General features: G+C 37.5%; 2 protein-coding genes across 3 annotated transcripts; one reads left to right on the plus strand and one right to left on the minus strand.

The window, feature by feature from the left end:
* Positions 1 to 16420: 16420 nt before the first annotated feature.
* PKIA (cAMP-dependent protein kinase inhibitor alpha) lies at positions 16421 to 61235 on the minus strand. Of its 2 annotated transcripts, none has more exons than XM_039702824.1 (3): positions 61128 to 61235; positions 23736 to 23913; positions 16421 to 18964 (listed from the first exon to the last, which is right to left on the minus strand). In XM_039702824.1, exons 2-3 carry the CDS (start codon positions 23884 to 23886, stop codon positions 18885 to 18887), a joined length of 231 nt encoding a protein of 76 aa, XP_039558758.1. In that variant the 5' UTR covers positions 23887 to 23913; positions 61128 to 61235; the 3' UTR covers positions 16421 to 18884. The 2 variants fall into 2 exon arrangements, with proteins under 2 accessions (XP_039558758.1, XP_039558757.1); XM_039702823.1 differs by lacking the exon at positions 61128 to 61235 and adding an exon at positions 60411 to 60545.
* On the plus strand, positions 60179 to 61098 carry LOC120499210 (serine/arginine repetitive matrix protein 3-like; the record flags this gene model as incomplete). Its single annotated transcript, XM_039702767.1, has 1 exon — positions 60179 to 61098. A coding segment is annotated over one exon (792 nt), but the record flags the coding sequence as incomplete, so codon positions are not given.
* Positions 61236 to 144179: the final 82944 nt, after the last annotated feature.

Here is a 144179-nt window from a genome sequence, read left to right on the forward strand (position 1 = left end):
AGTGATGGACCCAGGGGCAGTGGGCACACATCAGCATACAGGAGGTTCCTTCTGAACATCAGGAAAGAGCTTTTTACTGTGAGGGTGACTGAGCACTGACACAGGTTACCCAGGGAGGTTGTGGAGTTTCTATTCTTGTAGATATTCAAAATTCACCTGAACATGGGCATGGGCAACCTGCCAATATGTGGCCCTGCTTGAGCAAGGGGGTTGGAGCAAATGACATCCAGAGGTCCCTTCCCTCCTCAACCATCCCGTGATTCTATAATTAATTTTAAGCACAAAAGTCCAGAACAGTTCTTGGCAGAACCTGAAGATCCCCTTGTACTATTATTTCTCTGTCAGAACTATAGTGTTATATGAATGACTAGATATCTCTTAGGTCATTCAGTTTCCTTACGTTCATACCTCAAACTTTTTGGGTGTTGGACCTTGTATCTGAATTGTCATTTTAGCTCTTTCCAGTTCTGTACTTCCCTCAAAGTCCTCCACAGAAATCTCAAATGTAATTTCCATCAGCTGATGTGTTTAATCATCCATTATCTTAATCAGTCATCTTTTGTGTGTGTTATCCTATAGTTGTGCATGCCAGTTCAGTTAATATGCTTGATGCATAAACATCTGCTTTGCTAACATGATGATTATTATTTTTGCCATAAACAGAGACAAGAATTAGAAGCAAATGCTGCCACTGACATTCTTTGAGGTAATTGGGTTTTTCTTCGCCAGTGGCTTACAATTACTGTATAGCTATTTTTGTATATAACAGATTTCATGGTTCTAGTAGAAGGGATGAGGTCACTGTTTCATATCTATGGAGATATGGATCAGCATGCAGTATTCTACTTGATACAGTAATTTGATACAGGAGCTCTACATTGTTTCTGTTGGCACTGTGAATTCAGAAATCTGTACTTGCTATCAAAATAGCATATGCACACCCTTTAAGGCAAATTCTCCCTTTTTTTGTTTGCTGAGAAATTTTTCTTTGCAGAGGAATTCTTTCTTTCCTGGTTTTCAAGGATTTTGTTTGCACCCTTAAAACTCCTGCCATTCCTAGTCTGGGAAAATACCATTTTAACAAAAAGCATTACTTATTTATGAAATATTCCCATTATTGCTGTGCATCATTAAACCACCATGAAAACATCAGAGAAGCTGAATTTGGATACTGCTGTGGCACAGATGATTTATGTCCTTATGCTTTTTTTAGTAATGCTTTGTGAAGTGATATTGACAGACACAAGGTTTTCTATGTGCAATATGATTGTAGGTCTTGGCAAGGAAACTATTTTAGCTTCATTTTCAGATAGACAAGATTTTTTTTAGAAACAAAAATTCTTTCTTTGCCAGTAATCACTTTTAGCTACAGTTCTTTTACATGACCAGTAGAAAGCCTTTGTGTGAGTGGAAGGACATCCCTTAAAGTATGAAAAAATTTCTTGGTCCAGTTAGCGGCATGCTAAATAATCACGACTGAAAAGTACTATCCAACCAAAACTAGGTGAAAACCAGGTGACTTGGTAGAGGTATGCATTGTTGTTTAATATCAAAATAACAAAACAGGCTTATTGTGCCTTTTTCTCACAGCAGCTCCCTAATTCCAGAAATATTAATAACAAAAAAATTTAAATTCTTCTCTGTGCTTGAGAATAGATGTGAAAATCATTTTTATATGTTTTGATCATGCTATCTATGACTATTAATCTATCTGCTGTGGGGTAGAAAAACAGACTGCAAAATATTTTTTTTCAGGTTCTGTCTTTCATTTTGCAAGATGTGAACTTTTTTTCCCTTAATAATAAGTAGAAAAGTTGTTCTTAAAAGCCTTGACCTGGGTGCTTGACTTTTTGTCTAAAGAAGAATACACCCACATAATTGGTGTAGAAAAAATGTGACCCCTTGTTATCAGCAGATACTAAAGCTCTGTTTTATCTTTTGATGGGTTCAGTATGTGCTTCCAAAGCCATCAGCCTGAGGTCTGACCTCACATTCATACAGTTTCTTACATTCTTCTGAGATTCTTATAGTTACTATGCAAACCTGTCCTTCATTTTAAAGAGGATTTTCCTTGAAGGAGTTGTGCAGAAATGCTCCTGTTCTTTATTCAAGGTGAATTCCTAAAGTTGTAAAGGTTCAGTGCAGTTAGGAAACTTGTAAGTAAGAGTAGAGAGTGAAACAATGTCATTACAAAAATTATGTTGGTATTTGCCTAGCAACCCTCTTGAAATCCAGGCAGGCCCTTAAAAAGTACTCCTTTTCCTTCTTACAGCAAAGGCATTCAATCCCAGAGCTTTTTAGTAAGTCATGATGGGACTGTTCCACAGTCTCCTCTTCTATATTACTTAATTAACTAGTCAGACTTAGTTCATTAGTAAGGGTTATCATTCTTTATCCAAATCTTACTAACAGGTTACAAAAAGCAAATGTCACCAATTGCAACTATCATAACTGTAATAATCTATTGTAGCTTTTTCATTAGGGAGTCCTTTCATGTTTGTTAACTTGGTCAAGAACTGTGAGGGGAACAGAGGTCTCTCTGCAGTAGCCTCTTCCATGAAAAGTGTTAACAGTAAAGCTTGTGCTGCCAAAGTGACTGTGTAGCCCTTTGGTATCTGAGCCTCTGCTCAGAGAGGATGTTCTGCCTAACTGGCTGTGCTACCTTTGTACTCAGGTCCCCAGAAGCATAAGCTGTCTTTGTTTTGGTACAGAGCACTGGCTTACAGGGCAAGCTTTGTAAGTGTTCTTTCCTTAGTGCAATACAGCCAAGAAAAATGCTTGAGAGACTTGACAAGAAATGGTTTTTTTTGTAAAAAAGATGAAGAAGAGACTGACATGACCTTAATAGGCATCCATCTGCTATGTGACTTCATAGCTTGCGAATGCTGTGCTGCACCCATCTGCTACAACTGGCTTCCTGAAACTTAAAGAAAAGGATCTCACTCCATAACTCAGGCTTAGAAGATTTAAAAGAAGAAAGGAGCCAAGTGAAGTGCCGAAAACGGAAGGTTCACCTGCATTATTCAGGAAAATAAAATTCTGAATTGTCTGTGTAATTCTTGGAAGATGCTCCAGTCTTGGATATTTGACTTGCTGTTGGAAGGTCCAGTCCCAGCTGGAAGAGGAAGGTAGCATTTTCTGTGGTCAGCAGGACTGAAGACAAAGCCCAAGACTTCTAGAACCAGAGCTACTAATGACACACTTCAAAAACAGGAATGAGGCTGGGAAAGTCAGAGGAAGGGTCCTCACAGAAGCAGCCAATAAGACCTGTCATTGCAAAGAAATCTAACTCTCCTACCCTTTTCTTAAAAATGGTGCTGTAAACCAGAAACTTGAACAAGAAGCGTGATGTTTACCAGGTTTCCAGAATCTTTGTGCACAGTCTGTCTATCTGCTGTGTTCTCTGCTTGATCAATATTTTAATTTCCAAATGTCATCTGTCATCTCTTCTAAAGCACTTAAATAATGAAGTATTACTCCCATAGATCTCACATGTATTTACTGTAATGAAGTGTAACTTGGAAGTATATGATGGTGATGAGGTTACCTTCCTCTTTGCATATTTTAAATGAACAAAAATGTATAATAGTTACCAGACATAGAAAAGATCTGGTCTGTAGGGTCTAGCAAGCATGGGATCCTAGAATACAGTGCTGAACAGCTAAACTGTGGGAGTCAGGCTTGTGCCCTTGGTCCTACAGGGAAGTAAAATTTCTTTGTGTACCAGCTCACTGTTCACACTCAATCTAATGGTTTCCATTAGAAGGCAGTCACATCTGCTGTCCTATAAAGCCCCTGTTTTGGACAATGAGAAAGTCAAGTGTACTGATGATATCATGTGACCTCAGAAAATATCATTAATAAGTTCCAAAAAAGCACCATGTTCCTGGTAAAAAGGATTTAGCCTATGAGACCTTCCTCTTTACCTTTCCCAGTGAAAAAAAAGGTGACAATGATGTAGAATGGGGTCATTACTCAGATTCATGGGTATGTCAGTCATGGTGGGGCTGTCATAAGGATAAAACTTGAAGGCATGTAGAAGATATCTGTTGCTAATGTATACCATTATATTAATTTAGTGAGTTCCATGTATTAAATAAATGCATTAAGTGATCTTATTTTTTACTCTTATATGGATTTCACCACAGTTCCAATTAGGTGACTATTTTGTGAGAAAGTTTTGCATAATCAATCTATGATAAAAGAAAAATTAACTCAGTATTATATAATAAAACAATAGTGACAATAACAATAATAATAATGGTAATCTCCTCTCATGACTCCTTAAAGCCTCAAAGCTGAATGTCAAAAAAATATGAGGGGAATGAAAATAATCAAGATTTTGTTTGAAGAATGGGGATTTTGTTTGTGTTTCAAATGTATTGTTCGCTCTTCTGAACTTTCAGAACAATATGCTATTCTCAGATACTGCCATAGAGCTCTAAACAGTAACAGTATTTGTAGTCATGTGTTCAAAGAAAGAAGTGAGCTCTGAAGTATCTTCACTGGATTCTGTTAAGGATAATTTTCTAAGATACAGACATTTTGCATTAAAGGGAACCCCAGTACACTGCTGGACACCTCCCTCTCCCCTCCACTGATGGACCTGTAGTAGCAATTTTCAGCAAATGCCCTAAGAATAAATGCATCTATGCACAGATTTAGATCCTGATAAAATATGAATCTGTTTTACAGCATGGGTTTGATGCAGAAATTGCAGGGTACAGTTGATTCCTGCCCTAAAAGCCAATAAATAAATGTAATATTCACTTCAACACCATTACCCTAAATTTACATCACAGGAGCTGAATTTGCCTCAGCAGTCTCACATCTACTCAGGAACAATGGATTTTAGAGAGATGGAGTCAAGTGAAATTGCCCACTTGTAAATGTCTTTTTTCAGCTGACCACTTAATTTCAATATCTCACTTCACCAATTTCTCCAGTCATACTTATAGATTAATGATCTATTTTTCTGTCACATATATACCTATTTATATGCACATCAGATAAATCTTTCTGTTAAACACAGCTGTATAAGTTATATTTTTCTTATTAGTCTTAAATGTATTTTCTTAGTGAAGAATAGGTCTTTATTTTTAAAAGTGTTGTCAAAATATTTGTTTGGAATACTATAAAAGCAACTGCCAGGTCAGAAAAAGACTAACTCCAAGGATTTTGTAGATTTTTTCTTCTGTTCTCAGATTTCATTCTTCCAGTTGCATGTTTCTCTGGATACAGGATGTTTTGGGATAATTTATGAACTATCAACATCATTCATGAAAAAGGCAGGTTGTGTTATTAAGTTAAAAACTCTAGGATGGAGAAGGAGTGAGTAACTGACAGCTTCAAAAACAGCTGTTTGTCACTAATCTTGCCCAAAATTAGCCTGGAATATTAATGCCAGAAGGAAATCTGATCTTGAATGCCAATGCTTAGTTGACTGGTTATAGTTTAAGGATGTTTTATTATTCTTGCTGTTGGGCAGAAAATGTTGGTTATATCTACATTTCAGATCAGTTCTGGCTTGTGATCTCTCCCATAAGAAGAGTCAATAAATCTTGGACTGTGCTCATGAGGAGGATGTAATGCTTGCAATTCCTTGTCCTTTGAGGATGCCTAGACTGACCCTGGGTTATGGGCATAGAAATGGTCTCTGCAGAAGTGTGTGCCTGTACATAAACTGTAAAGAATAGCACAAGGTGATGTCTAAAACCTGCTTGTCAAGGATGTAAATGTGTCCTTTTGAGCTTGGGATGCCTTTATCTTCTTTGGCTTGGCTGCTTTTATTAAGTATGCAAATTCCTTTGAGTAGCTCCCTTTGAAGATGAGATTATCAGTCCTAGTCTTTTTCCTTAAAGAAAATAATCAGTATAGTTTTGGACCCATTGTAAGGTAATCTAGTGGTTATGGCATTCACCTGGGAGAAGGTAAGTAAGGACTTAAATTTCTTTTTACACAGTGTGGAAATGCTTTTAAAGAAAGTCTTTCTTGTAAAGAATATCTTCTTGTCTAGAAGGTAGATGGTGGAGATTCAAAGCCTCAGACAAAGCACGGGAATTATGCTAAAGCTTTGATGCCATGGATGTTTTTCAAACTGTCATGGAAACAGACACTATTGCTACATCCTTTAATAAAGGTGTGCTAGGAAGAATGACTGTTAGATTGAGACACAGTATACTGTCATGATCATCTAGCCTTTGGTTTTTTTCATGTATGCTTGAGGTACTTTCTTTAAAGAGCAAAATGCCCCAAAGTTCCTGTGACTTTCAGTAGGAAAGAGGAAGAGGTCTCACCTTTAGCCACAAAGGGACACAGCATCTGGGCCTTGAGCTATGTTTAGGACTCTTAAGGTTTTGAGTTTTGATTTTAAAAGATCACTGGTAAAAGTGATGAATAGCTGTCCAAAAGAGTAGGAATTTGACTTTCTGGAAGAATAAAGGGTTAAGGGAGCAGTTCTGAGTCTTGTACTCAGTGGCTGCCATATTCAGAGCCACTAAATGAGCTTAGTCAAAAATGATCCTTTTGCAGAACACTTCCCTCAAACATTTATTTCAGCTCTCTGGCAGGGCAAGTGAGCATATTGGCTTATGGCTACAAGATGGTAATTGAAGGAGAGAGCTAACCTTTCCTGTGTGTGAAGCTTCAAGGTTATATGCAGCACCTTCACTTCTTGTACAGCACATTTGTACTTCCTTGTGATGCAGCCTGGCAGACTAGTTCATAGAAATCACAAATTTTAAAGCCCAAGCTGTCAAACTGCACCCTCAAAGCTTTTAAGAGAAAATTGCTTCCTTGTCCAGTAATGTGTCTTCAAAAAGCTTAGTGTATTATCTTTACTGAAATATTACAAATAACAAAGACATTTGAACAAAGAAAAAAATAATCTCATCCTACCTGTACTTGTTAGATATTATAATGCTCAAGAAAAAAAAAAGTTCTGCTTTTCCTGTTCATGAAACTGAAAAAAATAATAACTAAATTGCCATGTGATTATGGTTGATGAGTTCAGCAATTTCTCTGCTTGGGAAATTGTACTCAGATTATAGATTATGGAGATATGTAATATATACCTATAATATGCCTATATATCTATATGCTTATATCTGTATACATGTGGCTAGCATATCTCTATATGGCTATATCTAATCCATAGGATTAGATAGAGATATAGATATAAATAAAGACATATATGTCTAAAGATAAATACAGATATTTTATTAATGCACAGCATGGTTCAATAAACAAGTATTAAGATGGGGCACCCTTCACTGCTCTGAACTCATTCACATGTTAAGTGGGCAAAAAAAAAACTATTACTCCTGGCTGAGTAGTGGAACAGATTGATTTTCTTAGTCAGTATGCCCCCACATTATAAAAAAAGCCTCATCATTGTTCTGATGACCTTCTGAAATAGAAGGGTTTCATCCTTCTGAAACCCTTCCTAAGTGTTCCCTGTGCTGCAGGCAAAAGAGCAGAATCACCTCAAAGTTGTTACCTACAGAGTGCACACGCTTCTCTGAAACTGCATATTTCCTATGTAAAAATGTTTTTATATTTTATATTTGACTTTAATATTTGACTTAAACAAGATAAATGAGCTAATTTTTAAAGCATTAAAAGTATTCTCAGGCTTAAACAAGCAATGTCTTCAGAAAGCGGAGAGAGAAATGTCAGTATATGGTACAGAAATAGTAAAAAAGGAAATAAATTTATTAATATTGATGAAAAATATAGGTAAAATTATTAGATTATATTTAATTGTATTGAATTATATTAAATATATTCAGTTTTTGATATTACCACTGGTTTAATTTGTTATGCTAGTTCTGCTATATTCACTTTGCAGCACTAAAATATTCAATTAGAAAAGAACACAGTATAGATGGAAATACCTTCCAAGTTAATGTATGTCTTCTACCTTCTTCCACAGGTGAGTGCAAAGAAATAAGACAATATGAAATACAGTATCATCCTGTCCCTATAAACTAAAATAACTGGTACAACTCAATCCACAGCTTTTTCATAAAGGAAGATGTGTTCAAGATTTCACATCAAATAGCACTGAAGGTGTTCTAGAATGACCCTGCTTGAGCAGGGAAGCTGGACCAGATGATCCACTGTGCTCCCTCCCAACCTGACCCATTCTGAGACTGTGAAAAGCACAGAATTGTAGCTGATACCACTGGAGACACTGAAGTGTCAGCTCAGTCATGTATTTTATGTGCAATGCAGTTGCTGAAGTGAACAAACTCCAGATGCCTGTTTCTGAAGTTATTGATGTCCTTTAGAACCTTGCACAGCTGGTCTAATTAGTGTCTTTTGAAGTACTGCTTTGATTACCAGGTCAAGTTGGGTTTTTTCAGGTTGGTAGATTGTCATCTGTTGAGCAGTTGATCATTGTGTTTATGAACTGCAACCTTGCTGTGAATCACCTGGTGTCTAAATGTGCAAAACCCCATTCACCCAGTTAATGTGGTTCATAAAATATAATGACTATAGTGAAACTGCTTCATATGTTTGAAATATCTGTTCCACTTGTGATATGAGCCTTTGCTATCTCATTTTATGAGAAAGGGAAAAATTTACAGAAAGTCAGGGTGAAAAGACAAGTCTGTGACTCCTGATTCTTCATTGCATAGGTATAAATAAATATTTGTGCTGAAATATTTTCCTGCTGAAAGGAATTGTCCATGAACTAAACAGGAAGTCCCAGCAAACAATTTATATAGGGTGCAATTCAAAGAACCCAAACTAGAATGTGCTCCTTAATCATCCCCTAGAGACGCTTCTCTCTCTCTTGACTCTCTCTTAACCCAAACCAGTACAATTGGTTAGATGAGGGATAGCAATTTCTGGGTTCAAACTGGTGCAATTTATTTGGTGAAATTCAGGGCAACAAATACCCCATTAATTCTCCTTGTGATTAAAACTTGAACACCAAAAATTTATCAGCTGAATCTGCTTCTGGTAATCAGAGTGTATCTCCATATGAGTTTTATACTTCTCCAAATCTGTTATCTTTAGTGAAGATAGTTTTTATGAGATTTCTCTATAACCTGTATAAATCAGATCCACATTTTTTTAAAGTGTTATTTTTGCAGAAAGTGCTGAGCACTGTCTAGGAATTACTGTGTATGTACTGTGCCATAAAACTCAAAGCAGTTACTTGGTTTTTTTCCAACTTGAAAGAAACTGCTCAGTTCTTTACATTCACTATTACTGTGAAAATATTCAGGAAGCTGGAATATTTACTGAATAGTTTTATATGTCCTAAACAAATAAAAACAGCAGAGAAAAAAACATCAGTTTTCAGACAGCAGATGAAAGCAGTAATCTCTAAATATTTTCTGACCTCACAACACATGAACAGCAGTCACTGATGTATTTTAGAGAAACAGAATAATGCTTCAGAGAGCACCCCCTAAGTATCTAATGGAAGACAGTAAGGAGGGACCATAAAGAGGCTGTGAGATCTTGGGAAGATGTTGACTGGCCTTTCATGTTGCTGACTTGAAAGCAGGTCTCCTGCAGGCCAAACAGCAATAAAAATATTATGTTAATAGATCTGCATGCAAGTTTTGCAGAACTACTGTAATTAGGGCTAGGGTTAGCTAAAATATCATGCTAGAATAAATAAGGCAATTTGTCTTTTGAAAACAGTGTCTTCAGGACAGCACAGTACAAGGTGCTGACATTTACATTAATGCCAGATATTTTATGGCCAAAATTTGGTAGAAGAATGCTATTTAGGAAAGGATGTGGATTTTTCCATAGTATTTCATATGTGAAGTTGTTTTTCTTTGACAAAGTGTCACAGAGTCCCTGAAAAAGCTGAGTTGGAAGGCACCCTAAAGGATCATAAAATCCAGCTCCTGATCCTACATAGCACCATCCCCAACACACACTATGTGCCTGAGGGTATGGAATGTCTGTCTAATTCTCCAGTCCTTGAATACCTACACAAACACACATATACATATATGGAAAGTAAATAGCTTTCATCAGATAGATCTATCATTTTCAGCTCTGAAAAAACAGGAAGTTTTAGGGAAGAATGTGTTCACAAACAAAACCAACAGAATTCACAATTTATATGATTCACAGGTAAGTGGCTATGTACATTCAGGTTGCCTTCACTTACTTGGGAGAAAGCTGTGCATGTAGTAGAACCGTGTTTCCAACACTGAAAGAGCAATTTCAGTTTTAGAAAAGCACAAGACTTTTGCTACATATTGAAGAAATTCATTACTATGAGGGCGGCAAGGTGCTGGAACTGGTTGCCCAAAGTAGTTGTGGATGCTTCCTCCTTGGGAGTATTGGGGATGGGGCTCTGAGAAACCTGGTCTAGTGGATGGTGTCCATGACCATGGCAGGGGGGTTGGATGATTTTTAAGGTTCCTTCTAGCTCAAACCATTCTGGTTCTGTTTGGAAGTACCATTGCAAAACAACTTACCATCCCTGTCATAACTGGTATTACAATATTTGGTATTACAATATTCTGTGGACTCATAGATAGGCTACTTTAAAGGGAATGACATTTTTCTGTGGCTTTCTTATGCTGAACTGTTTCATAGTCCTAAATGACTGGTAACAAGACTTGGTGGAGAAGGAACATATTCCAGATAGTGAAAAGAGAAAAAAAAAAGTTGACATAAAATTGGACCCGCTGCAGCACTAAGTCACCTTTCAGACATGAGGAAAGAAGGTAGAAAACAGGTTTACTCACCAGGGGTCTCTTCTGTTTTCCCCTTCTCTCTGAAACATCTTGGGTTATTTATGGTAATAGCCACCAAATTCCCTCATTATTTGTCTTTTTAAAACCTAGTTGTTTGGCCTGGATCATGGGAATAGCACAAGGAAAGAGAGGTCTATCATAAACATTCTTTGAAATGTCCCTTCTTCTGAATTTACCTTGATGACATTTCTGAGGGGTTTTTGTTTCCTTTTTTTGGGTCTTCTTTTAGTGTTTTGTTCTGAGTTTTTGGGGTTTTTTGGGGGGGGAGGGGGATTCCAGTAAGCACCAGCTTTCCATATATTTCAGATGACTATTCTTTGGTTTTGCTACGATGACTATTTAAGTTCATAGCCTATTTGATATACTCAGATTTTTAATTTCCTGATAGTAAATGTCACCAGGAATGTACAGTATTTTGCCTGTGCTGCCTCACTGGTGAACACAGGCTGGAATTCTTTTGGTTGTCCTCAGAGCTATGAATTTGCATGAAGACCAGCCAATTCTGATTTCAGTTTATCTCCTGAAACCAGTTGCAAGGCCCACTGTAAAACTCCTGGTTTATTTACAGTAGTTATGGAAATCTTATTTATGGGGTATGTGTGCAGTGCCCAGTGAAGTTTTGAAAAATAATGTGTTTTAAGAGGTTAAGTACAAAAGGCAAGGCCATAATTAAATCATGTAAAAGATATATTTACAATACTCTGCTCTCATGATTTTAAATTTTTCTCAACCCCTTAATCACCCTAGATCCACCGTGGTTGTTTGGATCTTTGTTTCTATGGGTTGGTTTAATTTTGAATCCTTCTATTTAAAAATACACCCAGTGCCACCAGGAGGTGTCCGTGTGCCATTTTTTGGTTACTTTCCGGGGTGCTTGCCTCTTTTATTTTTGTGGGGAGAGCTCCATAATAATGCTATAATAGTAGCAGTTTCTACAGAATCATTATTATTAACATTATTACACACTGCTGTTGTTTGCACTTCCAAACAAATGAGGATGTTGTGTTTGTGTCCAGATAGTTCTTCATTCTTTCCACAGATGAGAGAATTATAGATGAAAAAGACCTGTTGAGTCATCCATCTTCTTCCCTTCTGGCATGCCCTGTTCTCTGAAATATACTGTATAATGTATTGAGTGAGGATATCAGTCTGTTGCTAGGGAAATGATGACTATAATCAGATGTTACACAGTCTACATTTTGACTGCATTGCAGGATCAAAAATGAGGCTGTGAAAACAAAGATTTTTACTGAAACACTTAAATTGTGCCCTATTTGTGCTTGTGTATAATTTACAGGAAGACTGGAGTGTATACTTCAAAAAGCTAAATATCTCACATTATTTTTATATTGCATATTCCCATTTGGTCTGTGATGTTTAATTGGAAAGTATCTAGTGTAGTTTCAGTGCAAATACAGGCATAAAATATATACAGATCCATAGGAAATTACAAATAACTACAAGAAATTCTATTACACTTCAGCCTAAAGTAGAGCCATTTTTACTACCACATGGATATTCAGAACTATACATCAGAGTGAATAGTAAATCTATTTTCATCTGAACATCAGAGTGGGAGAAAAAATTAATTGATCAAATATGCCTGGTGATAGAAGGTATGGTTCAGTTGTACTCCACAAGGTGTCTTGAAAATCCTGGTCCAACCAAGCTAAAATACAGTGTGTTGCAGCAGTCACAAGCATTAGCTGTAGATGCTGTGTCTGAGGGAGGGCCATGTGCAGGAATGACACTTTTTTCATGGCTGTACAGTCAGATTGAGTTCTTCTACTTTTTATTGCATCTTCTAACCAATTTATTTTGACACAGTGCACACAAGCCTTGTTGAGAAGAAATAGCATGAAAACAATTTCCAAATACAATGCATGTTGTATGGGTTATGGCAAAACTTCTTAAAATGTTAAAAGCTTTTAGTTTGCCAGATCTAATTTAGTAGCCACATTTCTGTGAGAATATGGTTCTCATGCTACCTGCGTAACACCCAGTTTCAAGCCCCCCTCCCTCCCCAAATTTATGCATAATTTGGTGTTTTACATTCATCTGTAACTATAATATTCCACCAAAAACCTAGCATAGCCTCTTTCAGGACCAATTATTAGATTCCCACAAGTGATGGTAGTCCCAAGACATTTTAAAGTAGATCCTGACCCCAAGAACTCATCTACGTTCTGTTCCATTGATAGAGAGAACTATTAAGGCAGCAGATACATATCATTACAGTACCTGTGTTCGTGCATCAACAGCCAGCTGCTCTCTGAACTGGAAAGAACCTGGGTAACAGAGGACATTTTACAGGCAAGTGAGTTGGCTGAACTAGTGGGAAACACAGTGAAATTTCACTGAGACTTAATGATAAGCTTCCCACATCAAAGACATGGCTAATACACATTGGCTAGACACTTGCCATTTGAGGACCCTAATAATAAGTGAATTCTACTAAGAGAAATACATGGTTTTGCTGGTGTGCACATTCTGTACTGGATTTCTTTTCACAATCCTGTGTTGTTCTTTTTTTATTGAAAAGAAGAATCTGCAAATAACAATATATGAGTAATGAAATTCACCTGTTAGCATCCTGTGTGGTTAAAAATATGTTTTCCTTGCTGCCTTGGATGCCTGTTTCTGGTTTCATACTTAAAAACTGTTTTGTGTATCTGTTTGCAATTCCCATGTTTGATGAACACAATGAGACATAATTGACATACTAATGCAACAAACCAGATGTAGAATAGAACAACTTACATGCAGAGCTGCTCAAGATTTAATCTCTCCACAAGGATCTCTCATACCTCTTGTAGGTGATATGTCACTATTTCCTATAAATTGCTGCCAAGTTACATTTTTAAAAATTTCATCTCTTATCATTTTGTATGCAAAAACCTGATTAATTTTTCAGGTTCAAGAGTTTTGGGGTGTTGTGTTTTTTTTTTTGGGTTTTTTTTTTTGGTTTTTTTTTGGTTTTTTTTTGGGGGGGGGTTTCACAAGACTAGATCTAAGCATTAACTGATTAACCCCTGACAAACTAGGTTTATTATTTAGCAAATACAAAACACTTATCTGTCTTTGCTGTTGAAAGAAGGTGGTGTGGATTTGTTATGAATATTTTTGTGTCAGAAATTTTGGGAGCACTCAAGATCATCTGCCTCAGTCAAACTTTTTGCTATCACACTACACTCATGGATCAGCACCAGAGAATTTCCTAACAGCAAATAGGATTGAAAGTGTATACTGATGGCTAATTTGCTAAAAACTTACCTTAAGAACTCAAGCAAGTCATTATTAGCACTGGTCTGTTTAGAAACATTTTGTTTCAGGGTACTGAAGCATGTGTTGCCTGAAAATACCAAGAGATCATTTATACACACACATCATGTGTGTATATGACAAGCCTGTCCTGTCCTCCATTCTAAAACATCGGCAGCTCCTAAGCCATAATGTAAAAATCAATGCAAAAGGACAGAACATGAAGTCCTGCTGCTTTCAGAAGATGAGGATGCTATTTGTAAGCATGAGTGCACTATAGTTTTGTTTAGCTTTACTCTCTGCTTTAAAACCTGTTCATATTTTGTTAACATGCTGTTAGATAGTGAGCTAACACTCATCCACATTGATAATTACTCTACTCCCTTGGAGGAAAAAAGTTCAGCCTGAAGAGGTAGAGAACAGTGAGAATGTTCCTGCCACTACCCTTATTTCTACAATTTTCTTATTGGTTAAGTGTTTCTGCTTTTTAAGAGCATTCTGTATTTTATGTTGGAGAACAAATCTTTGATTTCATTAAAACTTGGTGATACTAGGATTGGTCTCAAGGGTATGTGGCACAGATTTATGGATGTTTCTGTTCTAGAGTACTGTTGAGAACTTGAAGTTGGTTTGGAAATCAAAATATCACCTGAAGTTGAACAATTTGTCTTTTTCCCTAGTATCAACACATCCTAACTGTTCATGATATGATGGAGGAAGCTATTTTATGCACTGGGTCCACCTGCCTTATTATTAAGAAGAGATAGCCTCCTTATATTGCTGGCCTATCTTCTTGGATTCACACTTTCCTGGCTCTATTGCTTCTCTTGTGGAAAGAACTTTGAAACAAATCCCACTCTGTGCATTGACCAAAAAGATTAAGTGAAACAATCTTTCCACTACAAGACTTTAGTCAGCAATATACAGTAATACAGCACTCCATCTATTTCTAAAGTATTATTTTACATCAGGGAACCACAGGAAAATAAACCAACCAGAAAGAGATGCAGAGCAAAACATAGTAACAAGTCAGCAAAAATACAGCATTCAGCATAGGAACACTGCTGAGGTAAGGCAAAGTCTGTCAAAGCTGAGGTTACTACACTCAGTCTCAGTCTCAACAGCAGCTCTCAGTCTTTCCTCTAAACAAAATTCATGGATGCTTCTGAAACATAAAATTAAAACATTAAGAACACCTGAAATTCTCCAATTTAGCTGAGAAAGGCATTCATACTGTAGAAATTCCATCTTAACCCCTTTGTTAGTTGCTCCTCCTAGGCACCAGATAATTAATTATCCGTTTGCACTCCTATGAGGATAAACCTTTTCCCATTTCAAAATTTTGGAAAAAAATGCAAGAGAAATTACACAGATGCAGACCAACTGTACTGACATTTTTTTCACATTCAGTAATTGTGTTATCAAAGGTCGTGGTGAACTTTTGGCTCTAAAATGATGGCTTGATGAAGTAACAAATGTGTGTGCTTGCTGCTGCCTTACAACACATGCTTTGTGAAGCACATGGCCAACATTAATGGAAATAAGCTGAAGAAAGAAATGCCAGTATCTCTGTCCAATTATAGTGCTAAAGTTCTGTTTGTTTCAAGTGGACAGGGAACCTGAACCCTGCAAGTGCAATGAATATAGTCATAGACTTCATTATGGAAACAAGAATGTGAATATAGAGACTTTTTAAGAGATGTTACTTCAGACTGACCAAAGCACTGAAAACTAGAGACTGTAAAAAAAACCCCAAAAATGAAACAACAAACCACCACCATCCCACCAAAGCCAAACCTTTCAAAGAAAAGAAGTATTCTATGATGCTGATATTCCAGACCTAACTTTGTTGTGTCTATATAGCTTTTTGGGAAGATCTTCCTAAGATAAGCACGGATTAAACAGACATTTAACTATCATGAACACAATAAAATAGAAAGAATATACTGGAAGAGAAGCCAGAGTGTCAGGTGAACTGAAAAAGATAACTAACAAAAGCAAAAATAACCCAGTCAAAGTCTGGTTCTGCCATCAGTGTCCCTGTTATATGATGCAATTACACAGAAGTGAAGGTGTGAATATATTTAAAGTACCTCTTCTGTAATTGCTTTGGTAACAATAATACTCAAGATACAGTGCTGTAACTTGGCACAGATTAACCACATGTTTACATTAAGCGAGGCCTGCTTGTAGATGCTACAGAAATATCCAAAATTAAGACAGCAAGCACAGTTCAAGTGATAAATCAAGCACTCATACACTTTTGGGGGAAGAGGAACATAAATAGCCTTTTACTCCACTAAAATTAACAACGCTATTTTCCATCACAAAAAGATGGGTTTCAAAAACCAGCAAAAGACACCATAATTTGTTTAAAAACAAGAAAAAAAAGAGGAGAAACAGAAGAAACAGATACAAAATAGAGAGGAAAGGCTGAAATTAATTTTATTTAACAACACAAAAGAATTAAGAAGGAAAGTATACTGAAATAAAGAAGAGCAGTGAAGGAAAATAAGGAAAACCATCACCTTAATATATTGTAAATACTTATTTCACTACTGCCTTTTTCTGCAACATTTTACTGATGATGTTTCATGCATCATCAATAAAGTAACACTATAAAAAATCCTCTAGAATCCTATTTCCTTCTGGCATTTGTGCTAGATTGACAGTAACTAGTCCATGACAAAGGGCAACCAGTTCAGCTTGAAGACTTGATGCAAGCACAAAAGGGGGAGAAAAAATTTAAAAAAAGGTTAATAATAATGTGTTAAGTTTGAAAGGAACACCAAGTGAAACAAATGAATTAGAATTGTTTAAGGATAACAGTATTTCCAAAGCAAATGGACTACTTCTCTTACCAAGAAGACAGGGCATTTGACAGCTAATAAGACAGCAAGGCATTCAGCTTCCAAACACTAGAGGTGAGAGTTAATATTACACACATGAGCCACAAGCATACGGCTGGCTTGTTTTTATTAACACTAATAAATGATCTCATAATACTGATCAGAGTGGGTTTTTTCCTCCACATATCTCACAAAAAATTTTCAGGTGACAAGTACTATGATACATGGTAGAAACAAACAGCTGTGGCCACAAAGATGTTTTGTTAACTGATGATTAATATATTCAGGAAGCAATCACACTATTCATTAGTAAAAGTTTACAAACATTAAAAAGTGCATAACATTTGAAACCAACAACACAAAAATATATATAATATATATATATACTATATATAAAGTGACATCACCTCCTATTAATAAAAGAAAACAAATCTTCTGACCTTGTGATTGGTGCTTGTGTGATTGCCATGGTTTACTATCAGTCACTCTCTTCACTCACCTTAGTCACACAGAGGTGTGGCTGCCCCATTTTGCAGCATTCAGCCTCATGAATGGCCTTGTCTATTGGGGCAGGACGAGGGGGGAAAACAAATCAATCAGCAATAGCTACTGCAGAACAGGTTATTAATTTGTAGGTATTTTAAGTGATGTCCTGGATGGACAAGCTATCCTGGTATTTTGATGAAGGCCCAGTTTGGACTGTCATTTTGGAATAGATGAAATGGGAAAAAATCTAGTCTTTGGGTGCTAGATGCCAAGTCTCCCACCTCCCTTTCCAACTCCAAGCCACCAGGCTACTGTAGCAGATTCTAGCACTTGGCTGTTTGGGTGCATCAGTAGCAGGCTACTGGCTGTGCAAACTCAACAGCCTGATCAACTGAGGCAAAGGCAAGGAATAGTAAAAATCCAACCCTTTGCTGGATCCAGCCCAGAAGCCACTCATTGGACTATACTGCATTCTAAAACTCATTTCAGAATGCATAATTGGCAATAACCTATGCCAGTTATTTTCCCATGTGTAAACAAGGCCTATCTTTTACATTGTGAATCAGGAAAACCTCTAGCACCATGGAATTAGTTTGAATTTTAACCTATATAAGGTTATAAATGTATTCTTAAAACTACCATAACAATAAAATACTTGGAATAACATTTTAAAAAAATATCTCAGAGAAAGATTAAGAAACTGGGACCAAAATTAGAAAAATGGGGAAGAATAACATAAAAGATTCAATTTGAGTCTCTGATATGCAACTAACTACAGGCAAGTGGCAAAACTGTACCAAGGACACAACACACGCTCAAGTATTCACATTAACAAATCGTTTTGAAGGCTCATCTAGTAACAAATTAGAGTGTTGCTGAGTCATTTAGGTTTAGGCATATTCAATTGAGCGGTTGACGTTTTAGATCTATCATGTGCACATCACCACCTTATGCACAAAACCAGCCCTTTCAAAACGTGTGGTAGAAAAATTCACAGTAACAGAAATATTCTTCATAAGCAGTTGAGAAGGGGCAGTGTGGAGCATCTAAGTTGTACAATACAAAAACCATTGTAAATAACAGAGCTGTAAAACAGATGCAAAGTTCTAAAAACAGTGCTTTCTTTACAGTTCTTATAATGGGCAAACACTTTGGCCAGAGAATTTTAAACTCTGAGGATCACACAAGCCTTCGCTTAAGATACACAATTAGATCCTCTGATGCTTCAAAGGCCATTTGCTACAAGATTTACCTGTTCTACTTTCTAAAAGTGTTCCCATCGAGTAGTCATTATGAAGGGATCCATCTGATGACACTATCCCAAAAAAATCAATACATGTTCAACCATTGCTAATGACAGAGGTAGAGAAAATTCTGTCTTCTGTCACAGCTTGTACCCAGATTTTTAGCATTGTGTTGAGTGGGTTCCAGCAGTGAAGACACATGCACTTTCTTTTCTACCAGCTTGCTCATGGAAACAAATTTGTTCCAGCACACTCTTGTAGCCTGAAAACATCCAGCAGCTGCTGCACTCGGTCAAAGTCGGATGTCAGCTTTCTTGCTTTGCTGCCTCCCCTTGGGCCTCCCCGGTTTGCTCACTTGGATTTCGTTGTGCATCTCCTTCTCCTTCTATAAGACAGGAAAAAAAAAGGATGAGTAATCCACCCTAAAAGAAAGAGAACCCCGATTATTCATCCATCAGTTTCAAAAACAAAGTAAAAAGAAATTGAAACTGAAATATGAAACTCTTTACTGCTAAGATAGCTATACTTTATTTTAGAAAGTGTCTCTTGAGATCCAAATTCCTAGCTGCAATCACAAGTATCACTTTAAATAAATACCAAAGGTAGCTAAAAATTAATGAATTTAACAAAAACAGTAGAGTATTTTTGAAAATTTCTTCACTGTGATGCTATAACAGTATAAGAGAAAAAAACCCAACTCATTGCACCAATCTGAATAGAGTTTGCTACAAAGAGATGCAACTTCAATAAAAACAATAGTTTGCTAAAGCTGCTTTAGTTCTGCGCATCTGTTTTGAGCATCATGTCCACAGTGTTCAGTCCAGCTGTCCCACTGCAAACCACAGAAGGATCTGAGGAACGGATCACATCCTACAGAGACACAGTGAGCAGGCAACTCACAGTCTGTCTAAAGAAGGCCAAGAAAAGCATTGTAAAAAGCTTTTTACTATCTATATGCAAAGTATTGCATTTTACAGAACAATTAAAGACCTCACACGTTCAGGCAACAGGAAGGTGACTGCAAGTGAGACACAAGTCCCTGAACACTGGACTGATCAGCTATAGATACACAACAACAAATAATGTTAAGAGTAATGGCTTGATTCTGAAATGGCTTGATAAGGGAAGAAAATTCCATGGCTAGACTATAAGAAGGTTTAGATAGATGTAGCAGTGCCTTTTAATCTATAGATCTTTAGAATGAAGGCAGGGTTCTCAATGCAGATATTTATTGTTTCCACATTTCAGATCACATGGTGCATCTGCAGATTTATTTCTGTTTATAGAAATAAGCATCACAAACGCCTTCTCTTTTCTGTGTAGAAGAAAGGGCAGGGGAAAAAAGTTCTTTGCCTTGCAAAGAACATTGCAAACAGCTTAGACATGACAGCTGTGTTTTGTGCATGCACTGAGTAGGCAGGAAAATGCCTCACAGGATACTGTGAATTATCACATTCAACCTGATGAAAAGTTGCATGGAAAGTCAGTTACCTATTAAACAGTGAGATTTGTTCTGTTCTTTATGGGTTGAGTAGTAAATACACAACTTTTTTGCAAGGCACTTTCCCAGAAAACTCTTCTTTACTTTCACCTCTCAAATTAGAAAGGATTCCATCAGGATGGATCTACATGTGATTATTTGCTATTGGACAGAAATCCCTTTTGCCCCAGTTGTCTAAACGCTTTCTAAAAACCTCCTACATTTGTTCTGATACTGCAGAAGATGTGATGAGTGTAATTTCAGGGGGTCATTTCTTTTTTGCCTGCTTTGCCCTCCATTTATTCTGACTACTACTGTGTGGGCAAGCCAAACTTTCCTGGTGAAAATCTTATTAACAAAAAGAATAGGGAAAAAAGTCCCAAAACTGAAGAGCAAAATACACTCTTGCAAGCTATTTGTGTTTAAAAAAAAAAATCACTCTTGGACAGAAAGCCTAAACATTTCACTATCTTAGTGTTAAACACAGAGCACCCAGGGAAAGTGCACTAAGCTTCTAATATATCTCTTCTTGAAAGATTCTTCTCAATTTGCTGAAGAAACTCGTTAATCTAAACCCATTTAATCTATAATAGACTATCTTGGTACTAGCTTTTTCTTTCTACTGGCAGAGCTCTCTTACCAAAGGCTTTAAAACATATTTACAGACATAATTTTACTTTTAAGTTCCGAGAATCCCAAAGCTACTAAGCACATGGCTGTTCTTTCTTTAAAACCTGATGGCTAGAAGCTCTTGAGAGCAAGACTGTAATTTTTACACAGCATTTTGAAACCATCAGGCAGTATTAAAAAAAGAAACAAAACTAAATAATACAGTACTCTAAGGCACAATACAGTTGTGTGAGTAGGTCAGCTGGCTAGAGTTACCAGTCCTGCTAATGTACAGCTTTTAATCACTATTCCCCCTGCTTACACCCAAAACACTTCTACATAGCCTAAAAGCAATTACTTTCACTCACTAATTTCTACAGTCAGTTCTTCATTCCGGTTATGTTGGTCTTTAACAACCTATTACCCACATTATTTGTAGATGCTTGGACCTCTACAACTTTTACAAGGAAATGTCCTTTTCTGTGTTCTATAGCACCCAGAAAAGCAGCAGTTTGTTTTAGAGATCAGATCTGCAGAGACTTGTCCTCATTCTTCATTGTACTTTTACCTCACTACTTAATTTAGCTACAAACTGCAAGATCAAATTTTTTGGATTGCATTGGTTACCTTGAGAGTGTTGAGAAGAGAGCTACCTACTGATTTCCCTGCTAAAAATCTTTCTTTTGCTTCTATCCTATGATTGCTCTTCCAGTTTATCTATCAGACGTACAAAGTGTTGTTTTTACTTAATTTAGATAAAACGTGTTGACACAGTCCTTGGAACCTGTATTTTGGTATTTGGTAAATATATCCATTCCATAGATAATAACAGGTTGTTAGCTTGCTATGGACAAAGAAAACTGGGACAGTTGTTTTGAAGAGAGAGTATCACACAGTAATTATACTTATTATACATAATTATGCAGCAAACTCTTGATTATCTGTCGTTGGCTCATTGATGAGGGGATTAACCAACACTCACTCCAGGTATCAGCTACTGAGTAACAGAAGAATACATTGTCTTTGAACAAGTCTAGTGCTGTTAAAAGCTGTTCTGTTTTTTTACAGGAAACGTATCTGCAGGCTTTTCAAAGTGAATGTACTAAATATGCTTGGGTAGTTTAATTTACATATGTTTTATAACCACCTTGTTTTTCCTTTAACATCTGCATTATCCTACTCTGCCATTACTCCATGCAGTTGAAAGCAAACACGTTTGCAGTTTTGCAAGAAAATGCATGCAGCTCTAATAGGAATAAAAAGAAAGAATCAAAACTTGATGTCTATATTTATATAATTAAGTTGTACTTAGCATAAATTGTTTGACATGCACCTTAAAAGAAATAAGATATAGCCTCCAAATGTGTTTTCTTCTTAATCTTGTCAGATGTGATGCATATATGCATCCTACAAGCATTAATATATTCTGAACTGGAATTTTATATAATTTTGCAAAGTATTTTTTAGCCTCTCTTGATTTGGAATGACATCACGTGATAATACACTAATACTCACATGAATGCTAGGTAAGACAATGCCTTTTCTAATAACTTTTGTTTAGAGGCTTTTACTTGGCCCCTAGTTGTACTAATAATACAGAATTTAAATGTATTTTCATTTTATCTAATGGAAACTGAATAACCTTCTGAAGTATGCAGATACTTCTGTGTTTCTACTATCTAAGATAATTTTATGAACAGCTCTGCATGTTTTTCTGCATTGATTAAGTTACCTGGGCTTCAAAAGAGATCATCAAGAAGAACTAAAGAGACTCCTGGAAACACATTTCTGGCTTATAAGAACTCCAGTGTTCAACTTAAAAATAGGGATTGTTTTTATCTTCTAAATGGACAGGATCAAAAATTATTTTCATAAGTGTAAATCTGAGACTGAAGAAATTAAAGCACAAAGGCATTATGCCTTTCAAATGGCACCTACTTTTTGTTTTTCCAACATTTTACACCTGTCCCCACTAAAATAAAATCACACACCTACACACATACTTATAAAGCATTTTTTAAACAGAAATAAACTAAAGGCCCTGCCCAGCTAGAATTACATGCATATAGAATCTCTAGGTCCCAAACTGGCAAAAGGAGTGACTTAGGATGTACATTAGTCCAGAAGCCAAGAAAAGAAGCCCTCCTTCAAAACAGCACTGCAACCACCTCAACATCAAGCTGCCCACATGTGACTGTCCTGTGAAGAGACTGCCTCAGAACTCTTGTCCTTATCTCTGAGAAAAGTATGTGCACAAACAGGGCAGCTGCTTATCAACAGTTTCTTTGCTGCATTTATTTTCTTCTGGTATTATTAAAATAAGCAAACCATGCCTTCCCTAACATCTGGAAAGGTCTTTCTAATATCTGTAAGATCTATTCATTAGCCGCTACTCACCTAACATAAAAATAAATACCTGAACATATTACTATTTTTATTTCATGTAAGGTCCACTCCCCTCCCTTCTCTCAACTGAATATAAAGAAGCATATAAAAATGTTGGCAATATTAAAGATTTAGGATTGAATTACTGTTCATCATCTTAAAAGAAGGACAAGTATCAGCAGAAAAGAGAAAGAGACAATTTACTCAGAAACAAAGATCCAGGTAAAACAAACATTAATGCATTCCTATTGCCCTGTCCTTTGGCAGCTGAAAAAAGTTAATTTCACAACAACCCTTCAGCAAACACATGGCTTCTCCTACAGGCTTCAAATCAGAGAGATCCGCTAAAGGATATTATGCAGACATAGGTTTTAATAATGACTTCCTTATTTTCTTCCTTATACTCTAATTTTCATAAAATTTATCCTGTTTTAGACCCTTCCACTAGGCACTCACTGCAGAACAACTTTTCTTTATTCAGGGATGTGTTGTACTTGCAAATAACTACCCTTTCCATTTATGAAATCCGTGATTCTTATTGCAAGCAACTCATGTTGATTAGAGAAAAAAATATTTCTTGTGCTGAGGAACAAGGGAATAATGTGGGCACATAACCATGTTTTGTGTACTAGTTTTCATTTTAGTTTTAAATAAATATAATAAAATCCCAAAACATACTCACCTGTTTTGTTTATATCAAGCTCTGATAACTTTAAGGCTAGTTCACTGGAGTTCCCTCCCGGAGAGGACACAAGGATGTCATGTAATGCATTTCTTCTACCTGTTCTTCCTGAAGCAATAAAGTCTGCATATGTAGATTCCACATCAGTCATTGCTAACAAATATCCACATAGCAGTACCTGGATGGGAGGAGAAAAACAAAAACCACCACTTAGACCACCAGAAAACCAGATGACTTCATGGATTAGGAAGAGAACTAGAAGTTCCCATTCCAGGGTAGATCGACACATCTTCTTGTACTGGTTAGCCAGTTTCAAAATTTGGAGAAAATAGAGAAGAAACAGAGTAGAAAGCAAAAACACCATGTGTGTTTTATGCCATCTGTATTCAACAGTATTTTAACCAACTTAATTTTCCATGCTTCATAAAGTGATAGTGAGTACTTTATAAAAGCAATGACCTCAGCAACATAATTTCTTTACAGAGTTGTCTCTGCTTTTAATATTAGCTGAGATGTAGGAGGTAGGCAGGGGGTGGAACAAAGTTCTTTTCTACAAAAAGCAGAGTGTAACGAGTAAGAAAGTACAAATCGATAATGCTTTTGTGTGCAGAACCCTGTGCTCATACACAAGACACAGTTATGTTGTATATTTTCTTTCCTGTTAATATTAGTTTTGGCATTGTATACAGACCTCTTCAGGCTCAACTAATTTATTTTGGTGTGGTAGTTTCCCTAATTTAAATGCATTGCTATAATGCTCCTGAAATGAGTGGAGACATGCTACCAGAGCAAGCAGAATAGCTAAACGAGAATGCAGAGGTTTGAAAGCAGTGCTCTGTAAGCTAGATATAAACTCAGAACTTCTTTTCATTAGAAAACATTTCTTGTGTCATTATGGAATAATGTGATGATGTGCATTAATGCAAGATCTGACAAAGACAACAGGAAATACAATATGCTATTTCAATCTCAGTAACAGAAAGAACTGCCTCTCTGCTGCAATATATGCTACAGACCTACGCTAGTAGAATTTTATTTTCTTAATTTATAAAATGTTAAAGAGTATGGGGAGGAGCACTTTCTCTCACTGATCACATTGCTTTTACTGTAGTTTCATGGGTACATGTCTAAGGTTTCCTGAAAAATGCTAGGCAACCGCACTTTCCTCATGTTTTATGTTTCCATGTCATATGGGAATCAGGGAAGCTTTCTGCTAGAGGAGTACTTTAAAGAAAAGAAACTACAGAACTACCAACCCAAAGCAGCTCCCCCACACTTGTATGCCCCCTTAATTTTAAGTAGAATTTCTCTGCTTTTGCACACTGAAGACAGAGGACATGGCCATGCAGGCAGCAACTCACAGCTTCCTACAGTAAGTGGCTTTAGCTGCTATTACTAAAGTAGCCAAAACTTCACATTTGCATAGAATAGATGAATATTTTTAATCAGCTCCTACTGCAGGTGCTGGACACTGAAGCAGCTCTTGAAGTCATCACAAACATTAACAGCAGCAAAAGTTCAGCTTTCTCTCTTCAAATAAACAAAAAACCCCTCATTTTTTATATACACTTTTTATTTTAAAAATAGATACAAAAAAAAGGCAACAGTCAATCCTTCTCCACCCTCACCTCTGAATAACTTTACAAACGCTGTTCACTCCTCATCTTCATTCCATTCCTCACCTCCCCAAATTCAGTCAGCTGTATGAGGGTGTATATATGATGTGTGTGAGAAGCCAAGGAAAGGGTTCTACACCATATTTTCTTTAGTCTAAATATATCTGCATCAAGTATCATTGCAAGACTGACTGACTTTAAAAGAAGTTCACTGCTAGCAAGCTTTGGTGTCCCATGCCAAACACTGAATGGCTGACAGGCTAATTTTACTCTTAAGATCAACCACTATGATACAGGAAACTGCTTTAAAAAAACCAAACCAACAAAGAAACAAAAACTCCAACAAACCAACAACCAAAAAACATATCAACCCACAAAACCTAACAACACTACCTAGGGAGGGAATAAAGGTCAGCATTGACTGAAAGACTGTCTGACACACATAAAATAGCGCAGTGCCTCTGTTAATAACAAAAGCTCTCATCAGAATGAGACCACATGCATTTCTTCCTCTGAAGTGCCCTCCTTTTGAAACACTGCAAGAATATTGAAGCAAATGAGGAGTCTACCATTTGTTCTTTGCCTAAGGTGCAGACACTGGCCAAGTATATCAACCATGTAGTAATGCAGCATGTAACTTGCAAAGGTGAAGGGAAACAATGAGGGCATTTTTTATAAGAAAACAGCACAAGTTTTCAGACTTATCTGACCCATTCACTGAATAGCATTCACCAAAATCAGAGACTAAAAGATTTTAAGCCAAAATCCCTTATATTTGTGCACGCTTTTTATTGCAACTGACTTGTAGAAAAGGAAGTGCAAACCATGAAAGCAATCAATAGTATTACAGGCTTGGATTTCATATTAGTGTAGGACCAGTCCAAACTCTCTGTAGCTATTACCCCTGTGAAGACATTAATTTATTTTTAGCATAGAAAAAACGACAACAGAGTTGTTTACTTTTCTTCTTTGAAAGGTGCATATGAGTGCAGCAGGCCCAGAATAACTAGAGAAGAATATGACTGAGGTGGAAGGAGCTGCAGGGCTGTAAGAGTTGCAAAATAATCCAGGTTGTATTCCATGATAAATTCCCTGGATGTACAAACTACACTCCACAGAATATGCTTCTGTAGGATTATACTGCTCTTGAAACATTCCATTAAAATGGAGAATACCAGAGGAAATGTCAAGTTTATTTAGTTTCAGCTACAAAACAAGCTATAAAGGCAGGGAAAAATGTGCTTCTAGAGAACTTTTTAAATGCTCGTTTTCTGTATGCTCAATATGGGATTACTAACAACATTCTGATCAAAAAATAACGTTATCAAACATATATTTATGACACTTCCAAATTTTCCTGTCTGTGTCTCCTACTAAATAACAAATACCATTCTGTTTTGTATTGGCATTGTCTTGAGACATTACTGCATAAATAAGGAACTCCACTGACGTCACCAAAGAGCTCCCCTTCCAACGAATGGCTCAGTGCCCAGCAGTTTGTACTAATTCACTGAACCAGTCATTAAGGAATTAACATTCACTTCAAAAAAAATCTTTTTTTCCCCCTTCAGTCTCTGTGGAAGGAGTGGAATTTGCTAATAACTCTGTGAAATACAAGTTGAATTTCCCAAATAATTGCATTAACAGGTACTCCTGCATGAAAGATTGTGGTCACAGTCCCGCTAATTCTACTAATTTAAATTTTTCAAAAAGTTGCAAAACCAGTACTCTGCTATGTGAAATTACACTGAATCAAGAGGACTGCAAACCTCACTGTTTCCACCAACTGAACCAGCAAACTGAAGAAAGAAGCTCTGAGAAAATAAGGATTAATGAAACCTGCTGTTGCAAGATTGGATTCCTTGGTAACTGATAAGATACCATCCCATCAGAAATACCCCCCAGCTGTGCTTTACCTTTCCTCCCACGTAGAGTCACTGTGCCTGGTAATGGGTCAGACTTTGCATCACAGCCCAGGGGATTTTCATACAGCATTTTTTATTTCCTCAGATTCTTAATTTCATAAACATCTAGAAATGTTAGATTTTTTTTCTCCTTCTCTTTGCAATTCCTTCCTCACAAAAAGTTGTGCTGAAAATTATTTACTTAAGAAATTACAGAGGATGAGAATGGTAGAGTTGTTACCCTGGATTTTAGCCAGTCTATCAAGACATGCCTGCATTGTTAATGAATATTCAGTATTGAACATAAGGGGTAGAATAAGTATCCAAGGAATGCAGAAGGAGAAAAGGATGCCAAGGATAGGTTCAACAAGGCCAAGTGCTGGGTCCTTAATTTGCATCAGAACAACTTCATGCAATGCTACAGGCTGGAGGAAAAGCGGCTGGACAGCTGCTCAGCGGAAAAGGACCAGGAGATGCTGGTCAATATCTGTTGAACATGGTCCAGAGAGTGCACAGGTGGCCAAGAAGGCCAATGGCATCCTGGCCTGTATCAGAAACATCATGGCCAGCAGGACCAGGGCAGTGATTGTCACTCTGTACTCAGCCCTGGTGAGGCTGCACCCAAACCTGGTGCTCAATTCTGGTTCCCCCATGGCAAGAACACTGAGCTGCTGGAGTGTCCAGAGAAGGGCAACGGAGCTGGGGCTGAGTCTGGAGCACAGGTCCTGTGAGGAGTGGCTGAGGGAGCTGGGGATGCTTAGCCTGGAGAAAAGGAGGCTCAGTTGGGATTTTATCACTCTAAACTGCCTGAAAGGAGGATGTAGCCAGGCAGGGGTCAGCCTCTTCTCCCAAGTAGTAAGTGACAGGATGAGAGGAAATGGTCTCAACTTGCACCAGGGGAAGTTTAGATTGGATATTAGGAATACTTCTTTCACTGAAAGGGTGGTCAGGCATTGGAACAGGCTGTCCAGGGAAGTGGTCAATCACCATCTCTGGAAAAGTTCAAAAGATGTGTAGACCTGTCACTTAGGGCCATGTTTTAGTGGTGAACACAGTGATGTTTGGTTAATGGTTGGATTCGATGATCTTAGAGGTCTTTTCCAACCTTAATGATTCTATGATGAGAACATTGTAATTTAACAAGTACAGAAAGAATCAGTATTTGTGTTTTCAGAAATTTACCAGAATACTCCTTTAACTCCTCAATCCAATTTATGTTATATTTTCCATTTCCATGCTATATATAGCAAATGTTATCCCACAATTCTCTGAAAATAATTGTCAAATCTCTGTAACTGAAAAAAAAATCCTAAAAAGTTACTGATGAGTTCACAAATGTAATCCAAATTTGACTGTGTTCTGTAATCATTCAGTGAAACCCAGTAATACACAGTACCACTGCTCTCAAGGGTTTGGGAGGAAAAGAACAGAAATTATGTGGTATATCATCATGAACTAAAAAGCAGTGTTTCTACTACTTATGGGCCAGAGGTACCCAGGGTTGTTGAACTTAAGTCTGTTTAAGGGACTAGGTACCTAAAAGAAGCCCGAGTGAATCTGAAGTACTGTGCTAATTGGTATTCATAATTATTTCAAAAGGAAAACAAAACAAGAGTGGGCACTTGCCATATGTACAGCTTATCTATGAATTTGGCACATGCTGCTGGCAAACACCAGAGAGCTGCCATTTTCTTGGCAAACCTGCAGTGTAAGGCTAAGAGGTAAAATCCTTCAATGTATGCTCCCTCTCTTTCTCTATCTATGCTTAATGGCAGCATCAAATAAAAGATTTTCAAATAAAACTCTCCCAGGCTTTGGCTGCTAAATGTTGTATCACGATCAGCACATTATTTAAATGTAATTATCTATATTCAGCTCTTTATCTATGCTTAATGGCAGCATCAAATAAAGGATTTTCAAATAAAACTCTCCCAGGCTTTGGCTGCTAAATGTTGTATCACGATCAGCACATTATTTAAATGTAATTATCTATATTCAGCTTTCACAAGGGAACAAAAAAAAAAAAAAGAATTTAAGAGAATTTGTCATTTAATAGCATGTCTGATTTAGAGAAGGTGTATAATTATGCTTTTAAAATAAATTTTGGTTCCAAATCTAGCCTAAGAGACAGGGCTACAGGGCTCTTTCAGGGACAATACAGATCTATTCCACAGCAATCTGTACCTAGATTTCTACCTTATGTATAGTCTTCTAAGCTGAAAGCAAAACCAGAGGAACAATTTAACAAAAGCATTTTTCTTCCACAGAGATTGTAGCTGTGTTATACAACAATGTGTTTTTGCATAGACACAGATGAACAGGAAAATAGCATTAACTCTTGAAAGCCAATTAAAGAAAATATTAATAACAACGCAAGATACCAAGCTGGGTAGTTATTTTAATCTGCACTTTGAAAATATCTCATGCAGTTTTTTCTGTCTGATGTTTCTGAAATGACCAGCTCCTTGAAACAACAATACAGGACAGGCCACTTACATTTCATAATTAGCATACTTTTAGGGTGCATATTCTATACATAGCCATCCTAGTACTACTATGATCTTAAATATAAATTAACAGGCCATTCAAGTGGTTAAACAATAAAACAGAACAAAGAAAATCACCAAGATTTTTTCAGAAAAAAATAAGCTTGTTTAAACTTGCATAAAAAAAAGCACTATGAAGTCAGATAACCTTCAGCTCACAACCTCTACAGGGAGATCATTCACAAAGACAGTTAATAGGTTTTCCTTCTATGTTATCTAAGTTGCAGTTTCCTAAGGAGATGTACAAAACTAAAAGCCAAATAGTTAAGTTCTTACCATGTCCTTAGCCAGGCAAATTTGGTCTTCCATCCACCACTTAATCTAAGTTCACAAATTTAGTTTTAGCTTCCAGTGTTCCATGAAACTGGGCAGTGAAATAGCGGCAGCAAATGAAATAAAAAAAAGCAAACCTAACCAATGAAGCAATACTACAGAGACCTTAGTTGTCTGGAAAGATACAGTGCAGATATCATTGATGGTTTGGGGACTAACTAAAAAATAGCAATAAATATTTTGGTATTTTAAAATTAACACTCTATGGAAGAAAAGAATCACAACATTTAAATACCTACATAGGGACATGATGTTAGGGAGCAGAAGAGGGTGACCTAGAATCTACCATCACCATTCACCTAATCTAAAGAAGACTAATGGCAGGTAACATGTGTTTGTGAGAAAAGGCATCCACTGCTGTGTGACTTTTTACCTGCAGTTTCTGAATGAACCTCTTGGCTTGTGAAGGGATGGAGTAAGTTAAAACACTACTTTTCTGGACACTCTGATACACTCTATGAACAACTAAATCCATTGCAAGCACCTTATAATCACAGAGATAGATAAAGGGCTCAAGCCAGGTGAGAGCATTTCAGCTCCTCACATGACACACACCTGGCAGCCCTGCTGAGCATTCACACATCTATCTGAGCTGAAAGGAGGTCGATGTTTTAAGGTTCTGGGAGAATGAGGCCAGGTACGCAGCACCTTAGAATGCTGTGGTGCTCTGAACCAAGGAACACAGGCAGAACGCTGTACTGAACAAATACAGTATTTGTTCCAAAGGACTGATTTCAGCTTTGGAGAAAGCCTGTCTGTTGGGGTCTTTATATGGCAATTGAGAAGCACTTCTTAATGAACAGTGAGATGAAATAAGCCCATGAAGACTATGACACAAAAATCTCTCCTCAACAACAAAAACAGGCTCTTCTTCAACTGCTGGGTTACTGGGAAAGACAAGTCTATTGAGAATTCATAACTGACTGGCATCTTGGAAACACTCCGTGCAGAAAAGACAAGAATTGCTGTAGAAATATGAAGTTGATGTCTGCTTAGGATCAGGATGTTAGAGGGGATGGGGATTAGGGGAGAGGAAAATTTATGTGGGCTTTGCTCATGAAGCTCCTAACCTTGCCTTTAATTCAGGATTCGTGCTGTAATCAAGTTTATTCTCTCAGACACTTCTTTCAGTAGTGCCAGCATTCACAGCCAGTGATTTAAAGGTATTGATCACCAGAGGTCTCATTAGGTGAGACTCTGTTCCTTAGAGGACTTTATATAAGCACCGTAGTGACTATTTTTGTCTCCTTTAGTCACTGCTACATACAACAGGCTGCATATGTCTTCATAGGGGGGAAAAAACCCCAAAACACTGAACAGTCATGATCAGTAACCTGCAAATATATTGGGCCAAACTGCTGTGAGCCACTGTCTTCCTTACAGACAACTATCCACAGAAAAAAAACCCCCAAAAATACAGGTTTAGCAATCTTTTAACTGAAGCTCAAGCAGCAAGGTAGTTCTGTGAATTACCCACAGACAGGTATGAGCCTTCCAGTCAATGGTATATAGGCAGTGATGTGAAAGCCACCCAGATAAAGGGTTTTCTATGGAACAGATTTCCAATTTTTGGCAGTTTAATGCTGTGGAAGGAGGTAAGAATGAGATCTTTAGACCATAAGAACTGCATTTGTTCAGCCTTAAGCAAAGAAGGTTTTAGGGAACACCTTATCAGCATCTTTCAGTACCTAAGGGGTGGCTAGAAACAAAATGGAGATCCCTTTTTACAAGTCACATGGAAAGATGAGGGGTGATGAGTACAAGTTACTATTGGAGCGATTCCAGTTGGACACAAGAGGACATTATTCACAATCAGAACACTCACCCACTGGAATAATCTCTCCAGGGCAGTGGTGGATTCCCTAGTATTCCACACCTATAAAATTCAGCTCAACAGGGTGCTGGGCCATCTTGTCCAGAGATGCTTTTGCCAAGAGAAGTTGGACTAGAAGAACCTTGAAGTCCCCTTCTAACCTGGTGTCATATGATTCTATGAATCCTAACTCTAGATGCCCTAAAAGGATTCTGGTCCATTGAATTTTCTAATTCAGCATCCATAAAATGCTTATCCATGTAAGATCTATTTCCTTCACTATCTCTTTTTTTTTTTTACTTTGTAGTTATACATTTTGTTAGATATTATTTTACTAGTACTATGGCTTTTGAGGTCAAAACAATAACACCAGCATGCCCCCAGCCCCCCCAAAATAACCCAAAAAAACCAAAACCACAACAAAACCCAAACAAACAAAAGAAAAAGCCTTCATTCTCATTAAAAACACCAAAAACCCCACAAACCACCCCAACAAAACAAAAAATAACCAAAAAGATCCAACAAACAAAAAAGAAGTGGCATAAAGACTGTATGCAGTACATTGTGGTGCACTTTTCCATTTAAATGGGAACCAGCTGTGTTTCCCAAAAAATAGCTCCATAGCACAAGGCAGCCTCCATTCCTTTATAAGGGCTCAAATACTCACCTGAACTATAGATTGAAATGGCTAAACATTCTTAAGTAATTCATTACAGTTGTTGCAATTCCTAACAGCAAACCATGAACTAACATGAAGATTCACGCTCTTTTGTTACAAGCCAAGAAATGTAGCCCATCTCTTCTATATTAACTTATGCCCAATCTGGTAAAATACTTTGTTATGCAAAACACAACTTTTTAATGCAAAGGGTAAGAACTTGCTCTTCATTGTTTTAAAATATCAGTAAAGGTAATGGCAAGCAAGAAGATATTAACTAGCACTGCTAGGACTTATCCATGCATGTGCTGGGCTAGGGTAATATGATGGCATTATAAGAACATAATATGGATGTGAAGAATCAGATTTCAGGTAGGGAGGTAGCATCCAGAAAGAGTAGTCTGTCTGCAAAACAAGACCAGAAATGAAGAAAAAAGCATATGGAGATGGGGAGGAAGCAGCAATTGCCTTAGATAATTCAAGAGTTCAGTCACAGAAGTCAGTTTACGACCAAAAAGGAAGACTGTGGTGGACTCTTCCAGCTACTCTACCAAAAAGCTCACAGTGGGATAACTTCACTCAAGGACTTGACACAGGGCCACTGATTTGAATGCAGGGCTTGGCTCCCCCACTGCCACGGGTCGCTCCTATCCCCAAGTTAGCTGAAGTTTGCATTTTGTGATGTTCAGCACTCTGTCACTTTGACTGATATGTTTACAGCATCTACAACAGCCGTCTGCAGGTAACAAAGCCTTTGAAAGGGAAAGCAAGCAGTTGGAACAGCAAGAAGAAAATGTCTACATAACAGTACCATGACAGCATTTATAACTTAGCATTTATAACAGGAGGATGCTCCAGCATTTTCATAAGGTTTCTTCCACACCTATTTGCTAGGATTCTTCAATGTATCAGGACAATGTATAGTCTGGCTATCAACTATTCAAGCTATCTAAATGCTCTACAGTTAAGTTGTCCTTAAACTCTTCCTTATTATTAAAACAAACAGCTGTCCTCCCTCCAAGGTACTTTTCCCCAAATTTTTAGGGTAATGTAAGTTACTAACAGAAGCAGCATTTGTTGTATTACATATCTTTTCAGCAATTTCTGGTGAAATAGCTCAACTGTTTGCATGTGATTCCTTTTAAAATCATGCAGTCATGACTCATCAAGAAAGTATGTGTTGCAGCATCCAGAACAGAAAAGCTTGAGCTTATTAGTGTTTCTTTTTGAGCAGTGGCAAACACTGTACTGAAAGGAAAGGTTTTGCCTTTTTGATAGCAAGATCAACCACAACCATGTATTTCTAAATATTAAATATTGGCTCCTATTTGCTTTTAATAAAATCAGTTACCTCTCAAAAAAAAAAAAATAGAAGTGCTATAGGATAATTTGCTTCTGTGAAGATCTCACATTTCACGTGCAAGTTGGAGTTTCCAAAAATACACCCAATGACATCACATTTTTCAGTATTTGCAGATAAATACCACTGGGCTAGCCTGAAGACCTGTGAACATGACACATCTAAAGTATATTTTCAATGCCTGGCACAGAAAAAAAAGATGGAAAAGGCAATTTATAAAATACTGATTAATGTATTGTGGCACAAAGACATTCACAATACTGGTTTATCTGGTCAGCTTTTTGATTTGTTGATAACCAATTGTCTTTCCCATCCTTTTTTTTTTTTTGTCCTGTGGCAGGCATTTAAAACCTACTTTACATTTGAATTAGTTTTCTCAGCCATCAGACATTCTGCCTTTTAATTACTATCTAGAAGCTGAAAAAAAAAAAAAGAAGAACAATTTGGCTAACAGCATTTCAGGTTTTTTTTTACTTAAAAGCAGTTCAATTTATTATACCTCATAAAACAGATTCACATTTTATATTGTATATCATTTCACATTGGTTTCTCCTATTATCAGCCTTAAATTTTTCAAGGTTTCCATCATTTTTGCATTCTGTTCCCATGTGTACACTGACTACTTTAGAGACTAAGGACTGCCTGGCTCTGTTGCTATGCAACAGCATAGCCTACTTAGGGCTTCCTGAAATAATTGTCTCAAATGTGCTTTTTTTAGACTTGTTTCCAGCAGGAATACTTTACAGATTCTTTATAATGGACCACTGATATTACCACAATGCTAGATAGTGGTCAACTGGGAAGTATTGGTAGATACTTAACATTAAAAAAAAGAATATTACTGCTTGCAAAATTCTGGACATACCTGCTGCATTTTCACAGGGAGGTAAATATCACAAATAACTTTATATTTTTGCCAGATGTTATTCTTATGTCTGAGAGCCACATATTTATCAGAGGGGAAAAAAATTCTTAATTTTGTTCTTTGTTTTACTCTATTTCATTAAAGGGAAAAGAAAAATTCTCTATTTAGAGTATGTCACCCACCACTCAGGAAAAATGAACCCTCTTTATACTCTATTATACAGTTAATAATCTCAACAGAATGAACACATATGCAAATCTTCTTTATTGCAATTTATTATCAAATAAGTTGATGTCAGAATTCTCTAGGGTAAGGTTCCAAATTTTTAAAATCACACTATGGATACCAAAAATTGGATCTGCATTTGCTTTTTGAGGTATCTTCAAGCAGCCCCTGAGAAACTGTCCCATGAAACCTTCAATCTTTCCAGCCTTCAAAAGCATTTTTCTTGTTACAACCTTCTAGTGCTCCTGCTTCAAGAGTGGAAAAATATGTTCTGTTTTCTTATAGCTGGCATAATTGGGAATCTAAGGTTAATTAATCTCTGTAAAAAAACAGAGCAATATAAATACAAGTCTCTTAAAAACAGCATTGATTAATTCCAGAGGACCAAACATCTTACAATACACCAGGCTGAGGGATCAAAGCAAGGAGGTCTAACAGTACAGAATATTTTAATGAAAGGAAATATTTTACCTCTTTTTCTTTTTTTCTCTCTTGTTCACCTTAGCATGTTCAGCAGCAGTTGCATCTACAGAGAACAGCGTGTCAGTCCAGAATTGTGATAAAGATATTTGTCAGAGCCAGCAAAAATAAGAGCAAGGTTTGAATTAAGGTCCCTGCAGAGGCAAGTCCACCTGCAGCCTTTTAAAGGAAGAGGGGGAAGAGAGCAGCAATTTCATACTGTTTGCAAGATCCTGAGTCTTAAAGATGACTTTTTCTTAAACGGAGTGGACGGTGTGAGGCTTCTCAAAACCAAATGCAGGAGGTGGTGTAAAGGGGTAATTTTCCATATTCATATGCATAACCACATACATGCATAATAGCCAAGCTATCCAAGAATATGAGTCAGCAAGGTTCAGTGAGTGGGACTCTCCCAGACTTCAAGTCTCTGTTCTTTAAAACCACATAAGTAGTACAGCTCAGACTCAAATCTGTAACGATACTGTTTTAAAAGCTAAGATACCAAGACCTGAAAAGCAGCAACACTTGGAAGGATCTGCTTTGTGGCAAATAACCAAACTGAAACCTCAAAAATGACCCAGAATCGGGAGCAGGAGAAGAAAGCATTAATAAAGAACTCTGTAATGGTGAAATCTGTTGTTATTATGTGCAGTTTGTATTTCATACTTTGCAGTATTTATGGACATTTCAAAAACAGGCCAAATAATTTCTAACCTAGCCAAAAGAAATCCCTTATATTTGTCACAATATGCTTGAAGATAGGTACCTTAGCAACCTCTTTTGCACGCCTGAATTTAAAAAAGAATTTAATCAAACAAAGAGCAAAAAAGTGAAACTAAGTCCCCTGCTAAATAATCCTTTGTCACCTAGGATCATTTTGGTACACTTTGTATTGAAAACTATGCACGATAGAGTACTTTTCTGACAAATTTCCATGTTCTGGAACTAGATGGAAACAAAAAAAAAAATTGGCTTGCATAGACTAATATTTAATTAGCAATTGTGCTGCGTTACACAATCTGTCCATGAGACTCAGATTTAAGATGCATTTCTAGATGCAAACCCAGGTACCCTGACAAACCCAATACCCAGCCACAGTCGAGGAATATACAAGTTCTGCAAACCACAGCTACTTAAAATCACTGTTACAGCTTTGAACGTGATGGTCAAATATTTCTCTTTGCCCCAGTTTCAAGTGAAATTAAAGCTCAAGTATTTAACTCATATTCATCTAATGTCCCAGTTCTTCATCTAGAAAAAGAAAATGCCAATTTGGGCAATTTACAAGCCAGTGATGGAAGCTTATAAACAAAGTAGAATTTTCTGGACTCTCACACAGCTCATTGATTTCAGACAACCCTAACAAATTGCTCAATAACTTTAAAAGATGGCCTATTAGAAACCACATACAGTAGACATTTTATATTCATGCCAAGAAAAGTTATTCAACCAAACACATATTTCCTGCAGCTCAACTTCTTAATTCTGCCTTGCAACTCTCCCTTTCACAGAAGTTTCTGGCCACTAAGTAATGTCAGAAAAGCCTAAGAAGAATTTGAACATACAGTTCCTGCCATATGCATAAACTCAATAAAATATAATAAAGTGTAAGCCATGTTTTCTGATTATGAGCATAGACACACAGGTATAGCAGAAACAGGAGAACTTACAGAAACCCTTACAAAATTCCTGAGAGGAATTCATGTTGTCAGACTGCATAATCCATCTGTATTTGAATAGCTTACTTGAGCTTCAGGGCCATGCAAATTGCAGATTTCCTCCTTTTTACTACCTGCTGGTGGATAATGAAAGGAAGTACCAGCTGTCTGCTTACAGTAAGAATGCGTATGTGGGCAGAATACTGCTTAAGACTTCCAATTCTTAAATCCTGGCACAGGGAAACACCCTTCAAGAGCAAGAAGCACCCACAGATGTGAATTCCTGGATACCATATTCCCCATAAAAGGTAAGCTACAGGTATAAATTCAGAGGAAAAAGGTAAAAATACAAAAAATGTTGCTCAAAATCTAAGGCAACAAAACCCACATCTCATAGTAACTAAGGGAGTGTCTTGTTTGAGTAAAAGCTAAACTTTAGCAATAAAGAGAATAAAATAATTAAGTAATTGGGAGACAATTAAAAGAAATATGGGCAGAACACAGTAAAAAAGTGCATGAAAACAAACCAAATGGACTCTCAGACTGAGCAGGAAGAAAATCAACTTGAAGTGTCTCCTGATAGCGATGAGACTTATTTGATTTTTATTTCTTTTATAGCTGTCATTCCTCCTGGCAAAAATCTTGGGATGCTGACAGCTATCTGTAAGCCTCTATCCCATCCCAAGTACAACTATCCACCTTTATACCTAGAAAAACATGAAGGACCATAACACCAGAGAAAACTGGTAGAGACCAGTTATGTTCCTATGCAACAGTTTGAGTGTCCAGGGTTAGAGAGCTTTGAATGTGACTTTATCTACCCATGTAAATATATGTATGTGTACCTGCTGAGATGGGTATCATTAAATATTCACTCCATCTGTTTAACTACTTTCAACTAGACATATATACTAGTGAATCTGTAAGCTTAGTAGATTTCCCATAAGCTGTAAGAGAACTGCCTTACATCCCACACCTTTGTCTATTTATTTGTGAAATAATTAGCTTTAAAGAACCACTTGTTCTTGGCTGATGTTCACCCTGCTCTCTCATTCCATCCCAACAGGAGGACAAGGGAGATGATGGCAAGATGAAAGAGTAAAGAACCAGGGGGTTGAGATAGAAACAGGGAGATATTGTGGTAATTATGAGCGCTAGCAAAACAGACTGGACTTGGGGAAAACTAACATACTGCCAATTAAAACAGTTTAGACAGTGAGAAACAAAGACAAGTTAAACCAACACCTTCCCTCCACATCAGTCCCCCACCTGCCCTCACCCACCCCGTGCCAAAGCTCAGCTTTACTTCTGTAGTTTCTGACTGCTCTAGCCTTCCCCAGCACCCAGCAGCAGCCCAAGGGGAGGGGAATGGAATGTGCAGTCAATCACTCCCCAACAGCTGATGGTCCTGCTGCATCTTCCTCCTCATGCTTTTCCCCTGCTCCAGCATGGTCCTTCCCATGGGCTGTTCCCACAGGCTCCAGTGTGGGCTGGAGCTCTTTCAGGAAATAGCAGGGAGCTCTGGTGTGGCACACACTGGCAGGGAAATACCTGCTTCTGTATCTACCCTGCTGTGGTCTCCTCCAGGGGCCTGGAGCAACACATCCACTTCTTCCTTTTCCAGCAACCTTTGTGTTCCCTCTGCTGTGTCTCACTATCTTTACTTCTCCTCTACCTTGGTGTTTAGTTTTTTTTATTCCCTTGCTTAAATATGTTTTCCCAGACACACCACTGGCCTGGCTGAGGGGCTCGGCTGCATCCTGCAGTAAATCCACGGAGCAGAGTTGATCTGTGTCCAGCATGGGGCAGCCCTGGCCTTTCCCCACAGAGGCTGCCTCTAGGGCACCTCACCGCCAACACTCACCCAGCAACCAAATTCCTATCTGTCAGAAGATACTCAGTGGCTATAAACGACCATAAATACTTACTGTGCTTTCCAGTCTTCCTTAAACTCCACTAACTGCTGAGACTGCCCTTCTGTCACTTTCCCTCACTTAAGACTTAGAAATCACAGCCCCGTCAGGATCTCACCCCTGCTATCTCCCAGCTGAGAGGAGGCAGGCCCTTTCCAAGCAAAGGCTGTGTGGATAAGCACATTAACACCATGAGAGATAGAGAGGAAGGCACTATTCTCTACTCACCAGCTTCTACCATCACACACCAAGAAAAACTCACTGCTCATGATCACTGTAGCTGTGACTTTTACAGCACCAGAATCAATGTGTTTTTCCCCAAGACTGTAGTCCTGTTTTGCATGAGAGAGGACAATGAATCTTTTCTGTTATTTTAAATAATATTAGCACAAGATTAACTTTGACATTTTAAGGTTTCTGTTCCAAGAAAGGTAAGAGAGGAGTATATACTTGAAGCTTTTCAAACTTAACAGAAGTTACTTAACTTACTTCCAAGAAAGCATTCACTATTGAAACTAAATTACAAGGTTTTTTTCAAGATTACACCATGTTATTCAATTGAACTAATGCCTCTCAGAAGAGCCAGAAGTCCCAAGAATGCAAACACACTGCAAGAGGCAACGTGTTTGTTTTTGGGTCTAGTCTAAGCATTGATTAGCTTGTTCATAAAGTAAACATTCCAAAAGAACAATAGGTAAAAAGACAACATTTGCCCATAAGCCAAGTTTGCATGAATAATTAGAGTATATAGAGACTTATCTTCTAAGTTTCAGATGACCAACATGGGATACTACTAAGAACCTTATGCTTCAGAAATTAGTATGAACTAACCTTTGTAAAAGTATTTAGGGTTAAGTAGTGAAATAAATTACCAAATGCAAGCCCTTTTATCACTTCTGAAAATTTGACTTAATGTAACATTGAAATGTAGGACCCTACCCATGAAATTTGAAGATAAAATGCAAATTTCAAGACCAAATGTTGATGAAGAAAAACCCCACTTAGATTTCATCTTCATCAGAAGTTCATGCAGACTGTAAAAAACATTAGGGGAAGAAATATCAGGGGGCAGGAGAGAGAAGGCAAAGACCTTTTTTTTCTCCTCCTAACCAATTAATGCCCACATTTTCTAACCTGCCTATTTACACCTGGATTAAAAGCTTCACTGAACATGTACTCCACAGGTATCCTTTAGGTAAGCAAATTTTAACTTTTAGTGCAATGAATTTGAAATTTGCTATCTCAACCACCAAGAATCATCTTTTCTACCCTCCCCTTTAACAAAATTTTCCATTGCTACTACATACCTTATACCTACAGCCTCCTCATGATCCAGTAGAAACACTGCCAGTATTTTCAAACAAATAGCACTGATATTTGCACAGCAGATAACATTCCATATTTGTTTTCATCAGACTCCAATGAATTCAGAGCCAAGATAAAAATGGAAAGGCGATGTATCTTCAGTTCAGAAAAGCTTTTCAGCAGTCTGAATGAAATAACATTCTGATAAGACACATCTTAACTATAGCATGCTCAGCCTCAAAGTCTTTTAAATCTTTCTTCACAAAATGCTTCTACCCCCGGTAAGTAACTTGCTTATTAACCCCTTGTGGGGAATATCTTTAAATATGACTTTCAGAACCAAGCAATATTTTCTCCCTTTTCTACGTTGCTGCTTTTCTTGCTCAACTCCCTGTAAGGATTATTCAAACGTTAGCACTCAAATACTAAAATCAATTAATCTAAAAAAAATTTGTTGTGAATTATGAAATATAAAAATTTAAACATACAAAACACTGAAAGGAAAAAAAAAATATATCAAGAATCTGGAAGGCTAACTGCAATAGAAAATTTTTTCCCCAGAGACAACTTTTGGATGAAGACTCTCAAACTTTGGGTGCTACATCCCTGTGTGAAGCACTGCTGAATCCACATGTCTTGACATGTGTCCCCTCCTTTCCACAGAGCTATTTTTCATGATGTCATTACAGGATTTACATATTTGTAACCAGACAGAAATTATTTACATGTGACATGATTTTTGGGAATCACTACAAGTCTTTTAGCCATTTGACTTGTATGCCAAAGGAAGCAAACTTATCTGTGAAGTCAAATTTGGTTATTGCCTGAATCTATCACACTACATAACATGATGATTCTTAGGTTCATTGAAGTTATTTTTCATAAGTTCTCCTCTTGCTTGGCCTACTTCAGGATGCCATTTAAGGGACTTCAAAAGTTAATGGGTTCAATAGAAAGTAATGTCAAACTTAATTAAAACTTTCCCACAAAAAGAAATACTTAAAAAAGATACAACTGGAGTGCTGAGAAAATGTAAACATGCACAAATTCTCTGAGTCTTACAATCAAAAGAGGATATTATATGAAGACAAGAATAAATTAAGTGCTATGCCATCCTCAATAAAAACAGCAGAAGAAGAAAAGGCATTCACCAAATTCATGCTAGGAATATAAGCAGAAAGAAGGGAGGGGTGTTTATCATTAAAAATCAAAACAACTCTCTATAATTCCATGAAACACAAGCCACCTCTTCCACTCATCACACACAAGACCAAACAAATGCTTCTTACCCAATGAAGTTTAGCTGGAACAATTTTAACCAGTTAACTTTCTGGTTAAATGACAAGTTGAAGAAAAAATAACCCAGAGAAGCTAAACAAAACAAACAACCACCTGTAATTTGATTAAATAGAGATTATGATTACACTGCCAACAAAGGCAACTGGTTTAGTCTGATTATTAAGCAGGTAATCAAAGATTCTACTGAGCTCTAATGTTACTGCATGAAGTTTTAATGAAGCAGCACAGCATCATGTCTTTTAGATGTTACAAGAGTATCAAGCAGGTCTTCTAAAGCAAAACCATAGGAGACTCAGGTAATTTTTGCTCTGTTCAGTTTCATATTATGTTCTTTTTTCCTGCATTCTTCCTACTAATCTTGGGAACTCTAAAACAACAGTAATAGAGCAGAGGAAGTCCAGAGACACCATGGTAAGGTGTCTTACCTTCATACTAGGTAAGAAGGTTCTTAGAAACAAATTGTGATGAGGTACATCTAGAAGAATAAGTACTTCAAGTCAGCTCACATGCTTCATTAAGAAAATTATTCTCATTATGCCATTATAAGGCTGAATATATTTTTTCTTAAAACACAGATCCAGAAACATGCTATGTCACAAGGGTATTTCTATTTCCTTTGAAGAAGACTGGAAAACATTGTGCTAATCATGGTTAACACCAAATAGATAAGGACAGAATTTGGAAGATAAAATCCAATGATAGTTTTGTTATAAAAAAGCAAGAATTACAAATAGGAAAAAAAAAAGTATAAACTATAATAGTGCAGCATGCATAAATAAAAAAGCCCCTGTGCTCTATACAAAGTGCTTTGCTTCATATTATGCCACTAGCAACGTTACTACCAAATATACTTTTTTTTCCTGAGAATTGGGAAAAAAAGTGTTTTCTCTATCCAGAATAAATATTTCTTACTAGCTTTCCTTAACAGAACTGTACAGAAAAAGTTTGGCAGTTGTTCAAAGTGAATGCACTTCAGGAGAAGAAGCTACAGGGTCTCCTAGAATAATGTTGACATTATTCACAATTAAAAATTAAAAAAAAAACCAAACCAAAAACCAAAACACAAGAAAAACCCCAAACAGTCTTGAAATTCCATGCTCTTTAATGGATTTATGTGGTTTCTTGTGTCATTCCCTCCCAGTACAACATGAACAATATACTGTTATTAATTTAAATTAATTTACTTCCCAGGGTTCTTTTATGTTTCACAGATTTCAGCATGTGATGGAGCTTTTCTTGAATATCTTCCACGTGGGTGGATTTTATAGAAGGATAAATTTAGTTTGCAAGGCCTGTTGTCACATATCTGTGTTTTTCTGCACCAGAGTAAGGTACATTAAACAATGACAAAGTCATTAATACCTAAATATGGAATTGCTTATTATATTCATATCTCATTGTCTCACTAAGAACTTCATATGGAAAACAGAAGTCATCTCTTCACAAAAAAGGCCGTGGTCATGTCTTGCAGGTTGAGGAGAAAAGCAGCTTGCCACCACTCTCTTCTACACGTAGGAGTTTGAGACCCATTTCATCTTGGCACTTGAGCATTACTCTGCTGCATTTGGACACTCTTAGATGTCATGATCCTTGATCAGCTTATTCCTGAGAAATAAGCACTGTGTGATGGAAAAGCTCATCTTAAGCATAACAACAGAAGCTAAGAGGACTTCCAGAACTGCTCATGTATTTTACTTCAGCGATCATTAAAATCAATGCACTTAATCTAAGGAGCATGATCCAGAAGTGGAGGTTTCCCGGTCTTCAGCACACAAATCATAAGACTACAGAGTTAGGCATCCTCATCTGCAAAAAGGCACCGGATCAGAAGGAAAACAATTGTGCTGAAAAACTAGTTTCAACATACCTTTTATACTGATGGTTCTGTTCATGGGTTCCTTGAGACTGAGGACAGTCTGGGTTCCAAGTCTTGTCCTTCCATAGAATGAAGCTATTATGTGGAAGATGAACAGTGACATCCACTTCTTCCCTACCTCCACACAGATTTTTGAGTTAACCCGAACTCTGAGTCAGGACTGATAGGTCTGTATAGGCACACTGAGTGAGCCACCACTCTTTGAATCACAGAAAAACTTTGGAAGGGATATCTGGAGGCCATCAAGTCCAACAACCACTTGAGGTTAGGCAGGCTAACAGTCTGGCTGCTCAAGGACTCAGAAGAATTTTGAGTATCTCCAAGGCTGGAGGTTGCCCAGGCATTATGCCAAGCTGTACCAGTGCTGTGCCATATTCCAAGTGAAAGACTTTCCTTCCACGTAGCCGGAATTTCTTATTGCAATTGTGGCCATTGCCACTTATCCTTTTGTTGCAGAACTCCAAGAAATGTCTATAACATCTCCACAATGCCTCCTTGGGTAGTGCTGTTACACCTTGTACTGTCCTTTTCATGCTGGACAAGCCCAGTTCCTGCAGTCCCTGCTTGCTCATGATGTGCTCCAGTCTCATGTTTTCTGTAGTGTTCTCTACTAAACTTGAGTAGGCATGTCAATATATCCCTGTTGTAGCAGCTGTCCAAATGACTGTGATGGCACACTGGTGCCTCTTAGCAAGTTCAAGATCAGAAAGTCCTCGTTACCAGATCTTAGGTGACACAAATACAAAGAGTCTGGCCAGCAGTTCTAGATACTTACTGTTTTTAAGTAAAATAGGAAAATTAGAGTCTTGAATTCTGTTTCCTAAAGGCTGTATGCAGTTCTCAGATATTTTCTTGGCTCAGGAATCCAGCATAAAAAGCACTGGAGAAGTGAAGGGTACAGGAACAATCCATGATTAGTGAGTTAAAAAAGTTATCACCATGTCATAGGTGAAATACAGCCCTCAACTAAGACACACAACTAAAAAGTTATCAGACGATTCCCTCACATTAGTACAGCCTGCTCCAGACCTGCTCGTTCCTGACATATAGTACAAGTAACTAAATATTTTCTGTCTAATCACACAACTGCACAGCATTTGTAAAATCAGATTTTAGCTTTCTGCTTACTGGAGCCCAGGTTTACACTGAAGTTGATACTCCTTTGAATCCTGGTACAATGCGGTAACATTACAGGCCATTCATCTACAAAGGATTAAACTGCAACATTAATCCACAAAGGATGAGACTTCTAACTCTACACAAGAAACCTGTCCTCTCAGCTTGTGGTATCATGCAAAGACTACCTGGGTTTCTGCTTACAGGCCTGAGACTCCAGGAGGCTGCCTGCATGAGCCAGGCTCTGAAAGATCCAACTGTGAGACAAGACAGCATGTTTTAAATTACTGTCTGTGTAATTAGGCACAGTAAAGGCCACCTTCTCATGTGGAGAAAGACCTGTTAATTACTCTGCTGCCTCTCTTCTGCTGCCATTTCTTGTCCTGAAGGACCAGCTGCCCTTTTCGTCTTTCTCTGCTTTCTGCTCAGAATCTACTTCCCCTTTAGAAAAGGCGACCAATATCTACCTATCCCTCCCCTCCCACATAACAGTATTCAATTAGCAACATACCCCTTGATATTTTTAAGCCCCAAACTGTGCAATGGATTGACTAACCATTAAAATTTGATTAATTAAGGTTGCAGAAAGTAGAAGTATAATCTGATACAAAATTAATGCAAAGTGTTCTCAGGATACCAGCCTTAATTAACTTTACTGGAGAATTTTCACTGGCTGAATTCTCATCAGATTCTACCAATACAGTCAAAAATATGTAGTTTCTCAAGAGAAAATGAGGATTTGCATACTTAACTCCTAAACTTGCAAGAACACATTCTCTGGCCTTCAGCTTGATGATAGCTTAAAGGATGCTATGCATTTTTCTTTTAATATTTATACTATTCTATCTAATAAAGTCTTACATACATACTATACCTACAAGCTCAGTAGCATAGTACAAGAGGCAGAACAACGATCTCCTTTATAAACTGGCTCGCAAGTGAGCCTTTGGAACACACTGGGCAAGCAGGCACTGAAATAAGGTTTTCTTTTTAAAAGAATTTTTGAAGTAGTAAGAAACTGTATCTGTTAACAACATCTGGAAAAAAAAATGACTTAATGATGCAGTTTTGTAGAGAGGTTTCCTCATTAGTATATCACAATTATGAACTTTCAACGCCTTTGTTTTCAAACTAGCAATTTGTGAAGGAAGCTAGGAAAAAAAGTAGTAGCTATATAGCACAAAACAATCACTCAGACATATGGATTGAGCCCAGAAATGATATTCATATTTACTCTTAGAGAGAGAACAAAAAGAAAGAGGAGGGATACAAACACAGTAATCTGGAACTGCTAGAGGCTGAAAACAAAGGATTCTGCAAAAGCAACTCTCATATGGTGTTCTGGACACAGCACCGCAAAATACGTATTTTCTAAACTGGGAGGGCTTGGGGATCAGAAATGATCTTCATATTTACTCTTAGAGAGAAAACAAGAAGAAAGAGGAGGGATACAAACACAGTAATCTGGAACTGCTAGAGGCTGAAAACAAAGGATTCTGCAAAAGCAACTCTATGGTGTTCTGGACACAGCACCGCAAAATACGTATTTTCTAAATTGGGAGGGCTTGGGGACTTTTTGTTTGGTGTTTGGGTATTTTTTAGTGGTTTCTTTTGGTGGTTTTTATTTTTTTAAGCTGCTTCTCAGAGACTCCTTGAAAGATCTTATTCATTATAATTGGTGAGCTTTTTCTTTGCATTTCTTCATTTTGTGTTTCATATGCCCATTTCAAGAACTGATTTGAAAGACCCAGTCAGCATGCTCTGACTGAAACAGACACAAGAGGTTCTCTCCATGCTACCAGGTAACATGCGTGAGGCACAGCTGGCAGTCTTCTGTTTTCACAGGAGTCAGGATTTCATTGTTATCTCCTACAAGAGGAGTAGAAAAGACAGTGGGACACTAAACCACTCCCTTGATTTTTAGGCAACATGCTGATGTCAGGAAGAATCTTACCCTGTTGTAGACAGAACAAGGAGCTGTAATGGAGAACAGACTGTACCAAAGCTTAAAATCAAAAAGACAAAAAAAACAAAGTTCTTATTGTCCAGTACAAACAAAGTAGAAAGAATCAAGACACACAAAATAATGACAAGAAATTAATGAGGTACAAAACATTTAAATGAGGCAAACAAAGTGATGAGTCATATGGAAAGAAACAGAGATGTCCAGTTTCAGTGTTTCAACAGTTTGACAGTTTTACAGCAAGAAAGAGACCATTTTAGTGGATTTATTATATAAGTTTGCAATGAACAATTACATGTAAACAGACAAAAGTGCACTAGTCATGCAGGTCTTTTAGGTGGTCAGGGAGAACTCTTAAACTGCTTTGTGCTGCCTTGGAATTCTTCTAACAAACGTTCTTAGTGAGCTTTAGGGAGAGGTCTTTTTAAGACACTGTGGAGAAATTTTCCATACTTATATATTCTGAGTACCAACACTTTTGAACAAGTAAACTTAGTATGCATTTCTTTGGTTTCAGAGTTTTATTTCAAAAGAAAGATTTGTGTCAAGGTAAGTTATCAGTAGGAAAACAATTCTTTCCAACTGGTACAAAACAGAAGCTGTATGACATCATGCAGCTCTCCAGATATTCACAGCTCTTTTGAGCACTTCTGAATTCTGTTTCTGTTCTCTGCTGTAGGAAAAACTTCCCTCTTGCTTTTATTTCTTGGCAGGGCAGGTGAGGGAGAGGGTGGTAGTCAGAAGAGACAGAAGGGTAAGGAACACTCACAAATATTGCAAACCATTGCAGAGACAGAGCAAAAAAGGGAAAAAACCCATGCATTTGCCTTCAAATAGATAGTCATTGGTATTCTCTGAGGAGGCAAGACTCTTCACTCCATCTTTTAGGAATCCTTTCACAATGGACACAGAAGGAGCTGCTTACACTCTAGGCCAGTACTGATCTAAACAGCACTATGAAGTACTTTTTGGGAAGTTATCACACATATAGAATATAGGACAGCTACAAAAAAGGCTGCAGTGGGTAATTCATAGTTATGAACTGAACACATCTGAATACTGAACCTACCACTGCGTTTGCCTGGCATAGGGGAAATAACATCAACTTCAGTTTTCGTTGGGTAACAGAGGCTTAATAGTGTATTTCCTGTAACCTCCAAAATATGCAAAGCCAGCATGTCAGGGTCTCTTTGACAGGATCTTTTTTTTTTTTTTCATTAACCATAAGTGATTCGCATTAATTATAATCCTGTCTTTTAATATACTTTACACTTACAGTTTTGCTTTTTCTACTGTTTTGCCTGGGATTTTTCAGATCAACAGACCTTGGTAACTAAGTCATTACATTCACCCTTTTTTTGTAGAAGATCTTAGATTAACTTTCTTTTGACTTCTGTAATTTCCTTGCTATTCCAAAAAAATTTAAATGGACAGTACATAAGCATGGAAGAAGGAATGGTGAACAGTTCAATTTAAATTTGAGTGACAGTGTTGGGCTTTTTAATCAAGTTTATCCAACAATGTGGGACAAATCAATTCCACTCTTTTTGGTAGCATGTATACACATAGTAAGAGAAAAAGATGAAGCTTGAGGAAGGAGTCAAAATTATTTCAGTTATTAGGTGAAAAAAGTGTCTTTTCAATTGGGCTTTTTAATCAAATTTATCCAACAATGTGGGACAAATAAATTCCACTCTTTTTGGTAGCATATATACACATAGTGAGAGAAAAAGACTAGAAAATTGGTCACACATGCCATCTGAATATGAGATGAATACCACAAAAGTTCCATAGAAATAAGCGGACATCATAAAAGGCTTGTAGAAAAATCTCCCTTGAACACAAAAACGCTCTTGCCAATGTCTTTTCCCAGGAAGCTTGAGGAAGGAGTCAAAATTATTTCAGTTATTAGGTGAAAAAAGTGTCTTTTCAAAAAGACACTTCAGCCTCCTCAAAGCACCTGGCAGCAAGTTTGCATGTTGAGGTAAGTCTTGTAACTGCAAATATGTACTTTTTACTCAGCTTCAGATAGATGGGAAAGCATCAAGTACATCCTCTTCCAAGCAATTATGGAAATAGAAAGTACTTGCCAAAACTGGTACTTTCATCAGAAAACTAGGGCTAAGCCACTCTTTCTGATAGATCCTACTAGATCTGCTCCAGCAAATGAAAGGTTTGAATTATCACTCAGTGCAAGTAGCAGACTGGCTTTTGTCATTTTAAAAATGATAAGAAATTGCAAAGAAAAAAAAGTCTGCCCATAGAAAATGCAGCAAAACATAACAGTCAGTAACACCAAACAATAAAGTTGCATGTTTCACAATTACTTTGCAGATTTGCCATGATTAAATGTCAGGATGGGACCTAGGCATTCCCATTCTCTGCATCCCCATTCCAGTTTCCATGGAAAGGACATGCATGTGTGCAGGTAAGTATGCTGTGGATCACCCAGGTGCACATGGTGAGGCACTCAGTTGGTACTTTAGAGCTTATTCCAGTCTTTGTTTATTCCTCTGGTGTTCAGAGACAAAAGGATTTTCAGAGGACGATAAAGGATCCTTCAGGAGTAACTGGCTATTGTCAGATATAGTTGTGTGCAGATTTCCCAAGTGAAATCAAGCAAATAACTACAAAAGTAAGAATTATGTTTTCATCAAGTTTAATGTGAAGCTCGGGAACCAATCAGCAAATAGGGAAGGAGAAATACAAGAAGAAAGTAGCAGGTGTTCTGCTTTGGTAAGGTTTAGAACAATCAAGCGCTTGAATGAATAAAACTTGAATTAAACTGGTAAAAGTTAGCCCTTTCAGTTAGCAGACAAGCCAGCATTCAGCAAGGTCGTGCATGCAATCTTCTTTATTTTTAGAACCACATACTGACTTCAATGCTGGCTCACTCTCAGATGTAATTCATTCCACCTTAAATAACCAACAATTTTGGTCAAATGTGTCTAAAACCACCCTCAAGGGTAGGACAGAAGAGACTCTTTTTACAGAGCTGATTGTGAGCAGGTATGTAACAACCACTTCAACAAATTTACTGTATCCCTAATAGGCTTCTTTTCTATCTCTATTCTTGATCACTTTAAACCTAAGAGCCTGATTCAATGCTTTCAGTAGCTGAAAGGATTTGAAAAATCATCTTTTCTGATTCCCATTTTACGTTAACTTCCCACAATTAATGCCTCTTTCTTTAGCTTGCTTTTAAGCTTTCAAAGGCTGCTCCTGCATGGAATAAACCCTTATCCTTTGCTGTTTAATCCTACCGTATCTTTTCATGTGTCTCTGAATACTTTTCCCTTTAGTGATACATCAGCTGGGTGAGATATATATATACATATATATATATATATGACAAATATAAGATTTTGGCTTTTAGTGAGCTCGCTAGTTAGAGAGTATACCAGAAATCTGTATGAAAACCCAATACAAGCCTTTGTTCCTTAGCTTATAAGAGGTGTTTATGCCCAAACTGTAAGATAAAAGCACCTAATTAATACCCAAATACACATACAGGAATACATACACATGCAGAAAAGAAAAAAAGGAGAGGAAAAGTTCAGAGCAGAGATCATGGCTACCTTTACTTTGGATTACTCAAATTTTGCTATTACTAATCTTCAAAAAAGAAACTACTCCTTCACTCACATTGGGCTCACAATTGTTCCACAGAGATGGTACTTCATAAGGAAGAAGAGAGAAAAAGTCAGCCACTGGACAAAAAACTGACACATCAACATTATTATGTGTACACAATTACGTTTTTAGATTTTGTGTTTTTGACTTATCCAGAAGGACATATATTAGATCCACCCTCCCATTCTTCTGGTGATATTTAACTCCTATTAACAATTTTCCAACCTGTCCACATCTATGTCCTTACTTAAAAAAGGATCTCTTACAATAGAGGAGTGTTGGTAACAAAATTAAAGTCTAGTATTTTGGCCATGGTTATCAGAATATTAATTACGTTATAAATTAGCATTATATAGGGACAATCCAGAAACTTAAGGTGCTAAATTATGACTTATCATGGATTTTCACATCACTCACAAAAAGACCCACATGTAGAAAGTAAAACTACTGAAAGTATCTACACCTGTTACTATGAAAACCACGATACTCCAAAATATTTCTGCTTTCCTGAACAAGGCTTTCAAATATGCTTAAAGATAGAGATAAAGTAGAACATTTTACTGAAATTACTGCTCCATGAGCAGAGTAGGAATACTTCGGAAAGGGGGAGGGGATGGGAAGGTGAAATTTCTTCAACAGAACAAATGGCAGATTGATTATGTGTTCAAGAAGAATGTCACAGAAACAACATTAGCTGAAAGACAGGTATCACAGGATGCAGGATGCACAGAAAGCTTCCACTGTTTTCAGCAATTTGAACAGAGAAAAGCCAGACAAATTAGCTAAAAATCTGGCCTGTTTCAACAGCAGCCACATCAAAGGAGAGACAGGTAAACTAAGAGGTTTCTAAAAGGAGAATTTATTTTCTAAACAACATTCAAATCACCTACTGGGAAATGGCATCTAACCCACAACAATTCCAAGAACAAGTTTTGCCTTGTTCAGAAGAACAAGTTGACATAAGTAAAAAATGCACAAAAAACCTTGACAACAGTTTAACAGTCATAAAACTGTCCTAGTCCTCAGCAGAATTCAGAGACATTGTTTATCTCAGAACAGAGTGCCACTCTAATCCTGCTGATAGCCACACCACACAAAAAAAAACCAAAAAAACCCCAAAAAAATCCAACGCAACAAAAACACCCAAACTCAGAAACTCCATCTTTGCCACCAAAATTCATGCAAGAATAGAATTATGAAAGATGACACTGAAGAGCAGCCCTGAGAGTGTAATGAGTCATTATCAAGCACAGAGACACAGGCAACTGCTCCTCTCAAGAGCCACACAAAAAAAACCCAAAAAAACCCCCAAAAAATCCAACCCAACAAAAACACCCAAACTCAGAAACTCCATCTTTGCCACCAAAATTCATGCATCCAACGCAACAAAAACACCCAAACTCAGAAACTCCATCTTTGCCACCAAAATTCATGCAAGAATAGAATTATGAAAGATGACACTGAAGAGCAGCCCTGAGAGTGTAATGAGTCATTATCAAGCACAGAGACACAGGCAACTGCTCCTCTCAAGAGGAGCTGCACAAAAGAGCTCACTTGCCAGAAAGGTGCTTGGACACCAAAATGAAGTGCTCAGGTGCTGTCTTAGGCTCAAAAAATACACAACGTTCAGATTACACAGTCTGGAAAGCAGAGGAAACTCAGGATGCTTTCTGCACTCTTTTTTTCTCCCACTGCAGTAGGAAATTAAAGCAACAAACCACCACAGGAAGATGAACATTTATTAGGACACTGACCTCAGAACACTGCTAAAGTTTTCTTTCTATTCTGCCTTGTAGCTGGCTTAAGAAATAATATGTAGTTATTTAAGGTGTGTAAACTGCTAGTCTCCAAATAAATGTTCAAGACAGTAGTTAAGAAATATGGTGCTACCAAGAGACGCAGAACTTTAAACACAAAAATTTTACACAAAAAAAAAAATCAGTAGAAAATTATACTTGCAAAATGAGTACCAGTCCCTGCCTTAGCCAAACCAAGAAAGCTAGAGGAGGATGGAGGAACAGAAATGCAAAGAGTGGACCTGGAAGACCTAGAAAACTTACACAAAATGTATTTGCATAGTGTGCTATCCCACTAGAAACACTGCTTAACAAGCAGAGCAGCAGTCTGTAACGGATGAATGGTCTTCAAAAATTGCTTCTATGAGGCACAAAAGTGAAAGGAAAGAGAATTTTCTGCCTGGAAGGAAACAGCACGGGTCAGCGTGCTGCAGCAGTCATCAGAAATCAGTACCTTTCTCTGGAGACTTGCATAAGTAACTCCCTGATCTGCAGCCTTATTGGCTGTAGAACTGTGGGAAAACAACATTTAAATAACAGCTTTCATCCCTTATTTCCAAATATTGTCAATGAAAATGGAAGTGCTGAAAAGTATTTTGAGATCTTCCATGATGAAAGGGGTCACATAAATAATACATTTCTCCAGTATCTGAGAAAAGGAGGATAACAAAAATGTTTCTTCTTGCTCTTGGGTCTGTACAGCAATTCCCTAAGTGTGCAGAGTGTACAGCTGAAAAGTATCTTCTAGAGTGACAATTAGCTAATGAATTATACCATGCAAAACACTTTCAATTCCTTCCTTAAATGCTAATGAAGTCATTCCCCATTATTGGCTAATATTAAAAGCCTACTGTTACATGAACATGTAATGAATGCTGAAGTATCAGCGAGGAAGTGATATTACATGCTTAAATTTCTTATCTAGTATCTGTGTTCCTCTGGGTGCAGGCTATCATGTTCATCTTCTATAAATACCCATTCAAACTTTATCTGTTCTGGAGATGCTTTGTGCACGAGTTGGGGATGACTGAAGGCTTTGCACCTGTTTTTCACCATGTAGCAGGGATTTTGCTTTTGTAAAACTGAAGACAATGTTGCCATTGCCCCAGTCAGACCTAGTCAAGTAGTACCACATTAGGTATAGAGAGAAAAATTAGACTTTAAAAGGACACGTAGCAGTGGTGGCATTATTTTTGCCTATTGTCACTTAGAGTGAATGACACTAGCATCAATACAAGTCTTACTATCATACAATATTATAGCTGCCATTCAATAAATCAGCACCTATAGTCCCTGCAGGCAACTAAACACACAGGAAAAGGGAGGGGAAAGTGTTCCATAAAACCTAAAACTATTCAGAATAACTTAAGAGAATTCCCTGTTCAGGCCAAATACTTTGCTTGGAAAAAGCTTTGGTGTTTGTAAACATTATTAGCTTAGTATACAAACAAGCATATGATAAAATGGGCTTATTTCACTGACAAAAAGCTGTAGTTCCCTTAGGCTCTAATGGCATGCTGTAATCATTTCGATAAGTTATGTCTCTTTCTCAAGTCATACAGCTTCTATATTTATGCAGACTCCATTCACATCTCTTATCACGCTTTGACTCCACGAGACCTTACAAATAACAGTCACTTAAAATGCAGCAGTCTATTTTTGGTTTTGTGTGGTTTGTTTTTGGAGTTTTTTATATAAAGTGTTTCACATTATGCCTGCCTTTTAGAGTCTGAATTATTTTCACATGCTCCAATTCTTATATGCATTAACAAGTCCTATTCACTTATTTTCTGTTTCTTATGCCTGAGCTCAAAAATGTTAGCCCAACCCAGTAAAGCTGCCATCATCCAACTACTTTAAAACAAGAGTAATACTAAACAAAGAAAGGGTTTATGACTGAATTTCTCTGTAAGGCTACACACTACAGTTTGTGCTTTCCTAGATTTAAAATGCATTTTTGATATCCAGGTATCAACTTTTATGCCTCCTGCTAATGGCACCAGTACCTTAATGTCATGCAAACACATTGTTTTATTGATCCTACAATGAAAAGGAACCTCGTAGGGACACAAGAGGTCAGTCCAATTGAAATGGAACGAGTAACTGGACAAAAATATACATAGTGAAAAAAATGGGAAAGGGACATAAATATGAAATTATTGCACTATTAAATAAAGTTTCTAAATCCTGCACGTCAGAAATAAATTGTCAGGAAGTATAAAAACAGTGTCAAAGAATAAATCAAATATGAAATAGAGCTCATATGTACAGAAAGGGTGCATACAGTAAGACAACTCTGTTTTGGAGAAAAAAATGTGACAGACAATCTTGACTCGTGAGAAACTGAAAAGGAAGCAATTGTTTAACATTACTCACATAATGTCAATTAAAAAGGCGCCCAATTAAACCACGAGGCAACAAATTTTAAGGGAAAACAAAGAGACTTTTTTCCTTACACTCCACATGCTCTGAATCATGCCAAAGGATACTGTGGAGCCTGTGAACAGAAATCAGATCAACCAAACACATGCAGCAAGGACAAGATGTCTCCTGCAATTACTCGTAATAGTGCAAACATTGCTTTGTGCCCAGGGAACTCCTAATCAATGCTGAGCACCAAACACTGGGAGACTGTATCAAAAGATGATTACTCCACCTAATTTAGTCATTACTTCTCTAAGCATCCTTTACTGGAATCTTGCCAGCCATCTTTATTTAATAACAGACTTACATTCTTACAAGCTACATTGTAATACACCACAGCTTTTTTTCCTGGAACAGGAAGAGGTTTTTTCCCATCCTATAGAATTGGAATTGGCATCTGACAGTCACCATTCTAGTGTGAGCAACTATTTCTTTAATTTATTAGCAACACTAAACTCAAACAATCAATGCCATCTGTCATGTACCACAGGGAAAAAAGGTTTCAAATTTCATTAAAAAAAAAAACACACAAAAAATCCAGAGCTACTCATAATACTAGTTATGAGGAGTTTTTGCAAAACTTGAATGAAACATCTTTTGTTCCTTTTTTATGTTCTATATTTCTTTCAGTGTGTAATAGTGTTGTCTTGGAATTCACTAGCATCATACAGATATCAAGAACTTTCTGTGCCTCAAGTTGGCACCTTGGTAAGGTTGAAAGTAGCTGAGTCTGTTTAGCCTGACTGCACTTTCACATTTACATCTTAGCAAACTGACCCTTTATATCAAAAATTTTTCTTGGTCTGCCTGCAGATACATGGTTTCAAAGATGAAACACATTTTTAACTTCCTCTTTGACTGTGTTAGGCAAAAAAAACCCAAAAAATCCCCCAAAAATAAAAAATCCAAGGCAAATGTAGAGAGCTACAGAGCAGGAATATTAGGCAGAACTCTAGAAATTCTTTGAAATTCAAACTGAGAATCCAAGTGACTCATGAGATTGAACAAAGAATACAGGAACTGATGGAACATTTATGTACCTAAACTTAATTTAGTGAGCTTAGAAATTACTTTTCTATGGCAAAAAGATATATACATATTAGGCAACAGTCTCAGTCAAGGTTAAGTTCTGCAATTATTTCCTTTCCCTTGCTTTGTGAAGTGTGAAAGGGCTGTTGAGCTTGGCCTCAAGGAATTCATTTCAGCTGAGCACAAGACTTACGAGTGTATATAATCTGTGTGCTCATGATTTTTGCAGCTCTTGGGTTGACTAGTTATCCACAAGGCAGCAGGCATTTCCACAGAACACCTTGTGAAGGATTCAATGACAGCTCACTTGATGAGCATCACAATTTTGACTCTTCTGTGGTTTACCTCTCTCCTACCTGCTAATAACCGACAAGTTAAGATGCTGAACAGGAATCAATTTAAGGCTGCTGCTGAAGTAATAATATCCTTTACCAACATGATCCACAGTATTTTAAGTGAGGTTTCACATGTACTATAAACAGCATCATGGAAGGACCATTAATAAGCATCTGTGCTATTTTAAAACAACAGGTGGTGAGATCGTTTCACCAAAGTTATGTGCTCACCATATGTGTAAGTGGAAATACTGTAGGAGGTAGAAGGCAAATGAGTGAATAGTTAGCAAATATATATATTATATAATATATATAATTATATGGATATATTAAGATCTATATGATCTCATTAAAGCTGCAGCACATTTCATGGGCTAGCTAACAGCTGCCAAAATAACTTCAATATACCTTTGAATATTATGGAATAGTTGCTAGAACAAAAACGTGACAAAAAGAAGCAGTCAGAGTAAGAGAAACTAAGACTGTATGTTAGCATAAGACCCATTTGCCTCTAACATGTGATGAGCCATCAGGACATGAGTGCAGACAGGGATACAGAACTGTGCAGAGAGCAGGCAGTTGCCATAAAGGCAAGTTAAATTCCTCATGAGTCCTATAAAGCCAAAGAACAGCAATGCAGCCAATTTTTAAATTTGTTTTAATAAAGGTTAGAAAACACACCAAATTCTGCTAGAGAGAACTACGCCCCAGCTGACATGGAAATTCTTCTAACTGCAGCTCTCCTCACAGTTCATGTTTTATCCTTAGTTCAGCCAGGGAAGAAGAGTAGAGATGCCCTGGAATCACTTTACAATCACAGAAATGCAGCGTGTCTTCAGTATTTTAGGGAAGACAAAACCCACTATCATATCTTACTGGTTTTACCATACAAATTAAAGGAAAAATAAAAGAAAATTTTTGATCTGGCATTTGGCTGGGACATTTGCACCAACTGTCCTATAAGAGTCCATTTTGTGTTACTTTCTCCTCCTATATGATTATATTTTGAGACTGGGATATATACTAGAAACATACAGTTCTTGTACAACCAGATCATTTATTTTATAACGTTGTCTTAATACAGTAATTTTCTAAGAGTAGACAATATTGAAGTTTTCTCAAAGCCAGTCTCTCGATGCATCATGAAAGCAATACATATAAATAGATCCATGCTTTTCCTGCTGTTTACATGCAGTCCCCTTCAAGGGAAAGGCTTCAACCAGCTTTCTTTTGCAAGAAGCATACATGAACTCAGCATTTCTATCTCCACATTTCATATTAAACTCAGGGGCTCATTATCCAGGTTGTGAAGCAGTGACTTACTTGAATGTGTCAAATTCAAAATAAGATTATCAATACCTGTCTTGTTGCCACCACTAATATACTATAAATGGATAAAACACTTAGGTCTCTTTAATGATTGCTACCTTTGCAGTTTACTGAGCACTCACATCAAGATCCTCTATTGACAGTTAGTCCAACAAGGAATCCATTTGCATAGTAGGAGAAAGTTTCAGTTTGTGCCTGGCATTTATTTTCAGAAATAATTTTTTTCTCTCCCAGAAACATGAGCTATTGCACATGAAGGACATGCATTTTGAAAGTGTGAATGCATTTCTTCAAAATAAAAAATGGTATCACTACTGTTGAAATACTCTTGATTGTTTGCACATGCTAAAGTTTTAAGTTAATTGTGTAATATCTGTCCCCTTCTACCCTGCTCAAGCCTTTTTAAATAGAATTCTTAAATTGGAAGAAATAATCCAACAGAAAGCCTAGTAACAACATAAGTGAAAAATTACCTGCTTGCTCTGAGACATAGCTATTTCAGTTAGTTCAAACAGCGCTTGGTAACATCACTTTTAAATTCTCATAATAATAGAAAATAAATTCAACTGAAGTGTTTCATCTCAGCCCTTGGAAAGGACCAGAAGTGAAATCAAACCTCTGCAACTTCAAGTGCATTCAAGGTCACTGGGGTTTCCAGTTTGTTCTACTAAGGCAACAAGCCTTTTGCAAACATTCCCATCTGGTCCCCACTAATAAAATTGGGTAAATGAACCTGCCGGTTCAAAGGCTGACAGCAGCCTAGAAACCTCAAAGATAATTAAGCTCTTACATATCTGAAGAACAAACCCAGATGAAGAATTCCAAAATAGCAGAACCTCTGAGGAAAAAGACAACTAAAATCTCAGCTGCTACCCAGTCTGTCTGGCACCAACCAGCTGGCCAACTAGGCTGTTCTTCCAGTCAGTGGTGCTGCTGCCCCAGATCAACCACAATAAAGATGCTTTCCTTTGGCTGTCAGAAGTATGGAAAGTTACAGTAATAGAAGGAGCAAGAAGAGTTTGGGAAAGAAATCTGTAGGCAGTGGATTTACACCAGTTACACCATTGAACTATACTCACATTGATAATTACTTATACTTTTTCTTCTATGGACATGTGCGCATTACACCACCTGCCTTTACAGTACACAAGATAAAAACAAAAGCAATTCAAGTTTGCAGTGGGGTTCTTGATCAACCACTGCTTCATCTCTGCTACCATATTGCATAAAAAAAAGTTAATTTTTTAAGAATAAAGAGTCTTGAAAAATTAGGTTTGCCAGGAAGCATGAAGAGCTAAATTTGCTGTGACAACATTGTGTCAACATTAGTGAGTAGTCATAGTACCCCAGCTTGCAACAACTGCCTGGGGTGCCATTACTTGATTTCTTCACTCTGGTGAAGAAACTGACTTTTTATAGATTGAATGGGCTAATATGTGAAGCATCTGAACCCAGCTACATGGTTTCTTTTTCAAACCAAATGCAACTAGAGAAGAACATTGCTGAAACCGTCTGCCATGCTTAATTCTAGAAAGAAAAAAAACCAATAGAAATGTCCTAACTAATGCTTCACAGTTTTTACAGGAACAACATAAATGTATGGTCGATGAAAGACACAAGTTTGACAAAACTTTGTTTGTTTCTTTTTCCTAGTTTGAAATACATACATTACATGTACCACAACTTAAAGCAACAAGGATCATAGTTAATGACTGTGCTTCGGAGAAAAGATTTGTCTGTTGGACTGATTTCTGACTCTGCAGTTCATCACTCGCTCTTTGTTTCAGCCTTGTGAAAGCTCAATTGTTTTTAATACACATTTTCTGTCTCTGTAGCTGTCATTTGCCTTCTGCGTACCCAGCAACAGTACAGACTGCATTTAAATATCTTCCCAGAAAAAATGACAACAAATAAAGCAACTCCCTGTTACCTCCCTAAGGATTACTAGGTGCCACTCTAGCACCACGACCAGAGGCTTCAACCACAACCACACCATCTGAGCTTCTGTGAACCCTTGGGTAACAGGATCCTCGAAGATGAGCTATAGGTAAATAGACATTGAATAAAACAACCTTGAGCTTTCAGTATCCTGCTTCCTTTTTCATTAAGAACAGATTAATTCCCAATTCTTTACTTCCCACAGACACAGTCATTGCTTTCATTTCCAAACCACACAGAGCCATTAACCACTACATACGCAGATAGTTTCTATTCTAATGAGCTGTTGTCTGCACACCTCCTGTATTGCTATACCTGCTTTAGGGCAAGTTTTCTTTTTTAAACCAGAACAAGCTTCAAAAATAAAACCAAACTAATCAACAAAAAATAAAACCAAACCAAAACAACCCAACAAAAACCACCAGTGTATCAGGCACAGAAATAGGTCAGGCAAATTTTTTTGCCTTCTCAATTCCAAAATACCACAAAATTTGATGTTAAGACCTATGCACATACCACAATGTGTAATGTTAACAGCCAAGCTACAATATGCATATTCTTGTTTTTTCCGCTTCTACAGGTGACATGATAGCACAGCAATTCACTAATTCTTCCATTAACAAACACACGCATTTGAATTTTGCTGCTATTTTGTTTGTCGTGAGCCTTAGGCTAGATAAAAACGTATAACGGGTAAAAACCACACAAGTCTTGATAGAAGACGACAGAATCCATTTTGGTGTAAGGGCCGGTTCCCCAACTTCTACACTCTTTAGTTTCCTGTGAGGCGACTTCCAAATCCAGGACGTGCATGAAATGACATTTTTGGTTTTTTTTGCTTCTGTTCCCTTGAAGCCCTTCTGCCCTAAGATGTCTTCCCCGTCACTTGAGGAACGCGCATCGGACCGGGGAGAGCGCGGGCTCAGCCCCGCACCTGTCGCATCCCTCCCGCTCCCGCTCCCACCGCCAGGCTGCCCCGGCGCGGGCACGGAGAGCAGCCCGAGCGGCAGCTGGCACCGAGCCACCGCACATCCTGGCCACGGAAGATAAAACGCACCACTGTGGCGCTTCAGAGAGCGCAGCCTTGCCGCTTTTGGAGGGAACCACGGCAGATGGCAGGAGAGGGAAAGAGGAGGAAGCTACGAGCCGCAGCCCCGCTCCAGAGGCTGCCCGGGCAGGGCAGCGGGCAGGGCCGGGCCGGGGGCTCGCAGCGGCAGCGCCGCGCTCCTCCGGCCGGGCAGCGCCGCAGCGCCCGCCCCCGCACCCGGCAGCTCCCGCTCACCTTTCAGCGACCGGCTCAGCGCATCTTCCTCCCTCCCTCCTTCTCTCCCGCAGCGGCTGCTGGTAGCGGCCCAGAGCCCTCGGGCTCGGCGGGTGCCCGGCGCTGTTCCTCCCTCAGCCGGCGGCAGCTCCCGCTGTCACTTCACCCCCACATCCCGCCGGCGGCGGCGGCAGCTGCTGCTCCTAAATTCACGGCGCTCCGGCGGCATGAAGTCATCCTCCCCGCCCCCTCCGCGGGCCGCCGCACTCCGCTCCCGCCGCGGAGGGGGAGACGGCCCCGCCGGCCGGCGGCCCGAGCCCCGCGGGGCCCCGCCGCTCCACCCGCCCCGGAGGGAACGCCGCTCCCGCGGGAACACCCGTGCCCGACCGCCCGGGAGCCTGCGAGGGGCGGTACCGTCTCCCGGGTGCGGTGGCGGTCCGGGGGACCCTCCCCAGGCACGGCGGCGGGATGGGCCGCTCCGCCCCGCGCCAGCCGTGCCCTCCCGGGGCTCCCCTCCGCGGGCGCGGGCAGCGCGGAGCTCCGGCCGCAGGGCTCGGCACCGCCCGGCCGCACCGCGCTGAGGGCAGCATCGCGGGAGGGCAGCTCCCGCCGCGCTGCGAGGCCCGAGCCAAGGGAGAGCGTCCCCGGGGAGGGCTGTGTGCCTGGGTCTCGCCGTTTGAAGGAAAATTGGCTGTAATCCCTGGTGCTCGTGGGCGGGCTCCCTGCTCCCGCTCTCACCTCCCGGCCTCAGGACGCTCCTGAGCTCGTGCCCCTAAAAAAAATGCAGTGCTCCTTGGGATGCTGCAGGAGAGCTCCTCTGGCAGTGGCTCCTGATCTGCGCGGAAGGGGAGAGCAGAGCACAGGCACTGTGCTGTGCTCAAGGTCACCTGGGCAAACTTCCCCCTTACCAAGGGCGTCCTGATATTTCTGAGACCCAGCAGTAGGCAGCATGTCTATTTTTGTTACTTACAGAGTGCTGTGCACATACTGAGTGACCGACAGGCTTGTAAAGAAGGCCGGATTCCTATCACAGTTTACTATCCCATGACCCATCCCATACGCACGACAAGCACAGCTATATTGCTACATAAACAACACCAGGCAGTCTAGTTTGGATGTCACCAAATGCGTGTCACTGATGCATGCCAAATCATTGTAGTCTGAGAGCTCTTCATATCTTAAGAGCAAGTCAGGGTTGTGTCTGGTCGAGAGAAGCTATGCTGGATGAGCTGCCAGGAAAAACAAACACAAGAGTTTCCCAGGTGCTGTGCCTGCTCAGTTGACCCAGTGGTCAAGTGGTGCCTTAGCAAGGGTTTGGAGTAGACTCGTGCTGGAAATGTTGATGGTCTCCGTTGTGGTAAGGTCTGAAACATGAAGAGCTGCCTCAGTGGCCTGGGTAGCGGTAGGAAGACTGTATGTAGTGGTAGAGGAAAACAGCAAAGGGAAATCTCATAAAGTTCTTAGTCTCTCAGATAAAATATAAAAACTCTGAACCTAAGTTCCCTTTTGGAAATTAATTGTGTTTATTTTTATGGAGGTTTATGGTACGGCTTTTCACCTGTGCAGTCCTACAGTTGCTCTATTTTGGGCTGCTCCTGTTTACTCCCTGCCTTGAACATCTTCTGCTGATTGGCATTGCAGACCTGAATGTGCAGCACCAGCAGCATCTCAACAGTATTACTTAATCTCAGTGATTTGACAGTGTGTTAGGTTAGGTGATTGAAGGTTCTTCTCCACATGCACAGAGGAGTTTAGGAGCACTTGGGCAGGTGGGGGAGCCAGGTCGGGCAAAGGCAGCCCATGCCCAGCCTCTCCCAGGGAAGCCTCAATTCCCGTGGAGGTGGGGGACACACCCAGCAGTCAGCCAAAACTTTCTGTGTGGGTGTTACTGCCTAGGGTTACGCGACGCGTCATGGAATGGATAATGGAACGCTTTGGGATTAAGATTTATGAGATGTTTAGGGAAAGAACCAAAGACAGGGAAAGGAAGGGATCAAGGTGATATGAGAATGAGCACGTGTGAGAAAATAGTGGGATGAGGAGGTAAATAGGGCAGGTCTGGTGTAAACAAACTGCTGGTCAGACTGCTTGTCTGGCTATGCCCTGCACCTGGTGAGCTCAGTCTCTCCGGGACGCGTCTCCCAGACTAGACTCTGTTTCTAAACCTCACTGTGTGAGAGGTCTCCCTGTGCTATATGTGTGCCTCTGCATGGCTCTAAGTGCCAGCAGCAGGAGTCACACCTCAGGTTACAGGGACTCGTGCCAGAGAGGAGGACAGGACTTCACCATTCATGCCATCTGTGTTTGAGTGTTTCTGTCTATGTTGATCTGTGTAGCTGTCCCTGTGCTTATTTATATATATATATATATATATATATTCGTGTGTACACACTTTCTGTGTGTGTATGCCTGTTAGGAATTGTGCTTATTTTTATATATATATATATATATTCGTGTGTACACACTTTCTGTGTGTGTATGCCTGTTAGGAATATGTGTTCAGACTTGCTGCTGACTAGGCCTAGGAAAACGTTGCTATGGCAGCCTCTCTTCTATTGGGCTATATGGTTCAGCAACTCATAATTCACTACATGATTAGCATACTAGAAAATCCTAGATATGTGCAAAAGCAGGAATTATTAGTATTTAATTTGTATTATTTCTTTGGTAGCAGTAAATCCCAGAGTCAAGAGAAGTAAATGCTCTTGGCCCAAGGGTTTTAATTAGTATTATTCAATATACATGATTGCAAAAGCAAGGCAATGAGTGAGACACATAGGATTTTATTTTAGTAGAGAAAATATATAGATATTCATCATTTAGCAACATTCAAAAAGCCTGTTTTAGTCAGAGGATATAATCTTTGATTTAGCAGTCATGGGTTCAATCAGTTTTAAATGAATGTCAATATAAATTGATTGAAATCTAAGCATTTCAGCTTTAAAAAGTATGCTGCAGGGAACCTAAATATAGCTCTTGAATATCTGAATATAGGGAAAGTCTGGAAATGTCTTCAGTAAGTGAGAATATTGTATAAGGAAGACTGTTTATTTGCAAAGGGAGTGACTTCAAACAGGATTACAGAAGTAGTAAGAGGAGAACGTGGTGTCTTAGAGGTCAGAAACAGAAAGGATGAGGTGAGATTTGCCAGCATTCAAATTAAATTAGATTGTTAAATAATAAACAGCAAAAGGTGCATCACTTGTAAAAATGTAAAGAAATCCTGAAATAAAGAAGTTGAGCTTTTTTTTAGTGAGGAAGGGGTGAAAAATCAAGGCTCTCTTGCTCAAACTGAGTACTGGCTTTCCTGATAATTGCTGACTGGAGTAAAAGGTGAAGCAAAAGAAAAACAATGAAGGGGAATAAATGAATCTGTACAAATGGATGTTACTGTTTTCATAGGGAGATTAAAATCAAGAGAGTGTTCAGAGGAGTAAAGCTCCATCTAAATTTGTGAAGTCAGAGGTGCTGCCCCATTCTTGGAGATTGTCAGGTAGTACTGGTATTTATGAAATAAAAAGAGACCTAGGAATTCACAGTTAGGTGGCCTAATTGGTGATAGCATGCAACACCACAGAGCCAGTAGTACAAGAACATAAGAAGAGACAAGGACCACTGCACACAGGCTTCTTTAAAGTTTATACTACTGAAACTAGAGAAAATTGGTTGTACTGAGTATAAGAAAAGAACTCTAATCTCCCATGCACTTTTTTTTCTGCCTAAATAGCCTACTTCTTATGGACCTGCTTATGTGGCAATTATTTGTGTTACTTTCATGTCTTCCAAAATGCAGATTATTTGGTAGTTTCTGCAGTGCAAGCCAATGTGCTGGTTCCTGAAGAGCAATAGATTATATTGCAACTGTTATAAACAGTTATTATAATTGTTATAACCAGTTTATTTGTCAGTTTGCTGCAAGCTTTTTTTTTAATATTAAACTGAGTACTAATATACACTTTAATAACAGAGTTCTTCTGCATATCCTCAGACTGCATTTAAATGAAAGCAAGACAATGAATAAACAGTTCTTGTGAATTTTTGCCAATTTTTTAAGAGATGTGGGCAAAAATTTTACATAAACATTCAACAAATGACTGAAAAAAACAATTGTCACATGTCAGCAGCAGTGCAGCTTAAGATACTGAGCATTATTTTACGGTTCCCATGGAGAATATAGTAGAGTATAGTAGAGTACAGTAATATTCCTACTGGATATCAAAACAGTCTTACTCATGTTGAAATACGATGTAGGAGTGCACCATAAGAACCCGTAGTTACACCCCGTAATAAGTTAATATCCAGTTGATCTATATGTTTATTTGAAGTAATTTCAGATCCCACAAATAAAATTATTCACAAAATAAAAATTGCGATAGGCTTTCTACTGAGAAAAGACAATATTTAAAAAAATTGATTTTGAAAGAATGGTGTCTGTAAATATTTTTTAAAAGCAAGTAGATTAAGCTGGTTTTCTATGACCACTGTTTCACTTCCTTACTCTTCTTTTCTTTCTTTATTCTTTCTTTCTGTTATGGCTTTATAAGCTTTTAAGTAAATTAGGTAAATTAACACATTTTATTCAGTTGGTTGGAGTGTAATATATATGCCAAAACCAGGACTCAAATGTACTGTGATGAAGAAGAATATTGCAAGATGAACTGCAATGTCAGCAATACTCAAATAGACTTCTTTATAACTGAACCAATATCAAGAAAACATTTTTAAAGTTGTGATATATTTCTCCAATAATTTCCAAACCATGTGAGGGAATAATTCTTAAAGTAAATTCTGGTTGATCATTTAACAATAAAAGAATATGAATTCAAAAGCATTCAGTATATTATTTTCTAATCTTCAGCAATAGTAAATTTGAAGTAATATGATCTGGTTGTACATGGTTTAGAATAACCAAACTCTGGATGCAGACAATCTGCCAGTGATTCTCAGTATCCTCCTCTTAGTGCTAGTTGCTTATTTTCTTAGACTCAGATTTTTAAGGCAGGGACTGTTAAAGATTCAGTTTGTACAACATTGTTAGGCACGAGCAAAATGCATTGATAATAATTTATGGCACTTAACAATACTGTGAACTTTTGACTTCTGTGCACAGGACTCAGCTGCACCCTAAGTTACAAGTTTCTTCAGCTGACAGTCATGGGAGTTGTGTGTGCACAGGGGCAGAGCCTGGCCCTTAGCCTCCTTGACGTCAGTAGGAACAGATGTGTTCTCCTTTCTTTTCTCTTGGAGCTTCCAGCATTGTCTTATTACAAAGGAGTCTGACTTTCTTGATGCTTTAAATTGAAACCTGCTTGGGTTTTCTAATTTTCCACTGTCAGCTTCATTACTTGCTTATATGTTTTCTGAAGTTGGTAGGAATAATAGTCTCATCATAGCGTTTTCTATGCTTAAAAATACATTACTAGAATTGTAACATAAAGCATCTCTCCAAGTGGGAACAATAACTTTTAACAATATAATGTTGCTATAGTGCATATGCCATAAGGGGAGAAATTAAGACATTAAGCAGTCTCAATTCTGGTATTAGCCACAATGTTTTCTGAGTTCTTGACTTGTCACCTTCTGTTTTCTCACATTTTTCAAAGTAGTATGTGAAATCTGTTACATTTTAAAGAAAAAAAAATACTGTCATGACAATTCTGATACCTGCACAGGTCTTCAGTATGTTTACTTATGTGAATGGATATCTAGTGACCTGGTGTAAAGTTGTCCCTGCCCGTGGCAGGGCGTGTGGATTAGGTGATCTATAAAGGCCCATTGCAACCCAAACAATTCTGTGATGTTAAAGTAAGATGTAATATTTTACCTTTTGCTTCCATAACTGTTTGTCAACAGTACAAAAACAAAAATGGGAGATTATTGACATTTGTTGTTCATGCCCTCTTCTAACTCAGTCTTTGCATCCTACTGGATCTTCAACTTAATTCCCATCTGCAGGTTTCTTATATCAGCCTATTTCTTTGACTGTCATTAATGCAAATTTTAAATTCTGTAAAGTTTTAATCCTGATTTCAGATTTATTCTCTTACACCTGTTTGTTTTAGTGGAGGAACCCATTTAATATGAGTCAGTGAGTCCAGGTGCTTATTGTTATGTAAAAAAATGTCTTTAAAAAGATATTTGTACAAAAGATTGTCTTCTCTTCATTTACTGTGCAGTAGAGAGCCTCTTGCAAGACATATCTTTCATTAAAATAAGAAAAATAAAGAAAAGATTGCTACCAAAATTTGCAGTGCACAACAAGCAAAGACCATGAGAGCTGCCAAAACTCAGTGCCTTTGCAGATGCAGAAAATTTGACAGCAAAAATGTGTCACAGTGTTTCTGTATATCTTTGATTATTATTCACTGCCAAAACAATAAAACCAGCCAAGAAACATGAGAATCCTGTCCATCTGACCAGAGAAAATATATATTTTCCTAATTCCAGATCTAGCACATCCCATTTGGCAGTAATGTCTCAGCACCCATAAACTTTGCCTAAAGCAATTTCTAAAACTGAGGACTGCCTGTTTTCATTCTGTATGTTAGGTTTCCTTCCCATTTCCCTTTCTGTATCCCTTTCTGTTTAATATTCTTGGGCACAAAAAATTCAGTTCAGAATTAAATTTAAAAACCCAGTGATTTTGGATGGTAACTAATCTTAGTTTGCTAAATAAAAGAAGCTTGTGGGTTGCTTGTAGTTTTTCAAATGTTGGTGAGTAGGTGGCATTTAAACATATCCAGTTCTCCTGATTTTCAAGGCATTTATAGTTCTCAGTTGATTCTTTGGGTACCATCTTTTGAAACTTTTGATTAGGTCCCTCCTCCTGCCTTTTCTTGTACGGGTGTAATTGTTCCTGACTTCAGTGCAGTCAGGACAAAATTGGACATTTGGAGTTCAAGCTGATTGATAGTCATCATTAGAAATGTATTTTATCAGTTAAGTTAGCTGCCTGTTTCCTGAGAAATCTTCTCTCAGTTGTACAGGTGTGTATATTTTGTGATTTTTTTTTCCCCTATAGACTAAAAATAAAAAAAATTGCTGTGCCAAAAGCTGTTTGATGGTTTTGCTAAAGCAGTCAGGGTGTTGGGTCTTTCTTCTTAAAAATAATTATTTCCCAAATCAAGTACTCTAGTGGTTTTGTATCAGTGCTAGTAAATATTCTTTTCCAAAATATATTTGTATAAAAATTAATTGACTTGTAATTTGTTTTGGTATAATTTTGTTGTTTCATTTCTGAGTGTATGTTAGAGAATTCTATAACTGCTACTTGTGCCTGCCCACTCACAGCCTTCCTGCCCATATAGGAATCCCACTTTCAAATCACTCTTCTGTTATGATTGTGGATTTCTTTGAGTCTGTTTATGTTCCTAGAGCAAACTGTATCAGATGTGAAAGAGGAGAAACAATAGTCTTTTGGAGACTACTTTCTCAACAGTGGGCTAGTGGGATATTGTTTTGTGTTATGGGGGGGGGAAACAGATGCTGGAAAAGCAGACCATTTCAGCAAGAGCTGTATGGAAGGTACAGCTGTCACAAAATTCTTCTGCAAGGACATTTTTTCCCAATCAAGAAAGAAAGGATTACCAAGGAACAATTTGTAAGAGATGTAGTAGGTGTTTTAATGAGCTCAGATATTAGTATTGTGATAAACAGGGGAATAAAATGGTACTATCAGTGGAGCATTGACATTTTATAATGTGTGGAATTTCATTGTACTTGTAGAGCTATGAACACTCAGACAGATAAAATTATATTAAATGAACCTTGGATCCAGAGGTAATATCAAATTGCATGACAGTGGAACAGGAGAGCATGCTCCACCTGAGATGTGCTGTTGGACAGTGTATGCCAGTTATCTCAAGGCAATAAAAGATTAATTAAGTGGATAAGTAGCTGACTAGAACAGACTTGTAACTTTCAATTTGCAGGCCAAATATATATATATTTCCTAATTTGACCTCTGGTGCTGATGCCCAAAGTTACAGTTTTATTTATTTCAGTTTATGAGCAACAACAATTTTTATCATCCTTTGCTTATGAAACTACAGATGTAGGAATGCACAGAAATGCATATCCCAAAGTTATGGGATAGAAAGTTCATTGTTGTAACAGTGTTAGGACTTTGTAGGGCATGTGGCAAAGCCAAAAAAAAGATGTTGTGGTAATTCATAAGAACATAAATGAGATTTCTGGTTGCATAGAAAAATAGAAAAAAGAAACCTGAAGCAGATTTTAGAAATGTTTTGAAGACAGACCATGGCTGAAATAAAATCTGAAGAAGAGTAAGGACAGAACTCTGAGAAGGCAAAGGCAGGAGCTAAGAAAGCTACTTTGAAGGCCAGCTACTTTGAAGAGACCAAGGATGCTGTTTCACACAAATGAAGGAAGGACAGGATTCCACAGTCAACAAGTTGAAAATCAGTGGGAAGGAGTACTCCTGGTTCTGATATTTTGGTAGAATGGTGGTAGGAAAGAGGAGAAGCTTGTTTTTTCTTGCCTTTCCCTTCCTCCCCTCTGTAAAAATTACTTTTTTTTTTTTTTTTTTAATAAAGCTACTGCATAAATCAATAATACTGTATTTTCTTTTAGTTTTCTCTAGAATATGAGTTTTCAGTATTGCTCTATATTGCAGCGCTTTCCAGCTGAAAGTTGTCCTTAGACTCTCCATTTTTGCAGTTATTTACATTTCAAATGTCTCTAAGATACTTTGGATTATGGTCTTCCATTTAATTATTGTAAAAAACCATTTTCTAAGTGAAAACTACATACAAAATGTAACATACATATGTAGTATGGGCTTGGTGATCTTATGAAATGTCAAAGATAATTATCAGGCAATGAGACTTAAAATCTTTTAGAAACAGCTACAGCAACATTTCTGTGTCCTAAGTGTTTGATGCTGGTTATCTGTGAATGTTCTGCACAGATAATGTTCTTTTGTTAATTTTGCAGCAAAGAGAATCTTCATTAAGCTAGCTGATTAAATGTAGTTTCATGTCTTAAAAGTGACAAAATTTAAAAACTTGTCTGTCAACTTGTTTATTCATAGATTTGTCATTATTGCTGCATTTTCATTGAGAAGGAACTCTGCTGGGCAAACTGTGAGATACTGTCTAAAACTCTTAAGTAGGCAATGTGAGTAGCAAATCTATAGAAACAAAACTACTACTTTCATTCCCTGGTATGCAATAAAATTCTCAAAGGAAGTCTGAACCCCACAATGTTTTGGAAGTTGTACATACATATAATGATAAAAATGACATCCATGTCACCCAGATTCTGCCTTGCCTTGACTCAGTATTTTAAATTTTTCTCAAGTCCAGGTTGGAGTGGCTCTCCAGAGAATACTTAATCTCTTTTACTGTCCTTAAAATTCCTTGTATATCTAAAATTAGGGTATGTATATACTGAGGGTATAGATAGATTGAGCATGGAAATCCTTGCTTTTTGCCTAAGCCCTATGCAGTCTACAATTTGTGCCTGCTTACTTAAGCCCTAGAGTAATTCTGCCTTGCAGCCTGGAGAGCAGTTAACTGGTGCTGACAGCACAGATGTCCCTAAAAAGTCTGGCATGGAACTCACCTCATGTAGCTCTACCAAGGCATTAGTGTATAAATGGTGTCCGTAGGGGTGTATGTCTCAGATATCTTATAGTCTGAATCATTAATTCACAGAGGGGTAGAAGAAAGAAAAGGAGTCTTTCATTTCTGCTTTACCAATGGAGAAATGGAGCACGTTAAAATTTGAGCAAGGTTTGGAATCTGCTGAATAAGTCTGCTTCAGCTTGCCATTCTGGGTAGGTATGATGTCTGCAGGGGAATTTAAAGCTTTTCCTAATGCTTCCTCAAAGCTTCACCAAATAGAAAATAATGACAGTGCCAAAATTTATCCATGTGTGCCTGTCGCTGTCAGACCACTATTGACTTTTCATTATTCCAGTTCTAAATTGAATACAGCCTCAGGGAAGGAAATATTTATGTAAGAGGGTGACAGTGAAAGAATCTCTGTCCTAATCCTGCGCATGAAAAACAGGCCTTGGAACCAGCATGTCTTCAGCTATTTAAATGTAGCCATTCTTCCCCTTCGGGAGATGTTTTTCCCTGCAAGCTACCGGGGAAATTTATCATCTTTTTCCTTTGTCACAGAATAACTTTGGATGAGGAAACTAAAACTTAGCAAGTAAAAGAAGTCTTGATAGAGCTAATGTTATGCAGTATTTGTGTGCTTGTATAGGAGAAAAAATCTGTAAAGCAAATTTGTGTAGGGAGCATTCTCTGACGAAGTCAGTTCTGTGTTGCTTGCTTTCTATTCTTTCATTTCTCTCTTTATTTAGTGTTTGGAGAAGTAGACTTTTGAGAAGGGTGTTTATACTGATTTTATAGGGAAGACTTAGGCTCTTTTGATGATGCTAATAACATGAAATAAAGATATTCAGAGGACTAGTATTTTTTAGGCGATGTTGAATTAATTTATCATTACTAATTTAATAATTTATAATTTATTTAATAATTAATTTAATAAGCATAATTTCATTGATGTCTGATACCTCAAATTATGTTGATTTGAAGCAGCACAACATTTAAGATCTCTCACTGGTTCTAGAATAGGTAGCTGCTGGATGTGGCTGTTATCTGAAAGTACATCATGGAAGAATTAATGTTTAATTACAAAGGTTACTGAAAATCATCCAGTTGACTGTTAAAAATCAGAAATACAGCTTGTGCACTTAATCACACAAAAGCTAAGTTCATCACTTATTCAGCATTCTTTGTGTCTAACAATGTCATGGGAAAACAAAGGCATGTTTTTTCTCCTCGAATGGACTGGGCAGCTCTGTTTCTTGCCTCCCTTGTTTGATTTACAATATATGTATTGTCTGAACACTTTGCATGAATATTTTTTGCAGTGGATGCCTTGTCTGTCTTGGAACTCTCCAGATCCAGTGCTTTAATATTCTGAAGCTTTTATATGCATCCAAATCTATATTTTATTGGTAACCTTCATATCTAAGCCTCAGGAGAACAAGCAAAATAATTCTGAAAACCAGACCTTGTTGTCTGTGAGAAACATGCACAATAAATTCTCACACACACACACACACACACACGTAGATAAATGCGGGGTATGAATTTTATGGCTAAAGATTTGGTTTTTTCCCTGGGACATCTAGAAAAGTAAAAAAAGCTGCATTATCCATCTGTTTAAAAAAGAATAAGGTATAACTGTTGTAAATAAAGTATCAAGAGTAGTCATAATTATGAGATAACTAAAAGGTTTTTATTAATGATCATATGATAATCAAATGGTAGTTAATTGATGATTGAATGGAAAAGTGGTGATAAAAAAATAGCCTAATATTAAACCATTAGTTAAATGGATAGAGAATTATTTAAATGTTCATTGAAATGATAATTTAGATGGTGAATAGACATTGATTTGGACAACAATTTAGACAGTAGTCAAACATTGCTACTTACCACACTGCTAATAATTAAGTTACAGCTGGATATATGTAGAGGACTTTAGCCTACAATATATGTGAGGCCTAACATGATATATTACTTACCTTGTTATAGCTATCAGATGCTGGGTCCTTGAGCAGTAACCTTCAGCAGTGGCCCTGCTGATGGAAGGTTGAGATGGCTGCTGTGCCACCAGCAGTGCTGCAGGAGAACGCAGAGGGCTTGGGTGGGCCACGTGCTTTTACAGTGTAAAGTGATGGACTCCAGGCAGCCCCTTTCCCTTGGCGTAGGCACAGCTGCGTGGCTGTAGCAGTTTTAGTTCTGTCCAGCCCCAGCTTGGGCTCCTGATGAGACAAGGCCTGGCCTCCTTTGTTCCTGAGAAGATGCAGCCCAGCACAGAGCTCACAGCCTGCCCAGCAGGGCTGGTTCCAGTCCAGGTACAGGGCTGATGGTGCTTGAACCATGGTGCTTTTCACCCCTGCAAGGAATGCATTCATCACACCAACTTGTGCTTCAGAGAACACAATGAGAAACAGCAGCAAAGAGAATGAGGAAAGAGGCTGTGGGGTCTTCTCTGGAGTTACTAAATCCTGCCTGGACGCAATCCTGTTTTAGGTGACTGTGCTTTGGCAGGGAGTGTAACCAGACAACCTCCACATCTCTCTTTCTGCCCCAGCCATTCTGTGATACTCTAAGTTTTGACTCCTCTGGAAATGCCTACTATGAGCGCAGCAAAACATTTTGTATGCACTTTGGGTTTGGTTCCTTCTTCCTTTTTGTTTTCAGTAAGTTGAAAAACTAGAATGGCATACATAAATTGAACACTTTTAAAGACTTTATATAAGCAAGATAAAGATGACAGCTGACCTAGCAATGCAAGAATGCTGGGGGTTTTATAAAAGATCAGGTTATGACTTGTCCTAGGTCTCAAACACAAAGAACTGATTTTTATTGAAGTCATTTAAATTTGCCAAGCAAAGTAAATTTGTCAACCCACATGAAAACTTACTGAATAAAGTTAAATTCTTGGCAGCATGAGCAAATACAAAAAAAAAAGAAAAAAAAAAAAAGGCAACCCAAAACCAACTCCAAGCCAATTTCCAATTCAGAAAATAGAATCTGAAACAAAAAGAAGCAAAGGCCAAAATTGTAATCCATGGGAGCTGTGTTGCCAAAATCACACCAGTCAACATGAGATCATCCAATGCTGATGTCTGTAATATGGTAGTGTAACTACAAAGGATTGCAAGAGTCAGTAGAATATATCTATATACCATACACAAAAGAGAATCCTCCAGCTCAGAAGCGACCATGGAAACAATAACATCAGTACAGCAAAATTTTGAGTTATTCCTAGTCAATTATTGATGCATATATTTGCAAACTATACTCACCAGTTATATTTCTTGCACTGTGTTTAATAATCTGTAATCTGTTGATAAAATTTAGTTTTGTCTTTCTTTGTCTATATATACATATGCATACCTAATATGCACCATGTGAAAATTATAGAAAACACAGCCAAAGTTCAGTAATGTGGAAAAGTGATGCTAAGACATCCTTAGTAGTTTGCTTGCAAATGTATTAAATAAAAATTTATAAATGTTATAAAGCTAATATTACATGGTATTAACTGTTTTTATTTCTTAATTATGACTTAATTATTTATTAATTCATTATTAATTAACAAGAAAAACCATTAATTATTTTGTGGTGAAACATATATACTAACTTTACTATTATGCTTCTGGTCTTTATGCCTGTGTGTCTGTAACAGAAAGTAAGAAACATTTATTTGGACTCTCTAAACCTTGGCTGCTATTTGATTATATTTTTTGCAAAGAGGTTTATCAAGAGCAGTGTAGTTGACTTGCTGTGAAAATGCTGTTTGCACAGAGTGCAGTTGTTGGAATTCAGCCACACTCCAGTTCTTGCTCTCAGGAACTGACAGTTTTTTTCAGGACCTGAATTTTTTTGATGCAGAAAGTAATGGATTGATGTTATGAAGCCTTTAGTATTCAAAGGAGTGTTAAAATGGAAGAATTAGAGTGTACCCAAGATAATGTCAGAAACAAGAAAAAGTGCCTATTTTTATATAAACCCAAAAGCACTCTGCAGGGTCTAAGCCCATATCGACATTTTAAGATCTTTTTATTGTCAGCAATTTTGTTGAAAAGTGCAATCCTGGACCCTCCCTTCACTTTTATAAGAAAGCGTATAAGATTATACTTTTGTAAATTTATCAAAGATTGAGAAATGTAATATTGTATGGTTGTTGTGACATCAAATGAACCATGATATTAAAGCAGCTGTCAGAGGCCTATGCATATGTAAAAAACTAAGGCAAAGTCTGCAGCTGATAGTGATGGCACCTTGGAAAAACTGAACTCAAATTGGTTGTTTTGTATTGGCTGAAAGGAGCTATGAACTTGTTTGTGGTAAAGTCAGTCAAAGTTTGGACTTGATGATCTTTTCCAACATAAATAATTTTGTGAAAATTCTCTCCCCTATTACATATAACCGAGTGGGCTGGTGGATGATGATATAAAAGAAGAAAAGTTTGACATCAGATTTCGGGTCTATAAGTAACTTTGCTAAGTTACAATATTGCAAAAACAATGTGTCATTGCCTCATTCATCCTTCATGGAACACTGAACACCTGTGTCTGCATGGTAAGGAATTACTGAGAGCTACTGGGATCTTGCAGAGGTCTCAGGGAATCTGCCAGAGATGGGGAAAAAGCAGAGAGATACAAGGAAAATTGAAGAATATGAAGATGATGTTTCTGAATATGAAGATGAGGTCATTATGGAAAAAACTGCCATTTCTTCCAGAGTATTAGGGCCTTTTCTCTCAAATATATTTTTTTCTTGCTCCTATATACACAATTCAGCATGTGTCAAACTGGTGTTTAAATGGTTTCCAGTTAAATGTATTTCAAAGCATCACACCCCCAAAAATTTAGTATATAAATATGTAGTTTAAATCAGTTTGAAATTCAGCCTGAAGAGAATTAATATTTAACAAGATTCTGCAGTCTTCCCAAGACTGTTTACTTGAGAAAATCTGATATAAAGATAGTAAAATTCCTAATTTCCTAATTTTCATACTCTGTTGACTCTGAATTAAAATGTTCCTTATTCAAACAATCTATAGGGTGTCTTCTTTCAGACTCTAACCTTATAATAATTGTAACAGTTTTGTGAGAAGTAAACCAGTTACTTTATACTGGAGTTTGGGGTTTGGTTTGTATTTTTTTTCTGACATATTAATGTTAAGTTTGAAAGCTATATTGAGCTACATTAAGTTTGAGAGTATATTGCTAATATAAATTTCTTTATGTTTTGTTGTTGTTGTTGAAATATGTGTTACTTAAGGTGTATTAAATTTATGAAAAAATAATTTGCCATCAACTTTCTTTTGGTGCTTAATCATCAATGCATTATGTCATTAAATAAATGGGAATGGTTCTCAGTCATGGAAAATTTCTTCCAATCCCTCTTATTCATCTTTAGAGAGACTAAAAATTGCAGTTTCTTCTCAAGGGATATATTTAATATTGGAAAGTAACAAAACATTTTATGCTGCTTTCAGCTGTAAAAATAAAGGGATGCACATAACTTTTCTAAGTGTTTAAAACTAGAAAAATGACATAGCTCCCATTATCCTGAAATTTTGGAAGATGAGAAAGAAATATGAAATGTATTATTACATCACTGGCAGGATCATTTTATGACTTATAGTGCATTTTGTTCTGTAGGAAATGGACAATTAGCTAGAAGTGAATATTTGTTTTTATTCTCCATTAATTTGAAGACAGAGTAATATCTCACAAAGCTGATGGCTGCCCCAGGAGAGCCCCAGTATCCAGGCATAAAATCTATTATCATGACTCACTGGGAGTAGGTCTCCACCTTTCAGGCTAAGAGGGGTCAGTGCCTTGTGATGGGACACGTGATGGGATGCAGAGGAAGAGCATCTTGGGCTGAGACAATAGTCACAGGATTCCAAGCAGTAACCAAAGATGAAAAGGGAGGAATTTAGGAGATCTGGGGAGGAGCACATGTGGAAAATAGGGAGATAAGGGAATGAAAAAGACTGGTAAAATATAAATGTTTGGGTGGCTGGTGCATTTGTCCAGCCGTGCCTTTTGCCTTAGTAGTGCAATCTGAAATTCTGAATCCTTTCTAAAATCAGTGTTTTGATCAACTTTCCATAAAAGGAATGTGGTCTTCTTTAGATACTGTAAACTAGACATTTCTTTGAACAATGGATAATTTGCCCACATTTTCTTGATGTTAGACCATGCATGACTCCACTGCAGAATTGCTGAATCCCATCCAAATATAATGTAGACTTACGTTAGCTAACGACCTAAAGCAATCATACAAGATTTCTTGGGGTATCCTGGAGAGGAAGAATGCTTTCAAACTACTGATGCTCAGGTATCTGTTTTACTAAAAACTGTAGCACCTTTCTATCACAAGGCTTGCAGTTAGCTGTATTTCTCCTATATAGATATGCAAGACTATGCATGCTGCCAATAACCCAAATACAGTAGGAACTTGTGATTAAGTATTTGATGTCAAAAAGCACCATAATTTACATCAAATGTAACTGCAAATTAAGTTGTGATGAAAATTAGAAAGGTGATAAAACAGCCCTTTATCAATACTGGAAGCTGGCTAATGTTCTGGTTTTCAAGAAGGGCAAGGAGGACCCCAGAAACTACAGGCCTGTCAGTCTCACTTAAGTGCCTGGTAAAATCATGGAAGAGATTATTCTGGGAGGTATTGAAAAACACCTGAAGGACAACACAGTCATTGGTCACAGCCAGCACAACCTCATGAGGGGAAAGTCCTGCTTGTTGAATTTCCTTCTACGACAACCCACCCAGCTGATCAAGGAAAGCCAGTAGTTTTGATATTTTTGGATTTCAGCAAAGCTTTTGATACCATCTCTTACAGTGTCTTACTGAACAAAATGGGATGGGTGGGCAACTGGCTCACGGGTCGGGCACAAAGGGGCACAAAGGGTTACAGTGAAAGTGGTGGCACCAGACTGACCTGTCCCTGGTGGGGTTCTGCAGGGCCCCACAGTCAGCCTGAGCTCTTCAATGTCTTCATAAATGACATGGAGGCAGGACTTAAAGGACTAAGTTTGCTAACAACACCAAATTAGAAGGAGCTGTCAACACACTTGAGAGCAGAGAGGCCCAGCAGTGAGGCCACGAAAAATTAAAGAAATGGATGATCACCAGTTGTATGAAGTTTAACAAGAGCGAGTGCCCGATTCTGCATCTAGGACATGGCAGCCCTGATTGTGTATACAGACTGGGGAATGAGAGGCTGGAGAGCAGCACCGTGGAAAAGGACCTGGCCATCCTGGTTGATGGTGAGTTGAACATGAGCCAGCAGTGCCCTGGCAGGCAGAAGTGTCAGCTGTGTCCTGGGGTACACCAGACGCAGCATCACCAGAGCAAGGGATGGGATTGTCCTGCTCTACTCTGCATTGGGACAGCCTCACCTCAAGTTCTGGGGGCACCACAATATAAAAACATTAACATTAAACTGTTAGAGAGTGTCCAAAAGAGGGCAATGAGGATGGTGAAGGGTCTTGAGGAGAAGCCACATCAGGAGTAGCAGGGTCACTTGGTCTGTTCAGCCTGGAGGAGAGTGAGGGGAGACCTCACTGCAGTAAGAACTTCCTCATATGAGGAAGTGGAGGGGCAGGCACTGATCTCTTTTCTCTGGTGACCAGTGACAGGACCTGAGAGAATAGTCTGAAGTTATGTCAGGGGAGGCTTAGGCTGAATATTAGAACACATACAGTGCACAGACTTGTTGTGCCCTGGAACAGGCTCCCCAGGGAAGTGGGCACAGCACCAGGTGGCAGAGGTCACAAAGTGTTTGGGCAGTGTTGTCAGGCACATGGTGTGACTCTTGGGGATGTTCTGTGCAGGGGCAGGAGCTGGTGTCAATGATCCTGATGGATCCTCCCAACTCAGTATATTCTGTTTCTATGATTTTAATGCCGTGGAAACAGTATTGCCTTCAAAGTTTTGAACACAATTTTAAACTATTCCTGTTAATAGAAGAGTACAGCAAAGATTTATTTTAGCAAGTGTTGGAGAATCAGATTCATAACTTGTAAGGAAGAGGCAGTACACCGAGGCAGTACAACTGGGTCAGCACAGAAAGTATAATTCTTTAAAACAGCAGTGTAAAGTCTTTCCTGGGTATGGCAGTAATTGCCTTAAAACTCCATTTCTGGGTTGGTTTGCCTTCTGGTGTCCTGCTAAAACCATGTAGCCCTCAGTCGTATGGCTAGATCATATGAAATTATTTTGGTGTGGGATAACAAGATGAAAACCAAACAATTCGTCTCCTCTCCCACGCTCCTTCCCTGCCTCCCTCCTTCCTTGCCTTCCAATGTTCTGGATAACCTTGATAGTCTACCATTGCAAATAAAATGCAGATTTTAATAATATCCCTACTTCATATGAAATGGAAGTTCCAAATACGAGTCAAATCAGCTTGGCTGCATTTCGTAAGATCTCTGAGTCCTTTTGAAGAGATGATATCTGCAGTGTCAATAATGTCATGCTGCCTTCAATCAAGATCTGCTCAGCCTTTCAGATGCTTATGGCACTCACACTGTCACAAGCTTTCTTTTGTTCTTTCAAGAGATTTTCTGAAGGTCATTTCAGAACTAAAAATCAGAACATCTTCACTATAGTCTGATTCATATTGTAGAATCTGGATTCTGTTTAGTAAGAAAAACATTTGTCTTTTCAGCACCATATTAATATTTTAGTAAAATTTATTACTACTCTTCTTTCGAAATAGTAGTTTTGCCATCAGTGGAGCTGAATTCATACTTTTTAAGCTACAGTAAGAATCAAAGTTCCGAGCGGTTTTTGACACTGACATGAAGCAGTCTGTCATCCATTCACCTCCTATTGCTGCCTTGTTGTGGACAATAGGAGGTGTCAATAGGGCCTTTACAGTAGCTTCAGTATAGAGAAAATGATGGAATCCAAGCACTGTCCTCACTGGACACACATGTAGTTTGCATTTGTCACAGAACACATACAAGGGTTTCACACTCATGGTGTGAAGAAGTTTGTGCAAAGAGAGCAGTCCATTAATAGCGGCAAAACCTGAGTTTGCTTAAAAATTACTTTGGCTGTCTTGGAAAACAATCTATGTTTCTACTGAAAATTAAAAAAAAATGGAGAACAGAAAGAAGCCTTTTAATTTAAATGTGTATCTCAATGTAAAAGTATACAGAACTTAAATTACATAACATGGGTTCATAGCAAATGGCATGTGTTCAACTCTCTGGCAAGATATGCAAGATTTGTAGGGATTGTAATGCAGAGAGAGCAAGAGCATCTAGGCAAAAAGGAGGATTATTTTGTGTGGATGAATGAGTCTAAGAATATGCAGAAAGGCATTTTGAAAAAGAAGCTGGGAGCGTAGAGTGTGGGCCTTGCAGAGTAATTCAGGACAATCGTGTTTGAATTAACTCCATGAGACAGTGGCTGGAGGGGACTTTTAAACATGAGCAGAGCAGGAGTGTTGGTTGAATGCAGTGGCAGAATCAATGAGAAATCCAAAATATGCCCTACTGTTGAAACTGTAAATTATTTGATAACGTTTCTTTATGCACATATTTTCAGGCACGTTTTTTCTAGACTATGGCTTTAGGTAAATAATGATTTTACATTTTTTCACTAAAGCTATCTGAGCTATTGTTGGTGTGAAAAAGGCCAAGATACGGGTTACACTCAGTTCTCCTTTCTTGTTTCATGAGACCCTGTATTCTATCATGGATGACTATTAAGTTGGTATGACAAGGTTTTTATCTAGGCAGTCTAGGTGGCACTTCCTCCTTTCCTTTGTGCTTTTCAAGACCTTACAAATTTCTTTATTTTTTGTCAGTATTTTATAGTTCTGAATTGAGATGGCTAATCTACAATAATCTGGCCTCTCATTATTCTGCCCTGCTCTCATTATCTCCCACATGTTTTTCACTCCTCTCCTTTTTTTTTTTTTATTTTTTTTTTTTTTTAAGAACGTCAACCATCTTCTATTCATTTTGCTCAACCACAACTACTAACAATGCTGAGGTTGCTTCAGGGCAAATCCTTCAGGATTTGCTTGCAGAGTAAGTGTGAGATAAGGCACTTATATTTGCTTTTAAGTGCATTACATACTTCAGGACAAATCTTTTTAAGGCCCAGTTGACTGAAACCATTGAATTTGTCTTAGCACCCTTTAAATTGTTCCTTTTTTCATTCTCATTTGAGCTCTTATCCCATGATTGTGGATTTTGCCATAGCTTATTAGCTTTCTCTCCCAAAGTGAATTTCAGATTAAATTAGCTATTCAGAAGAGGTAATTTGTGTTTGTTTTCAGTTTCTGTGTATCAATGGCAGAGTTTGCCCCAGAACAGCCCGAGTGCCAACATGGGAAATTGCTGCTAAATTACCATTTTATTACAGGACACGAAATGACTGCCCTCAAGTGGCAAAATTGGAGTAATACCACTTGTGGTACGTTTGTCTCTTTATTTGCTCCAAACACATTTTTATTAGTAGCGAGGATCAGAGGATTTAACTAAAACATTAATCACAGTCTGACATCTTAAACTTCTGTTTCAAAGATTGCCGAATGCAATTCGAATTGCATGCAGTCCTGAATGGGCAGGTTCTTTGTAAAAGCTGCTGTGTCTCACTCAGGCAGGACATCTTACAGTTTTTCTGTGCTGTTTAGTTTCCTTTTATATAATTTATTACAGCATTTTAAAACTAATGATGAATAAAATTATTAAGAACTGTAACAAAATGCCTAAGACTGGTAAATAGATGAATATCATTATGAAATTGGAAATTTAGAACAAAGGGAAAACATTAACATTTTATAATCTTTTCTGATTTTTTTTCCTACAAAGTGTAAAGGCCTTATGCTGTTAAAAAGAAAATAATCTTCTAACTGTAACAGCACTTCAACCTCATTCTCAGAACCATAGCCCTTCATCCAGAGAAATTTGAAACACTGAACAGCAAGTGCACAAAAAGCCACAGAGAAACTTTTAAAGTGTATTCCTCTATGGCTACTTCATCCCTTCATTTTGGGCCTTCTGTGACCCACCATTAAGCCACGATCCATGGCTTAATAGCAAAGAGAACAGAAAATTCTGCCAGGGCACACTGGGAGTCTGGGCTTTACAACTGGTGCTGAGAAGCCAGGAGAGCAGCACTTGTGGAAGTGGTACAGTGTGTCCTCACGAGGTGAGACACAAATAGTGCATCCTGATGGACAACTTCCCTTTTAATTGCCTTTCTTCTTGCCCTTTGGAATGAAGTGTTTTGTTTCCATCTCTGTGGGAGTGAGGTTGGGAGGTAAATCCATAAGTTGTGTATTGTCAGGACTTGTTTAGGATGAGGACTGTATGCTACTAAATATTCTTTATTTGGAGAAATTGTGCATCTGAGGTCATATTAGGAATATATAGTCAAAGTGCTTTAGCCCTACCATTCAATAATTTTCTCCAGTGCAAACATCTGAGCAACATTTTGACCAGCTATATAATGCATGAAATAGGCATTTATTTTCTGTCTATTCAAATGTCAGGTTACAAGTGATAATAACATTTGCCAGTAACTGAAGTTTTCCTTGTAAGTCTGCAACCCAAACAGGCAAATATTGTTCATTTACTGAACCTGCTATCACTATTTTTCTTGGGCACAAATGGTTTTGGGGCACAGTTTTGTATTGCAGCCCCTTTTTCTATCTCCTTTTCCAACAATTGTTTTTTTTCCACTGAACCTTCAGTCATGTCCTGTCAATCTAGAGCACCTGGCACTTTTCTAGAGGCCTAAGCTGCCTGAAATGACATTGCATGAGATGATGGAAGGGCATTTCCCATGGAGAGGTAAAGGGTGACTGTTTGCCTGTAATATCTTGAACAGAATTTTTGAGTTAGCAAATCCTGCACAGTGGTTTGACTGCATACCATCTACCCACAGTCAGTCTGAAGAAGCTTTTTTTAACTGATTAGAAGCTTGCTTCAAAGTATATTAAAATTATAGAGGAAAGAGGTTTATACACAGGCAGAAAACATAAAGTAACTGATGTGTGGTTAGTTACCTCCAGTATCTTCCTAGTTAGTTAATCAAAGGCAATACTTGAATATTCAGACCATGAAAGATGATGCCAGATCCATCTGAAATTAGACAGAAGCTGGAAAATTCAAAGGGCAGTCTTCCCAAATAGATGGAAATTTAGTTAGGGTCGCCTTATACTGTTGCATTCAGGAGAATTAATCAACAACTAATTTTAACTTTAGAAGATAATATTTTCTGCTTCTTAGATAAGTCTGCTTGAATGCTAAGTGTCTAGTTATAAATAGGTGTGAAGGACAAAAGGTGAAATTGATAATGGTTATGGACATCTAAAAATTACTCAAACACCACTTCAAAATAAGTAACATTAATATTACTTACATCAATAATTAATGCTAATAGCTGTATATTGACTTGGACTGTAAACCTTTGTATTCTTTCTGGAAGCTGAAAAAAGTCTTGTTAATTCTCATTTCTACACCTTGCAAATCATAAAATATTGGATTTCTTTCTTGGTTTGAAGCCAGACCTAAATGCTGTCCATTCTGGGCGATGTTAAGGATAGTTTTGGGACAGAAATGTGATGCTCCTGAACAAGACAGAAAAAATACATTTATCCATTTTGAACTGTAGGGTAAAAATAAAGGGTTTTTTATATCTTTCATCTTAGAATGATTGAAGTACCCTTGGCTGAGAAGAATTCATTTATGTGTTCCTATTGGAGCAGTTCAGCACAATGATAAAAAGAGCTTTTCATAGTGATAATTATTGCTTCATTTTTTTGACTGTTTGTGCATTTGTCCATGTATCATTACAAAAAATATAATACTGTAATGGTAAAGTGCTGGCTGTGTAGTCTTGACCACATGGGCTGTAAAAATTAGGATGATATCACCTTAGAAGTAATGATTTCCAAAAAAACCTGTCATCTACCAAGTCAAATCTTAAAAAGGAACACACAGTCAAAATAAAGCATTCTAAATCAAACTGACTTTCTCTAAATTGTCTAGAGACAATCAAAATGCATGAAATTTGATATATGTGGAAAATTATATCTTTATAAAGGACTCTGAGATGCATTTAAGTATCTGTATCATTTTCTCACAATACTCTGTTCAAAAACACACTGGGCCAAATGCATTTGCCTTTCTCTCATGAGAATTTCAATTACAATCCATGAAACTAAGTGCAAAAATAAACTGAACAATCTAGGGTCTAATATATCTTTTTACTGGCATCAAAATGAAAACAGAAAAGCTTTTCAGCCTTTTTTTTCACTTGCATTTCCTGATTTTGAATTGTTTCATTTCTGAATGTTAGTGCTGAATTAATTACAGCCTATTTCATGATATGTCCTTGGAAAGAAAGACTATAAAACGTTAATAAGCTTCTAACATACCAGAGCAGGAGAGTACCTCTGTACACATCACAATGCTAGCATCAGTATGCTGCATCCATTTCTGTCTTCTGCCTGAGAAGTACCCTTCACTGACAAATGAAGACCATACTGGTAATACATATGATAGATTTTCCTAATCTTCTTTTCCAAATTCTGACAATCTTATTTTCTTCAAGTCAGGAAAGCTGTCAAGATCAATATGTTATAAAAAACATCTTACTGGAAAATAAACTATGGCTACCTGTGTATTATTCAGGAATTCTGGTAATGTGATGTATGAAAATAAGGCAGTAATCTTAACTAATGGTACTTTTCTGAGGTAATCTGAAGAATGAGGAAATATTTTAATAAACTGAGATAAAAATAGTATGTGGCAAAAGCTATGAATGAATTCCAGAGGAGTGGAGGGGTACATATGAATGCCATAAAACTGTTTTTCTCTGAAAATAATTTTTTTTCTAGTTCTGAAGATAAGATTTAGCTTTACTTTTATTCCATTAGAATATCTAGGTATTGATTTTCACAGTGCTGTGGTGTATTTGCTAGTCTTGTTATGACATGGGCTTCAAAACTAGAAGTTAAATGGATCCAACTTGATCTTTTGAGACATTACTTTTTTATAAATGAGAAGCCCATTTTGAGTTCCGTCTTTAGTTGTGTAGTAAAAAAAAAACCTTTCCCTAGATCAGGTTGCTCAGAGCTCCATCCAGCCTGACCTTGAATATTCATGAAAGTGGGGCATCCACAACTTCTCTGAGCAACCCGTTCCAGTGCCCCACCACTCGCACACTAAAGAATTTCTTCCTAATTTCTAAACCTACTCTCAGTTTAAAGCCATTCTCCTTCTTCCTGTAATCACATGCCCTTTTAAATCTCCTTCTCCGTCTTTCTTGTGGGCTCCCTTTGTACTAGAAGGATGCAATTAGGTCACCCTGAAGCCTTCTCTTCTTGTAATCACATGCCCTTGTAAAATCTCCTTCTCCATCTTTCTTGTGGGCTCCCTTTGTACTGGAAGGATGCAATTAGGTCACCCTGAAGCCTTCTCTTTTCTAGGCTTTCAGGCTTTGGTCTCAGCTTTTCCTCATGGAAGGGTCCCTCCAGTCATCTTGGGTCCGTCATTTGGACTTGCTCCAACAGGTCCGTGTGCTTCCTGTGCTGGGGACCACAGGGTTGGATGCAGTGCTCCACGTGAGGAGATGGTGCTCCTCAGCAGAGCAGAGGGGCAGAATCCCCTCCCTGGCCCTCCTGCCTACGCTGCTTCGGATGCAGCCCAGGACACGTTTGGCTTTCCGGGCTGGGAGATGCCCCTGGCTGGGTCATGTCCAGATCATCCACCGCACCCCCGAGTCCTTCTCAGCAGGGCAGCTCTTAATTTGTTTATCCAACAGCCTGTGGTGACACCAGGAGTTGCTCCAACCCAGGTGCAAGGGCTGCAAAAACATGAGGCAGCAGAGAGTGAGCAGGGCAGGTGCCCATCTGTGTGAGCAGAAGTTGACAAATTTGAAGATACTGACTCTTCTCTTTAAAGCAGAACTTCCAAGCAGACACCTTGTGTGTGGGTGCATGTGTGTGAATATGCTGGATTTTAGTTATAAAACTTTGCATGAAAAATAAAATTAATAAAATGAACAGCTTCTTTGAACATAATTTAAAATACTACCCTTCCTATAAAAACCTTATGTGTTTCCCAGTATAACCTCTCAAATTAGTGTGTACTTTAGCTAATTAAATTAAATGGATACATTACAATGATGTTAAAATTAAAAATTTTCTTCTTTGTTACTTAATTACTAAGAAGAACAAAAATTTAGAAGATAAAAGTTATTAGGTAGGTTTGTATCTTTGTCTTTTGCTCATCCTGTAGCAGCTTGTGAAATGAAGACAGGCGAAAAAAAAAAGGTTTCTATTGAGAATTACCATTCAAAGTTTTTACCATTCTGTCATAGATGCCAAAGTCACTTCTACAATGCAGAATAGGCATTAGGCATATGTGATGGGATTCATAACAACTGCTGCCCCTGAGCAAGGGATCAGCTAACCCAGTCAGTCAGGAATTTGCAGAGAAGCAGCATACAAGTGTCTCCCTGAGGCAGCAGTTAGGCTAGGATTCACACATTAGGCTTAAGTCACTTCCAGCTTTCTTATTCAGGAAGGAAAAGCATCTGAAGGTCTCTCTCTCTTTATGACGGCTTAAGGAAATGGCATTCCATTTCTTTTTGTTAGTGGACACATAAAAAATTTGCATTAGAGATATGAGTCCTACAACATAAAATAAATCTCTTATAAGTAGTTTGTTATGTAGTTTGGTCTATATATGTCCATTATTCCTAGTCATATTTTTTTATTTTACTTCTTAAGAAGGATTCATAGGTCTTCCAGGCTGGAAACCACAGGTAAGAGTTAGAGCCCTCACTCAGGGAGTGAGATGTTTCAGCTATATCTACATCCTGTGTGAAGACTACATTTGAGTCCAGTCTCTGTTCTGGAAAATTGACTGCTGCTGCTTCCATGGGCAGACATTTATTGCAACTGGATTGAATCAAGTTTATTAGAATCTTTATTTGGTTACCTGTACAAAGGTATTCACTGCTCTCTGAGGCACATTGGGGATTCATGGCATCTGCATGGACTGGCAGTGATAATACAAAACATGTGGGAAGGTCCAGGTCTTCTGGAGAGGCACCTGAGATCCATCTGAAGACATCTCAAAAGGATAAATACCTCTGTCTGGCTCTCTAGATGGTCTTGATGCTTTAGGTTTTAGCTTTTATATTTTTCAGATTCTGTACTGCATTAGTGTGTGGGTCTGGGCTTCATATTAGGGGATAGTAAGCTTTCTTCACAGAGTAGGGAGACAAAATAATTCCTTCTCTAGCTGGGGACCAAGGACAGCCAATCCAAATTTCAGGCCCAAGAGCATAAACAACAGTGGAATGAAGAGAGAAAAACAAGAAGGATGGGATGTCATTAACTAAAGGTATAACTGGACAATTAACTCCCATATGCAAATAGAACAGAACTTATAAAAGTGTAAGACCTGTGGCTGGTCGTCCATTTCGTGACCATTTTGGGCTCATCTTGGGTGTAGCCCTGGCTGGGTTCTTGTGCTGCCCAAGGTGGATCCACTGAGGCCTCTTAAGAAATCCCTACTTTATTCTCTAAGTCCATCTAGCCGCCTCTATTCTAGGTCAGCCTCCACAAGGCATCAGTCTAGATGGTCTGTCAGGTTGCAAGATCTTCTTACATTTCAGTTCAAACCTTACATATGGGTACTAGTTCTGGACTAGAAGGATGAAATGTAATTTTTTATAGGTAATTGTCTACATGAGTCCTTGATATCAATAGAACCAACTGTTTAGGGTGTGATTTTGGGGCATGATTCTGTTGTTGAAATGTAGATTCCATGTAGACCTTTTGATTCAGCTACAGGTTCCCTGGAGATTCATGTTATATTTGACATCATGCAGGTGTTTCAGAAATCCTGTGGTGTCTCAAAAGTGACTTCCTTTTCAGGGTTCAGGGTTTTGAATTGAGACTTTTTGCCCATATTGTTGATTGGACCTGAAAAATTACTGTCCTCGAAGTAGGTATTTGCACATAGGCAATAACAGTGAGCAACCTTGTATTTGTTTTGATCTGCACGTTCCTTCTTGTGATTTGCGTGGAATGTCCTCCTTATATTATCTTTTTACTGTCTGTGTTTTTAAAAATGAGAATGAGAATTTGTGTTCTGCCTCATTTCACCTGACTTCTTGCAGGTGTTCTGGGGGACTAGGACATGGGGAAAGCATCAGATGCAGTGTCTGGATCAGCTCTAAGGATGTGGCAGATTATGTCCCCAACAATTCAGGAATGGAAATAACCCAACAAGCCCCACTGCCAGTCCCTGAGTCTGCATAGACTTCCTCATTTTCCTACTTACCTTCACCTTCATCCCAGAGGTGCAGGTTCCACTGACAAGTTTTCTTTTCATTTTTTTTCTTTCTTTGAGTTGAAGTGACTTAAGTCTTTGTTCTCCAAGAGATTACCCTGCATACCAGGGAAATGAGCTGAGGGTGAAAGAATGCTTCTTCTGTTGAACTTGAACCTATGGATCCATAATATGGTGATGGGCGCATCTGGCTGGGAGGGGAAGACCTGAGTTCTGCTCTCTGCTCCCCACTTCCTAAAATTTTTGGTAAACAGGCCCCAATTACAATGTGTAAACAATCTTTCTCCCTCTTTCCTGTCTGCCATTTCCCATTCATTCCTTCCTGCACAGTCCATACTTCACCCTCACTATGTGCCCCTAGATGGTGGGAGTGCTCCTGGACAGTGGATCTATATCCCTTCATGGAGGAAGGAATCTGAGGAATCTAGTTCCTATTTTTGGGAGAATGCATTAACTGATGCATGTGATATGAAAGGTGAGACCTATAGTTTCACTCCAGTTCCCTGATTCAAGAAGCCACGACCTCTGCTGTGCCTTGTGCTCATCCTAATGCTCATCCTAATGCTCATCCTAATGCTCATCCTAATATGTATTAAATGTTTACTGTGAACTTCTGTTTGAGTCCCTTGGGTTCCTCATATAGTTAGAGGTATTTTCTGGGCCCCATATGACACTGATTAATTTAATAGATACCGAAGGTATTTTAGTTTAATTTGCAAGAGCTGGAAAGAAATTCATGATAATGAAGCTATACCTAATTTGTATAATCCTCTATACTGTTCTTATCCCTCACTCTGTAATTTCTGAAACTCTTGTACATACTGGTAAATACAAAGGATAGAGAAAAAATGTCAGTGTGAATTCCAGTGCTTTAACAGAAATTTGTTATTAATTTGGAACAAAAATAGTGTTTTCTCTGGTTGAATTTATGAATTCTTAAATTTCTAAATTTCTAAAGCATATATATATATATGCTTATGAAAGCTCTTAATTTTAAAAACATTTTATATCAAAGATACTTGTGTGATTTTAGTGCATTTGGGTTCTCTGGCCTCATGGTGGCACAGTTGGTTAAAAAATTACTCATTCCTGCAGTCACGAGTCGTTCCCTGAGCTTTCAGAAGAGGCGCAGATGTGTGCTGGAAAGCAATCCTGCTGCTTCTTTCTCTATACAGAAAAGGACATTTTTCTGAGTCAGATGCTTTTTAGTTTAGAGAAAGGCTGTGAAACATTACCTTTGAAAACAGAAGTGCAGTGCCAGCCTAAGAAAGCAGCAGCAAACCCATCTGGTTTTTCCGTTTTCCTCAAGGGCACTGTTTGAAGAAAGCTTGGTGAACATACTAGTTAGACAGCTAATATTTACTGGTTCAGCAACGTGTATTTTGGCCTATTGTTAATTGTAAAGTTTCTGAAACAATAAGTATGCAGGATATTTATACTAGTTAGACAGCTAATGTTTGCATTGGTTCAGCAACCTGTATTTTGGTCTATTGTTAATTGTAAAGTTTCTGAAACAATGAGTATGCAGGATATTTAATAAGCAACAATGATGCTCTGTTAGCTGTCTTATGTTTTGTAACAGATTAACTTTTGCAAAAGCTTAACTTTGAGTCTGTCCTGGAAAAATGCAGGGCAAAGCCCAAAATCCCTCACTGATTATTAAATAACATTTAACTTCTCTTTTGAAAAATTTTTAAAGTACCACAGTTAGTATGAATTTTAATAAGATTTGTCTTTTTTTGTTTAATTGTGAATTTCACTGTTTGCACAGAAAATACTGACACAGCTATTCAAGTTTTTCTTCTTTCCCGGCTTACAGAAATTCCTGGCAACAATGATGGAGTTTTTGGGAATGAATATTGTTAAGGTCCTACTCTTGAGAAAAAAGCCAGGCCAGCTACTCCTCACTGGCATTACGAGGGACCAACTCTTCTTTTAAAAAGATTCTTTAGTGTGATTAAAATTTTAATATTAAAAAAATCTATAAGAACATGTGAGTAGTGTTTGTGAGACCAGGACACTAAAAGAAAAGAAAACTGATTTTTAAAAAAATTTATTTTCACCTGCATTAGTTTTCTATTGATCTTGTACCATGCATCTATACAAATTCCAAGAGAGAGGAAGAAATACAGATGCCTGAGAGAGAAGAACCAAGGATTGTTTTTCTTGATGGGCAGCTCTGAACTATCCTAAACAGTCCAAATGGATCTCACAGAGTTTCATAGACTCTTTTTTCTCCCTTTTTTATGAGTCACTTACTTAAAAGATTTCTGCTTGGTTGCTGCCAGGGAGAGGGTTTTATTCTGAGAAGTGTAACAAGAAAAGCTGGTATGTTTCTATCCCCAAGGAGACAAAGAGTTAGTAGGAGGGGAGAATAGGAAGGACATTTTATTAAAAAAACTTAATTTTCAAAAGAGGGAAGCAATCTTATGTTTTTGTAGTAGACAGAAAAGCTGAGATTTTGATTGAGAGTGCCTCAGGGATTTGTTTTTTAGTAGCTTCACAAAAATTATTTTTCAATTTCTCTGCATCATAATGCACATGTAAACTATATCTTTTCTGAACCAGGTTGTGTTCAAACTCAGTATGTGTGTATGAAGATGGATGCATAAAAATAAAAAGCTTTGAGAAAAATCCTTTACATGCCACACATGATGGTGCATGTAGACTTGGAGTTCTTTCACCAAGATGTATTTTGCTTTTGTACAGATCAGTACATTTTGCTTTTAAAAGCAAATAACCAATAAACTGCTTTTTGTTTATGCTTTGTCTTTTCTGTTGGGCAGGGAGGAGTCTGTTTTCCACTGGAAATCTATATGACGAGAACGATAAATTTCACCAGGAAATGATTTCACCCTCAGCTGTGCCTGTCTGTGTGTCATGCCACCAGCCCTGCCTAAAGCACCATGTTCTGCACTTCCCTGGGACATCCACCTCCTCCAGGTCAAACACAAGAGCAGTGATATGTATAGAAAGATCCTCCCTGACTTGAGCAGGCTTGTGACCAGACTGTCCCACTGCCTGCTAGACACGGAACAAGGCCAAGAACACTGAATTGTGCTGAAGTGCCTGGAGAAGGGCTTTGCCTGTGTGCAGTAAATAAACTATGTGGGTCAAATGGAGCATCGAACAACTTGTGCTCCCTGAGCACAGCACACCCTGGCACTGAGTGAGAAAGCACAAGGCTTTTGTTTTAATCAGAAAAAACGTAGTTATGTACTGGGAAGGACAGTGCTCACATGCAGAAAGGGCAGAGTTAAGGTTATCTGGTGCTTTTGTAGTGAATGTTTCCTTTTGCAAACTTAATGCTTTTTAAATTTCTTTGCCATTTGAAAGCTTTGTAAAGGCCTTCGTTGTCATGTTATCAAAAGTTATTGTGACCTCATTTAAAATACACTGAATATTTTGAGTAGTTATCTTAGACCATCTTAACTTGTAAAAGGGGATGAGCTTTATAAATAAAAGGGTAAATTATTAATGCTGTGTCATATGAGTCTAGACACTGGTGTTTGAGTAGGGCACTGTCATAGCAATAAAATTTCATCAGAATCAGGAGATCTACAGATCACGGCAGCGATGTTTTTCAGCTCTGTTCCTGAGCAGGAGAAAAGTGTTGTCTCTGTTAAATATTAAATTGTTGATCTGTGGATATTTTTTCAGGCATTTGATACAGCTGGAAGAATTTTCTTTTGTACTACAAGAACCACCTTTTGTAGTATAAGTACAATTGGAAAATTGTAGAACTGTGTCTTAATAACTCAGCTTTTCATGGCAACATATAATTAAGATTTCCACTGGGAATGTGGGGAATGAACCTATAGTCCCATAGAATGCTAGGAAATATTAAATGAGATTATTTCCAAGCAAGAGAGACTGAATTTCAGTGAGATAAAGACAAAAGAATTTTTTTTCCAGAAAAAATACCCTTAAAAATAAATGTATGAGAACCATCATCCAATATAGCATTTGGGAATTGCTTGTTTATGGTTTCCTTTCTGATTCTTAGTGGCAAAAAAAAAAAAAAAAGCCTGATCTCATTTTGTTTTAAAATGAGTATTTTTATATAAAGCAGGTATTCTATTCCATTAAATCCCTAGGCATTGTGCACAAATGACAGCAAAGGTGTGGCTATTGGTCCATTTCCAGGCAAATCTTGTATTGGCTGATATTCACTCAACTAATATAAAGCCTTTAAAAATAGGATACAGAATGGAAAAATGTTCAATCAAAGCATGTATAGAATACTCTTCCTAATGCTCACAACTGTCATTACATCTCAGTTATTTGGTTTTGCAGACAGGAGGGAATCATCTGAAAGAAACATATTTCAGCACCAGAAACTGAAGGGAAATAAAAACTAAATAATAATAATAGTAATAATAATAATAATAACAACAACAACGGCTATAATAATAATAAACTCTGGGTTTTGGAAAAGGAACATCTTTAAATCCATTCTATTTCAGCTTTATTTTCATGTCTTCCCTTTAACTAAATTAATTTCTACATGCTGTTGCAGAGAAATAATGTCACTGAAATCCAGGCAGTCCTTCCTTATCAGTCAACAGCTGTCCCCAGATGCAGCATTTTAATTTTGAAAGGAATATAAGAGCAATACATTTTCACTGACAACCATGCAGCAAACAGCCTTCATTCTGTAATAACTTGTCTACAGTGTTTCTATTCATAGTGGCTTTCTGCCTATTTCATGTAACTGAATTTTATATTCACCTTTTTTACATTGTTTAAAGAGAAGGTTGTCCATTTCTGTTTATAATTTAAAAGTTCATTATTTTTGCTGGCTTCTTTTCTCTTCAGTACTGCTTCTTGTTTGATCTGTTCCTGTTGTCCTACCAGCAGGAATTCCATTGTAACCAGACTGCTGTGCTCAGTGTTCCTGCTGTTTTCCATTTTAATTGCTATTATTATGTTTGCCCCTCTACTATAAGACTTGGTAAATAGAGTAGTTACTGTACACCTTAATCTTTACAAATATATAAACTGTATTAAAAATTCTGCTTATAAACTTTCATAGATTCATAAGATATCTTCAGAGCAAACTGTAGGTCTTTTAAAACTCAGAATAATAAGACATATTCAGTTAATTCCTAAGAATTTACATATCTTTTAACAAAATACTGTAAATCAATTAAAGTTACAAGAGTGTTTTCCAGAGGAAGTTTTCGTGATTATTATTAAAGATTCTCTAACTGTCATTCCTTGTCATTCATGCACTGGTATAAATGCAATTGGTGTTTCTAATTCTTTGTATGCCAAACTCATTAGCAAAGATAATACTGCTAGCTACGTCTTTACAGAAGACTGTAAGGAATTTCAGTTAAATAATATCTAATTTTGTAAGATATTATCCCCAATGTTTCTTTATGTTGGAATATGCTTGGAAGAGAAAGACTTTTTTTTTGCATAGTTCAAACTAAATTTAGTTTTGTTTGTCTGGGCCTGAAATATAGAATATTATTGAAAACTAGAACCCCCAAGCCCTGTCTTGTATCTCCAAAGCTAGTGAAAGCATTAAGGGTGAGCCAGAACTGTCACTGTAAATGCCAGCTGGGAATTTGCCCAAATGTCAGGTCATGATTTGACTTAGCCCAGTGTAGATTGGTACCAGACATAAAATTTGGGTCAAAATTCAATTTCTCTCCATGGGCCTGATGTGTTTCTAGTCAAGCTTTCCTATTTATATTACAGTCACTTGTCTGAGTTTAATGGTGAAATCCATATCAAGAATAACACTAGGAATACAGGCTGTTGGATTATTCATGTCTGTGGAATTTGGGAATTCCTGCTGTCATGTCACAATGACACCCCTGGAAAACCAATGTACCTGATTGATTTTGTGTAATTAATCTGATCGTGGATTTTGTGTTTCAAAGCATTCCAGATTTGGAGGAAAGAAAGTATGCCAGACAAAGAGAGAGTTCCTTGTAAATGCAGCTGTCTCATTCTGAAGAACTGAGACAGGGCTGAAAAAATAGTCTAAGAATCAGGGGCTGATTCATCTAGTTTTTTCTGGGTATTGACTCTGTGCTGTGCTGAAGCAGCCATAAGACAGCAGTTAAGGTTTTCATGAAGATTTTCAGTTTCATAGCATAAGGATTTATTTTCACATTCCAAATTGTTTGAAAATATTGCATACAAGGATTATGATTTTGAAAGTACTTGTATTTCTGTGCTTGATTTTTTTTTCTTTCTGTTTACAGCCCATGCAGGCAATGATAGATATTTTCTGATGAAATATTTTCCTGAAAACATCATGAGAAATTTGAGGCCCCAAGTGCTCAGCTAATTAGATCCTGCTTATAGTGTTCCTGTAATTAAATACACTAGAATGATGAAATCCTGAAATGCTGTATTTATGTTTAAAATGCTTTATCTCATCTCATTTTTAAACCTCTTTTTTTTCCTCGCTTTTTCTTTGTGCAATTTCTTGTGCAGAATGCATGAACACAGAGACATCTGATTCATGCAGAGATGCAGGCACTGAATTTAAGGATTATAATAAGCTACCCAATGGAAAAGGACATAGGGATACTAGCCAATAGCTGGCTGAACATAAGCCAGTGTGTGCCCAGGTAGCCAGGAAGGTCAAATGGCATCCTGGCTTGGATCAGCAATGCAGTGGCCAGAAGGATAAGGGCAGTGATCTTCCCCCTGTACCCAGCACTGGTGAGACCACACCTCAAATCCTGTGTTCAGTTTTCTAAAGAAAGACATTGAGGTGCTGGAACAAGTCCAGAGAAGGGCAATGGGACTGGGGAAGGGTCCAGAGAGTAAATGATGTGAGGAGAGGCTGAGGGAGCTGGAGGTGTTTATCCTGGAGAGAAGGAGGCTCAGAGAAAGTCTTCCCACTCTCTACAATTACTTGAAAGAAGGTTGTAGCAAGGTCAGGGCCAGTCTTTTCTAACAAGTAGTAAGTGAGGAAATGGCATAAAATTGTGGCAGGGGAGATATAGGTCAGATATTAGGAGAAATTTCTTCCATGGAAGAATGGACAGGCATTGGAACAGGCTGCCCAGCTGAGTCACCATCCCTGGAGGTGTTTAAAAGGCACAGAGATGTGGCACTTAGGACATAGTTTACTGGTGGCCTTGGCAGTGCTGGGTTAATGGTTGTGCTCAATGATCTTAGAGTGCCTTTCCAATCTAAATGATTTTTTGATTGTCTATGCATAAATATCACTGATCAGTCATTCATATGAGTGCTTCTCCATTAATTTACAAATTTAAAATAATCCTATATGCAGATTAAACACATGTTACAGGCAATGAACACTCCAGTTGGGCTGCAACAGAAATGGAGTTTTACTCTGTCATTCACGGCTTTGGTCTGTGCTCTGCTTGGTATGTATATTGTTTTACAAGACAAATATATGGAAATCACTGTGTATAGGCAAGTAGTATTGTCAGTGAAAGTGTAGGTAATCCCTGAGTGAACAACCACCTTAAGATCAGCTTTTTCAGGATGGGTCATCTCTTTATGGTACAACATACAAAGCTGTAGTGACCAAAAAGAACAGTTTCTCTCAAATAAGAGAGTGTAAATGTTTTCTATATTTTAATTCACTGATGAGCTGTGTAATTCAATAAGAGTCACCCATCTAGGTTTTTATTAACTTGTCTTGTGAAATGAACCACCCATTTTCTGTTCTTTTTCTATTTTTTTTTTGCTCTGACTGACTAGGAGGTTGAACTGGAGGATTAAGGACAATCAGATCAAGGCATTAAAATCAAACCTCTGTTAGGCTTTCACCTCGTTTTGCTCCAATTGCAGGGCCTCTCATGGACCTGGATGCTTCCCAGGAAAGTATAGGTGTTTTCCTGCATCTTTAAGGGTCCATTATCTTTGGGAGTCAAGCAGCATTTCTGAAATGTAATTCCAATATGACAAGGAGAATCTAATGTGAAAAAGATTTTTGCACATGTAATTGAAGAAAATTTCAGCAAATGCGTATTTCTTGGATATGGAGCTACAAAGAGCCTGGATAAAGTAGTAATAATTCAGAATCATTCTAGATGCATAGTGACTGTAGTGAAGATCCTTTGTTTCACAGCTGTAAGAGAAGAGTAGGTAGGTATAGCAAACTCTGTACTGAGAGACAATTAATGTACACTAGGTATATGCACATATGTGTAGAGAATTATGGCTCCATTCTGCTTCAGCCTTCTATTGTGTTTTGGTGGAGTTTTTTTGTTTTTGTTTTGTTTTGTTTTGTTTGTTTTGTTTTTAGGGGATAGAGATGCTCTCAGAGCATCTCCAAATGTCTGTATGGTGTCAAGTTTAGCTTTCTACCACTCAGATATAGAAATGTTCATTGCAAGCTGTAACCTGACTGCATGGAGTTAAATGATCTTTAAAACAGAATAGACTTACAGACCTTAAATAATTCCTTTTCTTCTTTGTCAGCATTCACACAATGAATTTAATACAGGTAATGACATCAGATATGTACAGCATGCTCTGAGTACAGTCACATGCTGTAACCATGTCATGCCTGTGTTCATTTATAGTGTTTTTATAAAGGCCATTGCCCCTCTATTCATTTTATACCTGGCTGCATATTCTCACTTAGTCAAAGGAAGCTTGAGGCCTGAATCATTTATAAAGCATGTATTCATGCTTTTGGTCAGTTTCCTTAGATTTCACCAGCTGCCTGTAGCAGCCTGCAATGTATAGCAGTTCAGGAGTTTGTGGTGAATTTATTATACTTGACAATATTCCCAAGCATATTTGGTAGAATGGTCTGAATATTAATGCATCTCCTGAGTCAGTACAATCCCTCACTGTTCTGTTGTTACTGCTTTCTTTGAAATTCAGTCAACAGCATGCAATACCAAAACAACAAAAATATGTGCACTTATCTTCAGGCCATTAAAATCCTACAGCTGTGTTTACCTTCCTTTTTGTGCAAGGAATGAGTAAAAAGCTTTCAATCAAATGCATGTAGTAAAGAGGAAGGACAGGGAAACTCCCTAGCAGGGATTAGAAGCTGCTGCCTTCCTGGCACTTGCTGCAGAACAGAAACATCCTGTATAATGTTAGCTGCCCTTTTCATTTCTGTTGAAGCAGTGACAGAGTTTCTAGCACCCCCTGCTTAATGGCTAAGGGGCCCATGGGTACAATTCTGCAATCTAATCATTCCAGGTAATTTGCCGTATGGATGGTTGGGTTAAGGCAAAGTGGTCCAGAGACCTGAATTCATTTCAACCCCGACTTATTGTCACAACTGGAATGAGATTCATGTTTTAATCTTAAACTTTGTCCATATATATTAATGACTTCTCTCCTACCTCCCACACCACGTGCAAAGGAAAATGACAATTTGTTGTTTTAATTTCAATTTGGCTGATGAAAGGAGATGGGGAATCTAATGTATGTATGAGTAGGGAAAGAGACAGCTCTCTAGACTGATTGGCTCTTTGAGTTAATTAATACCTATATAATCTTGCAAAACTATGTGCTTCCCATGCTTGTATGTTTTAAGAGCTATGACTGTCATTCTTGCAGGAACCCTACATGTTCCCTTCAATACAGGGACTATTTTGATCTAGACATGTTTTTTTTTATTACCTTGCCTTTTCAGAAAGGAAAGCTGACTGATTCAAACACACATTTTGAAAACTGAAGCAAACAAATTACATCCCTTCCCCCCACTTTCTTACTGGAGTGATCTACTGTGGTAAAATTTTATTTATAAAAAATTATCCAGTCTTCCTGCCTTTCTTTCTTTTCTCCACCCCAAAATAACAGAAAGACCTAACTTCTCACGGAGCAATTTTTGGAAGGTAAAAAAGGTCACCCATTTCTCTTTTCGTTTTCAAATCCCAAGAGGAGATTTTCAAGGATACTAAGGGCTGTTAAGCACCCAATTCCCACTGAGCATCAGAGAGAATTGGACGACTGGCTGCCCTTTGTGTCTTTGATTTATTTCCCTCTTTGGTCTTTACTAACAACAATTTTTTCTCATTTGGAACACACTGATTGAAAACATCCAAGGTCAAATTCATTTTGCAGAATTCTACTGAAGTCAACAAAGACACACACCATGATGGAGTTGAGTCTATAGCTGTACTTTTAGCCTCTCATTAGTACCAAATCTTCAGGTTTTTATCTCCATTGGAACCACTTGGACAAAGAGAGGAAAAGACAACTTAATAAATGCTTAAAACTGAAGAGGAATGAAAACTAAATTGAAATAGGTTTTTTTGCAAATTTTATTTTTAAAAGTGTTATCAGGAAAAATGTTTTGCTTTTTGCAGGTTTATGTTCCTAAGATAATATTTCATTGGAAAACTTTACAAGAAAAAAGATGGGTTTTTTGCTTAACTAGGTTTTTTTTTAATTTTTCTTTTTCTGCATATCTTCCAGTGGTTGTGAAGAGTGGAATTCATCTCACATCACTTTACAAGTCTGCAATCTAGCTGTCTATATTTGAATTACTTTTCCTAGGCTACATTTACAGTCTTAAGAAAGACAAAAGCACTGTGGGGCATAATTAATCTGACCTATCCTAAATAAGATGTGAGGAATAACACCCTATGTGTACTTGTTTTTCTCCACCAGCAAGAAGGGTAATCCAGCTGGCTAGATCAGATTTACACTGTAGGAGTCTACATTTGATCAGATGAATCCTCCCCTGCTGTCATCCATTTCTTCTTCCTTCCGAGGCTAACCTTGTTCAGTCTGGTGTGATTGTGGTTTGTTTGCAAGATAAATTGCATTTGTGAATTTTCACATGTTTTATTTTTTCTGATGTTTGTACATTAAGAAAGACAAATTCCAAACTCATGAATATGATGGAGGAGAGTATGTAAAATTTGGCACATTTCTCTGTCTGACATATTATATTGGCCTTTGTCACAGAAATATACAACTACTTTATCTGTCCCTATCCATTTATTTACTTCATTTAAGAAAAAAAAATTTATTCAAGTGTAGTAGCTTTGTTCTGATGTAGTATAGAATTATCTAGGTCAACCTAAAATACATTTTCATTCCTATCAAGAATATACTGAGAGCTAACTGGAAGGATTATGGTTCAGGAACTTTTAGCATTTGTCATGGTGATGAGTACAAGTTCCAGGTGTCTGGAGACTGGTGGTTCACATCACAATCCTGAGATCTCCCTGAGCCATTACTTCAGAAATGCTGTTATGTGGGATTTGTTACTTCCTGGGGCAGAGTTTCCAAATTTCCCAGTGAGGTTGTTGAAGGTGCTGTCCATCATTATTAGCCACTTCAAGCAAAACTCTGTATTTTCTGATAGTGTGCCATAATGAAATCACACTGCAGCTGATATAATTTCAGTTTAATTCTCCATGATCTGTTGTTGCTGTGCTGTCATTATGTTTAAAGTGTTTTCATACTTAATCCTTGCCTTGGTATTTTAAAATACAGTTTTGCTTAGTTACAGCCATTCTCCTTTGATTGTAATGGTAGGTGCAGAGAGGGTAGAGGAATGGGTTTGTCTGCAGCTCAGATACAACCAGGTTTAGAAAACTTAGTTTTAATGACTTGTGCCGCACTTAAAAAACTATCAGTACTTAAACCACTATGTGTGCTCACTGACTGTAATATCTGAGTTACAGCTGCAAATGAGAACTACCCACCTAGTTTATTTAGTTTTTTGCGAATATCACTACATGTCAGGGTAAATGGAGACTTACATGACTACTCTGCTGTTTACATGTCTGTTTTAGCTCTACAGTTACTGTCAAGCTGAAATTCAACAAAGCCACAAGGAATACTGAAAAGATCTGAATTGTTTTTGTGGATCAAGAATATATATCTTAAACAATTTCATTTTAGATACTGTCTTAATCTGTTATTAGAATATGTTTCCTAGATAGAATGGTGGGAATCAAAGATTACTTCACTAAACAGTGGTGCTTTAAGGTACTTTGTCAGATTGCCTCATCAATAACTCAAAGATAATCAATTTTACTTACATTGTTCCTTATGGTTCCTTATTTATACAGTATTAAAGATCTCCACTTAAGAAGATTCCACATCTTCCTCAGCCCTCCTCTTGCAATACCTCATTTTCTTTTACTATCATACAGGCTTTTTGTCTTTTTACCTAACCCAAATCTTCTTTTCTACCCTTTGAATGCAATCCACCATAAGCTGAGAAAACAGATTATTCTGATCTTTGATATTTTTGGGATCATGTTATCATACTCTCACTTTTAACTTTCTCTTTGGTGTAAACTACTAAATGCATTCATTCTTTCCTCCAAGATATTATTTCTCGACAGCTGATGATTATTATGGTTTTTCAATTTCTGCTTGGTCCACACCTTTCTTCAAGTGCACAAAACTAGCTAAGATTTACCAGTATGGTGCTTATAATATTTTGCAGCAGGATGATGCTGTTGACACTTGCAGAATGTGTTACCCGCAGTCAAGGCCCCAGTGCTTATTTTTTTATTCACTTTAATCATAGATGAACAGCCAACATACAGAAAGACTATATGGACGTATAATATTTGTTTGGAGCCTACATGAAGGACAAGACGCCTGCTTTGTACATAATCTCATAGGGCCAGGCCGTTTAGTATTCTTATGGTAGCCTTAAAATCTGTATTATTTTTCCATAGAACTTCTGATTAGGTGTTGTTCTAGCATCAGGGACACTCTGTGAAGTTGATTCTTTCTGACACTGTTATTATTGACCGGTTTTCAGGTCAGACCTCCACCTCCGGTTTCTCAAGGTGAGCTTTAATTCCTGGCTGTCCTCCCTATCTTGTTATCTGAAAATGTAATTATCTGCACATTAAATAAGTACCCTCTTTATTCCCTCATCCAGGTCAATGGATACCAGATCTGGAGCAGACTCCCATGGATACTCACACAGTGTGTTCTTCTCTTTTGACAATGAACCATTGATAACTAGAGTACAGTTACACTATGGAGTACAAAGGAATACATTGAAAATGAGACCAATGAATTAGAAACAATTAATGATTAATATTTTGACTGGTTCTGTTGCAAGTTAGCTACTTGTTGTCATTCTTACTGTAATTTTTTTTTCCTTTTTTATTTACCAAAAACCCCCCAAACCCACCCAACAAAATCCCAAATGAAAGAACTAAACTGCTTGCTCTTTGAAAAGAGGCATTATGAAGAGAAGAATCACTGTTATGATATATATTTCTGCTGTTTAAGGCTATTTGCTAATTTCAAGTAAGTTGATTTTTAAGTCTGTCAGCAGAAGTTAACATTTTGAGGAAGGCCATACTCCTTGCTCAAGATATAAAGCAAAGGACTCAGAGAAATTCTGAATTAGTAGTAGAATGGTGTATGATGACGATTCTCATGATATTGGTAGACCTCTTTTCTTAATGGAAGAACAATGCTACTAAATGTCTTTGGGATACAGCACCGGCCATAAGACACTTTGGTTTGTATTGTGAACTTTTAGTTTTTAACTGAAATTCTGGTTTGGTTCATAGCTTACCTGAGGATCTTCATGTGTATTTATGCACAGACTCAAAAATAAGTGCACATCCACACCCACACCCACATAGAAGGCCCAAATTCTGCCTTTTACTGTGTATTGCATAGAACTGCATTCAAGTCTTTGTTGGGTTACACAATTGTAAAATTAAAGCTGAAATTGACCCTTTAGTGTATAAATAAATATCTTAGTCTACAAATGAATAAAATATAAAGTAATGCCTATGAAAAAACTGTTAGCTGAAGCTGAGCAAAGAACCCTGTCTGTCCTATTGCTTATAGAAACCAGAGTGCAGATGTTCAGCCCTGACTGCTTATTTGCAATGTTACTGTTCAGGTCATGGGTGACCATCTGTTTCCTTTCACTTTATGACATAGCACTTGCCCTCCATGAATCTTTCTGAGTTTCCTTCTGATATGATGGCAAAAGAGGAATGAAAGAAACACTTATTTGGACAAGAGGCAGAGGAGCTTGAATGAATAATATTATTGTAGTAAAACAGTGTGATTCTTCTCTTTAGTTATCTAGCATCCCTAACAGTTAACTACTCCTCAAACAAGACAAAGAGAAAGATACAGAGCCCTATAGTTATGTGACTTTAGCCCCTTAGGGCTCTGTTTCTGCCCATTGACTAGATTAGCTTCCTTTGGAAATGATAAACAGAAGAGTAAGTATCTAAATTAGCTGCCATGGTATGACCCCCCCCTCTAAGGAACTGGATTAATACTTGGAGTAAATGTTTGTCTAAACTTTGTAGCAGTAAAACATTAGCTCTTTCAGAAAGCTGAACTGGCATTCAGTACAGTTTCATGAATCAGAGGTCTTTTCTGTAACACAGATGGGCATTTTTAGATTAATTCTAACCCTATATTATGAATAGTTCTCTTCATGAGTGGGTCTTGGTTTATTTCTACAGGGAAATAGTATCTTTTCTTTTTTGAACAAGATACTTCTAAGCATAAGGGGAGAGAACAATGAAACAATGTTAAAAAGAAAAAACAAAATGCAAAGTTAACCACAAATTTCCATAATGAGGAAACAAACCACAATGTTCTCTGAGATGGTGCCAGCCAGTCCCTCACTGCTTTTCAATATAAAATAGAGAGTAAAATAAGAAAAGTTAAGGGACTTTCAAATGATTTGCATGTCCTGTTGATTTTAAGTCCCAACTTCTTTTGTCAAATATGTATATGGAATACTGTTGTATGCAATTGTGCACACTTGAATGAAATGACAACAAAATTATGTCCAATATATACGTTGTGTAGGGAAGCTAAATCTTATGGCAGTATTCTGACTTTCAAGAGCTTGCTTAAAACTGAAACACATAAACAGTCTGGAAAGATGGTTCTATTTTTTGTATCTTGTATCTTCAGTAACTGTATTGCAAAATATTGTGTTTATAGCACAGCCACTGTGCTCAAAAGCTCGGTACCTTTAATGTTTTAAGTCAGATTTAAATCAGTTTAATTATGACTATATGTACATGAGAAGAATTTAGCCTATTCTTTCCCACAAATACTTGTTGTAATTGCCATTTCAGATATGAAATATGCAATTTAAGTAAGTGGCTGAAAACTCTCATATGTCATCTAGCTTACCACAAGCTGTCTTGGGTCATTATTTGACTGTCAACTGAGTGAATGCACTCAGATTTGAAACCATTTCATTCCAAACCAAATCTTTCCTTTTGTAAGCCTTACCATTTTTACTTTGACTCCAGAATCCACAGACTTTTTAAAGCTAATTTTGCCATTCTTCACAAACAGTAGATCTAGGTAAGTGTCAAAATGGACCCTATATAACAGTGGGCTCTATCAGCACTAATTGGGACTTAATATAAATCAATGAGGATTTCTGATGTCTCAACAAGTCCAACAGAGGCTTCTATACCCAGGTTTTGGCTGCCACATACAACACTGCATTTATAAATAAAAAAATGGAGAAGAATTAACAATTCCTCTGTTTTTCTGAACACTGAAATATTAATTTAATGAAAAAATGTTTGAATTAAAAAAATCCATGGATACACAGAAAATATACTTTTCAACTGAGATTTTACTCTCATGAGATCCACAAGCAACCCCAAAATGTTGGTAAATATTTAACCCCAACAGAAATGGTTGCTGATCAATATTTTCCTTGGAAGAACTAATCCGAAAGAAGTTGATATTTAGTGGAAGGTTCTACAGTTTTCATTGGAAAATTCTGGAACTTTCTCAAACTCCTTGTGTATAGCCCTGAATGTCACTAATTCTGTTCTACTTTTGAACTCATTTACCTAGCAACCTTTTTCTTATTTCCAGAAAACTGTAGAAAACCTGGTATCTGCTAATTAACTTGTGTCTCAAATAGAGAAATTGTCTTGACCTGGGTTTTATTTGTAGTATTTCCATGTAATTTTTGCTTTCACTGAGCCAAGAAATCAATATTAGTATTACACAACTGTGCTTCGAATCACCTTTGAACTGTAATGCTAAGTGCAGTGAAGAACAGAAAACCTTCTGTATTTTTCCAATCTATGTCTACAAATTTAGAGCTGGGGAGGAGGGTCTCAGCACCTTGCAAAATAGGGTACTGAAGTTTATTAAGTCAATACATTTCCTACAGATTTATGTCACTATAAATAAGTTAAGTGAGCTGAGTTATTACTCAAAACACTGAAACAGAAAGTCGATGCATTTGTGGAAAAGTAGTATATTTTCTTCTTTAATCTCAGAACATTTGATATAGAACATTTGCATTTGACTGGACTTTGTGGCAAAACAACCACCTATTACTTCCCATGGGAAATTAGTCAGCAGTCCAATAGTTCTAATGCTCAGGGTGCTTTTTCCACTTCATCTTTCTATTTCTTTATTTCATTTTATTAATTCTCATTGCACAGGTACTGTTTTAAATTATTCTTATATCCCTTTGATATTAATGCTCTCTAGCATTATCATTATCAGCTCTCTAGCCTACTGCCCAGAAGCATCACATTATATTCTTCTTTTGCTGTAGAAGAGACAAGTTGTCAAAAGCTAAGAGTGCAGTTTAGGCTGCCTCTGGATCTTTGTGTTAGGTAGGTAGAATAGGTAGGTAGACGAAAGCACTTACAGACATGTTCACATAAATTTATACCAGATGTACAGTTGCACTGTCAGGGTCCAGTTAAACACATGATCGCAACAGGTTTTAGCCAGAATTTAGAATTTAAGGCTAGGAAAATCTTATTCTGATGTCCTGGGGTGTATGAGATACCTGAGATATACCTGACATTGTCAGGCAGCAGCGTGTGTCAGAGCCTGGAGATGAACAGCTAATTAGAATCCCTGAGATCATATCTAACTTCACGGGTGCAAGGGGAAGTTGATCCTTCTGGCTGCATTTGCATAAGAGCCTAATAATTCAGCTGTTTGCCAAAGGACCTCTTTGATCTAGCTCCTCACTGTAAGAGGATTTTCACATCCAGCTTTTGTGTTCTAGGAGGGCATCTGTACCGACAGTCCCTGGAGTGATTTGACCATGACTTAGCTTCTCTTCTTATTATCACTGAGATACATTACAACCAGAAAGGGAAAGGCGGTCAGAGCAGATAGTAGGAGCCTTGCCCTGTAAATAGTTGTTTGGGCATTTGGCCAGAAAGGATAATTTGGGGTCAAGTCCTGCACAGTCTCTTTTTTCTCATTTTTGTCAAAGGCCAAATGCTTAAACTATCCTGGGAGCAAACTGGTGTCTAAAAGCAGGAAATTATGTCAGGCCCTCAGAACCTGGAAATCTGAACAGTGATCATGAAGCAGGTGTTTAAAGCAGGAAAGTCATTTTAGGCACACTGAAATTCTCTGATAGAGTGAGATCACACATCTTTATGTTCCACTTACTCTCTGCCTTGAATCCCAGTCTACAGACTTAATTTTTCCTCTAGACAATGTAGGACAAAGTTGGATCTCTGACTCAGCTTTATGAATTCCATTTTTTTGAATATGCTGGATGCATGACTTTTAAGCATTGCAGCACTGAACATTATTATGTCAAAAGCCTTTTGTTGAGTGATTACCATGGTGAAAAATACTCTAAAATTATGTTTCCAGAGTGATAGAGAAGTATTTTCATTATTTCGCTTGATGCATACCTCCAAGTCTCTCATTTCCTGCTCATTATTTGCACCTTCTGCATGTAGGGATCTGTGGTACAGGCTGATAGCAAACTGTTTCCCAGGCTATAGTCCCCACTGTCCAGGTTATTCATACCCATCCTGTGTCCTGTCTTCCATTTTTTCCCAGTTTCCTTCTTAAATAATTTCTAGCTCATTCCAGTATCTATTGTTTTTTTCTCCTTTGCCCTGATTCTTCCTTGATTTTATCTCACTATTTTGTGTTTTATGCTTGTAAGCCAATCTACTTTTTTCAGTACATTTCAAGGTTTAAAGTCAAGTCTCCAGAACACCATTCAATGTCTTAATGATTGCCACCCTTTGTCTCCTCTTTAATTTTTCTTCCTGTGTTTACAACAGTTGGATTATGGACATCCTGTACCAAGAGCACCCTATTTTATGGTGTTTGTCTCTAACTCATGAGAGCAATTCAGCAAATCTCTTCCACTCTTCTGATATATATCCACACATTTGCAAAATGCAGGTGTTCCATTCTATTTCATAAGCAATACATGAACAAGGGCTGATGTGTGAACTTCCCTACCTCTGAAACAAAACCCTTTCTTTTTGTTTGAGTGTCATAATATAGGAGAGAAGGGTTTTGACATAAGAAGGGTCATGGCTGTTTCCATAAAAGTCTGTCTACCTCCCCTCCACTTCCAAAAAATGGGCACTTTTGTACGCACTGCTGATGATTCCCCTGAGAGTGATTCCCCTCACCTTGTAATCAGAAATGCTGATGTCTTTTGTTCCTAGTCCTCTAAAAGATACTGTCTAGAATCTGACCAGTGAAGTTAGGTCCAAATGACTGGAATTTATCAAAGTTATAAATATATGTATGAATACAGTATAATTACAAAGACTTACAACAAGAAGGTGGCTTTAGTACTGCATAGATTCTAACCCAAATTTTGCTTTTTGGTCTTCCTTATTAAAAAATTCCTCTAAATCCCTACATCAACAGCAAATGGACTCTGTTATTTTCCAGGCAAGAATATTAATATTATAAATATGCATACAAAACTTGTGATTCCCTATTGCCAAAGCATGATGCATGGTCTTGTTTAACTGTACATTGAAAAATTCTGCTGGAGTATGCATGCACATGTGTGTACTTGAAGAATGAGAGATTGATACTTCCAGGGATGTGTCTATCCATCTTGATTCTGTGAGCATGGGCAATGTGTTTGAGGAGAGCTTCTGACTAGGGAAGTGGTTTGCTTTTCCATTGTCCAGTGTTTTCTAACAGCCTCTTGGGAGCACTTTAAGGACTTGGAGAGATGAATAAAGTCTTTAGTTTTCTTTGAGAGTCTGGCATCTGGTCAGGGTTAGTAGGCCAAAAATGACGATGATCTTCCACTTTTCTTATGCATTGCTTCCTACATGTCCAGTGTTTCAGAACTGAGTTTTTTTGCTTCAAACTGGACAATGCAACTGCAGGTAATTAGGATCTACCACTTTGGTGGTCAATAGTATATTTCAGAATTAAGGTTTTACTCTTGTTCATCAAGAAATGCATATTGCAGTATATATAATATTGTCATCCAAATCACCTGCCTTTTTTTTTTTTTTTTTTTTTTCAAATTTTACTGAGCGTTGTCCAAATCACCTGCCTTTTTTTTTCAAATCTTACTGAGCACATCCTTCTGAATTTTTGTTTCCAATGTTGTTGTATTTTGAATTAGACTCATTCAAACTCCCGAGCAAACAACCTTGAACAGCCCTATGTAAATAACCTCTACCTGGCAATATTCTGTTTACAGAACCCGTTTTGCTCTTCCCTGGCCAGCGCAGTTCCAGAAGGCAGTGTGCCATCCAGGTAACTATACTACTGTTTATATAACTAGTAAGTGGGCCACCACAGCATCCCAAAGCTCCAGCAGTTACAGCCTTACCATGTCCTTTTTAGGTTCATATTGGGCTTTTCTCGCTGTGGTACCAGCTTAGATGACAGCAGCAGCACACAGTTGTGCATGTGCAGGCTGAATTAATCTCTCCATTAAAATCAGTGGAATTACTCCTCAGGAGATACACAGGAAGCAGAATGACAGGCACTAGAGGGCTCTAGGGCTGTGAACACCTGATGTATTTTATATGAACATTTGGTAGAAAACTTAAGTGCCTTCATAAGTGAAACACAGCTAGCTTAGGTAGTAGTCAGAAGTAGAAAATATTGTCTGGAATTCCGGGGAAACCATCCAATCCCTGCAGGAAAACAGAGATTACTGCATGGTAGGCAGCCTCAATTTTCAACTTTCTTAGCACTATTCCAGCTCTTGAACAAATAAAAATTCAATTGTGTTGGAAATTCTGGAAAGAGCAAAGAAATAATAATAATAAGAAGAATAAAAATTACGAAGAGCTAGAAATAACCTCATACACAAACTGACTCGCCTCTTCTTTCCAATCAACTCCTTAAATGAGATTTTATCATTGAAAATAGTTCACCTAAAAATCATAAAATAAGAAAAACCTTATTGAAAAGTTCACCCAAACACCTTCTAGCTAACAACTGGCTATTTATTTTCATCCAGTTACTTTGTAAATTCCCATGGGAACAGAGATCCCTTTTTGATTTCAGGCAGGAAATATCATTCTGTCAATATACTTGTCTAACATACACTAAGTCATTTTTTTCCAAATAGGTGACATTTTAACATCGAATTTCATTTACACAAAGACCACAATATTAAGAAAACTTAATGTAATCATTTTTCTTGTATGAGTAAGAATCCAGATACAAGTCTGGAATGAATTTTTCAGCAGTGTTAAAGGTAATAATGGTTAGCTTCCTAAATGCTGATGTTTGAGTTTTGGCCTTTTCCACTTGTGCTTGTTCACCTTCTCGAGTAGCTGTGAGCAGCTTTATTTTTCTACTCGATATTGTTAGTTTAGTGAAGACTTAATACAACAAAGTTCATAGTAAATCTTAAAGCAGTAAAAAGATTAAGAAAACCATTTATTTCTATGTATTCCTTGCCCTGTTATTTTGGCAGCAGGACCATGTCCTCATTGGGTACCTTGTTTGTCAGCTCCATTGGTCTGACCCAGTCAAAACTGCAAATTCAAGAAAAAAGAGGAACACACTAAGTGTGTTCCTAAGGAAAAGTTGGACATGGGGCAGACATGCTCTGGTGGTCTGTTGTGAGGATGCAGGACTGTGTCCTGCTCTTTACAGCCAATGCAATCACTTTCCTATCCTCCTTACTGGACTATGCTTTGGTGTGGCTGGACAGGGCCCAGGCCAAAGGGGACCTGGGGGTGCTGGTGACAGCGGCTGAACATGAGCCAGCAGTGTGCCCTGGTGGCCAAGAAAGCCAATGGCACCCTGGCCTGTGTCAGGAATAGTGTGGCCAGCAGGAGCAGGGGGGTCATTCTTCCCCTGTACTCGGCACTGGTGAGGCCACACCTTGAGTGCTGTGTCCAGCTCTGGGCCCCTGAGTTTGGGAAGGACATTGAGACGCTTGAGTGTGTCCAGAGGAGGGGAATGAGGTTGGTAAGAGCTTGGAACACAAGCCCTGTGAGGAATGACTGAGGGAGCTGGGAGTGTTTAGCCTGCAGAAAAGGAGACTCAGGGGTGACCTTATCACTCTCTACAGCTCCCTGAAAGGTGACTGTAGTCAGGTGGGGGTCGATCTCTTTCACCACACAGCAACTGACAGAACCAGAGGACACAGGCTCAAGCTGCGCCAAGGAAAATATAGGCTGGATATTAGGAAAAAGTTTTTCATGGAAAGCGTGATGAAGTTCTGGACTGGTCAAGCTGGGGAGATGGTAGAGTCACTATCCCTGGACGTGTTTAAAAAAGATTGGATGTGGCACTCGGTGCCATGGTTTAGTTGAGGTGTTAGGGAATGGGTTGGACTCAATGATCTTGAAGGTCTTTTTCAACCTAGTCATTCTGTGAATTCTCTGAATTCAGTCACCATTTCCCAGCTACTTAAAAGTCATTATTAGAACAGAGGAAAATATGAAAACGTAAGACATTATATACTATATATCTGAGAACCAAATGATACAGGAAATACAGTTTATTGTTGTTAGAGACTGGCATAACATTTTGGTAAGGAAAGAGATCAGTTTCTCTGCTCTGATTTTGGGAGTTATTCACATGGGTACTGGTTATGTGACACACATATTCACTTGGTCAGTTTTATTTGCACTGTCTTGATATGCACTCCTAGCTTGGTGAATTTAAGTCACTTATGCATTATGAAATATGTCTGTCATCAACAGTGCACTTTCTTTGGAAAAAAATGTCAGTACTTCTTTAATCCCACTTTCTAGCTAGAAAAGAAAATAAACTCAAAGTTAAAAATTCTACATTTAAGTATCTTCACACAAGTGACTGTATGTGCACTGGGTGTTCAAGCTGCCATTGTAATCAGTGAGATATAGCCAATGTCACCAGCAGACCCTGAAGGCTCCTTCAGCTGACATTAAATGAGGGTCCTGTCAGCTGCTTGGTGCTGTACACTCCATTGGCTAACAGCTCTGTTCAGCAGCTCTCAGCCCCAAAGGAGAGACCTAGCATGCTCCAATCTCAGGATCTGGACTCCAGCCCATAAAGAGTGAGCAGTGTGGCAGGCTCTCTAACATTTGAAATAAATGGGCAGGAGATCTTTCTCCTTTTTAATGCCTTTATTAAGAAGAATCAGCTCAGGTGGGGAGAAATCGACGGATCGCGCTCACGCCGCCGCTGCTCCCAGGGGTGGCACGGAGAAGGAGGGTGATGCAGCTTTGTCCGCTGGTCTGCAGGCAGAGCTGGGGATTCCGTCCTCACGGGAGATTAGCAGATTCCTTGGCTTTTTTGTCTAACACCCCGGGGTGTCTCTTTAATCAATGTCTTTTGAGGTTAGGGTGAGAAGCAAAAAGGATCCAAGCAGGTACGGGACTACGCTCCCATCCTTAGAAGTCACTTAGGTCACTTGTTGGCTCGTAATTTTAGGGGTTTTCCTGGGAAAAACTGTAAAAATTTGGGGCGCAATGCATTTCTCATCTGCATTCTGGCTCTGATGTCACTGCTATTTTCCTCCTACCTGGAGGGTCTGTCCCGTGTCACTCCCTGGCAAGCGGCCAGCATCAGGGGGACAATGGTTAATCACCAGCCATTAACAAGTAATTGAAGAACTCCTCCTTAGCGCAGAAACTAGCTTACAGCAACTGGTCTGACATGTTTTTAACTCTGCAACCTAAAAAAAATAGATAGCTTTCTATTCATAACAACATTCCCTTTCAGAAACATGTGAGTGTTAAATTAGTTGTTATTTAAAGGGGAATTGAAGGAAGATTTCATGCAATTTTTGTAACATAGATATTTTAAGTCTACTAGCAGTGGACAGAAAGGATTTTTCCCACCTTTCTGACATTCGTTATGATTTGTGGGGTTTATATTTTCCATGTTTTTCTGAAGCACAAAGTGTTACAACAAAGGCAAGAAGGGCTTAAGGTCTTACTGGCATTTGAGAAACTCTCAGAGGTCTGACTGATATGTGTCATTTAGGACTAAACTGATCTCTAGATTTTGAACTAAGAATGATTTCAAGGTCAAGTTCACACAGACCTTTTGGGTTTTGCTTCTCGCTTTAACTGTGGGCCAGAATACACTCAATGAAACTACTGCCCAGTTTCACATAGCAGATTTTTATATGACTGTTGCTTCAGGACAGCAGTGAAGACTGACCAACAAGGCCATGACAGCTGCATATTTACAATACCTTAATTATTGAAATGGTTTCTGTGTGGATCATAGCATATGTTACTGAAACATGATGCAATTTAAATACTCTGTGTATAGCAGACAGCTCTCAGTACTTCCTGAAACTCAGTTCCATCAATACTATATAAATTTGAATGTAAAAAAACCCCAAGTATTCAAAATTATTGTTTGTATTTGAAACTCTTGGGTCTTGAGTATTTCCTGTTTCCTATTTGATTCACTTTCTTTACACCTAAAGCAGCAAAATCTTGGAAAATTTACATTTGGATAAAAAATATTAAGTACTCATATAGTGTTTTTGTTACAGAATCATTTTTGTTGTGGTGATAGATTTTTTTAACTCCAGCATCATTTGCACAATATTCTCATACCCAGATGCGTGGAAAAGAAGAAGCTGTTAGAATGTTTTGCACAGAAAGGTTTTGTGACAGAAAAACCCCCAACTTATTGCAGCTTTAAATTTAAAATATTTATTTACACTGGAAACCAAAGCAAAAGAAAACTGATTTAGGTAGAGAAGATGTTTTTCTCCAGGACTTGTCACCATAGTCATACCATGGCCAGTTTATAAATGATGCTACCTTCAAGAGCAGTTAGGTGAAAAATATTTTATTTGTTAATGAAGCTTCACAGCACTATGCAGTACTACATGATGCACTGCATGAGCATTCATTTGTGAATTGTAACATTTAAAAGCATTATAAAAAGATCAACTGCCTCCTTTTGTTCTCTCTTGACTGGTAATTTTGTACTGTCTGCTGAAATGGCAGCATTGGTGGCTGATTACAATACTGATGTCAAAGAAAGAGATGTCAAAGGCATCCTGTTAAAAATGCTACCTTCATTACATATCTGTTTGGTCATGTATATTGCAGATTATTTTTGAACATTAAAAAAACCCTGCATGGCATGGTCTAGGAATTGTGCTTTTTACAGGTAGTGATTTTTTCCCTCAGCTAATTTCTTCTCATATAGAATTATTTAAATATTTCAATGCTAATAATAATAATAATAGTAATAGCAATAGTAATAATAATAATAATAATAATAATAATAATAATAGCCATTTGATTCACAAAAACATTGTTATTCCGCCTCTCAACAAAGGGTGATATATCTTCAGTTTAAAATGTAGGCAACTACATTGGTATACTGCTATTTTTCTCTTACCTTTTCTATTAGAAAGCTACCATTGAAATGAGGTTGGAATTTCAGGGGTTACATTTAACACAACCAGCCTTGAAAACATTAAAACAAGAGAAATGTTGCCAAATGCTTCTTGCTTAGGTAATGTGACTTTGTTGTCCCCAGTAAGTTTGTGCTGGTTATGGATGTTCAGCTGAGCTCACCTGTCCTCCAGTGGTAAATGGAGTGAACAGCATTTGAAAAAACCAAAGAACATTGGAACATTCATAGAGACAGGAAAGAAAAAGAAAGAAAGAAAGAAAGAAAGAAAGAAAGAAAGAAAGAAAGAAAGAAAGAAAGAGAAAGAAAAAGAAAGAAAGAAAGAAAGAAAGAAAGAGAAAGAAAGAAAAAGAAAGAAAGAAATTCTTTATTTTTCTGTACTTAGTGTGTTAGATCATTCCTCTATTTTGAAGAAACAATTTTAAAAGGAGTCATTATAGCTATGGCCATGCATCCTTTGGAGGTGTTTTATCCTACATGGTTTAGATATGCTTGGAGATGATCAGTCTACAAACACAAGAAGAAGTGTGTGCAGGTGCAGGGGTGAGAATAACCAGACACTTAGAGAGGACAACATAGTCCATTTCCACATTGCTGTAGCAGAGGAAAGACTTGTGTCTTGACCTGTTTTGTCTAATGACCTGTGCTGTGTAACTGTTTCTGAAATTAAGTGTTTAAAGAAAACTAAGACTTTCCTTGGGTTTGCTGAATGCTACATCAGAAGTAATTAATGGCTGATACTTTCTTCATTATGATATTTTCAATCATTTCCATGGCCCATCAGTGCCACCAAAACAAAACGAACCCACAAATGCTCTACCCCTGCTACAAACAAATACATGCTAACCCTATTTTAAATGTAATTTGGGAGTTTCATCAGAAATTGTTTATAGCAGGAAAACACAGGTAAATTTTTACCCTCTTCATATTACAATTTATTTTTCTTAGAGGTGAGACCAAGTTGTAAGGCCAAACACAAAAAAAATGATCATGTCTCCATGGACATCCACAACTCCTTTTCCATATATAAAAATTAATGTTATTGATACAAATAACTTGTTTGAGAAAGAAAAGAAGTCCTATACCAAAGCAAATTAAAAAAAAGAGGTAAGAAATGCATTCTGTCTAATCATTCCTATGCAGAGATATTTTAGATATTAAGTAATAATCACATTATTTAAAGCTTATTCGAGACAAAAGTAAATGCAGTAGATCTATAATTTTAAAGTTATATTGATCCATCTCTGAAATATGCACATTTCACATATGTGTACATTTTATTAACTACCAGTTTTGGTAAGAATGGGTTTTACACCTATGTCCCTTAAAACCAATGGTAAAACCCTTGCTGAGTGTATTGCGATTAGCTTTTCTGTCATCATCACTACTTTGACCCAAGTAAATTATGTCATCTTTTGTCACTGAAATGAAAAAGCATATGCAGCTATGTCCAATGTGTTCCCATTTATATTTTGAAATGCTGGCTGCTGAAAGCTCTGCTGAGGTCTAAACAGGAACATTTATTCCTCCCTTCCCCCATATGCATACACACAATTTCCTACACCTCCTATTTACCACCCAGAGAGAAGGATCACATTTCCACTCCTCCCCTGCTCAGAGAGTATTCCAGAATCTTTCTGAAAAACTCTTGACCTCACACATATGTGATATTACTGCAGAAAGCTTCTTTAGTTTTCCTCTGATACCTACTTCTGGGTAATCTCATACATAACTATAATTAGGATAAATAATGAACACTGTCTTTAGAGAGCTATTATTTTTCTTCAGATATTCTTGTGAATGATTATTAACAAAAGGTTTAAGCAAAGTGCCCTCCTTCCATACCTTGCAGGAGGTCTGACCCTCTCTACTACATCTGAAACACCTTGCTTCTTCACAGTAGCCAAGCTGTTTTGGACACTGCAAGCACCGTCTGAATGTGCTGCATTATAAGTGCAGTAAGTTTTATAAGAGTATGAGTCTTTTGGGGGTACTCATTTTATGAGTACTAGCTATTCTGAAAGGTCACCTGGAGGAGGTAGCTGATGGCAGGACCACCAGCACTGCAAATGCCTGATATTGCTTCAAATTCCACATAAATTCAGGGTAAAAGGCATCCACAAACCCAGGAAGACCACTGGTCTGGAGAGCTTGATGCATATCAGTTTCTGCAGCAACAGCACACCCGGGTAATGTAGCTAAGCAACACAATCTAGTTATGTTCAATGGTCCAGCCCTTGTTTTAGGAACTGTTTAAAATGTTACATGTAAGCGCCGAACTGGTAGGTTGAGGTACATCTTTTACAAACTGGATGCTGTATTGTAAAATAAAAGAACAGAAACACCCAAGTTAGTTTCTTCCAGATTTCAACATAATGTCCCTTTTAGCCTATGCATATTTTGTTCAGTCCCCCATGTGCTCTACAGAAGTATTCCAGATCCCTTTTCCTCCTGAGCTTATGCCTTCAGGAATTTTTGGGTATTTTTGGGGGGAGAAATGTATTCAACTTAATAGCAATTTTCCTTTGTATTGCTCAAGATGAAAAATTTCTTTTGTGACAAGGCCTGAAGAACAATTCCTTCTAAAGAGGATCAGGCCAAGCATTTTTGTTCTTAAAAATGGATGAAACTTCCTATTCTCAGCAGGTCCAAGGCTTCAGGCTACCCTCAGAGAAGTTAGTGACCCCTTTTTCAACATGGTCACCTCACTTCTTATAGTCAGTGCTCTCCATGGAGTAAGCTTGACAGCCCTGGTGTAGGTGGAATTTCCACTAAGCTTCTCAAAGCCCATATACCTCCAGGATGCTGAATGACAGCACACTCATCTGCCTACACACAGAACTGAGGCATTACAGCATTGGACAACTCTGATTGATTGAATAGACCCTGAGGGCAGGACCCTATTACCAAGCCAATGCTCAGAACTGATTAACCCCTTAGCCAGTGTCAAATACAGTACATTGCTGTAAGAAGACTATAAATCATAGGATAACTGTAGGGTCAGGCCTATTGTGGCCCTCCTATATGTCTTGCCTAAAGCCTACTGTTGATTTTTCTAAACAGAGTATGTTAGTGCTATTCAGGCAGAAGGATAACAGTACAGGAGCTTCCCATCCAGGTTTTTATTAATTGCAGCATTGTGTAGGTTGTTTGCTTTTTCCCTTGGTTCTCCTGATCACAGAGGGAAATGCTTTACATGAGAGATAAGGTGTAGTTATGGTGCAATACCAGCCATGCCCACAACACTGTCTTGTAGAATGGAGCCCAGGGTTCTCTGTTTGTTTCTGTTGGTACATTTCCTCAGAATGGGAATCAGAAAGTTGGGCTAATTTAGCGAGGATACACCTGAAGTTAGTAACAGCTGGCAGTAGAAAATGTCAGTGAAAAACATCCTCTTAAAAGAACACATTTGTGCCTGTATTCAAGGATTAGGAGGCTGGCTCAGATGTCCTGCTAGGACCACATGGGCTGTTATCACCTCTTGAAAACAGATGTTAACTGTGAGAGAAAGAGCATGATCTGCATGTGAAAACAGGAGACGGGGCCCTGTGACTATGGTAGTGCTAGTGCTGGTGATAATTCTCTTTCATAAGACAGTCCAATGGCCAAGATACTATCCTGATAGTTGGGAGAAGGCTGCTCCCACATTCACAGCCATATTTGCCATAATGCATCACTGGTATAGAGGAGGAATGAACTTGAGCAAGGACAGGGATCCATGTTGGCTCTCTTTCTGCAACTGTGTGCCATGTTTCTGCTTGTTTGTTCTCTTTCTGGCCCAGAATCTTAAATTCTCTATTCTTTGTGATAGGGCAGCTGTGTAAAAACCAGCGTATAGTACATCCTCTCCTGAAGAGTGCAGAATATAGCTTAGCTGAGAGTACTGCTTAGGGCATCCTCTTGGGAGGCAGAAGATGTAATGAGAATATCTTCAGACTTAGGAGAGAGCTGATTCCAAGTCATCACTTCCTGGATGAATGCTTAAAGACAAGTGCCTGCATTATCACCTCCTTATAAAGGAAAATGAAAATGGCCCCTCATCTAACTACACCTATCTTTATCAAGGGAGACATAAAGGGCAAATTTTTTAAAAATGGGTTAGGCCCAGGTCCTCAAGACATTTAGGCATTTGATTTTCTTTGATTGTAGGGGGAATTAGCTTCCAAAGTGCCTTTGAGGATCTGGACCATGGAGATTTAAGATACTCAATGTCATTTATGAAATGTGGAATCAGTAGGAGTCGGGCATCTAACAAGAACCCCACAGTCTATATGTTTCTAAATTATGTATGCACTTTGAAAATGCTAAGCCCTTTATCATGCAGGAAATCAGGATTGATGACTGATGATCCTTTCTCATCTTAACATCCCTTGTAAAGCTTGCTAAGATCATGTGAGCACTATGATCGACACATCACAGTCATATATATGTCATGCATCCTGAGATTTTTTATATCTATATACACTTCTGATGGACAGTCAATTTCCTTCCAATATGGCATGTATTATGATAGGCTGCTTTTTAATTATTTAAATTATTTCTGCATTTTCTGATGCTTAGATCTTTCAACTATATATTTCATTCTAAAAAGAAAATTCTGTGTAACTTTACCCTGATTGATGTTTTCTAAAAGTGCACTATTTCAGTATTGATTTATCCTAGCAGAACAAATTCCATGAATAATATCTATAAATATTATTGAAATAAAAGGTTTGTGCCATTTACCTTCAGTGTTAACTTCCTAAGGCTGATATATAACTTTCTGTTCTTGTTTTTTGTTGATTTTTTTCCCTGTTTGTTTGGTTTGTGGTTTTGTTTGTATGTTTGTTTGATTAACAATAATAGAAACCTACTCTTCTGGTCTTCTAACAAAACAAGTTTTAAAACAATCTCCAGCTTTTAAGTGCTTTATGGTAAACATTTGCCTTCTCTGTCACTTAGGCAGTTTAGGCAGAAAGCTACTGCTGTAATTAAGTGCTGAGTTTTTCCGGAAAGGTTAAGGTTGGTTTTTTTTCTTTTATATTTTATTTTAACTAAATTGCTGTTAGAATTTCATGGTAACCTGGGAATTTTTTGCGATCCTTTGCTCCAAACATTGTCAATGTAACACAGATAACCTTCACCACCTGCTCAATGTTAGTCTACCTTTTAATGACTATTTAAGAGAATTCAGCATCTTAGAAACTCTCAGAGACTCCACATCTGATATCGAAAGCAAGATCATATCTTTCTTATCCTACTCATATTGTTTCCTTATTATTTTTTTTTTCTTTAGGATCATTTCCTTCTCTAGTGATAAGGTGGTTTGCCACCTTGGGGGCAAGACTAGGTAAGTTCCCTATTGTTAGCATGTGATTCACCTTCTTGGTCTCGGGTCCCTTTCAGACATAATAAGCAGTATAAACTGCCTTTAAATCTTTTCTTATCTTTAACAATTCTGAGACGAATCTTCTTCATGCAGTCACTCTATTCTTAAGTTTCTATAGTGCATCCACTGCTTTATAGTAAATCTATTTTACAATTGAATGTATGTCCTGGCACGTTAGTTTAAAATAAGACAGAGGATGAACTATTTATGAAATATGAAGTAATGACTAAGAGGAGAATTATTTTATTTAAGTATCATCAGTGTTATAAAAGGAGCACAAACCACCCCCCAAATGAGGATACAGAAATGATATTATTTATCTACAGGTGTTAGTATAAATAGGCATGGTCAATACCTAGCTATCTATTAATAATAACAAAACAATGCCTGTAAGTGTGGTTCCTGTAAAAGCAATATGATATCATACACTAAAATTTGTAGCTAAAAGTCAAATAGGATGCCAGAAATTGGAATTTAACATGGGTACAATATTAATAAATTAGAGTTGCACAATGGAGAATGTTGTGAAATATATTTTATTTGAGAATGAAACGAGGAAAACGAGGAAAAGAACATCCATCGAATAAAGGTTTCTCAGAGTTATGAAGAAAGAGGGAAAAACTGCGACAATTACAGCTGACAGAAATTATTTGACTTTAAACACACTTGGATCCCCTGAGGCTATCAATTATTTTGTTAATAAAATAGATGAACTAAATAAAGGAGAAATAATCTTAAATTTTTCTGTATGTTTTTATAGGAGTACAACAAAAAGAGAGAATATAAGAATGGTTACCAATGTTGAGTAATTCTCAATTCCAATTAGGAATTGGAATTTATTCAACCTCTAAATTCAACCAATTTATTCAACCTCTAAATCCTTTTTTTTTCCAGTAAGAATTTTATGCAGCGTTCCAATTAGGTATTAAGCCAATGGATTCTTAAGACAGAGTGTAACACAGCACAGGAATCAAATAATGGGAAAATTAGAAAAACTCTGTTCACATTTCTAAATCTTTATTCAACCTCTAAATCCTTTTTTTTTTCCAGTAAGAATTTTATGCAGCTAGGACATGAGTACGTGAACATGACTTGTGGTTTTCCTCTAGGAAGGAAAGAGGAAAAAGAATGGTTCAGCTACAACCTGAACAACTACAGACTGCTAGAGCTGTTCAGCTACATCTTGCTGAGGGCACTTTCAATAGTGGCAGCACCAAGCTGTGCGATGCAGTGGATGTGCTGGAGGGAGGGAAGCCATCCAGAGGGACCTTGACAGGCTTGGGAGGTGGGGCCAAGCAAACCTCATGTAGTTTAACAAAGCAAGGGCCACTCAGGGTCCTGCAGTCATGGCAATCCCAGACACACCCACAGGCTGGATGGAGACGTGACAGAGAGCAGCCTTGTGGGGAAGAACTTATGGATGAAGAAAAAAAGGACTTATGGAGGATGAAAAATTCAACATGAGCCAGCAATGAGCACTCACAGCCCAGCAAGCCAATCGAATCCTGGGCTGCATCAGAAGGAGCATTTCCAGCAGGGCAAAGGAGGTGATTTTCTCACTCTACTTTACTTTTGTGAAATCCCACCTGGAGTACTACATTCATTTCAGGTATCCCCAACATAAGAAGGACATGAAATTGTTGAAACAAGTCCAGAGGAGGGGCATGAAGTTGGTAAGAGGATATGGGAGCATCTCCCCTGTGAAGACAAGGCTGAGCAGGTGGGGCTGTTCAGCCTATGGAAGAGAAGGGTGCATGGAAGCCTCACAGCAACATTCCAGTATCTGAAGGGAGCCTACAGGGGAGCCAGAGGCGGACTCTTGGTTAAGAATCACAATAAGAGGAGAAAGAGCAACACAATAAGAGGAGAAAGAGCAATGGGAAACAGTTGAAAAGGTGGAAATTTAGGCTATCTAATATCTAAATATCTAAATATCTAAAAAGAAATTTTTTATTAAGGTTGATGAGACACTGGGCTGGGTTTCCTAGGGAGGATGTGGGTACCCCAACCCTAGAATTGTTCAAAGCTGGGTTGGAAAAGGCCTTGAGCAACCTGGTGGAGTGGAAGTTGTTCCACACCTGTCAGGGGTGGTTGGGACTAGATGATGAACAAAGTCCATTCCAACTCTATAGCATTCTAAGATTCTATAACTATGTGCTGCAACTTGTTCATTAGGATGCCCTGATATTTTTCAAAGCAGCTCACTTATAGTTTAATTGATAAACATAATAATTAATATTTACTTTCATATTTAGATTTGTAATTTGATTTAGAATTACAAGGAAGAAGAAATGTTCATACCTATAATTTTTAAAAAGATCTGTCAATAATATGAACAATTTTTATTTCCAGAATGCAAAATTGGGAAAAAGAAATTAAGCAAAATATATGAGAAATACATAATAAAAAAATGAATTTTGAGTAAGGAAAATAGAGGCAGTAAAAATTAATCTGTGTTTGTTCTTGTATTGCAAAATAATTAAGGAAATGAAAAGGATTTAATCTTTCTTTTTGAGGGAAAAAAAGTCATGGAAAAATATATAGATTAGAAAATTAGGAGAAGATGACTTTAGAAATAGTTAAAAATTATTGACATTCAATTATCCTTTGAAAGATCTTTGTTAAGAAAGAGGCATACAAAATGAAGCCTGTATAACTAGCAAATGATGACATTTTCAAATATACATTGATAAAGACTAGACAAAAACTACTTGGAAAAGTGGAAAATGTTCAAATTGTTCAGGCCAACCGCTGGGAAGGCAATTAGGAAATTAATTTACTTTTCCACAGCCAATTATTTTTGGTGAGATGTGGAAATCTGAGTAATTGTCTAAACTATGTAGAGAAAAGGAAACAAATTCAGAAGCAAAACAATTGTTTTCTGAAGATTCTCTCTACATCCCAGAACAGTACTGGGAAAATATTGAGAGAAAAGAGCTCAGTGTGAGTCAGCTTGCTCCCAGAGAGCAGGTCATCTCTTACTTCTCAAATCAGCTCCATGTAAGAAGGTAGAACTAGTGGGGAAAAAAAAAACACCAAAAAAAACCAGACAAAAACCCCCCCCACCCTACAAAAACAAAAAGAAAAAAAACCCCAAACAAACAAACAAACAAAAAAAAAACCAAACAAAAGAAACACCAAAAAACACAAAACCAAAAAACTCCCTTTTTTACTTGTTTGTTTGTTTTTTTCTGTGTGCTCCAGAAGCAGTGCTTTCCACACCAAAAAATACCAGACAAAAAAACCCCCTACCCTACAAAAACAGAAAAAAAAAAACCAACCAACCAACCAAACAAACAAACAAACAAAAAACCCAAACAAAAGAAACACCAAAAAACACAAAACCAAAAAACTCCCTTTTTTACTTGTTTGTTTGTTTTTTTCTGTGTGCTCCAGAAGCAGTGCTTTCCTCACCAGAAATAGAGTAGGGGTGGAATGTTAGTCTCAGGAGCTGGAAAATCTAGAACAGTAGGAGGATTTTTAATACAGTCTGTTGATAAAGATGCTAACATTTTACTGCATGTAAATTCAATGGATGGAAGAAAAGCAGCGAAGGTTGGATTTCTAATTAAACCCCTGATACTGTGACTCATAAAATATCCAAATTATTGCATAGCCTGAAAAGTGACTGCAGAACTATAGATAAGAAAAACGTAAACTTCCATCAACAGAAAAGGGAAGAGGTTAAGGAAAGACAAAAATCTGCTTAATTTAACATATTCTAGTTCATATGGATGTACAGATCTTGAGCCTGGAGGAATTGATACTTGAAAATTAAGCAGCTCTCTTCAACCCCCTTCTCTTTTAGAGCCCTAACTCGTGGGATTCCTCTAAGTAGGTCCTTTAAAGTTAGTGCTCCTGAAGTCCAGGGCTATAATCCTATTCACTGCCTTGCTTCCTTCATGCATGATCCTAAACTCCTGGTCATCTGATAGTCATTGACCATCTCATGGTCACTGCAGCCAAGACTGCCCCCAGACATTCAAAATCCTAGCCAGTCCTTCACTGTTTGTTAGGACAGGATCCAGCAGCACACCTCTCCTCCACCACAGATGTCAAAAAATTATCATCAGTGCCCTGCAGGAGCCTCCTGGACTGCACGTACTGAGCAGTGTTGTCTTTCCAAGAGATATCAGAGTGGTTGATTTTCTCCAGAGAGCCAGGCCCTTTGGTCATGGGGCTACTTTCAGCTGCCTGTAGGCAGCCTAATCAACTTCTTTTTCCTGACCAGGTGACCATTTTCCTGATCTGTATCAAACTCCCACAAGAGTGTCACCCATATTTGCCTGCCTCTTAATTTTTGTTCATAAGCTCTCAACTCATTTGTGATCCTCTCCAAGACACAGAAAAATTCCAGTTCCACCCTAACATAAAAAGCAGCTCCAGCACCTCAGTCTGCTGCTCTGTCTTTCCTAAAAGGACATAGCCATCCATGACAGCATCCAAGTCATGTGAACTATCCCACCATGTCTCTGCAATTGCAAGGAGATCGTGGCCCTGATACTGCACATAGATCTCTAATCCTCCAATCCTTCCTGTATTCCCCATGCTGTGTGCGTTTTTGTGCAGGCATTTCAGAGAGGAAATTGTGCATGCAAGTTTCCCAGGAGGGGTGCAAGAGGATCTGCCACAACCACACGCACCCTTGAGGCTCTTGGCCTTCTGGTTCGCATCCTGGGAGGCAGCCAAGGAACATTTGCTGCTGCTCAGGATGTCGAGGCTTGTCCCCAGGTTGGATGCCATGGCCTGAGCATTGCCCCTCTGGGCACTGCATTCTGAGCCCTTCAGTTTAAAGCCCAGCAAGTCAGCCAGCCTGCTGCCAAAGATTCTCTTGCCTCTTCTAGACAGGTAGATCCCACTCCTACCTAACAGTCTAGAGGTATCAAAATATATATAATTGTTATAAAAACCAAGCCCCTCACAACAGCAGCAGCCCCAACTTCAGAATTTGATTGGCATTATATGTCTATTTCTGACTGCAGCCTTTTGTCTATCTGCTAAAATGGAAGAGGAGATATATTAAAACTATATCTATATATCTCATCTAAATATGCATTATAAAATATGATATGAAACATTTCATTTAAATTATACTTAACTTAAATTCCATTTAAAATATATTCAATACATTATCTATTAAATATTGCCTTATGGTGCCACATGCACACTGATGTATCACCTTTCTCCTTGGCCCATTGTTTGCAGGACTGATGTGGAATTATGCAACCTTTGCCATCTGGCACAACAGAAGTAGACGAGGATGGTTTAAGGAATGTCTTGAACTTCAAGTATTCCCAGTTTCTATCATATTGGTCTGGCTTTACACCATTCCTGGGAGAGAAGGGGAGAGCCAGCTGCCAAGTACCCCTTGGTGCAAGAGGATATGATGCATAGGTGAGAAAGTGTGTTCTTCATAAACAAACCAGCAGCTATTCTATGAAATCTTGAAAAACATTAGTAAGGGCTGAATAGATCATTTATTTCAAGATTCAAAACACTGAGAGTAATTTAAAACAGTATAAAATAGGAAAGAACTAATTTAAAAATAATTTGAAACACATGTATATGTGTGTGATAAATAATTGGTTTGTGTGAAATATGGAAAATATGTGCAATTGTAAGGAAATAACACTCATAACTCATGAGATTTCAGCTAGCCAAAATAGCATTATAAGGCCAGCAAAACCACTCACAAGGGGAAAGTGCAAAATTCCAGTAACAGTTAAATGAACTAGTTTATTCATTTATGATTCAAAAAACCCCTTCTACTAAATACAAGAAACTACACTGTGGTAGTGAAAATAATTCAGTGTACTATGGAAAAAGAAAATTATCCACCCTGTAGGTTAATTTTTTTCTAAGCTTTTTTCCTCTCCGAAAGAAAGAAAAGAAAATGTGAGAGAAAGAAAGAAAGAATAGAAACAGATTAAAAGGAAAATTGAATATTCCTTATCAAAGACATAATATGATTTGTAAACAAGTGCCCCAAAGCAACAAAAGCTATAAATTTGTTCATGCTACTATCCTTTAGAGGATTTTATAAGTCTCTCAATTGTGAGCCACCCAGTATTTACTAATAAAATATTACTGCTGAAATATCAAAATAAACTTTATTTAATTCAGTATGTCTCTGAATTATGCAAATGACTGACAGTGTAGTTTTCCCATTTCTTTAAAAAAACAAACACACAGTTGTTAGACTGTGATTGAGGATGTATTAATTTCATAGCCACCATTGGGCATGTCTATCACCTGCATTTGGAGACAAAGTCTACATTTCCAAATACAAGCTACAATTTTTAGCTCCCTGTCCCAACCCTGCAGAGCTGGGGCCTGCAGAAAAAGAATATTGTCATGTAAGCTGATTTAATTTATCTGGATATACATATACATATAAATACATATATATATATAATTCACTACTTAAGTGTTGGTTTAACATCAGAGAGGGAGTGTTCTGGAGACAGAGTTTAACCTCAGTTTTAGCAGTGAGCTCCATTTTAACTCTGTACATTAAAATGGATGACTGAGAAAACTCTGACAGAAAGCATCTTATCATATTCCATATTTTTACTAGCCAGTTACTGTGCTAGTCAAAAGTATAAATCAGTTCAACACCTGCCTCTTTTCAAAATCATCTCAGTAAACCAGACATTCAAGCAGTGTTTCCCAGTACTGATGGCCTTTGAATGGATAGAAATGCTTGATAGAAAAAAAAAATTATATGGCACAAAAATAATTAAAAACTTAATAAAAAAAGAGTGGCTGAGAAAATAGCTGTCCTTCTAGATGAATGATGAGGTTAATGTTTTCAAAAAAATCCTTTAGTATTTTACTTTGTGCCAGTCTCATGTTGCTGTAATTCCACTGAAGATAAACATGGCTAAATTTGGGTAAATGCATTAAAATCCCCTGTTTTGATATCATCAAAAATATTTTAGGTATTTTTTTCTGTTTAATCTGGGAAGAAGGATAAGCCTTTATTGTGCACTGAAGTGTAGCAATTTGCAATGCTTTTTTAATTACAGGATATATGCACTAGAAAAATGTTTTATTTTGGACAGAAAATTCTTCAAATATAGCGGGTTCAGTCTTGGATAAGTATTCCTGCATTTTAAAAAGAACTGGAAAAAAGAATGGCTTCCTCTAATTAGGCAGCTTGATCAATGTATGCATTAAAGACACATTTCCTAATGTATTATGAATTCAGATGGGTGAGAGGAAAGCAGGCTTAAACAGCTTTCAAAAATAGCCCAGAATCCTCTGTAATTTCCCCCTACTCATCTCCTCTGCATGCCACTGTTAGCATAATCTAAAATTCTTCAGCTTTTTACCACTAAAAGAAAACCATAGAAAAGGTCATTTAATGAAAAAAAAATTCCAAGCTCCAATTGCATGCAAAATACTGGGGAAAAAGGGTGTCTTAAGCAATGTTTATAGCCATGTTTTCTTCTGCAGTCGACTCTTTCACCTAGGTTTAGTTCAAAGATTAAACCCAGCCATGGAAATGTAAAGAAAGGATTACTGCTCAATCTCAGGGAAGACTGTAATTATTAAAGGAGAGCAGCCACCAGCCTGCAGGCCCTTGGATCTTCTGCAGTATGATATGATATGATGATTGATAACCTGACCTACTCTTCTTGGATCACTTGGCAGGTAGAAATATAGCATCTGCTGTACTGTTAATGCAATAAATTATACCCCTTTCAAACATTATTTCAATAAATTAAATGCATAGATCTGTAATGGTTTGCATAAACTATGTAAATAAGTGCCATGACTTACGTGTTGCGATTTGGGCATAAATTCAGTCTACTTCTTTTAAAGGCAGAAGTTCAGTATGGATATTTAAGATGGCTTGTGCAATCATATTAATCTTTCTACTTCATATTTCACATTTTTATGAGAACTTTATTACTAAATAATATATCTCCATGTTCCCTTTTGTAGCTGTGCTCTCCATTACTTGCCTAAACTACTTGCTGTCATTAGTTATAGCAGTTTTATGCCTCATATACTACACAGCCTCTGATGGCTGTCTCCCTAATAAATTCTTCATCACCTTCAACATGACCATCTGCATTGCAGCTTCATTAATATCCTTTCATTCCAATTTCCAGGTGGGCAATGTCTTGCTTAGTTAAAGCTTTTTGTAAATTATTAATTATTGCAACCAAGAATCCTCCTCCCTGGGCTCTCACTGGTATCATGAAATAGTGATTTCATGGATATTAAAGAAGTGTTGCTCAGTGCTGCCTTTATCTGTTAGGTTAATGAGGATCATTCTGCTTGAACACAATGGATCAAAATCTGGCCTTTGGTGTGCACAGATATTTCCCATTGATTTCACTGAGCTCATTGCATCTGAATCTCAGGCTTAGTAGCCTTTTAAAGTATCATGGAGAGTGCAAAGCTCAGATAGAAAAGTTTACCCTGGTAAATCAGGTGAAGCAGAAACTGAACAGCTCTGAGACTTGAAAGAATCTGGACCAGTGCAATCAAAAGGTGAAAAAAACCTTAGACAACTGGGCAGGAGATGCTGGGTGATCTCAATTTCCTGGCTGCATTGAAGGTTAAATTCAGCTCTTCAGTAGATGGTCTCTATGCTATTTGATTCCTCAGGGAGACACTCTGCTGACTAAAACATTGAGTCAAGTCAAATATGAGAACCAAAATGCTGAATTTTACACCTTTGAAGAGTCTTTGAAATAAAGAAAAATTCACTAGATTATTTTTATGTTGATGAATCAAATCGTGCTTTTACCTTATGCATAAAAATGCTTGATCAGGTATGACTGGATATTTTCCACTTTATCATTCATTCTCATACCTGTACAGGAAATCATTAAAACCTGGCACAATTGAAAGCAACACTGAGTTTTTAATGCAAAGTTCCTGGCAGTCTTCTCAGGAAAGGTGATGCAATGAACCCTACATATATTATGTCTACATTCCTCCTCCTGACTTGGAGATTTTTTAGCACAATTCTGCAAACCCATTTAAAAAAAAGTTGCAGATACTCTTAAAAAAACCCCCCAAACCAGACCTCCTTTGTTCTATGGTTTGCATTGTTCCTATTTTCAGTCCATTTGAACTTCTTTAATTTTTTTCCTTCTGCAGTCATTTATTTTGGGAAGCATTTGGGGACTCATTTATACTCAAATTTCAGGATTCAGGCCCATGTCCAAAATGGACACTTTTTCTTGATGTGCTATCTCAAAGCTCTCAAAGTGAGGCTGGCTGTTATGTGAGACCAGAGAGCAAAGCAGGAGTTATGCACAAGCCTCAAAACTGTCTTCTGAAATAAAGTGCATATGGAACAAAGAAATGTGTCTTGATGAGCCAGTCAGAAACCCTCCTTTTGCCTTGGAAATGAAAAGGAGGAGAGAGGTACAGCTTGGTTGGGTCTGAATAGAAGTTGTTCCTAACATAAGAGCAGCAGGTTTTCCTGAATTAAATGTGAACAAGTGCCTCTGTAAACCAAAAGGACTCTGTCCTTGAAACAGGTCACTGAAACATCATGGTAGGACAGAAGCAGCTTTTGAGCCAGGCAAGCACCTGCCCAGCTCTACTGTCAAAATCTCATATTATTCCTGAAGTAATGAGTATAGTTTTACTTGACCATTAATTAAAGACTACTTCGACTAGGTGGCTGGATCTTGCCAAGCCAGACACTAGCAGATTCATATAAGTTTCACTATGTTGAATGTATTCATTTCCCTTGCCTAATTTATGTAATGAAGTAACCCAATTCTGTATGCCCCCAAGACTAAACCTGCCCTTCTTAAGTGTTCTTTGTTTTTCCCTCTGGTTTTTATTCTTTTTCTATAATGCTAATCCAAGGTTTAGACAGGCTGTGGGGCCCACCTACTGTGGAAACGTTTTCCCCAATATAATTGTTAGTGGAGGCTCCAGCCATTTGAAAGAAATGAAAACAAAACCTTATTATCCAATAAAGGGTCGTTAAAAATTCAGCAGCTAACAGTTTTTGGCTGACAAAATTGTGGAACACACCAAGAAGCAGAAAGCAAAATTGGCTATTTTCTGATCACAGACCTAATTAAAAATGAACGGCTTAACTGCACCATTATGTGCCAATGACTGCGACCTGCATGGTATTTTCATTTCTGAATCTCTTTATATAAAGAATTTCCTGTGAGATTTTGTTACTCTCTAAATGCCTCTGTATGGTATTGACTACAACTGAGGGTCAGGTTTTGTTAAAAGAAAATGTCTGGCTTTAATGGTGTGGAAGTTTAACATATATATATATTTTTTTTTTTTTTATTGGGTCAGGTAGTAAGACTGGATATCCCAAAGCACTAGTCTTGTGGATTTGGGTTGGTTTTTTTTTTTACAAATTCATTTTTACAGCCTACAGCAGCCAGTTGAAAATTAGACAATAAAGGTTATATGAAAATTGCAGGACTATAGGACTTCCTGCAGTCTACCTCAGGAACTGAAATGTCTTGGCAGACTCAGTTGCCTCTCTGTGACCATATTCACTGTAAAACAGGGCAGAATTGGGTTTTATGGGCTAGATTCCTTCTTATGTTTACTCCTCACAAATCAGCATAATTTTTTTTAAGAATAAATTTGAACCAGACTCTTTAGTGCTTCTGCTCTGGAGTCTACATTTACTTGAGTTTTGTGACCTGTTCCCCCATTTCTTTCCCTGTGTGAACCTGAGACAAAGGTCTTGCAGAATGAAGCTTCATTAGATCACAAAGATATCATAAATAATTTAACGGAGTTTATCATAATTGAAGGGTTCTTCTCACAAGAGAATTAAGCTGGCCTGAGGGCAGAATTAATTCCCACTTCTGGAGTCAACTACCAAACAAAGTTGAAGGTCATTGTAAAGTCCCTGTTCTGGAAGTGCATCCTGCTGGACTCTCAGCTACTCTGGTGAGGCATTCCAACTTCACTCGGTGTTGAACCATGCCTAGAAGAAGGACTTGTAACACATAGGAATTCAAGGTGTTAGGAAAACTGCATTTTTTCATGACATTTGATCTGGTGGTCTGTTTCTGAAAAAAACCCCAATCTTAAATAGACTTTCAAATACATTGAAATAATTTTTAGCTTATTTCACAATAGATGTTCCATAATTTCTGAAATTACAGAATTGGAGCAACTAAGGAAAAATCACAGAACTTATGAAGAATGAGAAGTACTGTTTCACCAAATTTCAAAAGTAAACTTGTTGAATTCCTCCTCTTGCTTTTTTATGTGTAATCTATGATAAAACCCCTTAAAGTCTACATGCCTTTTTCTGTAACAAAAATAAATTGCAGAATTTCATGATTTCTGACCCAATAATGAAGCTTCTTAATGTAATTATGTGGCATTACACTTATGTACCTCAAGAATACCACATCTTGCTGTATTGTAGTGCCACCATATCACAAATGGCAAACCCATATATTTTTACCTGATGTAGTATATAGAAAGGCCTAGTTTGGAGCTCCTCTGATACATAAATAATCCAAAGACTAAAGCAATCCCACACTTTTCCCATCAGACAGCTAATATGGCAATGGCAGTTATGTAAGCAACTTTTTTTACATGTTAAAATCCCATGTATAGATGTCATTGCTGTCATTGCATTCAGGACAACATTCCTTTTTACAGATATTATACATGTAGCAGTTGTTCCTTACTTTCTTTTTTTCCACAGTGCAGGTTTCAAGTTTGTTGTGAGACTATTCTCTACAGTTTAATAGTCAAAAAAAAAAAAAAAAAAAAGGAGAAGAAGTAATGAAATGTTAGGTACCGTTGTTCATGCATACACAAGATGGCATGAAACCACATAAAATTCTGATCCCCTGTTTTATTAAGAGCCCCCAACTTCAGGTCTTTTATGACAAACTAAATTGCAGTACACTTTAACTTTGGTCAAACTCTTGCAGAGATCTGGTGACAAAGTTATTTGTTTCCTTTAAACAACTAAACAGAAATTTTTCTTTTGACCCTATTCTAAAGAAGTACGTTGCTAAAAAATGTGGAGTAAAGAGGGGATAGAAATCTATTGGTTAAAGATCTTGTATCACCAGCTCAGGTGGCTTGGATGTCACCCTTATGGTCTTCTGATGTGACTTCAGAAAGATTGTACTGTCAGCAGGAAAATGGGTCTTTTTGAAAAGATTTTCTCCTTTACCAAAGCATCTTATGAGATGTTAAGCTCATTAGGAAACCAGAAGAAAATCCAGCTGAACTTTTAAGTCTTTTTTCACTTTTTTCTTTCTCTGTTTTTTTTCAACTTTTGGTCATTAAGATTGTGAAAAGGGGCTTAGCTTTTTGAGCAGCTCCAGGGAAAGATGGGGAGGGGGAAAATGTTGAGATCTTATGACTACAGTTGTTAATATACAGTGGTGGTACTATTCAAGCTGCGATACTCAAAGGCCTGTCAGTGCTTCCATTTGAAACACAGTCTTTTTAATGTTTATTTTTCCAAAAAGGAGTCCAGTATTAGTTGAATTTTAGCATGCAAGAATGCATCCTGGGAGAAAATTTTCTTTGTGACATTTCAAATAGCTGGTTTGCATTGTACATGTTAGAAATAATTCAAAGTGTCCCAGCCTGAGATGTATTTTTGCATTTGTATCCAGCTGTCAGCCATTTTTTTGTGTAAGCATTCATACATAGAGGTCGATGACAATGTGTTTATGTGCATATGTGTGAGTGTCCATTGTGGTGCAACCTGCAAGAGGACTACCCTTATGCTTAAATGTTAATACAGGCCTGAACTTTCCACAGGTTAGCAGCACCTTGCAGGATGAAGTCTTTACACCTGCTCAATCAACAGGATGGAGATCCAGCTGTTCTCTTGCCAGGTCGAGAGAGCAGTCCGTGTTTTGCACTGAAGTACCAGTCTTAAGATTAGGTTTTGCCTTTTGTGGTATAAAATACACTATGCTGTTAGAGAAAGCAAGAATATTTGCATTAAAAGACTGTGTAGGTAAGATAAAGGAGCAAGATTCCTTTCCTTCAAGAAGAAGGGAAGGAATGGATCAATCCCTATATTTTCAGGTGCAGGCAATGAAAGGGGAGAAGAATACTTAGCATTGCTCTTTGTCATTTTTTGCAGAGCAATTTAATTTACTGACTTTTCACTTACTAAGAATTACACTTAGATGTTTAGAAAGCTATTTTTCCCATTTTAGAAAAGAAAATACTGAGACAAGGTTGTCTCAGAACACATTGTGCCAAACAGAAAGCTAGAATCTTGTCACTTGTCATCTTATCTTCTTCCATGTTTATTGGGTGATTTGTACCGACCTTGAAAAATTAAACAGTTGTTAATGATGTAAATTGATGAAATATTGGAGAGTGTTCCAACTGCATTTTGAGAAAGACACATCTTGAATATTAGGAGGTGTAAGGGAATGCAGAGGATGTGTCTGACTTTTCAAGAGCAAGAGCCTTTAAGAAAGGCCTCATGAACTTCATCTACACTTTCTCTTTCTTGAAAAATTATAGAAAATGCAAATAAGTATATGAGACTTGTTACAAAAATCATTGTTTTCTTCTTGTACAGAGTAGCTGATCATTGTCAGGGAGTAATGTTATTCAGAGCCCACTGGGACTTTGTCATGTTATTTTCTTTCTTTGCAGTTCCTGTTGTTTCCTCGGCACTTTGTGGCAAGAGAGAAGGGAAGTCCATCTTGTAAGAGAGTGATAGAATATAACTTAAGAATTAGCCTTATCACTTATTACTTTCATTAGCACCTTCAGGAAAGCACACATATCTGAGACCATGTAGTTCCAAATAAGATTCCTTGGGAATTCAAGCAAGATTAGGGTCAATGTGTTTTCTCAGGAAATAGGTGGTTAAGAGGTTCTCTAGGGAGCACAAGATCATTATCAGATTTGCAAGGTGCCCCTGCTGTCTGGGAACAATGATGTGTAGAGCTCTATGATATCAGAAGGCCAAATAGTTACTTTTTTATTCTATATTATACTATACTACAAAGAATACTCAAAAATACTAAAAGATACCAAAGAAAACTGGTGACTGTCTCCTGACAGTCAAGACACAGCTTGGACCTGATAGGTGAATTAACATAAACAATTCCACCAGAATCCAATCAAGTAATCACCTTGGGTAAATGATCTCCAGAACACATTCCACATGAGCACAAACACAGGAGCAGCAAATGAGATAAGAATTGTTTTGATAATTTTTCTCTGTGCTTCCCTCACAGCTTCTCTCTGTTCAGAGGGCATGTGTATACCACAGATCATATCAGTAATAAGTGCAGATTTCTTGCCAGAAAACAGTATCCTTGAAGCAGGAAAGGGACAGGACAGCTCTGTAACCCTGGTGAGTAGTGGAGCATGCAGAACCACAACAGCCACTTACTGCTGAGGGATTTGAAATTACTGATGTGGGATTGAAAGGAGAGTGGCCCAAGGGTGAGGTAATGTGTATTGTTTCAACAGTAAAGATTGTTTTCTCCATAGTTTCACAAACTATAGAGACAGGATCTGTTCAAGATAGATCCCTGGGATTTTCTTGTCTGGTGCAAGTCACATGAGTTAGAAGAGATAACATAGTGTGTGTTATTTCCATCACAATGAAAATGACAAGAAGTGAAGGGTAGCTGCTTGCCTCATTATGGTTGGTTAATTTTTATTATGTTTGGTGCTGTTTGTTCATTTGAATCTTTTAAATAGATACTTGTAAAATTCAAGAAAAATATGTATTTATTTAGATTTAAAAAAGATTTAAAATCTTTTCAATATATACTTGTAAAATTTGATCTCTTATATTTTCATTATTTTTCTATGGCAATTACAATCAAATCTCACAAATCTCTAGTTTGGATGTCATACACTTTTATTATAATGTCATTGTACATAAAGCTGAAATAGGTCCTAGATCTTTGAATCTGATCTTACATAAATGCTGCAACTTACTCGCTTTAATCACCTACCCCTGTCTGCAGTTTAAATATAGATTTGGCCAAAATTATGTTTCAGAAAGCCATTGAATCTTGATCTGAGGAACTTTAGAAATCATCAATGTCTTATTTCCAAATCTGGTGTTACTAATTCCCATAGTTAAACACTGGTGCCTGATGATGTTAATTTTTTGATGCAGCTTTGCAAAGACCCACTAACAGAGCTAGGAATTTGATGAAGAGGAATTGTTTTGTTCAGTTTTTATGACACTGGTCTCTGGGTTTTCTATAAAAGATGCCATGCCATGTTTTTATGCTGAGGGTAAAAAATAATTTCTGTCAATGCACAAGTGAGACCAAATGGATAAAGCCAAAATTCATGATTAAAACTATCATTCAACTGGAGATACACTTAAAGATGTTCCCAGCCACAAGCCTCTTTTACACTTCTATTAGCAAAGGTTTTAAATGCATGCTAAAATACTAATAGGAATACTACTTAGGGCTTTATCAGTGTCTTCAACAACAGAAATATTTATTATGTAAATGTACTTCAGGCCTTCAGGTGTGATGAAAAGATTTATGCCTGTCTCCTGACTAATAAAATTGCACTTAATATCAGCCTTAAAAGAAACCATTCAGACAACAGATTTTTCTAGTTTACTTATTACTTGATAGAAATATGTTAGAGTTTATCTGATATCATAGTGTGATGGTCCAAAGGGAAATTAATTTTAAATCTTTTAACTAGGAGGTACAGGTAAGAAATAGCTGTCTAATGGTGTTTTCATTTCCAATACCATGATGACCACTTTTCAACCCATCAGTATTGTTGCTGGTGATCTAATTATCCCCTTAAATACACTTTCCTATATTCCCCCTGTATAAAGGAAAAAATAAGGTAGATATATAATTTTTTACTCTCTTGAGAGACTATATCTCTTGGGCAGAGAACATGTGAAAACCCTTGAGCACCAATATTTTACATATAGCTCTGGCAGCAATAATTGGGTCTTTTATTCTAACAGTTGCTGTTGCAAAGGAGGAAGGAATTGTCTGCATTCCTATAGCAGCTTGAAAACTTGCTCCTCTATCTGCAAGTGACCCGTGGTGTGAGGTAATGGGAAGAGAGCCAAACTTTAAACAGTTTTTATTTGGATTCAGTTGAATGCCAGGTGAAGATTCAGGCTTTTTTTTTTTTTTTTTTGTCCCAAATATTTCTCTCAGCCCAAGATGAGAAGCAAAATGTCATATTCCATTGTTCCTTTTTCTTCTCCACAGCAGCATATTTTAAAGATGGAAATTCAGCTATCTGTATTTCCCTACTTTTGTCAGTTTGGGTCATAGCCTTAATGTTACTTAAACAGTTTCTTTAAAGTAATGGAGCCCTTAATATAGACTTAATAAAGCAATGTAAGGCGGTATGGATTTCCTTCTGTCTAAGGTTCAGAGGCCTTTATCTGAATAATACATTAGATACTTTTATTCACTGGTGAGGCTTCGTAACAGGAAAAACTTTGAAGGCAACGTCTATCCTGTCATTAAATTGATAATAGACATGTTCTTTACTTTTTATCCCTTTTGTAGCACATCTTTTACCTCTGACAGGTTTCTCTAGGAATTAAACAGGGACCATAGGATACTTTTACCAGCATATAACAATGTGGTCTCCTAACTTGTTGCAAGCATAAATAACTGTGGTGAGGAAAACCTTATCAAAAGGTTCTTTGATACTTGCATGTTACTTGTATTGTTATTATACATACAATGTTGTAATGAAAAGTAGAATACACTTTTAATATTCTTTTCCAGTGTGAGAGGGATGCATAAACTAGGTCCATTTTAAGGTTTAATTTAAAACTTCCATGAAGTAGATATTGCCATTACATGAAATCAGATTCAGAGATATCTATATAACTAAAATTCTTTTTTCCTTGAGTTGAATATCTGTGTGTCTTCATGTGAAAATAAAAGGCTTTTTAAAAGGTTTTAATATGCCAAAATACAAAAAATATTTTTAAAATATGTATAACAAATCTCAAATGCAACTGTACACCCAGAATCCCATATTCTAGTTCATGTTTTCCTTTGTGTGTGTTTATAGTCTCAGGGTTAAAGCTCTCACAAATATCCACCAGATTTCCTATCAATTGTTAACAATCCCTGTTAATCAGTTTATGCTGTTGGAGAAAATTAAAAATGATTTTTATTTCCTTCTTTATATTTATAACTCATTTTCCCTATTTAATCTAAGTTCAGCTTTTTCACTTCTCATTAAAACCTCTAGCAAGGGTGTTGCAATGAAGAGTTGCCAAAAATGCATTAAATTCTGGACAAAGTTGTAAATAATGGTTTTGATAACCATTTCCAAATTCTCCACTGGAACAGACAAAAATGTCTTCAACTCCAGTAAACTGTTTTGTATTTACCATAAAATCTGACCATGAAAGCCCAAAACAAAGTGTGTGTATTGTTCTTCTGGTTGTATCTTAGCACTCTGATGTGCATCAGAGTAAAAAATAACTGAATACGAAGAATGTAGGAGCTAGTCCAAATTCTCTGTTCAATCTACCCCAAGAGACAAAGAAGACAAGAGAAGAAATGTGGTTATTTCCAGGTTTCACCTGTGATAGAAACAAGTTTTGCATGGCGTTCAGTGAGGAAATGAAATTTTGCATAAATTTCGCTCCATGAAATGTCTGATTCATGCTTTTTGACATTCAAACGATAAAGTCTTTATGGCTTGCTGTATTAGTGAAAAGCCAGCATAGCTTGACAAAAAATATATGGAAATATACCTGATTTGCAAGAGGGTAGGTGATTTTGAACAATATTTTATGTCATTTATAGATGCATATTTTCATCTGAACTGTGATAATATTTTGAGCTAAGTCATATTCTGCTGCAAATCCAAATTAGAGTGCACTATGTTTGTGAGAGCTGACATATCTATTAAAAAAATAAAAATTCTTTTTCAGATTTTAAAAATAACATAATTTGAAATAATTTATGGCTAAAAATTAGCAAAAATACAGTTCTTTTCATAATGAGTAGTAACTCCAGTTATTTGTAACATTGAGCTGAAGAAACCAAGCACAGTTGTTCAAGTAAGGTGTATTAGCTGTCTTAATTCTCCTCTATTTCAGTTACATAATGAAATTAGTTTCCACTGAATAATTTCACTATCAGATTATATTCACCCCAACATACATAATTTTTGGTTTTGTATTTGTATTTATTTGTAGCTTTTCTTGGTGGAGTCAATATTTTTTATCAATTGCAGCTTCATACTGAAATGTATAAGGAAGTGATTGACTTATTAAGGAAATTAATATGTCTTATTGCTTCTAGCTAAAGGCTTTGCAAAATCATGATGCATTACTTTGGCATTCCTATAGATATCACATAGTTATAAAAATTCTTCAACTAGAGAGATCCATGAGGAGCAGCTATGAAAATAACTGAGAAGTGAAGAAATAACTCAAAATTTTGGAAAATACATTAGTCTGTAAATCTCTAACTTTTCATTTGGAATGAATAATTTCTTTCTGCTTTAAAAAATTATCTTTGAAATTTAAATACAATTATTTTATTGGATATATTATATTAGTATAATTTAATTAATTCATATTTCAGTTTTGATCAGTCCCTTACTTTTAACTTACTAGAATTTTATAATTCAAAGAGAAGTGTATCTAGAACTGATGTTGACACTACACTTAGCAACTTTTTTCCAAGGAAATTATCAGTGAAGGAAACCGGAGGTGAAATGGGCTATTATTGATTCCAAAGGTAATGAGCTTGATTATTTACTTTAGTCTTAAATTTGAGCCAGCTAACTTAATAATGTCAGCAATTTTATGGCATATTCATAAACATACATTGGGATGGGAAAGTTCACAGTCTTTTATATATTGCATGAATGGACTTCTCAGGTATCTAGAAAACATTATTAACCTTTCATCTGCAAACCTAAAGCTAACAAAATAATATTGTACTGACTGCAACAAAGCAGTTTTGAAATGAGAGGATTAGCTAAGACCGAAAGGGAACTTTTAATGCATGAAGCTATTGCATCCTTGTAGATCTCCATACCTTGTGAATCAGAGGAAGATGAACTCATCAGAGGTATGAAAATGAGATACAAGAAAAACAGCACAGCTATACTGGAGTTTATCACTGAACTCCTCAGTGCTTTCTGATGAATGAGACTATTATTCTGGGAGCTCATAACAAAACGCCCTTCCTTTGTTGACCATGGGATTTTTGTTGAAAGTTCATATTCAGACCAAAAAAAAAAAAAAAAAAAAATTCGGCCAGCTGATACTTGATGTGTCAGTAGGAAATAACTTTTGATGGTGATGTGGATAAGATCTGGCTGACACCCAGTCCCTCTGGGAAAGAATATACTTATTCAATCAGAACACTGAGCTTTCCAGAAGAATCATTCAGACAAAGCCTTTTAAACATGCCACACCAAGGGACCCTGCTCTCTACTCCCTCACTCTGCACTGAACTCCAGAGCCCCACTGAACACTGCAATGCCTTGATGACGTGTCAGAGGGGCCAATTTTGCAGCCACTCAGGACCAGGAGTTCTCAATACACTTGAACAGAAAACCACTAAATACATACAGAAATATTGTGGAAACACTGAAATTCCAGAATCTGTTTGTATACTGCAACAGTTGAAGTGAAGATAATACCAAAACCAGGGTGAACCATGTTCCTTCATTGCCATATCAAGGGATATATTTGACTTTTCTGGTATTCTGCTAAGCTTTTCTCAGCTGTATAATCAGCAAAAGGATGTGTCTGTTCTCAGCATGGTAACACTACGAAGTCTTAATGGGGTTCTGGGAGAGAAAAAGAAGGGACTTTCCAGATTTTTCCCTACTTAATGACTAAACATTTACTTTAAGTGATGACAGTGTCTAATGGTTCTAATGGGAAATATGAGATAGTTTAAACACAGCAGGAGTTAATGCCTGTTTTTTCCCTATGTTTTTCTGTTTCTAATGCTTAATAAATAATAACTCATCAGTGGAAGTTTCTGCACTGTGAAGTCTCTTCTGAGTGTGTCTTGTGACTAAAACTTTGCAAGTCCTACTCAATCTGAACAACAGAGCATAGTTAAGAATCTTAAATAATGTGAAGCATGTGGGCTCATTTAAACATCATGCTCATTTAAATGGCTGAAGATAGTAACAGCTTTTTGTCTTGAAGGAAAACCAAATTAAAAAATAAAAAATAATGATTACTTCAAAACTCTGAGCTATTTGAATTTTTATCTGTTGTTGTTAGCTTGATATACTTTTCTTAGTGTGTTATAAAACCTGTGTTGAAAATACCTTTACACTAGAGAAAGAATGTTTTTGCTGTATTTCTAGTTATGCAGGCAGTTATTAGAAACTCAAGTGGAGAAGCAGTAGTTAGCAATTTAGGTTAGTGACCCTTAAGTTAATACTATTGGGAGTTAATTACATCCATCTTATTAGTAAGTCAACAAGAGTTCCGTAAAACTCTGGTATTTAAAGAATAAATTTTTCCTTTTCTCTTACTCTCCTGTGGACCACAGGGCTTTGATTTGTGTGGCTTTCTGTTTCTCAAAGACATTTGAAATAGGGATAACACTCCAAAAAATCACTGTCACTTAGGACAGGTCATTTCTTATCACTGCAACTTTAGCAGCATTTTTACCTATTTTATTTCTTTTAGGGAGGAAAAAACCCACTTTTTCCCTCCCCTTTTTCTGGTCCTCCATTTTTTGGCATTATTTAGTGGTCAGTGGAGGTAATTTGTGGGGAATGCAAGATTACCTGTTAAATCCATAACTAGGTGGGATATGAAGCCCCAGTTTTTAGAATTCTTTTGCTATTGAATACCTCATTATTTAATTGTAATGTATATGGCTTTTAGACCATACTCACACATTGTTTTTACTTCCAGATTTCACTCTTCGACCTGGGGCAAATCACTTAACCTCTCTGTGCTCCCACTTACTCATCTACAAAATGGGCAAAATAGAATTAACCTAATAAAGATTCACATTTGTCTTGTGCATTATCGTTAATGGGGATGTGAATCATAATGGTGGAGTGCTTTGATGTCCCCAGATGATGCTGTAATCATGAAACTATTATTTGGTATTTGGGCAAAATAGCTGAAAATGTATCTGCATAAATTATGCAGAAATAAACTATACATCTAAATAATTGCATGCAGTTGTTAAGCTGCTAGTGGCCCATAGAGAGATTTGTGAAGCTGTTCCTATGTGTAGCTCCCTCACAGCTTGGTTCTTGCTGAGCCTGGCTGTTCCACCTAACAGTTTTATATTAATAGGGCCTAAATCAGACCTAAGCTTCTTTTGTTCCTCAGGACTGATTTTCTTTAGCAGCATTAAAAAGTTTTCAGTTTATCCCGCTTCGAAATAAACCCATAGTGGAGTAAAGGGCCATGAGGAAAGGTCAGTGGGATTTGAGGAAGAGACAGCAGCAAGAAAGATCATGTGAACATCCTAAGAGGTGTTTGGCACTTGCTGAGGGGCTGGGAAGGACATGGTGACCTCCCCCTGGTGCCAGGTGCTCCGTTCCTCCTTCACACACTGCTGCTGTGCAAAGCCTTCCCCACCTCCACTTTATTCCCATGCAGTCAGACACAAAGGAGGGATGGGACACAGCCAGGCTTTCAACTTACCCACTTGAGATGAGAAAGGGGCAGCAGCCAACTATCATTAAAAGGATTAGGGCTCAGGTATTGCTAACTTACAATCATACTATGACAATGGAGAGTGATTTTTCTTCCTTTCCCCTACCAGGGCAATAATTGATATTCTCACTTTTTGTTTAAGCAACTACCATTTTTCCACCTTGCCAAACCAAGTCATTTAGCAGTCTATAGACAGAAGGTTAATATTAGTAAAATAATAAATATCCAGATTATCTTGAAGCTTTCCTATGTCTACAGTCCATCACTTTTGCTTTTACGTAAGAAATTTGTTTTCTCTAACTAACCAAGATAATAACCAAACTGAGGCCATTGGTAGAACATAAACAATATGCAGTTAGCACCTTGACTTGTGCAGTTTTATTTTCATGTGAGTTACGTGCAAACTGCTGGCAATTTTCAGTGGGTAGTTATGGATTAAGATGATAAGTATGAAAGAGAAAATTATTGTGTCAAACTTCTGGATTCAGGACAACAGCAGCAATAGTTCCAGTCTTGAGAGATGCCTATATGTTCCTAATAAGTACTGGAGTCCTCAATTTCTTCAGGCAATCTGTTTTTGATTATTCACTATCCAATCCTTAGAAAGATTGTCTAAATATTTAATATATGATTATTTATTTTTGGTTATGTCACTCATTATGTTTAAATCCTGTCTGGCAAAGAAAAATTCTTCAATAGAAGCTTTGGTTTTGTCCAGGTAGCATATCAAAGAAATGTAGGAAAAGGTTAATACATCTAATACCTGATAAGAAAGCAGATATTTACACACCATTGCCTTCATCAGGAGTTTAATACTTCAACTTCTAACCACCTTTCTGAATTGGACCATAATTATGAGCCAAATCAATTGCCACTAGACATGATTTTAAAATCACGTTGAGTAGATAGACTAAAATATTTGTAGAAAACTTTTCTAATTTATGAAATGTACTTGATGGAAAGTTTTCAGTGAGCTATTGAAAGAGGAAAGATGTCAGGGTGATAACATCCAAAGTACTTTTTTCTGTTGGAGTGAATTGATAAACAAAACCTTGGGGCCTTTGCTTAATCCTGTCAGTATAAATGTACCAGTTCTCTCCATAAGGGCCATCCTTTCTGAAGTGAAAAATGAAGTGAATTATGAAGGGTCAGAGATGCTACGGCAGCATTCTAACTCACTGCAGGAAAGTACCTTAAAAGTGGAGGAGGAAGAGTGGGAAGTGATAAAAAATGCCACAAATATCACAAAGACTCAAAATATATTTCTGAGTAAACATCTCTTTCTTGTTTTACAAGAATAAGGTACATTGTCCTAGTGTCAAGATGTTTCACAGATCATGTCTCACTTTTAATTCAATAAATCGATCCCTTCCTTCTTCTCCTGCTCCAGTGACCTAAAGCTACCACCTGGACAGAATTCTCTACTTGTCTTTGTGAAAATAGGTGCTCTGTGCTGGTATTTTTCACTCTTGTAATCTTTATTAGAGAGCTTTACAGATAGTAAAAGAATCTGACAGGAGCAAAATCTGTTGGCCTCCCTTTCTATGTGAGCACCACTTCCAAACGTAGCTATTGCCATTTTGCTTTCCTGGTTTCAGCTTCCTGTCACCAATCATTCCTTCAATAGCTAAGCATCATGAGCTTATCTTATATGTTTCTAAACTATTATATACTTTGAAGAAGAAAGCCTTGATGTATGTGTTTGTCAGCTGTGCTACCAGAGGAGCAGCCTCCTTCCAGGCCTTGCTTCACTTCTGATGAGTGCTATGTTTCTCCTCTCAATGTGGCAATGACCTTTGCCACATACTAAATTCCTTTTGTCCCCAGGTACACAGAGGGCAATGTTTTTTCATAAAGAAACTAGTAGAATGATGAGTGCTATGTTTCTCCTCTCAAAGCTGGCACCTTTGCCACATACTAAATTCCTTTTGTCCCCAGGTACACAGAGGGCAATGTTTTTTCATAAAGAAACTAGTAGAGCTGTTGTGAGACTCTCTATTTTTGTTAGGTTTGAGTCTGGTGTCACTTTGTGTCTCAGGAGTGGGAATTCACATCAGGTGAGGGAATCCTTCAGGTTCTCCTTCCAAATAGTGACCAATGTAAGTAAGGTCTTATGCTTGTGTTCACTATAAAATGCCTGTGTGTAGCTCAACTTTTGTTTTCACTTAAAAAAACCCTAAATGGTCAATAAAAAAGTGGACAATAGTGCCACTAAAAGATTAGACTAAAATGATTGCTGCTTTACATTTCTCAAAGCTGTACATATACCAGTGTTCTTTATGCCCTCTACAATACTATCTTAAGCATTTTTCTGTGTTAATACCTTGTGTAACTTGCTGAACCACTAGAAATGTTTTACCCTTAGCGTTTGCAAGTTCCTCTGATATTGAGAAGCAAAATTTGTGTTCAGCCACTCAGTAATTATAAAATCTATTTCTGAAGTAATGCCTAGAGCACCGATACCTTCACACTATTATTTGGTATGTTCTCACTTATTCTGTAAAAAAAGAAAAAGTCCTTCTGTGATACATTTAATTGTTGACTCTTTTTGGTGTATAAAGTATCGTAGCATGTTCTATTTGAAGTAAAAACCACCTAAGCCAAATCTGCAAAGAAAATGTAATTTTTAATTGATAGTGCCATGTGGATGTCAAATTTATTGGGTTTTTTTTTTAACCAACTCTTTAAAACATTGAAAGAAAGTGTGTGAGAGCATGTATCAAGTTAAAAACAGTCATTGCATGATGAAAAATTATTCCTGCTTAAAAGAGTAGCTTGTTTACTTATCCCTCTAGATATATTTGTTATTATACTTTTAAAATTATCTGGAATCTCAAGATATCTAAACTTCTATAATTTTTCCCAGAAAGCTCACAATTGTTTTAGTGATAAATTTTCCAAATTTCACTAATAAAATATGTGACTTGCTGATGCCTCCAAGTTTATTTAAGGATATTTATTCAGTAATGACTGGAAGACACATTTGGAGAAGGGAGAAAATTAGAACTTATTCTCCTCTTTCCTTTTACATTTGTTCCCACACTGTTTCCAATTCAAAACTGCTTCTTTGTTTTCCACTTCAAAACAGTATCTCTTTCACAAATCTATCTCATTATCCATTGAAAACATCTGGCATTTTTATGCACAAGCAGTGGATCCCAGTCCCTCTGAGAACCAGTACATTTTATAATGCCATGAAAGTCTCAGAAACTACAATTCTGCCTTGACTGAGTCCTGGACTGTCCATGCTACATAATGCTCTATCTATTTGCAGTAATGGACTACAAAACATGTTTTTTAGTAGTGAGTTGAGTGAAGGACCTAAGGCAGTACCATTCAGACTATTTTCTAAGCTGTGGCATTAACAAAAGAGAAGTAGATCGATCACTGCTATTCCTTCCATGTGCAATAGCCAAAATCTCTCCTTGGATGCAAATTCCAGTTGTTGACAATATCTAGTTGGAAGTGAATTGTACCACAAATAGAAAGCAAAAAATTGGAGTGAGGTAGTCCATGTGCTGAAAATTATATCCATTCTTAGGTGATACAACTCAGATGGAAGAATTTGTTTCTTATTTTCCTGTCACACATTTATCTTTTGACCATGCTGTTCTGTTTCATTGCATTCTGCGTGCTGTTCTGTTCAAGGAATGCAAATAGCTTCCTCTTCCTGGAAATATAGGCTTCACAGTGCTGTCCCATGCAATGATTGTTGCATCTTTTTTTCAAGTTATTGGAGTCTTTTGTGCAATGCTTTTATATTTGATGGGTTCCAAATAGCACAGGTTAAAACTTCAGAAGGGGAGCAAGGTCTAGACATACACCTTGCTCTGATAATCTTTCCAGACACAATGGGCTCAAACAAGATTGCAGTAAAGTTTGCCAAGGAAAGTCTGGTGGTGTTGAAATCCAAAGATCTGAAACTCAAGTTTCTTCCTCTGACAGGCTCAAGAACTGTGTAAGTGATTGTGTGTTAAGGTATGTGAATTGTTTTCAAATGGCTCAAGTCAACTGTGGAAGAAGGGTTAAACCTTTATAGCTATTTTCCTTTAATATATTTGAGTGCAATTGTAAATGTGCAAGCTTCAGGTGTTTGAGAGTAGGAAAAGTCCTATTAAATACATCTCTCTTTTTTCTCTTCATTACTTTTCAGTGCTTTTTTCTATCCAAAGGAGGATAGTTGGCATCTTCTATGGGAAAAACAGTGCTGCAAAGGACAGTAAAGGAAAAAAAAAACTGGGTGTCACAAAAGAAGGTAGATGAGGTAATTAGGTCTGGAATAAAAAACATGCATGCATTGGGTAGTACTTTCACCAGCTATTCTCCTCCCCTGCCCCCAACTCAGGCAAGCCAGTGATGTACATACTTGCTTAATTATAAACCTTCCTTATTTCCTATACCACGAAGTCTGCTTTTTGTTCTTATAAGGGCTTGGCATAATCCTTTTTTTGTAAATGCCAAGAACAATGCAAATTAGCCTGTGGGTAATGGTGATCAGTTGCAGGAGAAAGAAATCAAGAAGTTTGTACACCTCTGCTTCGCCTGTTGCATATCAGTGCTGAGTTGCCCAATGCTGCCATCCTGATAAGCAGTAACCTACTAAACTCCCTGTAAATGGCCAAAAGGAGATTGTCCAATTATCTTGCAGAACAAGAGGAATGAAGTAAACATGATTATACGTCTAGCCCAAATTTTACAGCCTGGAGACATACAGTATATACAATCAAGCTGTTTTCTACCTTTCTGGCTGGCATTTTCTGAATGGAAAGTTTAAAATACATGCTCTTCCAAGCAGGACAACCACAAAGCAGTTTATTTCTGTAGCAAGTATTTTTGGAAATAGAGCCCCTCCCTTTCACATTCCTTGTGCTAATGTTCTTTAAAAAACCAGTTTAAATGCACATTGCCGCCGTCTCTTTCTCTTAATTAAACTTTCAGCATTTCTAGACAATGTCCTCGTCTTCCCTTACTGTGTGCCTCACATTCTTGTATCAGAAATTTGTACCCTTACTGGAACAATCTGCTTGCTCCAGAATTATCTGGCAGTCCTGCCTCAGTCTATTTATTCCATCACATGATTGTTTTAGTGTTGTTTGAAGCACTATTTTGGAGCCAGACCTAATCATATTATACAGTTCCTCACCTTATTAACTGACAGAGAACTGTTCCCCATTAGACAATTGATCCTGGGCAGATGAAGCCATTAAAAACAGTACTAATTAGCTGGAGAGTGGAGACAGTAATACAGGCTGCATCACTTCCTTTCATGCTTAGGGAAGTTCATGTTCCAGACAAATAATAATTGATATGTAGTCTTCCTTAATTGTGGTTGTTAACAGCCAGTATAATAATGACAGCCTGACAA

The sequence above is a fragment of the Passer montanus genome, unplaced genomic scaffold (genome assembly GCF_014805655.1).
Source record: "Passer montanus isolate IOZ18808 unplaced genomic scaffold, ASM1480565v1 scaffold16, whole genome shotgun sequence".
NCBI classification, from domain to species: Eukaryota; Metazoa; Chordata; class Aves; order Passeriformes; family Passeridae; genus Passer; species Passer montanus.

What these genes read in the sequence shown, in the direction of transcription:
- PKIA (XM_039702824.1), bottom strand. Translation starts at nt 23,886, where the DNA reads ATGACTGATGTGGAATCTACATATGCAGACTTTATTGCTTCAGGAAGA. An exon ending in GCTTGATATAAACAAAACAG is followed by an intron (nt 18,965 to 23,735) that starts GTGAGTATGTTT and finishes CCTGTCTTATAG; the next exon opens with AAGGAGAAGGAGATGCACAA.